We start from the raw sequence: 137,726 nt of genomic DNA on the forward strand, positions 1-137,726 counted from the left end.
GAGAATGGCCTCAGCATTGACATTCTTGATGCGATATCACACAGATGAAGACACCTTTCTTGATCAAATTGTGAATGGTGATGAGACCTGGGTGTCTCACAACACCCCAGAGACCAAGCGCCAATCACGTCAGTAGCATCATCCCTCATCACCCAAGAAACCGAGAAAATTCAAACAGACTCTCTCAACACAAAAAGTCATGACTACTGTCTTTTGGGATCACAAAGGTGTTCTTTTATTGGATTTCATGCCAAAAGGCACTACGATCAATGCAAATCGTTATTGTGAGACTTTACGAAAACTACGGCGAGCCATCCAAAACAAGAGGCGAGGAATGCTTTCGAGAGAAGTTGTGCTTCTTCACGACAACACCCGCCCGCCAGCACACTGCTGCTTCAACTCGAGAATTGCTGGATCAATTCGGTTGGGAAATCTTTGATCATCCGCCCTATAGTCCAGACCTTGCTCCTAGCGATTTTCACCTTTTCACTAAGCTGAAAGACTTTCTGGGTGGTACGCGTTTTGGAAGTGATGAAGAGTTGAAGAAGACAGTGAACACCTGGCTTAATGAACTGGCAGCAGAGGAGTATAACACGGGAATTCTAAAGCTAGTGAACAGATACGACAAATGTTTAAATGTAGGTGGTGATTATGTAGAGAAGTAAAGGAAGCTTCAGTTATGTAACAGACTTTGTTTTTTCAAATAAATATATTTTTTTTAATTATTACAACAAAACGGTCGTTATTTCCTGGATCCCCCTCATACATTTCATTTAAAGCGTGAACATCCGTTCACGCCTCCCTCCCAATTAAGGACACCTCCCAGATGCAGACAGATTGTTACGATCCTTCGATGTCCGTAAATGAGAGGTTTCACTGTACATCAAAATGTAAACATAGTTTACACTCACCTAATCCCGAAGGACCCATGCTGCTCTGCATGCTGCTTAAGTCAGATGTCTCAGAAATCTGCGTATCATTGTCGTCTGCATCTGTCTGCGCATTGGGAGACTTGCTTCTGCCGATATTTGATGGAGATGATGTGGCAGTCATTGTTGTGTGTAAATGTGGGAACAGGCGGCTCAAAGATCTGCTGCTGGTGCCTCCTCCAATTGAACGCGTCATCAGTAACTTGCTCTCAATCCACGAAGTCTCAGGAATGCTTCTTGTCATCCTGTTGGCCGCTGCGAAAGAAGGCAGCACCTCTCCACTATCCACTGCCTTAGAAGGCTCCTTGTCCAGATCTGAGAGCTTGACAAAGCTAGTTTCTAACGATTTGGATTCTGTGTCTCGTTTTGCGTCTATGCCAGGTCCCTTCGTTAAGTCATCTTTATCAAGGGAAGCACTAACAGTATCATCTATTTCAGCAGACGAACGCCCTTTGTCAACATCTGAAGTGGTTTCTGTATGCTGAGGACCTGCTGAAGAAGTGTCGGAAGAATCTTTACAAACATTTTCCTTTTCACTCTGAGGTTCCGAACTAAGATTTCTTACGAGTTTGTCGACTCCAGAGCCTGATTCTTCGCTTTTTGGGTCTGAACTCAAATACTTTGTTGTAGAACTGTCACCAGCTCCATCAGAATCAGTGAAACTGTCTCCAAACCTCACACTTCCTTCGCCTAACAATTTTCCTTCTGATATCGTATCGATATCTGGCGTTTCTTTGCCACTTTCTGATTTTCCTTCATTGCTCAAGGTACGTTTCGGTAATCTGTCAAAGACTTTAGACGGAAGTCTGCAATGGCAGGACGATGACATCTGTTTTCCCTCCCCAATTTGCATCAAGCTCCCCTGCTCTGGCGATGCAGTCGCTTCATGAAGTGACTGGCTACTCCCTCTCATCTTGCTCTTTGCAAGGGATGTAGAACTGGAAGATCGACTGTCATCAGAGGGGCTGCAGACACTGCCTCTATCCACTGACAAACTGTGAGCACGTTTGTGATTCCGTCTGATGCTCCCTTTGTGCTGATCATCACCTGGTTCACCAGTACGTGGCTCCAAATTCCAAGAATGTCTATTTAAGTTTGGTCGCAGACCTGAAGGCAATGTCTTGCGTCTGGTGACAGGCGATTCTGTTTCAATGAACATAAAAAAGCCTTGCTTCTTATTCTCTTTGTGTTCCACATCATCTTGAGAAGTTGACTTGACTGGAGCAAGGCCTGCTTTTTCAGATGAAGCATTATTAGCATCTATGTACATGAATGTATTCTTTGGACTTTCCGTTCCTTCTTGTGACATGCCTGTCGCTTTCATCTCAGGACCAGAAGTTGCTGTCTCTGTGTGGTTTCGAAATCCTAATTTTTTGTGTGATGACAGATGTGGAGAGGACACCTTATTTCTCATAGGTTCAACAGAATTTCCATGCTTCACAGGAGTGTCTTGTTTCTCACCTATATCTATGAACATTGAGAACAGGGCATTCTTTTTGTCTGCTGATGGGATCTTAGTTTCTTCTTCTGAATCCTGTGGCTTCTTGTTTTCAACTGGTTGCTCACTGACTGGAGTTTTATTCAAGTTTACAAAAAATCCACAAGGCTGATGCTTTACTGCTGGCTTTGACTCAATACTTTGGGTCTCTTGGAAGGTATCTCTTCCTTCTGATGACTGTCTCTTTTCGGTTGGTTCTGTATGATCTTTCAGATCTACAAAGAATCCCACACCAGAGTTCCTCCTTCCAGGAGACATCTCATGAACCTCTGCTTCCTTTCTATCTCTCAATGCTGGTTTCCTGCTTGGTTGACCATCTGGTGGAGTGTCTTTTAGATCTACAAAGAAACCCAAAGCTGTAGCTTTCACTTCCTGTGGTGCATCTTTCACTTCATCACTCTTTTTCTGTCTCTTTGGTTCAAGTGGTGGTTTTGTTGTAACGTTACTGCAGTCACTCATGTCTACAACCCATGCTGAGGTAACGGAGGCAATAGGTTTGGGCTCCACCTTTTCGGGTTCAGGTTCAACCATCACAGTGGACCCACCTGAGAGAATTGGTGCAGATTCATTCTTTCGCCGAGCCATGATGGGACTATCTGAAATGGGGCGGGCAGGAGCAACAAAATCTACACTTGACACACCTCCCGATACGATTGGTGTTGATTCATCCCTTTTTTGCTTCTTTGGGCTATCAGACGATCTCTTATCTTCGACTACCACATCGCTGCAAGTCAGTGCACCTGATATTACAGGCTTCATAGAGTTGTCAAAACTGCTAGACATCCTCTTTAAGTCATCTCTCTGTGCTCTCTCCAGCTCTGGATCCTTCTCAGTTTCAAATCCTCTGTCCTTGTCATTCTCCACGCCGTCAGTACCTATGAGATCATCAAGTTTGCTTTCTTCTGAGTACTTTGAACGAGGACAAACAGGCTCGTAAAGCTGTCGACCCTTTGACCTCTGTTGTGCTTGAACAACCTGACTCATCTGAGTGTGGAAAAGACTATCCAGAGGTCCGTCATTGTTGAGAGAGTCAGGAGTGTGGATATCGTGGCTTGAAAGCACACGAGACGGCAATACTATGGGACTCGAAGACTCTGTTGTAATCATTCCTCTGGAGGGTATTACTCGTTCTTCATTTACACTAGACACGTACGACATCGTTTCTGTGAGGGATGGATCCGGAGATACTGTGACTGGAAGTGATCTCTGTAGCAGTTCATCTGCATGCAAGTCCTCGTCTTTTGTGGTTACCATCATCAAACTCTGAGTATCTCTGAAGCCTTCACTGCCTGTGAGATGTCCTGAGAACTGAGGGATACAGCTCTGAAACAAAAGATTGCCTTGCCGACGTTCGTATTCTTGTCTCAGCAGAGCTAGTCTGTCATCATCTGGATCCAATTCAAAAGTGTTCCTGCGTATAAGGCTTGGACGCCTTGCTTCAGTTTCTCCTTCCTTCTTTTCATCAGATTCAGATTCCACCTTGAGGCCTTCGTCATCTTGTTTGATCTCAGTTTCATCTGAAGGAGGAGCTGCTGGAATCTCAGTAACTCCTATATCTTCTTTTTGCTCGTTAGTGCTCACAGTCATATCTGATTCATTTTTACTCTCTACTTCTGTCTTACTTGGATGAGAAAATATATAAGTTGGCAATGACTGGCTCTCTCTCTTACTGATATCTTCAGAACTGGATGAATCGCCTCGTTTCCATCCACCATGAACCTTCCGAATATTTATATGAGGCTCCAAGTGTTCCGTCATTTTTATTTCCTTTTGAAATTCTGCAAAAATATCCTGCCCACTTGACATTCGTAAGTCATGTTTACCGCTCCCACTCTTCAAAGGTGTCAACTTCATTATCAACGAGTCTGGAATCGAATCATCATTTCCCTGGAAGTTGCTATCTGCCAAATGCTCCAAGTTATTAACAATCATATTCTCGTCTGCTATTGACAGATGAGAAGAAAGAAATGGCACTACATCCTCTGAAAACGTCTCTGGATGAGCCCCAATTGGTAATTCTTCTGTCGAAGCATATTTTGCCTTGATATTCAGACAATTGGTAATGCCTTTATTAACTAGATCACAAGTGGATGACACATTTTCTTCACACGGAGAAGCTGTGCTGGAAGACTTCTGCAATGCCTCCACCTCAGAACTGTCAGTCTCAGTTGTCATTTTATCCTGCTGCTCTGAAACAGCAACTGGAGGAAGCAGCAAAACCTCAGTCTCATCTACCAGATCTGCTGCATTGATGAAATAGTTGTTCTGTTTACCCACTTTCCACATTTGTGCAGTCTCAGAACAAAATGGGGGCACATCTACAACTTTGTCTACACAACTTGCAGGTAGTGAACCTATCTGTTCAACATTGTTAACACCTCCAGTATCATTCGATGAAGCACTGATGTAGGCTTTTGTAATCTCATCGTCTTTATTTCCCTCTGCTTTTAAATCGGCATGATGCTTTTTGAGTTGGCTGCTGTCATCATCTGTTGACAATTCAGTTAATAAGCTCCCTGAATGCGCTTGCAAAACCTTCACTTCATCACCAGTTTGTGCACAGTCTATTGTTTTCCTTGTGGAAAAATCTCTGCCCTCTTTCAATGTGGCAGAAGTCTGTGACTTCTGGCAATCAGTTTGTGGCTCTTTCAAAGCACCACCACTGTTACCCTCTGGTGCGTCAGTGGCTTCTATCGCAGAGTCCACTTCAGTGTCATGGAAATGTGTTGATGGGAAAGTGCTGTCCCATGTCCCAGCATCTGAAGAGACAGAGGAAGAAGTTGACGACTTCACTGGTTTTCGTAGCAGCAGTTCAACATCACCATCATGAGGCATGTCCTCTCCGATGGCTGCTTCTGTGAGATCGACTCCAGATGTCTCTGACACCGTGTGTTCTCGAGGACTACTGAATCCTCCACCAGGCATGCAACCGGTTGAACTAGTGTCTAGACCCGAATCAGGGCCACCGCCACTGGCATCCATTTCTGGGCTACAAGGGAAATTCAACAAGTCGTCAGTAATGAGGTCCTTCTTCTTACAGCACTCTAGTTCACAATCCATTCCCTCTCCCGGGCTCTCCATAAACTCTTCCTCTTCAAGGATATCATTACTGCTGGCATTGTTCCTTGCTTCAACACAAAAATTTGTACTTCCAATTCCTCCAGAAACTGAATTAAGTTTTGACAAAGCCTTCTCTCCCTCTTCTCGAATAGTGTTATCTCTGCTCTCAAGCTTATCACCTGGACACTTCTCCTTTCTCAGGGATAGCGCTCTAGGCTGGTTATCATTACAGTGCTCTCGTAGTGTTGAATCCTCCTTATTGCACAATCTGAAGTCAGACGAGCTCTTCCCTTCCCTCTTAACCCGAGCACATGTTATATCACAACCACGCTTATATTTTTTGGTGTTCTGACTAGAAGAAAATGGCAGGGAAGTGGGTTTATTTATCTTCTTGATAATGCTCTTCTTTTCTTCCTTTGACTTGATAGAACGAAAGGACTTCAGAAGTTCATCTTGTTCGGCCAATTCTTTCTCTAAAACATTATTAATCTCAATGGACTTTGAGTCGTTTTCTTCAATGAAAGCTTCATCCACAGGCACGATAGTATAGTAGGACCGGTTCGTTTTCTGAAGGTTGATGATAGTCTTCTCTGACTCGCTCCTGATGCTTTCTGAATCAAGTCTCAGTCCACTGTCGAAGTGGTGATATATTTCTGACGGTGAAGACTTCGGAGTCAGATAGATGTCTGATTCAGGACTCAGACCAGAGTCGCCACTGCTGTTGTTGTTGCAACCACCATAAATTGCTGTGCTGCTCTTAGCACTGGTGGGGTGGTCTAACTCTTCCAAACATTGTACTGCGTCTTCTTCTTCAATAACACCGCAGCCTGTGTACAGACTCCTGCAGAAATTTCAATCAACAACATAATCATTATTTCACTAAAAATTATTAAAGACTTATATCAGTGTATATAAAGTGTTATATGGGTGAATATTCCGAAATGGGCAAATATGAATAACAAAACTGGAAAAAATATATTATATTAAATTGTGTACTTTTTTCTCACATTGGTTACATTTGCTCCTATTATTGAAGATTCTGGTATCAGTTGAGCTTAAAAAAAATGTTATGTGAGATTTTCTAATTTAAAAAAGCCAAGGGATTGTTGTTATCTTTCCCTTACAGCCCATTGTTTAAGGTATCTTCTAAACTTCTGTACTTCAGATTTCACTTGTCTTCGAACATTTCATTTTTCACGATCAGTCATATCTGCTATTTTCTTTCTTTTTTTATATTCTTTGCCATAGTCCCTTTTTTTCTGCAACTCTTCTTCAGTCATATTTGCCCTCTCCCTACGTATCTTCTCCCTTTCATATTTCCTACTTTTATCATCAGACTTTTTTTCCTTTCCTATAAACAATCACATAAATAATATTCCAAGTTACTTTATACACCAGTATTTAATAATTGTATGTTAAATGAAACCTCGTCCCACAATAAAGGGACCGATGTTACAGGGACAGTTGTTACAAATTAGTATAATTTCCGCAATAGTTCTGACAAAATAAATCGTTAAAAATATCATGGAGGTTAGATTTTTTAGTCGACAAACATTGTAATGTTTTGCATATACTACGAAAGTTTAGTATATACAAACTATATTTAATGCCACCTGGGACCGGTGTTACCAATAGAAAACATAACATTCAGTCATCAGTGATGATTTTTGTATTTTTCAATAAAATAAATTACAATAATGGACGAAAAGTTTTTCAACTGGCGCCATGTTGACCTCTCATCACTACCAACCGTTAAAATTTACCACATGAAGCAAAATTGTCTTTTGTGTAGCTCTTTTATTTCGAGGGACTGGCGTTACGAAAGTTTTGGAGACAAACTTTACGTTAAAGTTGTGTCCTTTCAGAATTAAACAAACAATTATTCCTGTCTTTCATAAGTATTTTAACTATTTATTTTTATAATCTTGGCCGAGGAAATGAAATCGAAACATTCCGAGAAAAACTTAGTAAAACAGAGTAAAATGTAGTTGGGGACACAAGGACCGTAGTTACAGTTTGACGTTATTTTTTAATTATAAATCTTAAAATTAATCCTTTTATACTTTGTTTCCAAATAAAACATGTGAGAGTTAGTTAATTAAACGCAAAAGTAATCAGTTAACATTTTCAAGAAACTCCTTAAATCAGCCGGAACATACATTTACCCATTTCAGAATATTCACCCATATACACTTCTCTCATTTTCATCAACTTTCTTTCGATGTTTTCATGAAAATAAATATTAAAAATTAACAAAATATGCATGTTTCCAGATTTCGTAAATACAGTATAAAATGTTTCACAATTTATGAGTGGTGGATAAATGTGTGAATAACAGTGTAAGCATGTGAATATAAACATAAATTAATTCATAAATAAACACGTAAATGAATACATGTGCGAATAAATGCATGAATGGGCAAGCATGCGAGGAAATGAACAAGTAATAAACATTTAAGTGAATAAATGATTTATGCTGTGTTGCTACAAAAGAAACAAGTAAATTATTTTATCTTTATATCCTAAGGTAGCGAATATTTAAAATTAGTGGGCCACTAAATTAGTGTTGTTTACTTAACAATTAACACATTGTTAGTTATCATTTCGTTAGTCATTTAAGTCTGTATTTCAAGTGAGCAAACATAACTAGCTATAGTCACATAAATTGCACAAGAGATAGCATTAACATAAATGTCCAATTAAATGCAAAAATGTCATAAACCTATCCTCTGATAATATAAACCAACACAACATATCAGTAGATCACTATTGTCACATATTTCTCTCAGTTTAGATATGACAATTCTGCAGTTTAGTCCTCAAAAATTACTAAATGTACTGGAGCATTAAGATCAGTTTCACTATTAGATGTCTGTACAGTCTGACTGTTGCTAACAACAAATTCCTATATAAACAATTGAATAATAACAGTTGGTTCCAAAACCACAAACGTATGTATTTTGTTTTTCTCAAATGCCTAACAAAGAAAATAAACATATTCAGATTGGGACCAACGAGATGGTCATGGTTCTCATACAATACTTTTTATGAGAAAAACAAAAATATTATGCATAGCTATTGCATTAAACATACACAAATATTAATTTAATGACAACATTTGGAGCACTTATACAGGGATGGACAGATAAAACCATCCCGTCTCATCTCATTTGATTTGAAACAAACTTAAAAAAAAAAAAAAAAAAAATGGAATAAAATGAATAAATGAATGTGTCCTGTACTAACCTTCATAATAGATACTGAAAGTGCCCTCCACCAACATGTAGACACTTCTGTGCATGTCTTAACAGGTTCATATAAACATGTGCCAATTCCTTGTGGGTGATAGTGCGGATGCTATTCCTGATGTTATCCTTCAGTTCATCAATAGTATGGGCATTCTGCTCATACACTTTCCCGTTCAAGTACCACCATAAATAAAAGCCACATGTCGACAAATCTGGTGACTGTGGTGGCCACAAGCCTTTACTCACAGTCCCCTCTTGAACATCTGATGAATACGCGTGACCTCTCAGATATGTGAGATGTTGCTCCATCTTGTTGAAAGAAGCAGTAATTACGCTCCTCTTCTGTTAGTTGGGGATAAAATTCATCCAAGAAGGTCAAGTATACATCCGTGTTGACTGTGGTGTTGAAGAATATTGGACTGATAATGCGTTTCACAGTCATAGCGCACCACACATCGATCTTCAGACTTTTATTTATGGGGATACTTGAAGGAGAAAGTGTACGAGCAAAACTATTAATGAACTGAAGGATAACATCAGGAATAGCATCCGCACTAACACACATGAGAAACCTGAACCTGTTAAGATGTGCACAGAAGTGTCTAGATGTTGGTGGACGGTACTTTCAACATCTACTATGAAGGTTAGTACAGGACACATTCATTTATTCATTTTATTACATTTCTTTGGAAAAAATTTGCTTCAAATCAAATGAGATGAGACGGGCAGGTTTTATCTGCCCAACTCTGTAGTATAAAATCAAATTTTGAGAAAATTATACAGCTATTGAAAGTCTCTGCTATACACAAAATAAATTACAGCATCTGTTGATATAATTTTGTTTGACTGACAGTTGAACCTGCTCAATTTGACGTTAAGACTGAGTTTATTTTGAATACAAGCTTTGGCGCAATTTTTTTGTATGAGAAAGAGTTATTTGGCAATTTGTTGTAAGATAGGAACAGTCATTGGAAATTCATTGCATCGATTTCCAGACACATCTTTTTTATATATATTTCACTGCAACTTCGTAAATTGCAAAGAGTTACTTGAAAAGTCTGTCAGAAATTTTATAAAAGAAAAATTCTATATTATGAAAGAAAAATTTTTTTCTTAGCATGCAGGCTTTCACGGCCAGTGTCTAGTTGAAACAGAGCTTCCGGGCAAGATGCCGTGGTCTACTGGTGCTGACGTTACCAGACGTTTCGTCTACTTCTACGGCAGACATCTTCAGTGGTCAGGTATCCTCGGTCGAAGTCTTCTGCTCGGGATACCTGTAGCAACTGATGACATGACTGGTTGCTCGTCCTTATTTATAGCGCATACAACGGAACACCAAGTCTCGGCGCTATAAATAAGGACGAGCAACCAGTCATGTCATCAGTTGCTACAGGTATCCCGAGCAGAAGACTTCGACCGAGGATACCTAACCACTGAAGATGTCTGCCGTAGAAGTAGACGAAACGTCTGGTAACGTCAGCACCAGTAGACCACGGCATCTTAGCCCGGAGGCTCTGTTTCAAAAAATTTTTTATCACTTCTATTTTACTTGTCGACTTGTTGCTAAACAACTACTTCTGCAAGCATGATGTATGATTATAAAACAACAGTGCTAAGTAAAATCCAACATATACATAAATGTAGGTTTCTTGCTAAGATTTTTAAAGAAAGGAAAAACGAAAACTGACGCTATGATGTGTTCCTTACCTTATAAAGCTTTCTATATAGTCCACAGAAGCTTTCTCAAGCACAATAGAATGCAAGCCGCTGGAAGGAGGTGCAGGCTGAGAGGTGCAGAGCTTTGTGAAGAATCTAGCTGCTCTAACTTGCAATAAACTGCGGTGAGTTTGTATTGATGTGGATTTGAATACTAGCTCCAAGTCGCAGTATAACGAATTAGTGTAGATTCTGTGAGATAAGGAAATAGCTATCATTCACACAATACAATTGCTCTAAATGACGGGGAAAGCAATGGAGGATTATTTACAAGGGGCATAGCTTGCACGTTTCCCGTTACTCATTAAATTGTGTACAAAAACTCGTAATGTTTGGCAGGTTGCATCCTCCTTCATAGTAATTCAAAGAAAATTTCAAGCTATATTTCACAACTGGTGGACCTTAGCAAGGAATGATCGTATATGATTTCCAATCGCTATCCAGAGTGCTATAACAGTGGATCATTGGGGAACTTTCTCATTTCCATGACTTTTTGAGGGTTTCCCTGACCACCATGGATCCTAATATTTTCACTGATTTTCCATGATTTTCTAAATTATAGGAACCCTGTATATTCATGCTTTCACTTCCGTTATATTTTATTACCAATTTCCAAGTATGTTTTTCAGTTTTGTGTTTTGTTCTCATGTATTTGCTGTCTTATTTTTTACAGTACCTCATATCTTTCTCAGTTGCCAGTCATATGGACTCAGCTATTTGTACTGAACCCATTGAAGATATTGTGGCACCCGTCTGGAATGTTCTGGTCGCGTCAGGGGGTTCGCGTGCATCCAGTGAGAAGGAAGGTGCGGGGAAACGGAAACTCGAGATTCGGTATGCGTTATAGCACAGTAAGGGGCAAGGGGAGGAGAACTTCGATGACAGCGTGGAGCAGGGAGAGCAAAGGAAGCATCGAAGAAAATTTTTTTTTATTGGGTTATTTTACGACGCTGTATCAACATTTAGGTTATTTAGCATCTGAATGATATGAAGGTGATAATGCCGGTGAAATGAATCCGGGGTCCAACACCGAAAGTTACCCAGCATTTGCTCGTGTTGGGTTGAGGGAAAACCCCGGAAAAAACCTCAACCAGATAACTTGCCCCGACCGGGATTCGAACCCGGGCCACCTTGTTTCGCGGCCAAACGTGCTGACCGTTACTCCACAGGTGTGGACAAGAAAATTTCTCTCGGAGATTCTGCAAGTCACGCGAATCGAAGGTCCGAGAATATATGGTCTAATAAATAAAAGCTTCAGTGTTCAGTCAGTCAGCTTTCAAGTCTTGGACAGCAGCGTGCAAGGTGGACCTGAGTTCGATGTGCAGTGAACATGAGAGAGAGAGTCCATAACTGTGGCAGCGTCCAGGCGAGGGCGACGCGTCTGGAAGACCTGAGTATGATGTACAGTGAACTTGAACAGTGAGCTAGAAGAACTAGCCAAGGCAAGTGAACTGTGAACTGAGAACTGACAGTTTTGTTCTGCACATAGTACATTGTGAACATTAATTGAAATTAGGAGTACATTGTTGTTCTTCTCAATAATACACGTGTATTGTCATTGTCGTTGTGTGGAGTGCAATAACGACTATCGTGTTGCTGTGTTGAGTGGAATACCCATTGTTGTAGGGTGAATTATTAGGAAATAAAAAGTCGCATTATTGACAGGTGTATGGTGGTAAAAGTGAGGGAAAAAAGTCACAATATCTTTCTCTCCTTTTCTTTCACCTGAAGACGAAGGTATAGGGTGGCGCATAAACAGTTAACACATTTCCAAAGTACATTAAAAGTGTACCATAATCGCATGCCATCCATATGCATGTGCTGTTTCATGGAAAATTCTGATGGTCAAAAATGGACGTTTCCATGTTGAACATGTGCCAAAACAGTAATTTTTCATATTGAATCAAAACACATTATCGTGATTCAAAGAAAATTTCAAGCTGTATTTCACAATTGGTTGACCCTAGCAAGGAATGATCATATGATTTCCAATCACCACTCAGAACATCATAATAATGGATCTTTTGACCACCCCTTAGCTCAGATTTAAATATGTGCGATTCTTTGTACGGAGTTAATAAAAGAGAAACTCTTCAGCTTATGACCTACAAATGTTATGATGCAAGGTAATTAAAAATGTGCACTAACCTTGAAGAGACTGTCTGCAGCAATGGATATGAGACTGAACAATTAATGCAGTGGACTTTATTTCCAAGATTCCTCACAATTTGTGTTTAAAATGTAATTGAATTTTGTTGTTAAATGAAGGTATAGTAAAACATTTAAATATGTCAGTTGTTCATGCGCCATTCTGTAGACACAATCTTCGAACATTTCGAGTTTTTGCATAAAGTACTTCACTTGAATAGAAGTAGTCCAAACTACGTGTCTTCTTGAATAATTTCAAGGAAAAAATTGTTCTGGGGCCAGATATCAATCCCGGGACCTCTGGTTGAACGTACCAGCACTCTACCAACTGAGCTACCCGGGAACTCCACCTGACACCGTCTCAACTTTTCCTTTTATATCCACACAACTCGCGTGGGCTGACGAAACACTAGAGACCCACATCGAGTGCACACAATCTCTGTGTGACTTGGAATTGTGGTTTTCTGTTAACGTACACAGTGACGTATATATTATGCAAATCTAGTATTTCAGGTGAAGCTCCCTGTAAAGCATATTTGAATAATTTGTGTGCACTCGATGTGGGTCTCTGGCGTTTCGTCAACCCACGTGAGTTGTGTGGATATAAAGGGAAAAGTTGAGACGGTGTCGGGTGGAGTTCCCGGGTAGCTCAGTTAGCAGAGCACTGGTACGTTCAACCAGAGGTCCCGGGATCGATACCCGGCCCCGGAACAATTTTTCCCTTGAAATTATTTAAATCTGCTTTACAGGGAGCTTCACCTGAAAGACTAGATTTGTACAGGTCTTCTTGCACAATATAAAGAAAAAATTGCAAAATCAAAATATTAAGGTGAATGGACAAATGCATAAAACAAAGCTATATAACTTGAAGGGACTATATGGTACACAGTATGAATTTAAAACAACCAACCTTCATACTTCGACAATATGTTACAGTGGCCAGATGCCCTGGATCTTGAGAAGAACAAAGCCATCTACCTTATGAAACGTAGCAGAAATACCGCGCAAATAAACACAGCATCTTTGGTTTATTTAAAAAGTCAACAAAACTCCAAATGGTTGGCTGATTTATAACGCCTCTACATAGGGTCAATTAACATCGTCCTGGCATTCAGACTAGCATGGCAAAATTCGAATAAATTTCTGATTTTGACTTAAGGCAGTATAAATTACTCTCAATAACAAGTAAGGGTAATAAATAGCATAGTTGTATCACAGTCTAGTATATACAGTCACGAAGCTCAATTAGTAATAAATATGCACCCATAGATAGTTGCTAACCACTAGGATCACTACTATCACCTCATTACAGACAATGCGAAATAGTACCTGCACAGTCTATTGTTCCTAGTACCCTCATAAACTCAAGCTTCGTGACTGTATATGCTAGACTGTGGTTGTATTCTAACATGGATGAGAAAGCCAGTAAATTTTGTCTGAAAAATTCTGAGTCAGGAATTGTATTACTATTAGTAAGTTGTATCTGATATAGGTTTTCCTATCAGTGAAACGAACCACAAAAATATTACTATTCTATTAGTAACTTATATCTCATATAGATTTTCCTACCAGTGAAAAGAACCATAAAAGTACTACTATTAGTAACTTGCATTTCATAGATTTTCCTATCAGTGAAAGGAACCACAGAAGTATTAGTATTAGCAACTTGCATCGCATATAGATTTTGCCATTAGTAACTTGCATCTCATATAAATTTTTCTATCACTGAAAAGAATCACAACAGTATACTATTAGTACTTTGAATCTCATAGATTCTCCTATCAGTGAAAGAAACTGCAAAAATATTACTATTAGTAACATGCATCTCATAGATTTTCCTCTTAGTGAAAGGAACCACAAAGTATTATTATTAATACATTTGTTTCCCTTAACCGAAAGGAAAATCTATATCAGGTGCAAGTTACTAATAGCCATCTTTTTGTGGTTTCTATCATTGATTGGAAAATCTGCAGTATATGAGATACAAGTTATTAATAAGTTATACTTTGTGGTTCCTTTCATTGAAAGAAAAATCTATATGAGATACAAGTTACTAATATTCAACACTTTGTGGTTCCTTTCATTGGTAGGAAAATCTATATGAAGTGCAACTTACTAATAGTATAGTTTGTAGTTTTATCATCATCATTATTAAATTATCATTATCAGAAACTTGAATCCCATATGAAGAGTCCACTGCAAGAATGATGGATGTCATTTGGAATACATTTTTCAGAAGAAGCAATTGAAAGTTTGAAATGCTTAGTGCTCAAAGCTTAACTGTGATTTTCCGATCATTACTGGGCAATGACTCTCAGTGTCAATGCCATATAACTCTTTATGTACATTCTATATGTCTTAAGCTATGCATTGACAGTCTTGGTTCATTTTCGACAAGAAAGTGACATCCACCATTCTTGCAGTGGACTCTTCATATAGATTTTCCTATCAGTGAGGAGAATTACTCTGAAGCACTGTTGGTATTTTATAAATAATTCACATCAACTGAGTTTGCCATCAGTCCACTAATTATGGTGACAGTGAAACTTCCAGATTATAAATAAGGATAAAAATGTTTCCTTCATCACAGACCTATGTCAATACTAAAATTAAAATTTCTATTAGTAAAATGTTTCCATTATATTTTGTAATTACAAGTAATTATATAAATTCTTTGAATAAAAGTATATCTGTTGCTTAAGTAGCATTTTCTCAACTTGCATCTTTTATTTCTATAAGAAATATTTAGTAACACACATTCACATAAACATAATTATATAATTTCATAAACATATGCACACAGGTGTAAATGCATGCACGTTTGTTGAAAATTAAGAACATAGCGCTTCCCATCTTTGAATTTAAGAAACAATCACAATAAAAATGTGTGCAACTCCAAGTTAAAGCTGGCGACTTCAAACATACCTAGAAAATCAGTTCCTTTTATATTAATTAGGGAAGCAGAACATTTAATGAGCTGACAGTAACCAAGCAAGGAACATTTGGTTAATAGCAAAAGTAACTTCTGAGCAGGTATACAACTCATTCTGCATGAATTGATGTAACAACAATTATTTAATTTCGGAATATGTATGATAAGAACTTTCTTGTGTTAAATTTTAACGTACCTTGTTAACATGTTTCGACCTATTTTGGGTCATCTTCAGAACTGGTCGTTGTTGGTCTTGGCGCCTCTTGTTTCCTGTGTGGGTGCGTTCGTAGTGTAGAGTCAAAGAGTGTATGTGTTTTGAAATTGAGTTGTGTGTCGAGAATATCGATGGGGTGTGTTTTCGTGTGTCTGTATATTTCATATTGTTCTAGTGTGTTGAGTTTCTGGCTTTTGGTTGGATGTGCAGTATTTCCATGTCTGTGTTGATGTCTCTGTAGGTGTGGTTGGCATTTGTGATGTGTTCTTTGTAACGTGTTTGAAATGATCTGCCTGTCTGTCCTATGTAGAAGTTGTTGCAGGTATTACATTTGAGTTTGTATACGCCTGTGTGGTTGTATTTGTTTGTTTGTGTTGTCATACAACCACACAGGCGTATACAAACTCAAATGTAATACCTGCAACAACTTCTACATAGGACAGACAGGCAGATCATTTCAAATACGTTACAAAGAACACATCACAGCCAATAACAAAATTACAAAACACCTCCACATATGCAGAAAACATCACAAATGCCAACCACACCTACAGAGATATCAACACAGACATGGAAATACTGCACATCCAACCAAAAAGCCAGAAACTCAACACACTAGAACAATATGAAATATACAGACACACGAAAACACACCCCAATGATATTCTCAACACACAACTCAATTTCAAAACACACACACTCTTTGACTCTACACTACGAACGCAAACACAGGAAACAAGAGGTGCCAAGACCAACAATGACCAGTTCTGAAGATGACCGAAAATAGGTCGAAACATATTAACAAGGTACGTTAAAATTTAACACAAAGTTCTTATCATACATATTCCGAAGTGATACAGTGTTAAAAGTTGTGTAATCAAGATGTATAATTATTTAATATTCTGTATACAGTCAATACCTCAAGAAACAGGTTTGTGTTAAACAAAATAACTCTTTACATAAGCAGTTACGAGAAATTTCATGAGCAATACTTTACAACATGCGTAATATTTATTAAGAATAAAAGTTACCATTGAATATTCGTCCTTAAGAATGTTAAATTGGAAAGGATTCTGTAACATGGGAAATTTACACAAAGTGAAGAGTAAATAAGAACTGATATTCAAAGCTGTATGCACTGAATGAGCGCCTGCAACAGAAGCCCTGTGTGAGGGGAAGCTGCCTGTTTACTACAGAGGCAAAATGATCACTGATGATGTAGAGTTATGTTTAAAAAGTGGATGAAGTGTTCTAAGAAGCACATTATTTCCTAAGGAATCTACTTAAAAAATCATTATGACAGCACCACATAGAAAGAAAGTCCACAAACTTTTCAAGCAGTCTTAGTTTCCGGAAAGTAAAATAGCATATTTATACTAGTGGAAGTCAATGAAGTTAAAAATAAAGACAAAGCAGTATATTTTTCAAAGTAACTCACCAAATACATCAGCCTATTGCCACATGCTAAAACAATTAGCTCGAGTTTTCATAGATTTTTCTCCAAAATTATATGAAAATCTGTAAACAGCAAATAATGGAAAAGAAAGAAAAATTACATACAACAGCACAACACAAAACAACTTCAAAATAAAAGAAAATTATAAACAACTCTGGGAATTTTGGTATAAACATTTAAAATAATTCGCATGATTTCAGTGTCATATTCAAGCTACAACACTGTAAATACAAATAATTTAGAATAGCAATCTTCTTTTTTGATTTTTGGGACAACGTGAAATTTAAAATCCTACTACTATGTCCCATTTCTCCTACGTACACTGTTTTCTGCGTTGTTAGAAATCTCAGCAATGCTATTATAAATCCATCACAGATCTCTGCAATTTCAACACCTGCAAAGACCTGTATGCAAAGCGGAGAATTTTATGGTGATGAGAAATGGCTGGTCATTAAATTTGCCTAGATTAGGGTTTTTACATGGAATTTCTGATTTAATTCCCCTTTCAAAGGAAACTATACCACATATTTTAATTGCCCCTTAAAAATCCGTTGCTTTTAGACAGGTTTAAGCCTGCAAACTTTGGATGAAATTGCGAACAGACTATGAAAACAAATGATCTGGAATAAGGCGTGTTTTTCTATTATATTGGTTGATCTAAATACAGCATTTGTAAAGTCAGTACATTTGCTAAAATGCTTACTGAACTTCTTTCTTTTCTTGTTTCTGTTTCTTTTCCCTAAAAAGAACAAAAGTGTTACATAAATCACAATTTGCTACTTTCTGGCTTAATTTTTCTGTCTTCAAGTACTGGATTTATTGCTGTAACAGGAATAACTTCAGAAAATGAAATATTTAAAAATGGTTTTATAAAATGCAGTGACATCAAAAAACCCCATTTCTGCCCATAAGTGAAATTTTCGGGCCACTCTCAGGCAGGATGGAAGAGAAGGCCTTAATCCTGTCAGATTAAATAAATAAATATTGCACTCAAAAGACTGAAATTAATATACAATATGAATGTGATGGCATTTTACACAGTAGGTTAAAAAATTAAGTTTATTTCTATCTTCAGCAAAAATAAAAAAATAATTTGCAGTGATTCTTTACACAAAAAAAAAAAAAAAAATTGCAGTGATAATACAAGATTTAGAACACAAGACACAATGAGATAGATATTAGGAGAACAAAACCAAAACAGAATTACACGATCTACCTTAATGAAACTTTCACAGCATATTTTAAGAATATGTTTATAATTTGTAGCAAAACTTATAAATCAATGTCTTACTTTTTTAAAATTATTATTTTTATAACAAAAATGTAAGGATTTCTAATTTTTTTTCAACTAATAGGTGTTTATGTGTTCAAATTTTAGATGAAAATTGTCTCAAATGTTGTTTACCACAAAATATAAAAATTTTACAATCATACACAAAACAATATCTGAGAAAAGTGCAGCTATCGAGTGCAAAGAAAATGAAATGCAGCCTCTGAAAAAATATTTTTTTCTTAAATAAACCTGTACTGTATGTATTGATTTTTAAATTCCTTTATATTGTGGCAAAGTTTCATTTAATTACCCGTAAACTGGGGTTACTCTGAACACAGAGGAAACTTTGAACATTTTTTCAGAAAGTCATATTTAGGTTTCTACATGCTGCACTTGTTATAGATGGAGATAAATTATCATAAAAATCATTCTCATACCAAATTTACCTCCATCTATAACAAGTTCAGTATGTAAAAACCTAAATATGATTTTCTGAAAAAATGTTCGAAGTTTCCTCTGTGTTCAAAGTAACCCCAGTTTACGGTATCTCTAGTAGTAAATGCTTGAAATTTTTTCTAATTTATGAAAGTTCTCGAAGCAGCCCTCTAACTACCCAGTGTCCTCCCCAAAACAAAGGATTTTAGATATTTAATTACGTAATTCCAATATCTTTAAACAACGGTAAATGGAAAATATTTTCTTCATCTATACCTTATCTTCAACATTAGTGCCAAAGGAAACAGAAAACTGCGAAGAACAATGTAATTAAATCGTAATTTTCATAGATTATCTTAACTGATACCACTAAAAAACAATAAGCAAAACCTAAAATACAAGCTAAAAAATCTTGGCAATTTAATTATGCAGTCATTAAGTTTTAAAGTACTGACACACATCAGAGTACCGTATGTTGTAAATTATCTTGAAATCATTTAATTTTACAAAATCTTCCAATAAACAAAAATAGAAAATTAGAGTAGATCTATAGTCGCGACGCCGTTATTTCTGGCGTGACTCCGCCTCTTTGCTTACATCTTAGGAAGTGAAGGCTCTATAAAGTCTAGATAGGTAGTATTGTTCGCCATTTTTGTTCTTTCGTTCCCAAGCTACCATAAGAGGAATCTATTTGCCACACCGTTAAACATTATCATGTTGTAGCTCCTATGATAATAAATCAAACGCGCTGTAATTCAGTAAATAATTGAGCAGCAAATAACGTCTTCGTGTGCTTTCTGCGAACGTCAACGAAAGAGCCAAAATGGCGGGCGATTATATTACGTATTTATCGAGCCTTAAGAAATGAATAACGTCTTCATAAGCGAATCACAAGACACACATGTTTAAATGTAGCCGACCTGCAACGTGATTGGCTGCCGGAAATTAGAGCGACGGGATTACAACAACAACAAACATAATTAATTCAAGTTTTGGATATTAAGAAATCAGAATAATTGTAAGATAATTTTCAGGATATAAAATAACAGTTTAAAAAAAGTGAATAATATACATCCAATGAATGAAAAAAAATTAAGATTATGAAATACATGTTATTAAAATGTAAGCTAACAGTAAAATGAATATCAATAGAACGAAATATTATCAGCCTCACCAGATAAAAGGCTACGGCAGGACAGGGGCAAGGAAAGAAATGGTGGTGGTAAAATATTGATGATGATAAGGGTGGTGGTGGTGGTGGTGGTGGTGGTGGTGGTGGTGGTGGTGGTGGTGGTGGTGGTGGTGGTGGTGGTGGTGGTGACGGCAGCAGCAGCAACAGTGATAATGATGTTTAATTACATCATTAAAGTGAAAGAATGATAAATGCCATGATTCACCATGACAACTGTTTAAAAAACAACATCATAATCTTCATACCTTCCTATATCCTGCTGCAGTTGCAAATGGAGATGCTCTCGTAACTTTCGCCACTCCAAGTTTTGTTTCTTCTGGAAGGCTAAAGTGAGAGACGTCCTAGAGACAGCCTCTCCTGCCATGAGGCATGACTCCTCACTCAGGACCACTCCCCGCCACCTGCAAACAAATCGGAAATGTCAATGCAACTCTACAACTTCAACAAAACCACTTAACCAGTACCTTATGCTGGAACATAGTGAAAGCATATGATGCCCAGTTAAAGAAGTATCTGGAAATAAAAAACCAAAAATACTTAAATTACACAGAATATAATTGAATAAAACCTTGTACAAGGCAGGGCATTTTCAGCTAAATATTTTTAAAGTGTAACAAAATTAGAATGAGTCACCCCTATACGCCATTTTTGCTCTAACATAACAGATGAAATAGTCAATAATTAATTACTAGATTACCTTCTATTTCTTTGCTGTTGTTGTGCCACAGAATCAATCCCATTCCGAGGGTTATATTGTGGGAAAATCCACAAACTATTAGGGAAAACACGAGAATTTTACTTGAAGCGAGTAAGGTGATAGGTTTGGAAATAAATCCCGAAAAGACAAAGTATATGATTATGTCTCGTGACCAGAACATAGTACGAAATGGAAATATAAAAATTGGAAATTTATCCTTTGAAAAGGTGGGAAAGTCCAAATATCTTGAAGCAACAGTAACAGATATACATGACACTCGGGAGGAAATTAAATGCAGAATAATTATGGGAAATGCCTGTTATTATTCAGTTGAGAAGCTTTTGTCATTGCAGTCTGCTCTAAAAAAAACCTATAAGTTAGAATTTATAAAACAGTTATATTACCGGTTGTTCTTTATGGTTGTGAAACTTGGACTCTCACATTGAGAGAGAAACAGAGGTTAAGGATGTTCGAGAATAAGTGCTTAGAAAAATATTTGGGGCTAAGAGGGATGAAGGTACAGGAGAATGGAGAAAGTTGCACAATGTAGAAGTGCACACATTGTATTTCTCACCTAGGAATATTAAATTCAGATGTTTGAGATGGGCAGGGCATGTAGCACATATAGGCGAATCCAAACTGGAGGGAAAAAGACCTTTGGGGAGACCGAGACGTAGATGGGAAGATGCCATTTGTAAGCAAGTATTACCTTCTATTTCTTCTCATTCTTACGTACTTATTCTCAGTCTCTCCTCTCTCCCCCTTTCGTTGTTCCTATCATCTAATTCTACAGAGAGATCAGATGAGGTGCGGACAGGAGCGACGGGGTTTTCACTGTGTGCTGTTGATGCTCTCATGGAGGGAAAAGGACAGTGTAAGAGTCATGGTGATACAACCATACAAGTTTCCGTAATGATGATGCAAGCATACACGTGTTCGTCCTGCTTCGTGTCAAGTTAGTGCATCAGCCTCCAAGCAACTGGCAACTGACATGGTACATATTATACGATGTTCTCATGTGCATTTAAAGTGAAAGTGTGAATAAATATCAACTGTATAATGGCTAATCAAATGTTTTCAACTGAACAACGTGTAGGTCTACATATTTATGATTCATATGTGTTAACCCAGTCTGCCAGCCAAGTACGAAGGCGATTCAAAACAAGATTCCCGTGTGTAAAAATTCCATCACATACAACAATCCATAATCTTTATAATAAATTTCAGGCAACGGGAAGTGTTCAGTCGGAACAAAACAGACAGCATAGGGTTCTCACAGAAGAAACATTAGATGACATTGGTGATCGATTGGAACAATCTTCTAGAAAATCACTTAGGTGCCCTTCACAAGAACGAACTTCTTATGGCTGTGTGCAAAAGCTACTAAATTATTACAGCTGCAACTGTATAAAATAACTAAGACACATCCTCTTCAACCGGGTGATCCTACACTTAGGCGCGTATTTTGTGAGTGGATGCTGAATAATACCCATAATGTACTAATACCCCAGCTATTGTGGGTCCCTATCACCACGGCATGGTGCGTCCTCAGGTTGCGGATAGAGGAGACGGCCTTCAGATATGGAGGGTAGCTGCGAATATATTGTATAAGCAGTCGTGGACAGCCGATAAGGGGTGGTCCTCCAGCTTGGGGGTAGGGCGAAGGGCTAACAACCCATCACCGTAAAAAAACAGCTTGTTACGAAACCTAACAATAAGCCTCGGAATGGGAATTATCCAGTTGAGAAGCTTTTGTCATCTAGTCTGCTGTCGAAAAATCTGAAAGTTAGAATTTATAAAACAGTTATATTACCGGTTGTTCTGTATGGTTGTGAAACTTGGACTCTCACTTTGAGAGAGGAACAGAGATTAAGGGTGTTTGAGAATAAGGTTCTTAGGAAAATATTTGGGGCTAGGAGGGATGAAGTTACAGGAGAAAGGAGAAAGTTACACAACGCAGAGCTGCACACATTGTATTCTTCACCTGACATAATTAGGAACATAAAATCCAGATGTTTGAGATGGGCGAATCCAGAAATGCATATAGAGTGTTAGTTGGGAGGCCGGAGGGAAAAAGACCTTTGGGGAGGCCGAGACGTAGATGGGAAGATAATATTAAAATGGATTTGAGGGAGGTGGGGTATGACGGTAGAGACTGGATTAATCTTGCTCAGGATAGGGACCAATGGTGGGCTTATGTGAGGGCGGCAATGAACCTCCGGGTTCCTTAAAAGCCAGTAAGTAAGTAAGTAAGTAATGTACTAATACACCCACATTTAATATTTTTCTCAGGTGAGGCACGGTCTCACCTCCATGGTTATTTGTGTTCACAAAACAACGTTATTGAAGTCCTGAGAAACCTAATATCATTCATGAAGTACCCCTCCATGACTACGTACTTCACGCACCTGGGAAGAACTGAAACGTAATATCTATCACAAAATTAACAGCATTAATCGACCAGAATTACAGCAACTTAGGGACATTTCATAAACAGGTTCCAAAAATGTGTGCACAACGAAGGTAGCCAATTTCAGCACCTCCATCAATAAAGTTGGTAAATAAGACATTTTTTAAAACAGTTGCAGAAACTTGTATAGTTGTATTACCATGGCTCTATATTGTCCGTCCCCCACTGTGAGAATGTCAGCAGCACCCAGTGAAAACCCCGTCGCTCCTGTCCACACTTCATCTGAGCTCTCTGTAGTACTTACCTAGCTCATCTAATTTGCTTCCTATTCAACTTGGTAGCACAGTGATATGAGATCTAACCAGAAAATGCTAAATCACACACATCTAAACAGATTGTGAAAAGTTATAACTGAGAATTAAGAAAAAATAAGTGACTAAAATCTAAATTTCGAAATATTTGCAGCTAAATAAAAGAAACCCATACCTATCAAATTAAAGAAGGGCTCGAAATGAATCAATTAAGCTCAAAAAGACCCAAGCCAAATGATGTAGTTTTTACGAGGTGCGTTCAAGTTCTAAGGTCTCCGATTTTTCTTTCTGACAAACTAGTCGTCCTAAAAAATTTAAAACTTCTGTCACTTCTCAACGTAATCTTCCTGCAGATGTAGGCATTTTTTCACAACATCGACGTCATGATGCCATGTCGCTGCGAACATTTCTTTAGGGATCTGTTTTGACCACTGCAAAATTGCTGATCCAATAGTGACGTGACTGGAGAATGTGTAACCTTGGAGAGTGTCCTTCATTGTTAGAAAAAGCAAAAAAAATCGCTAGAATCCAGGTCAGGTGAGTAGGGAGCATGAACAACCACTTCAAAGTTGTTTCCATGAAGAAACTCTCGCAATGTGTTTTCAGGTTTTCATTCAGGACTGTGTGCAGAGATCTCATGGAAATACCAACTTTTGAGGCAATATTTTCCACAGTGAACCGGCAATCCTCCAGAACAAGAGGCCAAGGATCTTTTGGCTCACTGTCATACGATACTCGATCTTCTTTGAATTGCCGCACCCACGAAAGCACATTCTTCACATTCATGACACCATCACCACATGTCTCACTCAACTGACGTTGAATTTCAATGGGTGTCACAACATTCAAATGGAGAAAACAAATTATTTATACGTTGTTCTAGTAACGAGAACATCGCCATTCTAAGTATAGAATTGCTTCTCATTCTAGTTGCTGTCACTAAATTTGTGTGTACCATATGCTGCTGCCATCTCTGTCACGCATTCACAAAGAGTACTCACATCGTTTAAGCGAAACCCATGTTTCTACTGCTCCCAATCCTGAGAAAAAAATCGGAAACCTTAGAACTTGAATGCACCCCTACAAAGAGAGGAAGAAAGTCGAAGTGGCACAACTTGGGAGGCACAACCAAGAGTACATGCGAACTAATGGATGTGGACACTGAATATGATTCAATATACGCAAACATACTGAGCCAGTAAATGTGGTTAGATCTCAAGAAAAAGAGAAAATAAAATGGATGAAATTACAGAGCAATAACTTATCTTTCATTTCACAATGAACTTCTGCATCAAACCCCTTACTGTCCAAGACGAATCCACGTAAAAGCTCTGGTGAATGTATCGACATAGCCTACCTCGACTTTTTTGTTCTCTTTTATTCTTTCTTACTCTCATTCATTCCACCTTTTATTTATCCACTCTTTTTGCTTATTAGTTCCATTGCTTACTCGTCCTGTCATTCATTCACTCATTCTTTTCTCTCTCATGTATTCAAGTTGTCTTTCATACATTCATCTATTCATTTATTCTTTCTCTTTTCCATTTTTTGACAGACCCAGCACAAATCACATACCTCAAAGAAACTTAACTAGCAGACTGCTATCATCAGATCATAGTCATGATACAAGTCTGACTTGATGAAGGCCTGGTGCAAAGTTCAGCATCTGCTGACCTCTGAGCCATAGCAATACAAAATCAAACAAGTCTGATTTAGACAATATTACGACAACTTCATATAGATATCAATCAATGGATGAGGTGGCAATCATGTAGGCCCTAATGCTAGAATGAGAATTCGATCCGTTATACAACAGCCCACGAAGGGTCAAGATCAACCAAAAAACTGCTGGTCTCACGTCCACTTGTCTCAGTAGAGGTGAACGATCATCCAACCAATATAGGGGTAATGTGTGGTCAGCAAAAAAAATCCCCAGCCGCTACAGCTGGTTTTCGAAACTGGATTCTGCTATCTAGCAGTTTTCCAAATTCATTGCGATGCTGGGCAGGCACTGGCCGAAATTTATGAGAAAATTCCTTCTCTGTGAGGACTTGGTCCGTAATTGTTATAAACTCGTCTTCGTTTTTCTTCTCTTCACCTCTCCATATTTCATTCCTTGTACTCAGAAAAACACTTTCACATCACATCTCTGCAACTAACCTTCATTCCCCCTAAGCTATTTAATTAAGAACTCTTCTAGAAGAATGAACAATACATCTTCCATAAATAACGAAATACAAGACCACGTACACTAGAAAGACAACAGAATAAAGCACCAAAACCACATAATAATAATAATAATAATAATAATAATAATAATAATAATAATAATGTTTTATTTTCGCTGGCAGAGTTAAGGCCATAAGGCCTTCTCTTCCACTCAACCAGCCTTAATCAATACAATACATATTTAAATTACGAATATTTACACTACACTTAAAAGATGCTCCAGCAATATTCTTCATTTAAGTTTCAACAACTAGTAGACTACATTTTATTTAAATTTAGATAAACCTAGTAACTTAATTTATGAGCTAATTTAATTCATTCAATTATAATGGGCAGGGCATGTAGCACGTATGGGCGAATCCAGAAATGCATATAGAGTGTTAGTTGGGAGGCCGGAGGGACAAAGACCTTTGGGGAGGCCGAGACGTAGGTGGGAAGATAATATTAAAATGGATTTGAAGGAGGTGGGATATGATGATAGAGACTGGATTAATCTTGCTCAGGATAGGGACCAATGGCGGGCTTATGTGAGGGCGGCAATGAACCTCCGGGTTCCTTAAAAGCCAATAAGTAAGTAAGTATAACTAATTTGAGATTTGAGATAGCTAGTAAAATGATGAAAATTAATTCAATATAAGCTTACTAGAACTATGTCACAGGGAGAAATATATATATATATATATATATATATATATATATAATGAGAATATTAATGTAACTGCCATTAGAGGTTTTGTAAATCTATTTAAAGAAATTAATGATAATAATAAGAATGGACAGATGTTCATTATATGTAATAGATATTTATCAGCAATTAATTTGTTAAGTAAGAATTTATGTAATTTTGACCTAAATGAAGTTATTGTCCAACAACCCCTTACATCATTCGGTAGCGAGTTCCAATTTCTAGGAACTGAAACTGTATAAGATGAAGAATATAAAGATGTCTTGTTGTAGGGTATATCCATACAGTATATCCAAACAATAATTAAGGTTTTGTATTAACAGGTTGCTAACACAAACTCTGTTAAATGGTTAATGAGAGGTTTTGGTAGTTATATTTTGTGAAAGCACCTGCTTACGTTCCATTCATATTTTTGTTGTAACTGAAAAATGTTATTTTCTGGAGTTACGAGGTTTTGGAATAACAGCGACGATGTTCATGTACATTTTAGCATAAGTACTTTTATGCTCGACCATGCCGAAATGTAGTAATTATACACCTGGTAGTAGCCCTTTAATGCACCTCATTAAAGTACACCTATTCATTATAATTCAGTTGTTCAGCCAATGAGAAATCACCACTGTACCATTATAAAACCGCAAGTATCGATTATTCTCGGATATGCTTGCGCTCGTTTCATAAACAAACATACTCGCGTCTTAATTACTACCATTATAGGCTCGTTGCATAATGTACTATTAATACATCACATATTCATTATATATGAGGTCTCGCCCACCTTATTGAATATTACACGACTACTATGAAGTAGCCAATGTGTATTAAGGCCGTAAAGCATTACGAGAGGAGTTCGGCCGGCACTGTGGATCGTGTCCCGGCATAGCTCAGTTCGAAAGAGCACTCAGCGCGTAGAGCTGAGAGGTCCCGGGTTCGATTCCCGGTGCCGGAACGAATTTTTCTCGAATTAAATGGTGATAAAAGTACTTTTGCCGAAAGCAGATTTGCCAGCGTCTATCCTAGATAAAATACGAAAACAAAACTCATAATGCTAATTATTTATTCAATTGTAAAAATGTAATTTATTTATTTAGAGGTTACCTTAAAGAAAGAAGTAATCAGGAAACATAAAATCACGTATTGGCGAACTGCAGCTCTCCTGAAAATTGTGCACATACTAACAAAGTCTAAGGTGAAATCTAATTTGTACTATTATGTACTGTATGTACAATTATCTGTAAATATACTGAAACCAAGGGCAAAGTATGCCCTAGAGCAGGGATCAGCATGCATGCATCTCTAGAAGATGCCTGCAGGCAGCAGGCTACTGTGCAGTTGCGTGAAGTAACCTACAGCCGCCAGAGGCATTCTTAGCGGTATGAGCATAACTGGCTATGTCATTAAAACTTATGCAAAAGGAAGAGTTTTAATAGGTTATTTAACAACACTATCAACCACACGGTTATCTTGGATCAGAATTGGTGGTAGACTGTATTTGGTAAGACGAATTCAAGGAGTCACCATATTACCCGACATTCGCCTTACAACTGGAAAACATCGAGCTAAAACAGTAGCCATTCTTTTATTTTTCTTTTAAAAAAGGCCATATTTCATCGTATTACAAAAATGAGAACTACTGAAAAATGGCGAAAAACAGTTTAAATGTCTGAAACCAATTCTTTGGTCGGCAGGAAAAAAGTCGATTTTTCTGTTGTACCTATTCACATAAGTCAAATATTTATTTTTATTTTATTGGGTTATTTTACGACGCTGTCTCAACATCTAGGTTATTTAGCGTCTGAATGAAATGAAGGTGATAATCCCGGTGAAATGAGTCCGGGGTCCAGCACCGAAAGTTACCCAGCATTTGCTCGTATTGGGTTGAGGGAAAACCCCGGAAAAAACCTCAACCAGGTAACTTGCCCCGACCAGGTTTCGAACCCGGGCCACCTGGTTTAGCGGCCAGACGCGGTGACCGTTACTTCACAGATGTGGACTAAGTCAAATATGTTTTCTAATTTTTGAAATAATAAAATTTCTTGTATGTTAAATTGAAAAGGGTCTTACTTTGACCAACATATATGAATTTCTTTATTATACTTACATTTAGTTAAGAGTAAATTAAAAAAAAAGTCTCCCCTGAAAAATTAATTTTTTTTTATGTGCCTTTTCCCACTGACCAAAGAATTTATATGTTACAAATTCCAAATTTCAGAAACTGCTAAAAATGGATAAGAAAAAATTACAAAATAAGTACTTCTCACAAACACTGCACAATTATACTTCCTTTTCCCAATTTTCGCAACAAAAAACTTATATGCAAAGCAGTTCCCAGCTGTGGGACTGAAGCCGGATGGTCTATGGCGAGTCCTCGGCATCACTTCATTTCACCCCTTTGATCTGATTACCTGGTTGGGTTTTTTCCGAGGTTTTCCCCAACCAAAGGAAAATGTCGGGTAATCTTTTGGCGAATCCTCGGACCTCACCTCATCTCACTGCATCTCGCCAAAATATTGAAAAAAAATTGCAGAAAATTGTAAAAAAAAAATTGTAGAAAATTACTAAATTGTAAAAATGTAAAAATTGTAATTGTAATATTGTAAAATTTTGACTTGTTCCAATCTTAAAGCTTCGTTGCTCATGTAAGATCTATGGAATATAATAAATGAATGAATAACAAAAGCCTGAACAAACCAAACCTATCCTTCCAATCAGATAATATGCCATGACTTAACAAGAAAGCATTCTTCAATTTTAAATAAAAATGAAATTTGAAAACCCGAAACTGTTCACTGCCAAGTATCGCACGAACCGCACACTTCACTGGGTCCTGCCTCCTCAATGATTGTCCACACACTTTCTTCAACGGTTAGGGTTTAAGAATACTGTTGCTGTTGAAGGAGAGGTAACCTTCGAGGAATATAGTGCACAGAATCGGTCTTTCCTCACTCGCATGAGTATGCCTACAGCTGGGCTCTTCATCCGCGAGCGGGGGGAGATAAAAATGGTAAAATGTATGCACTGTACAATCAAATCTGCCATATATACGAACGCCAAGTTGCGGGAAACCCATAGGCTACATTATCAATAGATCTAGGATTTTTAGGATCGTTCAGCACAGGCTGAAACCCCAGATCACATTATATGTGATCATTGATCAGGGCTAAAACATACGTTCTTTAATGCACCTAGTTTTAAGCAATATCACCGCTCTAGAGTTTCTCGTGTTGCATACATTCAGGAATTGTTATATAAAATTGTTGCAAACTATCCTATTCGAGCCTAAAAATCCGAGATCTATTCATCACATTACGAAAAGACAATGCCAAGTAACTTGACAATATTAGAAGCACATGAACCTCTGGTCACCAGAGTCATATTCTACCACGAAACCGGTAAAATCACAAAAATCAAATATACACAGAACAAATCTTTTATGATTTGATCGCCACTTATTAACTCTTAATAAGTGCGCTCAAATATTAAATTTGAACATATCGGCGTTGTCATGACGGGTAATATAATTTACGAAAGGTGGATTTTTAATTTGGTTATTTAACGACGCTTTATCAACTACTAGATTATTTAGCGTCGATAGAATTGGTGATAGCGAAATGGCACTTGGCGAGATGAGGCCAAGGATTCGCCACAGATTACCTGACATTCGCCTTACGGTTGAGGAAAACCTCGGAACCCAATCAGGTAAACAGCCCAAGCGGGAATCGAACCCACGCCCGAGCGCAACTCCGGATCAGAAAGCAAGCGCCTCTGTCGACTGAGCTTTGCAGGTGCCTCCAAAGGTGGATTTTCTATGTAGTAACCAATAATATTTGTGCACTATATTTATTTTGTCTTTCCACTTTGTAACTGAACTGAGGTTAGAAAATGCCTTCTTCCTTGCCTTGCATTTTCACACGATCGTTTCAATCTACTTTTTCGTTTTTGGCTCAGTTTCTGGCAGTTCATTTAGGCCTACAAGCTTCGTTTCACGCACGTTCTTGTCCGTTCAGCCCTTGATTTTGGCATATTTTATAACAAAAGCTTCTCAACTATGTAATTTCACTCACTGGCTTTGATTGTATAACACTACACGGCAGACGCATTGCCCGACAACAGTTTCACTGCCACTAATTTATACATATTGATTACATAACTTTTAACACTGTATCACTTCGGAATATGTATTATATGACTTTCTTGTGTTAAATTCTATCGTACCTGGTTTACACGTTTCAACCTATTATTGGTCTTCTTCAGAACTCAAGAACTGAGAATACCAATAATAGGTCGAAATATGTAAACCAGGTACGATAGAATTTAACACAAGAAAGGCACTAATTTATGCTTCAATTTGTGTAAATTGGCGGAAACCCCCAAATATCAACAACTTTACTTACGCGATAACACAGCAACGTACAGTACCAGAAAAAAAGAAATGGGCCAAGTCTTGATGGCAATCCTCCTGTATGTAGGCAACAAGTTTCGCGAGAATGTTCACAAGTAGCATATATACTGGGTGTTCAATTCAAAGTGTGTCATGACGTCACTGTCGATGAGTCAGCGATTTGAAGCGAGTTTCAGCTTTTGTGTCAGAGAAGTTGCCTATTAATCAAGGCATTCAATCTGAACTTGAGAACGTATACCTACGGTATAACTTGAACGTCGTAGCAACAGATGGCGGTCTGTACGGTCTGTGTGCTACCATAACCTCTTTCGAACTGTGTTTTCCGCGGCCAAGTCGTACGCAGGATATTTGTTATCATCGGTTGCGTACGGCAACATTCCACAATACAAATCAAATGCTCCGTGTCCATGTTGACCGTCCAAGTTAATGTCAACAAATACGTAAGTAATACTGGAAAGTTTTCTTTTCTCAATCGTACTATCAGGGACTGGAATGCTTTACCTGCAGACTTACTAAAGGCTTTACCAACAACCAAAAACGTATTTAAAAATAGGCTTAAGGACTTTACTAATAGACGGTAATTATACACAGTATAAAGGATGTAAATTATATTTTGTTATTGAAGTGTTGTATCAGTGAAGAATTATGTTGTGTCAGTGAAGTGTGTTGTGTCAGTGAAACGTGTTCCTGTCAGGGAAACTTTATAGTTTATAGTGGCAGTGCAAAGTATTTGAACAGTGAAATGTTTTTGAAGTGTTAGTGAAATCAGGATAGAATCAGTGAAATGTGTCGTAGTTCCAGTGCAGTGAGTGAGTTGACAGCGAAATGAGTGTAATGTGGAAAGGTACTTGTGCAGATATGAACATATCATATGCGTGGGTTTTAGTTCGAACTTAGATTTAAGGTACAAATTAGATTTATTTTAAATGCTATTTTAAGTGATAGTGCTTCATTTAATTTTGGATATTCCCTATTATTATTATTATTATTATTATTATTATTATTATTATTATTATAAATTATTGTTAGTATTAATTATTGGTATTATTATTAAGTGTATTTTTAATTAACAAGTTTATTATTGTCATTATTGAGTGTAATTAGTTACCATTGCCACCGGGTATATACCCATTGCAGTGTGAATAAATACATACATACATATCCCGACAGTAAGAAAAAACTCACCTCAGTAGATGTTTCGAAACAGTTCACATTCCTGACACTACAGGTGTTACCGTACGTATCTGTAAGTACTCTTCTGAATGAACCCCGTACTTGCTAGGCAACTTCTCTGGCACATAAGTAATACACCTCTGCAGAAGTGTAGGAAGATTGAATTCTCTAGGCTCATCGACTAGCCACATGACGACATACAGCGAGCCATGACACACTTTGAACTGAACATCCAGTAGAGAGTCTCAGGAGGAACATAAAATACTTCAAGATAATGTAGTTTAGGTTAACCTACATCAATTTAACCTTATATAAGTACCATGTCCGAAGTCTAACGGTTGGGGAAAAATTCGGTGTTTCCGAATTGGCTCCCGGAGTAAAAATTCCGAGTTAGCTCCTGCTTTACATTTGAATTGGCTTCAAAACTGTTATTCTGCATCGACTCCGACAGCATCATTTTCCTTCCCAGTTTAACAGGCTTATTACTGTCTATATTACATAGTTCTGGTTAAAAATGTTATTACAGTTATGCAGTATTTCAGCCATTAGCGTCGTCTTCTTTACATTTTAGGTAAAAACTTAAAACTCGCTTTTTTTTTTAACTGCATAGTGTAATATAAGTCCTCTGAATTCTTCCATAACATTTTTAAGGAATTTCTCTTTTTTTTCAAATTGCTGTTTGTTTCTGCACTGCTTCTTACTGTTCAGTTTGATGCATGTGTTATTTTGAATAGAAATTAAACATCAACAAAGTTAAAAATATTGGAATGAGCAGAATAAAATTGAGAATTCAACTTGAAATAAAACTGAACTGATTGAACTCATCGCAATGAAACATACTGGTGTGTGGATTATCAGGCTGAACTATCGCCAAACCCGGAGATTTACGATGTCTATAAAATTTTTTATTATTATTATTATTATTATTATTACTACTACTACTGCTACTACTACTACTACTACTACTACTACTACTACTACTACTACTACTACTACTACTGGACGTATTATTATTATTATTAATTACTATTATTATAGGCCTAAATACCTATTATAATTATTATTATATTTCATTTTGTATTGCAAGTTAAAGGATCAGTTAAAAATTCAACAATATCGGATTTGATTTGACGGATAAATTAATATTTGTAATCGTGGGGGAAAAAAAAAAGTTTCAACAAGTTCCTAAATTTTAATGCCAGATTTGCAGACTTTGGGAATTTATTTCTCCATCAAATAAAATCCAATCATGGTGAAAGTTTTAGGGTATGGCACAGAAAAATATGCTCTCTCAAATGCATATTAGTTAATTTTTTCAGAACCTCGCATAAAAAAGTTGTAAAATTGGAGTTGGAGTTGTAAAGCTGGAGTCCTTGCAGATTCCAGAAGTCTCTTGTTTTCCAAGGCTATTTTGTAGGATTCCTGGCAGCTTACACTCAAGTTCATTTTAATACAAATTTCCGCTTTCACTAATTCTGTTGACAATCTGTTCCTGTCATCTGTAGTACACAATCCATTCATGACTCTAAACACCCTTTCCACATGCGCATTACTTACAGAAATTGCAAGCACATGTCGCAATATAATAATATATATACATATTAGGGGTTGTAGTTCTTTTCGAAAAAAGATACCCAAAGTTTGCGACACTGAGTTTTATCTTTGTCTTGCATCAGTGTTGTTACCATAGTCTATAGTTACCACTGTCTTTAAAATAGGCCATTCATTGTAGAGTTAATTTCTGTCGAACTCGAAAGTAATCTGCAATTTCTTTTCTACGTGAACTAAGTCATTAAATGAGAACAGTGATGGACTAGATAGATCAAGAACAGATATAATTTAAAATATGTTATTGTCACTAAAATCGCACCACTTGGCTAGATACTGCAACAATGTGTCATACACACTGGTGAACTTTTTCATTACAGCTTGTTTTTCGGCCTCTGTGAGATTTGCAAGCGACATATTCACTTCAAAACCGAAAAATGAGTCCTTTTTATGAGTTTCTATTTGAGTCTTTATTCCAAACATGATTTTGTGAACCTCGGTTGAAAGCGTATTTTCACCTTCTAATATTTTAATCGCCTTACAGAAAACTGAAAGTGTAAAATTAACAAAATACAGAAAACATTCTGCCACTGACTATGAATGTTCATGTGCTTCGTCTTCTTGGGGGGGGGGGGGGGGGAACCGCGCGCGCGCGCGCACGCACGCACGCACACACACACACACACACACACACAGTGTGTGCTTTCCCGTGCTTACCCAATGTTATCTGAACTGGAAAGCTAATAAGTGTTTACTGAGGTCGGAAAGAGAACCAGTACCTGATGTGAATTCACAATTCATGGACTCCATAAGAAGAGAAACTTTAGTAACTTATCTTGTGGAATTATTTTATTTTCTTACCGAGTTTGTGAAATAAACTTATTGGAACAACAAAAAATGCAGCATTTTCAATAATGTCACGATGTTCTAAAACATAGAAATACGTCTATAATGCCTTTCTCCATTTTAAAGTTCACCCATCAATAACTTCCCCATGGTTACATTTCGCACATAGGTAATTATATGAGGTTAAATCGATGTAGATAAACCAAAACTACATTATCTTAAAGTATTTTACATTCCTTCTGAGACACTCTGTATAAGCCTACATGCTCTCGTTTATTGCACATGCGCAGTGCGTTTTATCTGGCACTTTCCCGTGCAGCCCATTTATTTTTCTTGGAATTGTATACAATCCTGTAGCAATAACAGCCAAGTCCTTTTAAAACGCCCGTCACAGAATTTTGTTTCACAGCATTTGACTCGTACCCTGCCTAAAGAAGTTTCACTTCCAAAGAATTGACGAGTCCCTAAAGCATTAAATTTTACTGCATCTATGGCAATCAGAAAAAGATGTTTTTTAACAAATGATACAGACTAAGAAAATAGCATTTCGATGAGACTGACTGTCATATCCGTGGTTAGTTTATTGTAAGACTGTTAAAAATGTGCTTTGTAAATATTGCATGCTCTCTCGATCTCGTGAAACCCTAGCCAGTCACCATGATGCGTTCATAATCAATTTACGCATTATAAAAAATTGTAAATAACTTCAAAAATATACATTTAAATTCCGAATAAAGACGCTTTGGAAAAGTTGGATAATTTTATGTTACAACAAACAAAACACGAAATGCAGAAGAGCTTCTTGACGACAGTCTTGTGAAATTAGTGAAAATTAATCGTGCAAAGTTGAAATTCATAATCCTTAGGCCATATTCCTGTCTGTTATTTTGGGCACTGTACCATATCTCTTAAAAAAAAAATGAATAATTTTTTACGATTTACTTCATTTTTTTAGTACAACTGGGTGAAGAAATACTAAAAGAATACAGGCTATAAAAAAATACCTACTTATTATCGGTATCTATTTAGAAGTCCTAGTGATGTAGAATTTGTAGTGCAGCTAGTATGCTCATATTCCAATCTTACAAAAAAAAAAAAAATAAATAAAATACGATAAGCACCATGTTATATATTTAAAAAGAAATTAAAATTCAGAGGGGAGGAAAAGGACATCAGCACAGAATGTTACAGGCCTACCATGGGTATCGAGGAAGTGTTTTATCCCTGCTGAGATGAAAACCTGCGAGCACTCCTGCATATATATCCTTTCCACCTTTAAAAATTGTCCAGTTCAATGATAACTGGCACTGTTGCAGTTATGTATAGGTAATAAACATGAAATATTTTAAATAGGCTAGCTAAATATCTAGGTACTGATAATTAGAATTTAAAAACTTTAATCTCTAACTCAGTTTATATAATAATAATAATAATAATAATAATAATAATAATGCCCCTGATGAAAAGGTGCCAAATGCAGGATTGTCGAAGATCAACAAAACAAAATTTCAATTAGCCTACGAATTAAAAAAATCACGGTACTATTTCTGCACTGCTTCGCAGATTGATTAAGTAATAAGAAAGTATCTGAAACACAATGTCCTACCTAAGATTTGTTTGTCATTTGAATTGTTACAAACGGAACATATTAAAGTTATGTCAAATTGATTTAGTTTTGAAATATACCAAATTTATTCCATATTTACAATGTGAAACAGAAAATAAATTAATGTTACCCACAATATTTACGAACATGGATAAAGTACTAGGCTATGTTTAATATTTATAATCTGTACGCCTATTTCCCATTTAACACTTAAAACGAATGCTACATTAATATTACTCGTTTTAAGTCACATTAAGCTCGTACATATATGTGAAGGGCGGTTCCCAACTACAAAATGAACTTAACACTGGTGAATATTAGGTTAGCTGGTAAGAGCACCATAGTATACATGCAAATCAAACAGTGATCTACATTTTTCACGTTTGACAAATAATGCGACAGCCGTAGGTAAATAAAATAGTGTCAAATAATTTGCGGGCTGATCAAACGTTGATATAAACATATAATAATAAATAAACAACAGTGGTGGTAATCGATATCAATATTACCTTATGAATTTAACACAAACATCCAGGCGGAAGAATTATATTCTGCCATCCAATAACCATCACCTGTCCATTGCTGCACCTCTTTTACGCAGACAGACATTTCGATTTTCATACCTGCAACAGGAAGGCCAATATACAAACTTGAAAATTACCTCGTCTTGGGTTAATGTCTCTAATATCCTTTGTTAGAGCTGTGGGTTATTGTCACACGCCAAAAATATAAATATGTGTAGTATAACCTACATAAAATCTTTAGAATGCTTACATTCCCATTCTCCTATTTAAATGGGGTGTGGACTTTTGACAAAGTAATATGGCGTGGGAGGAATAAATTCTTAGTTGGTTTACTGTACTTAGCCTTGTGGGGACATTTGATACTATTAAACTATGAATTCCTTCTCGTAGCACGTACACAATTCTTTATTTATAATATGCGTCTATGTCCTCACTGAAATCGTTCTGTTGATTCATGCGTAATGTCATTATTCATCGACACAATATGTATGTGTGGTGTGTGGGTGTGTGTGTGTATGTAGAAGGCTGTGATTTAGGTGTACAATGTGAGAATGGAGGAGGCCATGACAATTCTCATTGCAAATAATAATTCAAAACCTGAGAGGATAAAAAGAATTATTTAATAGATTGACATATTTAGAAGGCACATATTAATATTATTTTATTTAAATAATTGATTAAATGGCGATCTTACTCGTGTTAATTGTGTAAGCATTGTGCGGCTTACAGCTGTTTCGGTGCTTCTTCACACCATCCTCAGAGCCTATTATTTTATTTGATTGCCTCCTCCGTGGTTTTGTGGTCAGCATGCTGGCTTCCACATCTGGAGGTCCCGGGTTCGATTTCCGTACGAGGCTCTCAGGGAATTTCTCTTGAAGAAAAGTCCTATAGATGACTAGAGTCTGCAAATTTGTATGTGAGTGTGACAGAGTGTACCGGGCTGCAAATTAACCAATCTTCAAAATATAAAAATATAGCCTACAAATCACAACTATCGCTGGCAGAAAACTGAACACAAGTTCCAATGTCACAGTGTTGACATATAACGTCATCAGTTAGCACAGCCAGAAAGTACTAATAGATGCTAAAGAGTTAACATGGATTAAAAAAAAGGGGGGGGGTATGGTCTGGGGAACACGGCCATGGGTTTTACATGAATATCTCTGGCTTAAATCGATAGATATAAATGAGATCTTTCGTTTGGCATCAAAATCAGAGCGAGAGTACGAGAGTCACGAGATACTGCCCGAAAATTTTCGCCCACGTCCAAAATAGCCGCCAGTCGCTGCCCGCGGCGCCAACTCAAGGTCATTCTCGCATCGTAGTTGTATACCCAATCGAACGATACATTTATTTCAATCGTGTTATTAGTCACGACATTGTCGGAATGGATCACCCTGTTACATGTTACATCACCTTTTACCCCATCCTGGTACTCCTGATTTCAAAGACATATTTATTTATTTTATTGGGTTATTTTACGACCCTGTATCAACATCTGAGGTTATTTAGTGTCTGAATGATATGAAGGTAATAATGGCAGTGAAATGAGTCCGCGGTCCAACACCGAAAGTTACCCAGCATTTGCTTGTATTGGGTTGAGGGAAAACCTCAACCAGGTAACTTGCCCCGGCCAGGATTCGAACCCGGGCCACCTGGTTTCGCGGCCAGATGTGCTGACCGTTACTCCACAGGTGTGGACTCAAAGACATATTCACGTCAAAAAAAATTTAATATCCCGCAGGGGAGAGGGTTGAAGCACAGTCTAGTATAAACAGTCACGAAGCTTGAGTTGTGAGTGTGCTAGGAACAACAGTCTATGCCGGTACTATTTCGCATTGTCTGTAATGAGGTGATTATTAGCGATTCTAGTGGTTAGCAACTATCTATGGCTGCATATTTACTACGTATTGAGCTTCGTGACTGTATATACTAGACTGTGGCTGAAGTACCTTGAAGCTGATATAAACAGAAATAACCACCGCACTTTCTTTCTCTACCATGCCACTTGGCAGTGCTAGAATATGTCTAATACATTCACATTCTGATTGGCTGCCTTGTTAAAAATTATAGATAAATCATATATATATATATATATATATAACTCCGCCTTCCAGGTGCCCCAACCTCAGAAGTGGGTTACAACTAAGCCACGGCCAGGAGAGAAGACCAGAAATGTCGAAAAGACAACCTGGTGGCATTGGATTAAAAAATATATATAATATAAGTGTACGTTATAATTTGTATTAAATAAATTGAAGCATGTAAACAACAAAAGTTGTAAATGCACAGAAAAGAGGGACGTTTTTCTGCATCCAAATCATATACTACTGAAGAGGATGACAACTGTAACTGATACATTAACTAGGGCTTACTTTCACTTCGAATTTTAACACAGGTTATTGGGTTTCACACATACAACCAGGGGCGGACGCAGGATTTTTTTTCGGGGAGGGATTTGTGGAGATAGTAAAAATGGAGTAATGAGAAAGTTTATATACTCACAATTTGTTTCCGAGTCACAAACATCTACAAATTGGCCTGAGTAGCGTAGTTGGTATAGCCTTCTGTGCTCGAAGTTGCGGGTTCTACTCCAACCCAGCTGAATGGCATTTAAGTGTGTTTAAATGCGACAGGCCTCATATCAGTCGATTTACTGGCATGTAAAAGAAGTCCTGAGGGAAAAAATTCCGGCACATCGGCGACGCTGATATCACCTCGGCAATTGCGAGCATTGTTAAATAAACCATAATTTTTTAATTTTAACATTTACAATGACTGCAATACAAAAACAATGGCAGAATGACATTTACAGAAGAAGGCGACGAGGCTTCTTAGACATTTCATCCAGTACTTCATGAGCTTTTATTTATACATTTTTATGTATATACATCAAGGCCAGTCCATTTAATCTGTCTGCTCCCATCGTGCTTCTCAAGTAAGTCTTCAAATACCGCAAAGTTGAGAATGACCATTCTGGTGTTGCTGTAGTTACAGACAACGTGCAGAAAGGTTTCAGCGCCTTGCGAGTGCAGGGTAAAATAATTTCATTGCACCTGTTGAAAGATGATATAAAATCAGTAGGTATTAGGTGAAGATTTTTCTGATCAAGGAAATTTCTTCTCCGCATCCTCAATTCATTGAAGAAAGACTCTGGTGATGCATCAACATCATTGGGCCACTGATTTACTACAGCCTGAATAGCAGTTTCTAAATCTTCATCTGATGCCCACACTATGTTTTTAGGCAGAAAAGTTTGTATGGACTTTAGGATTCCCACATGATTTAAAAACCTGTCCTTGAGCTGACTAATGAAATAGTCTAAGAAGAGAAGGAAAATTATAAGCCTAAAATACTCTTCATGACTCTCTGTCTTGAAGTAAGAACTCTGTGTTTGTCTTCCTGCAGTTCTTGGAATTTAACATTTTAGCAAAGGACCAGAAATGTCGAAAAGACAACCTGGTGGCATTGGATAAAAAAAAAACATTTTAGCAAAGAGAATTTACGTGGAAAACTCTCTAATTCCTATGTACATTCACAAATTAAAATTAATATTATTTTTGTTTCTTGTTTCGTATTTTTCTCAAAATTTCGGGAGGGGATATATCCCCTTAATCCCTCCCCTTGCATCCGCCCCTGCGATACAACCTATATTGACAATCACTTAAAAATAACAGAAATGGGTCATACAACCTTTGTTGTTTACAAACAATGAAAGATCATTGTGTATGAAGCATAGTAGGCCTACTATGATTACTACCTACTGTATTGATATATTTCTTATTTGTCTCTATTCCATGTATGTATTTTTCTGAAATTGTTTTTCGGACCTATATGGTCACCTGTTTTGGCAGGCGGATATAAAAATAAATTTTATATTATTTGTATACTTTAGGCTATGTTGCAAGTTGCATTGGCCCTCTGCCAACTAGGAGCAATGATACGTTGCAGGTTGCATTGTTGTGCTCCTATTAAAGAACAAGATAAATGCGGAGTACTACAGAAATGGTAAATAACATTTTTCCTGAATAGGTGCCCATTTAAATGTTTCATGTAAAAAAAATTGGCTGTAGACGTAATAAATGTAAAATATTTAATAGAGCAAATGAAATTACAGTTTAGAACTTTATTCAACTCCTTTGAACCTGTTAAGAAAGTTAATGCATTACAATGCATTTTTAGTCCCTTAACATTAAATTTTTTTCTTACAAAATTTTTCTATGAAAGACACGAATGAAGATACTGTAGAATATTTTATAACTATACTATACGTATAGTAAACTGTGTTACAACTTACACCAAGACCAGACTCCAATGGAAGAGAGAGAGAAAAAAAGTACACAATACCATTAAAAGCAAACTTTTTGGCACATACTTTATAAATAAATTAAAAACAGTTTAAAACATGTTCAAAATACACTTTTTTTCACTCCTTATAACTTTCGTATATAGAATTTCTTCAAAAATTAAAAATATGAAAGCCACAAGTAGTGTTCCATATTTCTTACTCACCTTGAATCTTGTTCTTCTGCAAGTCATCTTCCATTATGTCAATCTTTGAATAATATTAATATGTATGAAACTTATTTTCCTACAATATGTACCTATATTACACGTCTGTAGACAATAAATATTAAGAAATCATAATGGTCCATTTTCAGATCTGGGTTACCCTTATAAAGTGAAATTTAGCGTTTGAAAATATATAGTTAGTATTTTATACAGGACATATTCTTTTAACGCATAAATCCCTATGCATGAAAATTAAGGACAATTTTCTCAGGTATCTACACCATTCAGGAAGTAGACCGATTATTTTTTCCATCTGTAAAATGTATTAAGACAAAAACTAAAAAGGGGATTAGGTCATTTTGATGGTATGAGGAAAGGATTGTCTCTACGTAGGCCTACTTACACAAAAAGGAATAGAAAAAAATAGTTTATACATTTTGATGAGGAAGTATTACTATTTTAAAGTACAATAATGTAACAAACATGATTTCTTACTAGTATCCTTAACATTATTTAAAAATACAAGAAAAATACAAATTTGATAGCGATGGAAAAATGTTACCTCATTTTCACTCAACTCTACTTTGATACTAATATTGATGAAGGAGAGTGGTACTAATTTGTGCAGTGTTAGAAAGGAAATCTATTTTAACCAATTAATGTAACAATATTCTATAGCATCGTCTTATACGGAGTGAGTCACAAATTATGTGTGTTGGCAGTTACAGAGTTTGTTCTTGAAATCATTTTAAATGAAAAAGTTTATATGAAAATGGGGTCCGATTCCAGATAGTTAAGCAATTGTTTCTAATTTTGGCATATGTAGGCCTATCACTATAAACAAGGTCTTAGCTCATCTGCGCCTGTATGGTCTTAGCAAACTTGATGTGGGTATGCTTTTAAAATCAACTGATTGGTCCTCTTATCTTTGGAGATCATGCATGATTTTTTTTTTTTAATTTCCTGTAGTTTATAATTCTATGAGGAGGAAAAAGCTGGCACTAGACTACAGAAGTTTGTGATAATGCATATCTTTATTGAATGCAGCTATCATATCTAAAGACTTTGCATATCTTTGCTGACCATGACTTATAGGTTCAAGCAAGACCAGGTTACATTTTGGGATCCTATTAATGACTATGTTATTTAAATATTTCTATTTCAATTTTAATGTCCACACACTGTACTGTGTAATGGAAAATGAATTACTCTACTGCTCTTTCTTCTCGTAATAAAGATATCAGGTCTGTCTGGCTTAGTGAACTACCTCCCATCTCCCTTTCTGGCTACAATGTTGCAAACTGGTCATATCTGTCAGTGGCTTCAAATTAGTGGTTTTAAAATTAAATTTACACGAAAATCTCCATGCTGTTAAAATACGCCAGAAAAATATGGACTTTCCACCAATATGGTATTACACTTTCACCTGTATATGCTATGTGTCTTCCTTCCAGCAAATCCCTCAATTTGACTCACTGAAGTGTCCGGCCATTTCTAAGTGTAGAAGTGAAGACACAAAAGCAAGAAATCATTTGCGTGGTGCATACAATGTTTAATTTTAAGACATTTAACTAATATATATATATATATATATATTTTCTGTTCAATGTTTATAATTTATATTTTAGGGCAAGCCCTGTTGGGGTTAGATGTATAAAATGAAATAAAACAAGGTAGTAGTAGCAGCAGTAGTATAGTAGTAATAGCAGCAGCAGTAGCAGCAACAGGAATTTTGTTGCTGTTGCCATCTTTCCATTCCTAACTTGCAGAGCATCATCATGTTTGTAATGCTGCATTAACAATAGCAGGATTTATATGCTTGAATAAACGTGTGATTTAAGTCCACTGCTGTGGAGTAATGGTTAACACGTCTGAACTGAGCGGGTCTGGATTCAAATCCTGGTTGGGATAAGTTTGAGTTTTTTCAGAGTTTTCCCTCAACCAACTGACGCAAAATTGGTGGGTAACTTTCGGCATTGGACCTCGAACTCATTTCGCCATCATTAATTCAGATATCATCATCATCATCATCCATACAATAGCCCTGATTAAGTTCACGGTGCAGCGCGCTGTACTTGTACAAGAGCATGGTCATTCGGTTACCCAGTCATTCACCAAATAGGAGTGGTAAGCACATTAAGCCTCAGGCTGCACGAGAGAGGAAAAAATGTGATTTCTAAACTGTTTAACTTCCTGTGAATTCTAACACATGCAAAAGTGAGCATAGTATAAAAGAAGTTGATTATCTTTTTGACAGTCTTTTATTTATTTTATTTTGACTGCTGCATTAACAACAATGACAAGATTTATATCCTTGGATAAATGTATCGTTTCTATTTAACTTTTGTGACAGTCGGTTAACTCAGTTGGTAGAGCAGCTGGCTACAGACTGAAAGGTCTGGGGTTCGATCCTGGGTAGTGATGGGTTTTCTCATTGCCTAACTTCCAGAACAGCCTCGGAGTTCACTCAGCCTTCTATCAAATTGAGTACCGGGTCTTTCCCAGGGGAAAAAAGGTAGTTGGAGCATGATGCCGACCACACCACCTCATTCTAGTGTCGAGGTCTATAAAGCATGGGGCTTACCTCCATGTCCCCCAATGGCTTCATGGTATGTGAATTCGGTTAAGAAAGTTTTTAAATGTCAATAGAAAAGGCCAAGAAGAAATAATTTAGTATCATAATGGAAAACAAAAGAGAAGGTGAAATGTTCTTTTAATGGTGAAGTGTGCGAAAAACAAACGAATTTTTAAACTCATAGTACACCACGCCTTATTATTTCCCTTTTTTGATTAGTTTATCTGATTTTTTTTCTACTAAAAGGACTTCGAATGCCTCCGTGGTCTGTTGGTCAGCATGCTGGCTTTCAGATCAGGAGGTTCCGGATTCGATTCCCGGGCTCGGCTCTCAGTGAATTTTTCTTGAAAAAGAGGAATTCCCTGGGTGTCTAGAGTCTGGGAATTTGTATGAGTGTGATTGTGAGTGTGCCGGGTTAATATTAATTAACCAATCATCATAAATATAAAAAAAATACATCAGGACTGTCGCTGGGCAGTAATATGAACACACATTTCAGCGTCACATTGTTGACAAGTAACTCCATCTGTTAGCACAACCATAAAGCATCTAATAGATTAATAGATGCTATAGTAGGACAAAAAAAAGCAATATAGATAGATGTAAAGCAAATAATAGAGGGTAGGCTTAGTTATAGTACAGTAAATGATTGTAGTGATATGTTAAATAAGTTGGTCTGTGAAAATGATGAATAGAAAAAGTAATTGTTACGTTGTTATTAGGAATAGGAAATAGTAGAAGGTAGGAGTAGAGGGAAAGAAGGAATATTTAATAAACGCAGAAATATAGGAAGTGTGGTGAACGAACATGAAAGACTTAGTGGGTGAACATTAAGAGATGTCGGTCATTAACATCGAATATTGTACAAGTTGTAAATAGTATATAGAAGGGACTGCTGGCCCGAATACTATATAAGTGAAGGGCCAGCAGGACCAAAAGTTTGAGTGAGAATAAACCATACCAATTATACCAATTAATTATACCAATAGATGCTATAGAGTTACCAACAACGAAAAAAAAAAATTAAAAGGACTATGTCCTATTTTCTGCTACAAGTATCGATTTATTAAAATATTTTAAGTAGTTCATTTTACTAGTTCTCGTATATTCTCGTGTCTTATATGCAAATTATATTACTTTATGTTGCTATTTCAATATTGCTATTATTACATTATTTATATTATAAAAATATTTTATTTTTGGCCAAAATAAAGCAGCAACTCAAAAATATTTTGGTTAAGCAGTGATTTTTACTGCATAAACTTTCATAGTCTAGCTATCGCATACATTACATTAATGCAAAACTGATAGTTCAATTACTATATGGAATTAAACAATAATAAAAATCTCAAGTGGAAGTTAAGCAAAAATGTTTTGCAATTAAAAAATTTTCTTAAATTCAGTATTGCAAAAACACATAATTATTCAAAATAACAGTAACTTGCAAGCATTTGTTTCGGTATTTAGTTTAACATAATTTCTATAAATTTACGTAAGATTCAAACTATTATAGAATCAATGAGAATATAACCCATACTGACATATTTTACTTGCAATAATGCCAAGAACAAACTCTGTAGGTGATGACGTAACTTCGTGAACACAACAGAGAACATGGTACGCATTCTGTCAGCAAGGACGACCTTAACAACGAAGTTCCTAATTTTTTAATGTTGTTTGATATACTAGACATTCGTGGGTTAAAACCTGACTGGGACAACGGATTTCTAAGATCAATAACAATTAGTTGGAAGAGTATTGTCATAAGATTTACTGTATAACCTGTTGCATGAATTACTGCCAGTGGCCAGTTTTCAAACTAAAGTGTAAACATTTCCTAGTAAACGGATCATATCACATTATGCAACGAAGTGTCATACAGTACTGAATGAAAACAATATTACTTGGTCTATAGTGCATAGACATAGAATCTCCAAAGAAGAAATAGCGATATGAAATTATACATTCTGAAAGTGGAACTGCGATACACAAGGTAGTGCAATTCTGTAAACAAAAGAAGAATGGTCTCGTTATTCCTTTAAACAAAGCAGTGGAAAGAGCTGCAAAGTGTGTAGGAAAAAGAGTTAGAACAGTTCGGGATATATCCAGAGAGTTTGAAAAGTCAGAAAGTAGTGGGGAGAAAGTTTCCAGATCAGGAAAATGTTGGCCACATCTGAAAATGTGGACGAGTTTGAAAATGTGCCATGAGCAGAACTTTTATAGAATTTATGAGCAGTGAAGAGAGATTACAATGTTATGCAGACTCCTTAATGTTATTACAGAACAAATTAAATTTCAAAGAAGGAAAGACACAATGCAATGTTTAATTAAAAGTATGGGATTTAAAGTATAAAAATGTTATGTTTTATTTAACGACCCTCGTAACTGCAGAGGTTATATCAGCGTCGCCGAATGTGCCGGAATTTTGTCCCACAGAAGTTCTTTACATGCCAGTAAATCTACTGACATGAGCCTGTCGCATTTAAGCACACTTAAATGACATCGACCTGGCCTGGGATCGAACCCGCAACCTTGGGCATAGAAGGCCAGCTTGCCAACCAGGTCAACCTTTTAAAATATGTAAAAATAGGCTACATATTTTAAGGAGGGGGCATACAGCTTTAAGTATTTTTAAGTACTAACAAATCAGTGAAATTCAAATTTTTTTCTCAGCAATGCATAAATCTGTAATCTCGAAATTTTATATGTTCAACATACACCATTTCTGCAATTGTATACTGTTTTCAGATTCAGTATAACTATCACTGTTATGGGTAATTAGCTATTGAAAGTGGCAGCTGCATTTTGCGCATTCCCCTGATAATTTCCACAAATGTCAATATTTCTGAGTAATTATTTTTTCTATTTATTCCTGAATATCATATGAACATGGCCTAGAATGTTTGAAATATCTTCACTAAAAATATTTATTTTAATTTATATATTAAAATCAAGTTTTTCAAAATTCTATTAGGTGAAAAAAAAAAAAAAGGGTCTTTAAATGTTAAACCAACAGTTCTAGGTAGAGTTCACCGAGTTAGCTTTGTGGTAGCACATCTGCCTCCAGACTAGCCGGCCTGGGTTCGATTCCTGGTTTTTTTTATTTTGCTTGGTTATTTAACGACGCTTTATCAACTACGAGGTTATTTAGCGTCGATGGAATTGATGAGGCCGAGGATTCACCATAGATTACCTGACATTTGCCTTATAGTTGGGGAAAACCTCGGAAAAAACCCAACCAGGTAATCAGCCCAAGCGGGAATCGAACCCGTGCACGAGCGCAACTCCGGATCGGCAGGCAAGCACCTTAGCTACACCGGTGGCTCGATTCCTGGGGGGGTCATTCTACCTCAGGACTAGGAGAGATGGTGATGCACAAGTTCTAATCACTAAATTGTGCACCAATATGCCTGGGTTAAATCCCAAATCTCTCCGCAGTACATATGAAGAGAAGGCATATGTCACTGTTGATAGTGATTCATCCGTCGGATGGGGATATTAAGCCTGACGGCCCCCTTAGTGCTATTCGAAGGAGTAGGTTATGAGCCGGCACCGGGTTTCCCCTTTTCTCTTCCTTACCATCATTTTTTCAGTACTCAAAGGTGTATGTTCCCTCGCAATGGAGCATCCTGGCATTGTTGCACATTATGCAGCTTACATAAGGGTGCTTACAAAGAATTACAGTGGTTGTCCTACAAAACCAGTTGTATATATTGATGAAGCATGGGTATACACCTACTATACCGTGAAAAAATGTGAACATAATACAGTGCCAGGAGTGGAAGTGCAGGTCAAAGAGTGATTGTTGTTCATGTTGGAGATAAGATGGTGTTTATTAAAGGGAGAGAATTAACATACGAATCTATATCCGAATCAGAATACTACAACAAAATGAACAATAAGAATTAAACAAAATGGTACAAGATGTTTTATTCCAAATTTTTCATCAAGGTGCATTGTTGTTCTGGATGATGCACCCTATCATACAATACAAGAAAACAGGATCCTAACAATCCCTCATATTCTCAAATATTTTCCTAAGCACCTTATTCTCGAACATCCTTAATCTCTGTTCCTCTCTCAAAGTGAGTCCCAAGTTTCACAATAATACAGAACCAGTATTATAACTGTTTTATAATTTCTATCTTTCAGTTTTTTTGAAAGCAGACTAGATGACAAAAAGCTTCTCAACAGAATAATAGCAGGCATTTCCCATAGACCTATTTATTCTGCATTTAATTTCCTCTCGAGTGTCATTTATATTTGTTATTGTTGCTCCAAAATGGTTTTATAGCAGATCTAAAATGTTTAATGGTGTGTATCTCAAATTCAAGGTTATGTAGTTAAGTTTTTGTTCCAGAGAACACTTCAATTATACTATCTATCTTGTAAATTAATGCATACCAAATTAGCATGCATTAAAAAGAATTGTCATTAATCTTGCTATTAAAAATCACACATTGCTTGTTACTGTTAAATTTTTTGTTTCAGCCAACGGCATAGCTCAGACAGCTGAGGCACTTGCCTGTCGATTCAGAGTTGCGCTCAGGCATAGGTTCGATTCCTGCTTGGGCTGATTACCTGGTTGGGGGTTTTTTCCGAGGTTTTCCCCAACCATAAGGCGAATGTCAGGTAATCTATGGCGAATCCTCGGCCTCATCTCGCCAAATACTATTTCGCTATTACCAATCCCATCAATGTTAAATAACCGAGTAGTTGAAACAGCATCGTTCAATAACCAAGTAAAAAAAAGTTTCATGAGAATTATTACTAGCTATTGTTGAAGTTTTTTATGTATGAACTGTATTCGACATTCCACTCGTCTCAATCTACAAACATTCAGCGAACTTGTGAACAACAAAGCTCATCAGTGCCTCTCTAGAAAATGGCAATGATTCATGCAACATGTAATACGCAGAAATCATCCTGACCCCCAGTGAGGGGGATCCAGGCTAAATGTATGGGCCATTTCTCTCCCGTGCCAAAATTCAACTCTGCTAGCTATTATTTTAATGAGGAAAGGAGGGGGAAGAGGAGTGAATGCAATCTTGTAAGTGCTTTATATTCTGAAATCAAATTCTTTATACTATTAAACCAGCTGAATGCATTATATTAGGTGTTAAATATTAACCCGTTGAATGTCATTTACTTCACCCAATTTTTGGGTATTTGTGTTTATTTTTATAGGGTAATTATATCAACAAATAAAATATATAGTTACCATTAAACTTAACCTTTATTTATTGTATGATGAATGTACTGTTTGATCGATTTCTGGAATTTACAAGTAAAAATTTCACCCTCAATTGCAGTTAAGAGAGATCTATAATCTTTTTGCTGTAAGAAAAATCCTAATGTAAACAATATCACGTGACTGAAGTGAGGCTTCATTGGCCGCGGTGTGATCCCGCCCACTGTTGTACATTCTGTTTCATGTTAAACATTTCCCGTTACTCGTCAAGTAGACCTAACCTCACTAATTTACATTAGTTTGCTTAGGAAACTTTTGATTTATAATTACTGTAATTAAATTATTTTAAACTTACATCTGTAAGGTCAATCGCTGCCAGACAAAGGATTATGCCTTCCAGGATGCAGAAGCTATACTACAGTGCCACGTGCTTAAGTGAACTACGAGCTCAAGTGATGCCAGCTTGTTACAAGAACAGACTACCTTGGTAGTACTCTTGGTATTCATCCGCGTTCGTAGTAAATAACAATATATGAAAGTAGCTTTTCTTTTACATAGCGTTTTAAATATAAATGAAGTTATATGTTTCATCGTATTTAACAACTAGAATGCAATTTTTTATTTTCAAATAATACAAGATTATGGTTTCCAAATGCGGAACTATATTTTCCTGCGTTGTGTGAATGTTTCGTCACGGGTATGACAACCACGTGCTTGTGTTTACATTAGGATTTTTCTTACAGCGAAAACAGTATAAATGCTGTTCCTAACTGCTTTATTACTCAACCACTCGCTCAGGCTTGGTGGAAGTCAGCTGATATCTTAGTAATGCCAGTGACCAGTAACAATGAGATGTATTATCACAGCAAGAAATATAAAGGTGCAAAGACATTGCACACACTCTCACACATTTCGTAGGTGCAGTTTAAGGGTAACATATAAACACTTTTAAATACATGGCCCACATAGTATACGCCTGCTTGCTTCATTTGATGTGTAAAGTAGATGGAAGACAAGCCATTACAACTCACTCTGATTCTGAAAAAGTTTTTTTAAATCAACTTAAATTTTAGATAAATTGTTTTACATTCATATTGACACCAATTTATTTATAATCCTTGAAATAATGAGGAATAAATATTAAGGGTTCTATATCTAATAATTTATCGTTCCCAGATGCAGCAGTTTGCAGGTACTGATACGTGAATTCTACTCAGCTTCATTTTAACAATGAAGAAAAATTCGCTGGAAACGTTAAACTTCTACTAGGTGAATTTCAATCAAATTTTTGTAACTTCAATTGTACTATATCAGGGATTTTCATACCCATCATCTGTGGTTTAGCTTCTGCCTCTCTCTTCCTGAGGTTTTCAAACCAATACTAGATGAACACACGTTGAGACAATTGTGATATGGGGCATCATGCTAATATATATATACCTAAAACGACTTACAAAATTTGAAAACAAATTTCTTCTTCTTATACTACTTTACTTATTTAAATTTAACACTGAACTATTTTATAATAAAGTTGAGTGAGAACATTTTATGTTGCATAAAACAGAAGAAAATAGTAGTGTAGTGTCTTTTAACACTCTCAGCCCAGGGTTATTTAATTTCTGCTTTACCATGCCAGGGAGAATTTTATGAATTATATAATTAAAAAAAAAATGGTACACTGGTTCAATTTTGAGTAATGGGTTGATCCACAATTTCTCAATACTTGATACCAATACCTGTTTTAGAGTTTCGATACTCAATACTTCAAAAGTGAGAATTGAAAATACGACACAACAAAATACTAAAACACTTCGAAGATCACTGGAATTTCTGAAATTTTATTAATATATTCCACACCTTATTGGGCATGCTTTATTTAAAAAGCGGGTAAGGAATTCCTAGATTTAAATAAATTATTTTTCTTGGGATTATTGGACCTTCAATTACACATTCTATACTTGACAAGAACCATTCTGAGCAGATGGAGGCAATAGACAATACTAAACTGTTTACAATATGTCTATTTCCCTAGGAATTTCTCTTACGCATTGTTACTGAGGACTTCCTAACTTCATGACTGGGGCTATTGAAATTGTTGGTTTACCAGTGGTGAGAATTACTTTACAACTTAATGTTATAATGCAACATTGTACATTATGCAACGAGCCTACAATGACAGTAATTAAGACGCAAGTATGGATATTTATGAAATGAGCGCGAGTTTCATAATATTCATACGAGCGTCTTAATTACCATTATAGGCAAGTTTCATACGACTTTTTATGCTCGACCATATTTCTAACTTGAAATTATTCAGATGTATACATTTTATTTGTATCTGACAAGATCGGAAGTGACCTTGTTCTAGGTCGTGAATTGTGAGATGTGCGCAGACGTGAAAGTATTGATTTGTATGACTTGAGGCTTTCCCGGCGTTTGATATAGAATAACTCTTCTTGGGTTCTCAGCCAGGTGAGTTGGAGATTAGCTTCCAAGCTTTCGACGGCTAGCTCTGCCATCTTCTTCTTCGTCCCTAAAGAAGATGGCAGAGCTAGCCGTCGAAAGCTTGGAAGCTAATCTCCAACTCACCTGGCTGAGAACCCGAGAAGAGTTATTCAAGTATTGATTTTTTCTGAGGAACAATGTCATTGACCTTGATATAATCCCGTTAAACTTGATATAACCTTGATTATTGAATTCGACATTGAAAAACGAGATGACAAATTGAATTTATTTGAATATTATTTACAATTAACGCTAATTATTATGGTAACAGAACATAACCTTCTGCGACAGTATTGGATTTCCAGCCTCCGTGACTTTTCGCTAATTCTCTTTCGATTGCATATCCAAGAATAATCAATACGTGCGGTTTTATAATGGTACAAAGCTGACTTGTCATTGGCTGAACACCTGTAAGCTGAGTTGTCATTGGCTGAACACCTGTACTTTAATGAGTAGGTGTACTTTAATGACATGCATTAAAGGACTGCTACCAGGTGTATAATTACTACATTTTGGCATGGTCGAGCATAAAATATTTTTGAATGGTGGAAAAAGAAAAAAAAAACATTTCTGTAAAACGTGGAATAGTGATGAATGATGAACACGCCACATTATCCCATAAATTTTCATATAGTGTAAGTCTAATCCATTGCTGAAACAGAAAGAAAAAGATAACCTATAAACTAAAAAGTATTGAGTCCTTTTGCCTAGAGTATCGATCACTCTTGATGCTTCCAAGTATCGTGTATATCAAAGTATTGAAAGCATAGAGGATACAACCCTTATATAAATATACGGAGTGATCAATAAAGTATGATACGCAATTTTAGAAATCATTTCCATAGGTCATTATGAGGAAAAATTATCTTATGGGTTCAATTATCAATAGCTTTTTATTTATATATATGCATATCCATATGTTGTATTGTGAACCAGGCTTGTAACTTATTTGCATCTTAATACAAACAATGGAGCCTGCACTAAGGGGAATGGGACATGATGTATGGGAAGAGGGGTAGGACAGGTCAAGTCTGGTGACATCAGCTGTCAATGATTAAGTCTAACATCCGAATTTCGCAATGTTACATTGGAAGATGTCCCTTTAAATACCAGAAGAGATACGTATTACTGGATAATTGTGCCTCCCCTCATTTTTCTCGTGCATTAGTAGCACACTTACGGAAATATGAAGAAGAAAATAATCCATGCTGAGCTACGAAATGCTACCTGTGTGATTCACATCCGTACACCAAGTACACTGAAGTGAGGGAGAAATATTTGAAAAAACTGCTTTGAAAATGGGGTATGCTCATTTTATGTTTAATACAATATACTTAAATAATACTTCTGTATATTTTTATTTGATTTCCCTCAATTCTGCTCACAACTGCTTCTACTTTCTTAGGATTTGATTATCATCAGAACTACGTTCATATGAGGGTTTTTTGCTCAAAATTACCTACAGAATTGATTCCTAAAGTGCAAGTCATATTTCATGAATCACCCTGTATATAAAAAGGTGAACCGTAAGCAGTATCATTAATTTTAGGGGGTTATTCTTTGAGATATTTTAAACAAAAAAGTTTAATACAATTTTCCTCCTTTTTGCTTCCTTTTCGAGATAAAAATTGTTTTATACAAAATATTTTATAGCGTGTTTTGGGAAAACCATTGATTGAATTCTCAATTTGATCAGTCAATTTAAAAGAGCACTGTATTATTATAATGAATGATTGAAAGAATTTTAGTTTTGTTCTTCAAATGTGTAGATTTTTGATCTGAACAAATTTAACTTTTCGTTCTGCAAAGAAATTTTAGAATGTTACATTGTTTGGATCAAATTTCTGCACATTTAAAGTAAAAAGCTAAAATTTTTTTGAATCATTTATTATCATAATACACTGCTCTCTTAAACTGACTGAGGATATCGGGAATTAAATGAATGGCTTTCCCAAAACACGGAATGAAATGTTTCATATAAAACAATTTTTATCTCGGAAAGCAAAAAAAAGAGAAGATTGTATTGAAAACTTTTTTGTTTGAAATATCACAAAGAATAACCCCTTGACATTACTTACAATTCACCGTGTATATAACCATCACGAACATGTGTAGCTCCATTGTATAGGGTTTATTACGTACAGCTGTGATAAATGATCACAAATTTACCATGTATGTTGAACTTTTAGCAATCTGAACTTCTATGTCACTATGTTCTGTATTGATGATATGTGTATACTACACAATTTTCCCATTCACATTTTGGCCTGTACTTGTTAAATTTGTGTCAAATGAACCTTGATCAGAAATAATTAAAAGTATCAAGGTAATTGTATAGAAGGTAATTAAATCATGCCTATCTGTTATATTCCAATCTATGGTCCTACATTTTTGGTGCTTTTGTTATCAAAGGCAACATCACATGGATATTGAAAGCAGAATCATACAAAGACAAAGAATTCAAGTTACAGTACTCCGTCCTAGAGGGAACTACATTTCAATGCCGTAAACATAGAACTCTGCTTCATAAATTTAATGTTACAAATCCAGAGATAATGATTAGTACTTATTAGAAAGAAAAATTCGTTCCAGCACCAGCAATCGAATCCAGGACCCTCAGCTCGACGAGCTGAGGGCTCTTACCATCTGAGCTATACCAAGACCTGATCCACAGTGCCGGCCAAACTCTCCTTCTTTGTATTGTCAATGACCTACTACCTGCATTTTGGCCAGCATGTGGATCAGGTCTCGGCATAGCTCAGATGCAGGGCCGCCAAGAAGGGGGGGCAAAGGGGGGCAAGTGCATATGGGCCCGTGAGCAATAAGGGCCCGTCAGATTAAGTGAGTCCGATTACTTTTTATTATGAATAATTATTCGTAGATATATATGGTTACTATAAAATTTTGTAAAAACATTTATTATATAAATTTGACATATTAACTCAGCAATAGTAGAATTAATACAAATTACCACTTCATATGTAAATATTTGACTTTTATATAATAGAGTATTGGTTTCCCGCATTAACGTTCACCAACACGACAATTGAGGGCCACGGCATTTGCCTGAACTATGTTCCAGTCGCTTGTACCGAACACGTTCAATTATTTATTGGCTTGTCGTTTTATTAACTATAAACACCCTGCTCATCCACCGCAATATGCTAGTGGACTCTCCCAAACTCGTGTCGAAACTTTCGCCTTTTCATTGTCATTTGTCTTGTAAATTCTGCTGCACAATGGACAAGTACAGGCATAAGTTGGGAACTCAGAAGAAAATTGGAAGATATTAATATGGGTGCTAGACTGCGTGAAAAATATATGAAGATATTAACAAAGAGATCAGTGATGAGCCGAAATATTTAAAATCAATTCATCCCTCTAATTTGGGGCCAACCCACTGAAACCTATGAATCTCCTAAATAGTCTGAGGGAATTAAAACTGGACACTTTATTTCCAAATATTTGTATAACCATTAGAATATTCTATACAATTCCTGTGACAGTTGCTGATGCTGAAAGATCCTTCAGCAAAATGAAGGAAATAAAAAAATGTATTCAGATAAACAATGTGTCAAGAACGACTGAGTAACCTCGGCTCCTTAGTCTGGAGAGCGATCTTGCTAGGTCTTTAAATTTTGATGGTATAATTGATGATTTTGCATCAATGAAGTCAAGGAGAGTTGTTTGTTGATGTTGGACTGCAAGTTAGAAATTACAGGTGTTTAAGAATAATGTTTTATGAATATAATGTATTATGCTAATGTTAAGTTTTGCTAAAAGTTTTCAACGTAATAAAATTGTATATTTTTAAGTTCGTATCTGTGTATGGGGTTATCTTTTATTTATTTTGCAAATAATTATTATGGTTAGAATAACTGGTAACTTGTAATTGTTACTTTTTTCAATGTGGGTCCGAGTACAGTATTGCATAGGGGCCCACAAATTCTGTCGGTGGCCCTGCTCAGATGGTATAACACTCTGCACGCCAAGCTGAGGGTCCTGTGTTCGATTTCTAGTGCCGGAACTAATTTTTATCCATTAATAAGTATCTACATGAATGACTACATAAAGTCATTGATTACACAATATTCAATAGAGAAAGGCAAGGTCCTCATGTAAGAATATATAATAATTAATGTTGATAATAGTTCTTATGATGCAATTCTTTTTATTTTTCAGTCACATTTCGTAGTAATATCTAATATATAATGGCTGGGCAGAAAGTGTTAAACACAAATGCAAAACAAGGTGTAAGATATATCAATATATTATTTTAACTGGAACTTGATTGGACTATTTCAACTGCTATAAAGATAGCAGAATGATTACAACGTTTGATTCTTAACCAGATTGACTACCCTTATCATTAAAGCACAGTCACGATGTAATGTGACTGATGATTTAATAATACCGATTCTCAGCATTATATAACAAAAAACAATCTTCCAGGGTTGGAAAACAAACACTATGGCTTGACTTACGTATACAAATGAAAGTAGCAAACAATTCCGATTCTTACAAATAAGAAAGCTTCAGTAAAGAACAAATATTAAAATTAATTTAGAAACCATCACAATTAAAATATAAAAAACATGAGATCTAACAAAAACTCCCGAAAAAAAAAAAAAGCCTTCTATACTTTCTATGTCCATTCTTTATGTGATAAACATTTATTATAGACGTAGAGTTTGAAAATAAAAATTCTAAGTTACAATGAAAACTCTTATCTGACAAGCTGTGCTTGCTAAATACAATAAAATAATTTTAAATTCACTTAATATTGTAACAGATAAAATTCTTCTGCAGTAACACAAAATGACGTGAAAAAAATTAAGTACATACAGTCAAACTTTTTTAAAGTGACATGAATGCTATTACGTCAGACCCACAAATAATGAATTCTTTTGTTTTTTTTTTAATTGTGTAATATATCAACATTGATTTTATGTGACAGTACATAACATAATTTTTTCAGGAGAAACGAAAAAGTAATTAAATATCAATAGGCCTACATAAGAATATTAGATAATTCAGTAGAACACGTTGGTGTATATGATGATATGGAGGATGAGTGTAGGCCTACTGATGTTTAATTGATTCTCTCTTCCTCCTGAAAAAATATGCTCTGTACTGTCACATAGGACGTTTCATAAAATCAACGACGATATACTCTCTTACATTAACAGAAAATATTATTAACTAGTTCCACTTCATGATTTATAGAAAATGAACTAAAGCAAAACCCCATTAAACCGGATATCATTTAATCTGAAGAAATAAAATTTACACAAAACTCTAAAACAAATTACTACATTCATGCAAGACAAAGCAAAAGTTTCCACATACTGTTGTATTTTGCGGCTGCAGTGAATGAGATAGCACACTCTAAACTGATCAATGTGTGAAAGAAAATTTTGTATGACAATAGTGTTGAACTCAAGAGATGGTGGTAAGAGATCCATCACAGCAGAAGAGATTGAGGGCTGGTTCGACAATGGTGGCAGCCATTTTCAATTTGTGTGCCACGAGAAAATGAAACTAATAAAGATTTCATAGCAAAAATTGGAAAAATAAAAGTGAAAGGAGTAGTAAAAAAAAAAGTGAATCCACAAGAGTCAACATTCAACGAATGCTGCACAAGTTAACAATCAGTAAATACATTCCCTCCAAAAACCCTCAAAATTACCCTGGTTTAGGTTATGAGTGTGCCGTGGGATTTTATATTACACCTTTAGGGTGCCACATTTATTTTATTTTGCTAATAATTGTAACATAAAATATAATATATACAGAAAAACTTTAGCTCGCTCCTGAAAAAGTAGAACTCAGGGGTGGATTCCTGAATTGAAATTAAGAAGTATATAACACACTTTGTCTTATATCTACTACGAAATAAGAATATATAAATTTAAATATACAATTTTTCAATTTTTATAAAATCCATACATAACTTTTTAAATTTGGAAAAGGTTGAAAAACTCTGATCTAGGGTATGGGAATCTGCAGGAAGGGTTATCGAGATCATTAACCTCTCAGTCCTTTTTATAAAGACTGTGTCCTTCCAGTACCCTAAAAAAGAGGTAAAATTTTATTGAGATCTACCAAGAGAGGTGCGACTGGAGGTTCTTAAAAAGCGAGATTTTAGATTCCAGGGCACTGTGGGATACCCAAAAATCTACTCTGAACTCATGTGCTGTAGTGTATTAACTTAAAAAAAAAAAAGATGTGGATATTTTACAAAGTGTTCATGATGTTTTAAAGAGCAAAGGAAAGTGTCACTAACTTTCACAACTCGTTGCTAGTTCTGACATCAGGGACAGACAAAGGATGCTTAAGTGCATCATATAATAATAATAATAATAATAATAATATATTTATTCTGGCGAAGTTAAGGCCATCAGGCCTTCTCTTCCACTTAGCCATATACACAGGTGCACAGAAATGTTTCACAGAAAATTTGGTAGTAAAATGGGGGTACCAAAGTAAATACTTTGAGAATAGCAACACGAAGTCACAGGTATACTTTCACAAAATACTTAGTTTGCTATCTTCTTTTACTGTCACATTTTCTGTAAATCATTTTTCTGCATCCTATACATTGTAGTCTTAATTTAGTGACCTAAAGAAGGGTAATCATTTTTGATAGGGGCTCAGTATGTTTTGATATACGTAAATTTTGAAGAAAGCATAATACTATAATGTTATTGCTGTCAATGGTGACAGTTTGTAGTAAGAGTGCTCTGGAGCATAAACCTTCATACTGGAAATAATTTGAGACGCTTCCCAAATAAAGTTTGGATTCAATTAGTTAAGGCATGGAGGGACATTTACTAGTTTGCAAACTGAAAGTGCTTCGAAACTTCCCTCCAATGCAGAGAGATGGGGCTTGTTGCTTACCATGTCAGTCTCTTTGTATCAGTCATTCTGTACCGTACAAATCAAAGAATTGAAGGAGTCAGAAACAAAGGGATATAAGAGCACTTTAGTTACTTTTGAGAAAATGTGATTGAAAAATGTTTAAGCTTTCGTAAATTCCGTGAAGTTTTAATTTTAATTTTAATGTGTGATCTGGTTAAATGATATATCCCTTTGTTACTATGATTTTATATGGTCGTTCAAATTTTTAAATGTTCACTCATGAAAACCTGCAAGAAATGATATATCATATTTTGCCTTGGAGAAATAGAATTCAGAATTATTTCAGTGTTATTTGAAGTTGTAACACGGAAAACAGTTAATGTTATTGTTGTTGTTGTCTAGTGCCTTGCATTTGGCAATGAAGCCATTAGCAGTCGTGCTTTCCAATACTTTTGAACTGTAGTTTCTTCTGATCTTAATGCTTCACAGGTCTTCAAGTGGTCTTCATTCATTTCTGCTGGATCGTTACACAGGACACATATGGATGAAGCTGAGATACCTATTCTGTAGAGATGACTTGCTAGACAGTCATGATTTATCAATAGTCTGAAGGCTGCAACTGCTGTTTTCCTTGGTCTCTGGGGGATTATATCTGGGTTGGAAAGTAGTGTAATCCATTTTTTGTCTTTAGCATTTGATTCTATTTCTTGTAGGTATGAATGAGAAAATTTTGTAGTGATCAAGCGTTTTATTGAGGAATATGAGAAATTAAATTTAGATTTTTGTTTTATTGTTGTGCCTTTCTTGGAAAGTGTGTCTGTGGTTTCATTCTCCATGACTCCACAGTGTGCTGGAATCCATTGGAGACGGACAATCTTATTAACTTTTTGGAGTTGTGTCAACATTTTGTAGCATTCCCTTATTTTTGTTGACTTCTTTGTAGCATTTGAACATATTCCCTGAATTGCAGCTTTAGAATCTGAAAGAATTACTGTCTTGTTATATTTATTTAAGGGAAGATTTAATAATTGTCGGAGAGCAATGTGTATAGCCTCTATTTCACCATCATAATTTGTTGTGTCTCTGCCAACAGAATGATAAAAGGAAAAATGTGTACATGTAACTCCAGCTCCAGTAAGGTTTTCTGTGGTTGATCCATCAGTATATATGTGTAGCCATTCTTCTGTACGGTATCTAGTATTGATCGTTTCCAGTGTTAGAAGTTTTTGTATTTCTTTTGGTGTGTCTGATTTACTTATTTCCTCTGTTAATTCCAAACTGAAGATAGATTGCAATAATTCCAATGGATTTTCTCTTATAAGTAAATTTTCTCTTGTGTTAGGAATGCTCAATTTAGATTTAATCTGTGTTGCCTTTTCTAGGAAACTACTATGAGTTTTAAGGATTGAGGAAGGGAGGTTCTTTTCTGTCCATTTAAACAGTTAATGGATTTGAAAAAAATTAGTTGGAAGAAATGTCTGAAAAAAAAAAAAGTACCGATAACATAGTCCTTACAAGTTACATTTTATCTTTTGAGTTTGATCAGGCTCTCGTAAAGCAAGCATGGGCATGTCTTAATTCACTGATGGGGAATTCTTTGAAACTTCTGTGGTGAAAGTAGCTGAAAAAATGTTCAGAATACCTACATGATTTTAAAAGAATTACACAGTTCAGGTGTAGTATTGTCAGTCTTTCAGACCGAGTCTATTTCAAAAACTTGGAAAGTGATTTGATTCCCAATAAGCTCGAATTAATACCAATGCAAAATATTACACTTTTAAAATTAAAATTAAAACTTCACGGAATTTACGAAAGCTTAAACATTTTTCAAACGTAACTGAAGTGCACTTATACCCATTTGCTTCTGATTCCATCAATTGTTTTGATTTGTACAGTACAGAACAAATTATATGAAGAGACCAGCACTGTAAATCACAACTCCATTTCTCGGCATTGGAGGGAACTTTTGAAGCACTTCCAGTTTGCAAACCAGTAAATTTCAATCCATGAGTTACAGTAAACATATGTCCTCATTATGCATGACTTGTTATTCTAAAGACTCGTCTCCACTATTAAACATTTAACAACAACATGTTAAATTGTTTACCGTTAACATCCCAACATGTTGATCGAACATGTTAATGCTAATTTCATTTAACACTTTGTCCACACTGTTAAACTTTAATTTCTTTGCGTAGTCCAACATAAACAGTCTATGAAATTTCAATATAGATAATGTTTTATTTTCAAACCTTGAAGAATGGACTCAGATGATAATATGACTTTTGTAATTGCCTCTATTGCTTGTTACAAGGCTTTGAAAAGGAAGAAAATGAGAATGTGGATGTGGCAATATCTTAGTAAAAGACACTGTGCAGGATACATTCTAAACGAGCTTAAAGTTGAACACAGTATCGATTTGGATTCAAAAACTTGCTGAGAATGTCAGAACATGATTTTAATATAGTGCTGCAAAAATACTTCTGTTACATCAAAGAAATACACAATTTAAGAGCAGCCATTTCATCTCAAAAAAATTACAGCGCGATTATCATAGGACCTACGACATGATAGATCTTAAAGGAGAGGGTAATATTGTATAATTATTCTTTCCGAAGTTTTACGAACGTTAACATACATCACCAAATATGACCCTTACTCACGTCAACATAGCATTAACGTTTAGCGTATGATGAGAGTGCGAAAATTCTCTATTGTATTCTCGAGAACAGTTAAATAATAATTCCAGTTCTCTAAAACAGTCAGCCTTCTTAGTTTTGCCTGTGTATTCTTTTGCAGACACATCCCACAAACAAGGTCTTTCCATCAGTGCATTAATTTTATTCTAATGTATTTTCCTTCGTCCACTCCATTATTTCGAACAACTTACAGCCAACACCAAGGATCAATGATAGTATAAAAATGATCAAGATACGCGCCACAAAATCGGAACTTATAGTTGTTGCTATGGAAACTGTACGAACTTTGCCGAACTGTACTGACGCTGCACGAGCAAATGAATTGAGTTGACATGTTTTCCATTTCTGCTGGAAAACACGCCAACATGTTAAAAGTATTAAATTGAACATACTTAGTTAACATGTTAAGTCAATTGAGACTTGAAATGTCCATATACAAGTTAAATTCAACATGTTATATATAACATGTTGTTAATAATGTTTAATAGTGGAGACGCGCCTTAACATTTGATGTATTTATTGGACACCTTGATTCTTCATAACTGAGTCCCTCCCCACCAAATTACTACCTAACTCTACGAGCTGACACTTCCTGTAAAAGTTTTTTATAGCTTTTATTAACTGAATGTAAAATAATTGAACACGTCGGGACCTTCATGTATCTTAGTTTTAATGCATATTTTAAAAATACATATTTATAGGACAATTTGGTAAGATTCAACATATGGATAGAACAACAATAAAAACTCAAAATTTTACAATTCAGTGCTTTGTGTATATGAATGCATGCTACAGAAATTTGAACTGTCACAAAGACATTATAATAGAATTCAATCCAGTAAGATGTCTTCTTAAGTTTGTAGTTGAGATAACACTGACTGAACAAAAGAGAAATGGAGTGAGAAAAACAAAAGAGAATTTCTCTTAAGTGTGTATTGCATTAGAAATGGAATGAAAAGAGAAATGTGGACAGATCTGGGAAGTGATAACCAGAGAGCCAGAATGGACACAGGCTTATGCTTTGAAGTTGATGTTTTTTTCTTCAAAATGAAACCAGTATGACAAAAATATTTTCTCAACATACAGTATATTTCAGAGTCATCAGATCTTTCTGTGGGTATCGTGTAATCCGTTAATAATAACCAAGAAGTAACTTATGGATTAATCGATATTTTGCTATGAAATATAACTTAAAAACTATTATATAGCTGATTCAAAGCAAAGAAGGGATAAGCTGTAACAATAGTGATATGTACAACCTGATGTATCAGAAAATTTGAAAACAAGACGAACTGTTCCTTACATAGTAATATTTCAACAATAAAATGTTTCAGCATCAATGAAGAAGGGGGTGAGAAAAACAGAAATAACTAACAAAGCCAACAATTATCTGCCTCTATCGAGAGACAGGGAGAAGTTACGGTGCTAACAAGATGGCAGAACTAAAACATCTTTGCCACTGAGGTAAGGATGATGAGTATCTTATAGTGAATATTTTTCCAGAAACGGAAAAGAAAAGATAAGAATGGGATAACAATTTACACATCAAGTTAGAATAATGAAGCAATTAAAAGCTTACACCAATTCTACTGAATTATGTGAGAAAGAAGGAAAATAGTTTTACATGTTACAAGAATTGAAGTTCATTAGAAAATTATACCTCTATCAGTCTTATAGGGTTTTATTGCATGTACTTCAGGCATGCATAATGTATATACTTCTACTGAAGCAAATTCAAAATATACAGAACACTATATAATTTTCTGTTCCTATTACAGTATTGTTAAATTAAAAATTAATTGTAACAATTTGTGTAGTAATCCAGAGGACCTATATTTCGTCCCTTAAATTTGTCATAATAAAATGTTCCATGAACGTGTTAAAGACTTCAATTGCATTCAAGCTTATTATTTACAAGGGGTGTATGAAAAGTTATGAACACATTAATGACACAATCTGCGAAAAGATTTCACAGGAACATATTTGTCAAGAGACAATATTTTCTTACTTTAACTTCTCTACAAAACCCCCATTTTGATTGATGTAATTTTGCCACTTTTACAGATATTAAAAAAACTATTCTTGTGACAGACTTCAATTTTGGTACCTTGCAGAAAAATATTTGCAGTCTGTTGATCATCATTGATTTGTACACAGCTTTTGTATACGCTGTTACAATTTTATCATAAAATAGTAATAAGTTTATATTACAGATACATAATTATGACACAAGACGAAATATTAATTCAACATTAGTAGAACCTAAATGTCTCACATCTGCTGGTCTAAAGCATAGCATTAATTTTGGCCCTCGGTTGTACAATGCTTTAACTAAATTACACCCAGAACTTCTAACATGTAACCCACTAACATATAACAAGAAAATTAGAAACGTGTTAATGTCTTCAATTTGATTAAATATATTTATAGCCTATGTATATGAATTAATCAACCTATATTATATTTGTATTCTATAATTTTGAAATATGTATATATATATAAATTGTCCTACTTTTCACGTGCGATATTATTCTTCTCTAGTGTTAATATTATGTTATATAATTCCACTGCCGCTGTAATTTTAATTTTAGTTCCTATTTTATTTTATTTATTTTTCTTTTATTATTTTCTATATTTCTCTTACATTAATATTGTATTATATAATTTCTGTAACTGTAATTTTCATTTCATTTCCTATTTTATTTTATATTCTTTATAGGCCCATCAATATTATATCTGAACTGCAACCTAACACAAGCACGGTCTCAAATTTTGTTAATACTATTGTATCTCTTTTTTATATTGATTGTATTATTTTATTTCTATTTCTCTTGTTTGTAATTATATTCTTTATTCTGTATTCTGTATATTTTTGTACGTCTTCACTGAAAATAGGCTCACATTGCAGGCATGGAAGGAAAAAGTCTCAACATATGGTTCCACAGTGCACCAATTGAGAATAATGTATAGAAACTCACCGATCGCCATATGGTCCCAATCTGAAACCTTGGACTACCATCTGTTTGATTTCGTGAAGTATCACTACTTCGGTACCAATAATGATGACTGGCATAATGCACATTATTGCATGCATAATGTTGAAATTTATTTCTATTGCAAGAGCATTTCTGATCTCCTGGAAAGATGGCAAAAATACATTACTGAGAATGGTGATTTCATGGAGAAGTAAAGAAAAACGAGAGTCTCTTATGGGACGAATATGTTATTGTGAACTTCGCCTCTGAAAGTGAAATTAATATGCTGCACTCTTGTGCAACAGAACTCTTTCAGTAGATCTATGCACCTACATATACTTTGTCTTAAAATTTTATTCAATTGTTATTTATTTAAAGTGATATACGATACTCAATCCCCGTTCAGAACATAAAGTTTGACTGTACCATTTTTTTCACTTTGGAGGCCTCTTAAAAATTAACATGATTTTAACTGTCGTGATCATCGTCTCTTGAGAGAATGACATGTCGAGATATTGCTGCTTTTGATGAAGTTAATCTTCCAAAGATATGGGGAAGACGTAAGCAGGAAAATGAAGCAAGTTTTCCATGTTGAGGTGAAAGATTGTGGTTTATTTAGCTACCCCTTGCACTGAATACACATTCCTTACAACTACAGCTTGAAAACATCACTACTGCACTAGTAGTTTAAATACAACAGACTAACAGACACGTATGAAATAGTCTCTCTGGAAATGACGTGAGATAAATCTGCCGCTCATTCACACAATTTGTGGAGTCGCCTCAACGCACAAGGTATGACGGAACTTGCGCTGTGGCACATCAATTAGTGCACTCAGGACAAGGGGGTTCACAAAATCCGCAGCACGTATCTAAGACTGTAATTTATATTTAAAAAAATAAAATAAAAAGAAGTTTCGAAATCGTAGAGGCAAAAATACAAGACAAAAGTCAGTATTACTGGCTTGAAAGGAAACTTCATTTTCGGCCTTCCAAATTTTCGAAATCTACTGACGAATAGGCGATAAAAGTTAAAGTTTCTTCCTCTTTTATTTTTTATTTCATCAACAATACTCTTTTACGTCATACTAACTGGAAAACGATGGACTTCTCAAGGATGACACTTCAAACAAGATAAATAAATTTGACACGAAGAAATGTACCCTGCTACGCTGTTACAAATGCCCCAGTAAAATATTTTAAATAAAAAAAAATCATTTTTAAGAGAAATCTTTGTATCAAAATACATATTTGTCTTGTGTTCTGTATGTACATTACCGAACGTCTTCTCTGCAGGGTACACACACACATTACACCTGAAACACATCGAGAATTCAGCAAGAATCTTGAGAAGCCCATACAATTATAATTATTTTAGTAATATGTACAAAAAGCTATCCGAGTCATGAGGTTTTGTCAGTTCCCAACTACTGCCAGGGCTGCCCAACACCCGTCAGCAAGTGACAACACGACATGAGTCAGCACTGGAAATTAAACCACTTAACGTGCAAAATAAAGGAATATTTTACATTCTTCGCTTACTCCAAGTTCCTTTTTCCAACATTGTACTACAGCACAGGATTGCAACAACTCGTCTTGAAATTGTATTTCATACCAAAAGAAACGGTCTTGGAGATTTACAAGCTATTAAATTACTCATCTTTTTGTAAAGGAACATGGCATCCACAGAGTGTTCATTGCCATTGTCGTCCGTTTTTCTACGATAGGTACTTTTTATGCTTAAATATGTGATCCCAATTCCTTTACAAAAAATAATTAAAATGCTGGCCCACCCCACTTTGCCAATACATAAACACATAAAGATCAAGAATGACACGCACTGCAGTCCGACCACTTTCCCTGCAAGAACAACAAACAACTATGCAGTAATTAGGAGGTGGTTTATGTTGGGTAGCGTCCCCACCACTGCATCTGCACAACATCCCTCACTCGCTTGTTAGCAGTCCACACACTTGCTTTCACATTGCCTCTTAGCACTACGAGTCATCAGACATGAAGGAATTTTGGGATTTCAATTGTTCTAACGTCTTGATTTGCTGGCGTAGAAAAAGTATCCTGGAAAACAAAAACACTCAATTAGTTTTCACATCCAAGTGAGATGCACTGTGCAAAGTGTTACAAAAATCGAAAGGTGTATAGCTTTACTAAGCTGCATATCTTTCAAATAAAAAAAGTATTGGACAATTATACAGGGTGTTTAAAAAATACGGGGCATAATTTCAGGTGTGTATTTCCCACATGTAGACAATCAAAATAGTTCATTACGTGTCCGGAAATGCTTCATTTCCGAGTTATGGCCTTCACAACATTAAAATTCACTGGAACGTTTTTCTTTCCGCAGGTCGTTGTCATTACAGAAGATGTTCAAAATGTCCACCTCCTGCTTGAATACAGACCTCACATCGATGTCTCATTGACCTGCAAACACGATCCCAAACTCCAGGAGTACTGCGTATGACCTCAGAACATGCCACAATTCGATTCCGAAGGGATTCCAAATCAGGCACCGGAGACGAATAAACCAATGATTTTAAATGGCCCCACAAGTAGAAATCGAGAGGGTTCAGATCAGGTGAGCGTGGAGGCCAAGCAATTGGGCCACCTCTACCTATCCATCGATCAGGAAACCTTCGATCCAAGTACCGGCGAGCCGTACGACTGAAGTGTGCAGGAGCGCCATCATGCAAGAAGTGAATGTGTTGACGATTGATCAGTGGAGTGTCTTCTAAGACATGAGGTATGGTGTTTTCCAGGAAGTTTGTGTACGCCTGCCCCGTAAGTCTGTTTACAAGTACATGGGGTCCAACTAATCGATCACCAATGATACCGGCCCACATGTTGAGGGCGAACCGCACCTGGTGATGAGATGGAACAGTTGCACGTGGGTTTTCATACGCCCATACATGCTGATTGTGGAAATTTGTTATGCCATCTCGTGTGAACTGTGCTTCATCTGTAAATAATACTAAGGCAGGAAAGTTCGGATTTACACCACACTACTGCAAGGACCACTGACAGAACCTAACTTGTGCAGGGTAATCTGCTGGTGACAGGGCCTGTACACATTGCAAATGATAAGGATACAATTGATACTCTTTCAACAGTCTCCAGACAGTCGCATGACGAACATTGACTTGCAACACTACCCTTCGTGTGCTGATAGAAGGAGTCATGTTCACAGCCTCCAGGATCTCCTCCTGTACTTCTGGAGTTGTAGATCTTGGTCGTCCCCTTCCCAAACCAGGAGAGTTAAATTTTCCATACTCGCACAGACGGTAATGGAGACGTACAAATGTCTTCCGATCTGGACATTGTCGCTGTGGGTACCTCTCCTGGTACAAACGACGAGCCAGTGCAGCATTGCCGTCCGCCTTACCGTACATGAAGTGTCTCTCTGCCAGCTCTTGATTTGAATACATGTCACACAGTCTAACGCCTACACAACACTGAATGTAACCTTCGCCTCAGAATGAACTGTCAGAGTGCCCTCTTAATGTCTCCTTTGATGGCAACGACCTGCGGAAAGAAAAATGTTCCAGTGAATTTCAATGTTGTGAAGGCCATAACTCGGAAATAAAGCATTTCCGCACACATGTTGTAATGAACTATTTTGATTGTCTACATGTGGGAAATACATACCTGAAATTATGCCCCGTATTTTTTAAACACCCTGTATATACTATATACTATATGAAAGTCTCAGGAATCTTCTCTGCCACATCAATAAATTTAAAAATGCAGTTATATTGTCAGACTCCAAAGCAGCTATTCTATCAATAGTCTCTAGACACACACCTTCATTTCAAATAGCAGAAATAAATAAAATGCTCTCTCAACTAATAACACTCAATAAAAGAATTGTATTCCAATGGATACCATCCCATTGTGGAATCCTGGGAAACGAGAATGCGGATGCTTTAGCAAAGAAGGGCAGCACTGCTACTTACAGACCTGTTACTAAATCTATGTATTCCTCTGTGAAAAGCTTTATTAAATCTACATACTTAGACTTCAACAAACGAAATTTGATAACACAATCTCAAGGGAAAAAATGGAACTCTCTGCATCATAATCCACAATTGATTCCCAATTTACCACGCAAATCGTCTGTAGCTGCATTTAGATTGGCAACAGGCCATGACTGTTTGGCCAAGCATCTGCATAGAATTGGAATATATCAGTCTCCTAACTGTCCATTGTGCAACTCAAATCAAGAAATGGATTCAGAACATCTCAAAATCTGTGCTTCAGTGGCTAACCATGACAATATTTTTGAAAAATATTGGAGTGCAAGAGATCAAATGACTTTATTGTCAAATGCCTGGCATTAGAAAACAACAACATATTTTCACTAATATTGAATAGACAGACATGAAATTACCACCATTTGAAAGAGAGATATTTCAAGTTTTGTACTACCATCTGAGTTTAAATTGTTATTCAAAAGGAAATGTGTACATCATTATTAGAGAAAATGGCTACCCTAACAGACTGTCCTCATGGAGGAAGAAATTTTCTCATGAAATTTCGGCCAGTGTATGGGACTGATGCCCACCCAGCATTGTGATACACTTGGGGAGCTATGATAGGTAGCGAAATCTGGTTGTGAAAGCCAGCTGTAACAGTTGGGGGAGGGATCATCATGCTGTATCTGTTAAAATAAATCTTTCCATGAAATTGTGTTTTCTTTTTGTAAACGACCCCAGGGAAACTTACTTTCTAGACAGCCCTCGTATGTAGCAGCAAAACCTATGTAAATTTAAATTTCTTTCCATTTGATATACGATTTATTGTCTTTAAGCAAACATCCAAGTAGTGATGGCCCTTCACATTTCTGTATTCAAGGACTCACCATCACTATTTACAGATTTCTTTACTATACCATCCAGTTCTCAAAATTACATTCTTGTCCATAACTTGAACCCGTTATTCATCCTCATACAATATTATCAACACCCCTACCACAGTGACACACCTCACAGCAACACATTTCCAACCCAAACCATTCTGACGACCACCCTCCAAATTCAGCTAACATCTGACTAAACTATTCCCCCTTTCAACCAAAGTAGCTTACTATCCTATATATAATAACAATCACCACAACAAGTTCTACTCACTATTATTGTTCTTGGTCCATTCTCAGTTCTTCTCAATTATTTACTCTCGTTCCCAGACATACATAACACTTCATTCACACAATACTTCTCCACATACCTAACCTTCTTGGCAACACTCCTTACCCATTAACATTGATCCTTCCCTATTTTACTTGAACCCTTCACACCACTTCCTTAAGTTATGATGTTTCTTATTTTTTTTAGACTTTTATCTTCTCCTTCTCATCAGTTCCCCTCCCCGGCTTCTCCTTTTTCAACTCCTTCACTCTTTTCGGTATTGCCCCCAAAAACTGTTCGTTTTGACTTTGCTATGTTTGCATTTTGCTAGTTATCCCGCACTATTCCTTATTCCTCGACTTACCTGACGTCACTAGCTTCTTCCATCCTTCCACTTCAGGATTCTCTGCATTTAAAGCATCTGCCCTCAATTGAAGGTGACCATTACAATCCAGAATATATTCCAATATTTGATACATAAGTTAAAACAGGACATTTAGGCTGGTATTCATAGTCGACACTTTCGATTAAAGTGTCCTTTGGAAGACGCAAAGTATCACTTTTCCGTAGCACAGTCGACACTTTGGTGCAAAGGAACACTTTGGATGAAAGTGTAGTTCCGACCACACTTTGAGCAGAAAAATGGCGGACGTCTTGGAAGTTGTCAAATTATTTATTAGAATGTGCGGAAGAGATGGCACAATGTGGACAATGTACAAAATCACTACATTAGAGATAGGCCAAAAGACAATCCCGTGGAATTTTATAATGATATAGAATTAAAAAAAAAACAGTTCCAATCTGATAAAGAAACTTATTGAGATTGCTTATATTTTCGATGACTGGTTAACAAAAACGAATAATAGAGGTTTGCCAGTGCCTCCAATAATACAGTTATTGACTGCATTAAAATTCTATGCTACAGATATGTACCATACATTAATATATATAATATTATAGTTCAGATATTTCTGTAGTAACATTCGTATATTTATAACCTCAATTCGATGAAGTGATATGTGAGTAGATATGCCTATATAACCTATTTTTTAATACTGAAACGAATTTTTTAACTTAAATAATATTAAACTAACTTCAATCTAATGTAGGCATAACTATCTTAAATTAGCATTGAGAGACCTCACGTGCCTGCTTTCTAAGCAGATTCCATAATTATATTGGGTTTAAAATGATTTTGATTTTTGTTGGCTACCTGTATTTTGAGATAAGATTTATCTTGATGTTGATATAATCATTACTGTTTTGATACCGGTAATATATATTTTCACGCCGGTAAGCAATACATCTACTGTCTCTAGTTCATGTGCAGTCATAACCTCACCATGAAAAGAGATCTCATACTATTAGGCCTATTTTGTTATGCATTGTAGAAACATTTGGCATTCAAAATATTCCTGAAGAGCAGGCAATAATGGGAACGAGAGAGAGAGAATAGTAATAGTAGTAGTAATAATAATAATAATAATAATAATAATAATAATAGCAGTAGTAATGTGTTTACTTCATTCTTTTTTTACTTCTATTCACTGTTCACGAAAAAGACAAAAATGAAAATAAAGGAAATAACACAATATATCAATGAAGGAGATACCTATAAAACCTAACTTGACACACGCACGCACGCACGCACGCACACACACACACAAACAAACAAACAAACAAACAAACAAAACGTAACCTACTCAATCCAACTTAACCTAACTATATAAACTAATAGAAGATATGTACAAAATCTAACCAAACTATATAAATCAGTGGAACGGATACATACAAAATTAAACTTAGTGACATAAATCAATGAAAAAGATATGTACAGAACCTAATCTAACATTATAAATTAATTGATTAGCTATGTACTGTACAAAACCTAACCTAATTTCACCAGCAGTATCACTAACTATTTAATAACATGTTGTTGTTGTTGTCTAGTGCCTGGCATTTGGCAATGAAGCCATTAGCAGTCGTGCTTTCCAATACTTTTGAACTGTAGTTTCTTCTGATCTTAATGCTTCACAGGTCTTCAAATTTAATAAAATGTTATATATCTGAACTGACTGAAATAATCTAAACTATCGCCAACAAAAACTAGAAACTGAAATAAAACAACTTTAAATATATATTTTCTTTCTCACGCGATCAATTAGGCTCCCAATTCAAATCACAAGCATTGTAATTTGTAGGTTATACGTCATTAATTTGTTATTGTTTGTTCACTTGTTTTGAAAGGCATTGTGGGACTTCTGTTACCAACCAAATTGTAATTCTACACTTTGCTGGCGTAAAGTGACACTTTGTGAAGTGCACTTCTTCAATCGTCTATGAATACCACTAATATGAAAGAGCCACTTTCGTCAAAAGTGTCACTTTGCAAAGTGGTGATATAAAGTGTCGACTATGAATACCAGCCTTACATAATTTCATGAATCAGTTTATTCACTATCATACATTCCACTGCATCCTGGGAGATGAGATGTACTTTTATTATTTCTGGACAAAAGACTATTATAGTCGAAATGAAGTGACATACTTCAATAAACACTTCCACAGCAAATTATAGACTGGAAATTTACTGTAAAGCAGTAGTTGTTAGAAACATCTGCTAAAAGTGGCTGGGAAAGGCAAGAAAGAGGAGGGGAAGAAATGCAGCTCGTTCAAGTGGTTATCAAGCCCTCAATTTACACATACCTCTGTTCTTGTAATGTTGCTTGAATTTCTGTTAACCTAACAATTGACCGTGCTGTTTTCAAGTCCGCAGACACGCGAGTGCACTGGAGGCTGCCCATCGTATGACCCTCCTCACTCAGTTTTTGGGCCTGGAAGAATGCATTATATCACAGTAAGAAAAACACATTGTGTTCTGTCTCTGACATATTCACGTAAAAACAGTGCAATTCTGGTCAGAAGGAATCTACAATATAATTACAGAATTTATTGAGCTAAACCACCAAATTTTTCAACTACCAGCCACCACTGTCGATTTTAGTGAAGCTATATATCTTGTAAACTTACTTTTGAATTGCCCCTTATACTTTTATCTAAGTTTGCAAGCTTCAGAGTTGCCTCTGTCTGGTACTTAAGGTTTGGTCACATGTCGTTACTTTTGCTGTGTAACTTTTGTACTGTAGTTGCAAAAGTTACATGTCGTGTTCTGGTTCCGGACAATTCGCCACAAAAAATCGGTAACTGGGACAATTGGCCACAGAAAATAAGTAATAGGGACAATTCGCTACAGATAGACAATTCGCCACAAATAGACAATTTATTTAAATGTGAATTAGTGGCAAATATGATAACTTTCACGTTGTCCTCCGGTTCAAAATACAACAACCACCTTTCTCCTTGTATGGACGTAGTGTATCTGTCGGCTATAACGTTCAGTTCAATATTCCTTGGTTCAGGTGGTAGGTGCAGCTTCCTGGCATGGCGCACAGTTTTTTTTTTTAATAGACGATTTCTTCGGTAGATTCACATTGGTTTAGCTTGCAATACGCTGTAACTCATTTTGAATAATGACAGACGTTGGTTCTCGGGAAGTCCCGCCCTTGCCTTCATGTTCTCTACACATTCCTTTGCCTTAATCCTTCCCAGTCTGCAGAATGATTCTTGTGTTCAGACGGTTCTTTGACGACACTGCTTCCACCTTCTGATAACGTGACTGTTGCATTACACCTGCCACGCATGTCACAGCGCCAAACAACTCCATTCTTATTTCTTCTAAGTCTCGTGTACATGTAGCCAAGATATATTAATTTGTCAGAGCCTCTTTCTGATTTTGTGAAGCGAATTTCTTCCGCCATAGTTCCGAATTAGTTTACAGCTTCTGGATTTGTCTTGTGTTACCATAGAAATATATCATAAAATTGTTGCAAATTTGAGTATTGCCTTGAATTTTAATGTGTGGCGAAATGTCTTTGATACGAATTTCAATTATGTGGCGAATTGTCTTTGATACGAATTTCAATTATGTGGCGAGTTGCCTCTGTGGCCAGTTTTCTGTGGCGAGTTGTCCCTAACCCGTCATGTTCACATAGAAGTCAAAACTAGCACGCTGTATGCTTTTCATGCTGCACAACCCAAGCACTGCAAAAGTTGCAACTGGAGGTTGCGAGTCTGTTCACACACATAAAACGCTACTTTTGTAGCTGTAGCTTTCCATCTCCATGTTTACTCTTCAATAGATTTTGTGGTTGTGTTCGCATTAGAGTTTTAGATTATGAAACTCAGGCAATAGCTTACTTAGCACCTCTTTTAATTATAAAATGGGAGAACAAAACGTTAAACTACAAAAGGAAAAGATGCTGGAACAAAGAAAGAACAGAAATACAGAACAATTTGAAGTTACGATCTCCTTTGAGATCTACGATAAAGGGGATGAATAGGCCTTACTGTTACGGTATAAGAACTTTTTGCGAGTATTAGGAACATTATTATTTTTTAACCCTTCTTTATTGTCTTACAAAACAATCTATATCGAATCGGCTTATTGGACTCTGGTAAATGTTTATTGTGCAATAAAGAAGATGCCATGGACATGGAACATCTATAAATCTGTGAATCTCTGCACACGCACACAAAAAAAAAAAATGCATTTTTTAAACATCGTCTTCTGAAATATGCACTGCACTAGCAATTTCTGTTAGTAACAAAGAGGTACCCACGTAAGCTGCATTAACAGCAACGCAGTCTCACTATATTTTTTGTCCATCCATAAACCACAAAAGAAGTAAATTAAAATCATCAGTACCAGTTGCAGAAGACACAGCCCTGCACTATATATTGACTACACCCCAACCCTGGCTACTAGCAACAGGCATCTATAATGAACACCGATCAAAATACTCCTCATTTCTCGTGAAAAACAGCTGAATAGACTATAGTGGACTTTATGTTGTCATCAAACAGCTGGATATATTAAGAAGATTGATTTTACTTTTCGGTGGGAATCAGCTTTTGCAAATTCCATATGTGCTCTCTTGGTTCAAGTAGGTTTATTATTTATTTTTCTATCCTAACTAGCATTAAAAATTAACATTTTTATTACAGAGTTATAATTAGAAAAACGCCTATATACTTCATGATAACAAATAGCATATTCTCGTAAGCATTGTTGGCAACCCTCCTGTTTGAAACTATGCTAAGGAACATAAAAAAAAAATGAATTTCTGTGGTGTTCGGGTAAAGGGGGATACATTATTTTTTTGTGCAGATGGGATTTTGTTCCCCAGATGAACACACAACTTAAATTATACAAGTTAGCGACTGTGACCGTACCTTCATTCAATCACAACTTCAGTCTACCAGAGACTCACCTGTTTCTCTAAGGCGTCAGCAGGCCAGCCTCGAACATGATTGACAAGATCATCTCGATAGTGGTTGGCCAAAGTAGGAGTGAGATGAGGAGCTTGTGGACGCAGAGCATGGAGAGAACTGCAGCTTCCAACTCCAGCCTGTGCAAGGTTCTGCAGCGAACTCAAGTTGCTGGGTGGGCTCGTCACTGAGAACACAAATCAGCATTACAGATCATTGTGCAATGAAACATATGAGAAAGGCGTGTGGTCTTAAGATTTCACGGAAACAGTGTTGCTGACAACACGAACAAAAACAATGCTAAGAAATGTAAGGAGTTCAGGACTAGCAGACTGATATCGCATTCGGCATAGATTCTCCTGTGAATACTGAATCGACATTTATATTCTAAGATGGAAGAACAGTTGGAAGAAGAGGTTTGGCTTCAGGAAAGAAAAAGATACGAGAGATGCAATTGGAATGCTGCGAACAATAGGTGAAAGACAAATAGAGAAGAATGAGGAAGTGTATGTAGTATCTGTGAATCTGGAAAAGGCTTTTGAAGAATGGGCTGGAAATAGACTTATGGAGATCCTGAAAAAATAGGCGTAGATTGGAAAAAGAGGAAGCTATTCAGTAAACCTTACATCAGGAAGGAGAAGATATTGGGTAGTAAGAATAAAGCTTAAGTACTTTCTCAAGGTTTATACTTTTGAGTATGAGCACTTCCTGTGATTATATACTCGTAACCACTAGAACATACTCATATTCGTAAGAATAAAGACATTCTACCTAACGCGAATATATACTCATTTCTACAGCCTTCTTGATCGTTTAAAAGTTAGTATGTACTCGTGTTACCTATCCTCTTTGACCACATTGCACCGTGATGCTCAGTTTTTTTAGACTTTCACATGCTATCCGCATGCTGTAGTGGTTTGTGTTTTGCTTTTTATAAATAAATAAATAAATAAATAAATAAATAAATAAATAAATAAATAAATACATAAATAAACAAACAAACAAATAAGTGAATAAACAAATAAATTAAGAAATTAATTAAATAATAAAATACATTAATTAAATAAACAAATAAATAAATAAATGAATAAATAAATAAACATGAAAGAGAGAGTGAATCATATAAGTGACGTTAATAAACAGGAAACAAGAAAATAGTACTGGGATCGTCATTACGGGATGTTGGATAGAGATTACAATCCATTTCTAGAATTCCAGTTATGCTAATTCTATTTTTTTTTATAGAGAGTTATATATATACAATTTAAAGTTACAAGTAATTGCATTTTGCACTTCAAATTTTTCAAAATAAACTGTAATTGTTAATTATATTTAACAATACAATCTAACCTTATAATTTGATAGCCATTCATATTTTTATAGGTTATGTTTTTTATGAATAACAAATATGTGTTTAACCTTTTTCACATTCACTTTTGTGAAGCATTAAAGGCTTCTGAAGTTCACGTCTTTTTCTATATTTTTCCATGATGTACTACATCGTTCATAAATTCCGCCATTTTTTTTTTTATTTAACTTTAAACTGAACACAAATCAACAAATATTCAGAATTGAGCCTGCTACAAACCATACTCAGAATAACATGAGAACAAACTTATAAATATGAGAATATAATAGCTTTTATTCTTATCAAGCATGAGTATATATTCTGTACAAGATGGACACTTGAGAATATTCTACTATGCTTCCATGTTATGAGTATGTAATCAAAAATGAGTAGGTACTCAAATGTTTTTATTTTTACTAACAAGAGTAGCCTATATACTAAAAAAAGTCCAGTATATACTATATACTCATGTTTATTCTTACCACGGATTACGTCAGAGGGAAGTGGAATGAGGAGAGGGTATGACAAGGATGCACTGTATCACTTAACCATTCAAAATCTAATTGGAGAATTTAGTGAAGAACTGTGTTTAGAACATGGGAGGGGTGATAGTAGGAGGAAAAAGAATAAAGTGCAAAAGATTTGCTGATGATATGGCATTGTTAGCAGAAGAGATGATACTAAGGGATATGTTACTGGATCTAAATGCCAATGTGCTTAATGTTGCTGTTGCAATAGCAATACCAGCTTAAATGCAACAGGCTCATGTCTGTAGATTTACTGGCATGTAAAAGAACTCCTGTGGGACAAAATTCCAGCACACTGGCAATGCTGATATAACCGGCAGTTGCAAGTGTCGTTAAATAAAACATAATTTAATTTTTCATTTAGTGTTTATCCCAAGGGCAGGTCTTTCAACTAAGGGCAACGCCTATAATGGTAAAAAGTACAGATTCAGTGCACTGTTCATAGATGAGGATGATACAAAGCTCAAGTACCTATTCAAAAAAGTGGGCTATTGAACCCGAAATTCCTGGGTTCACATCTACCCGAGGTGATGGATTTTGAAGGGCAATAAAATCTTAACCCATGTTCCTCTAGGAACAAAGGGAAGCTGTGGGTCCCATGTCGTAGATTTTATTTTATTGGGCTATTTTACGACGCTGTATCAACATCTAGGTTATTTAGCGTCTGAATGAAATGAAGGTGATAATGCCGGTGAAATGATTCCGGGGTACAGCACCGAAAGTTACCCAGCATTTGCTCGTATTGGGTTGAGGGAAAACCCCAGAAGAAACCTCAACCAGGTAACCTGCCCCGACCGGGATTCGAACCCGGGCCACCTGGTTTCGCGGCCAGATGCGCTGACCGTTACTCCACAGGTGTGGACCCCATGTCGTAGATTTATCCTATCTGTGATGGAATGCTCTATGCAAAATTCGCCAGCCATTTTGCTCGCACTGAATAACCTCTGCAGTTGAAAGCTGTGTTGGATAAAACACTATCACTACAGATTGGCAGAATACATTATTTCTAACAGCCTGTTAAATCACTGAAAAGTTAACATCCATTGTCACCTATTTAACAGGCAATGAAATGAGTCTTAAGGAAAATGTTCATTCTTTTTTACCATTAACCTTCTTACAGCTTTGTTACGTGTAAGTGTATTTCCATATAAGCAAGAGAGATAAACATTTCAGTGCAACAGATTGGTGAAACACATTAATTTCAACAGCTTGTTAAACAAGTAAAAATGTTGTCAACAACCATCTGTTTAACAATCTGATTTGTCATTAGAATATTCCATTGTTATCATTTAAAATTTTTACAGCTGTTATGTAGGCTGACCAAATTTTTTATGTCCAGCAGAGGACATCGGCAATTTCAAGAAAAACCACAAATGCTTACCTAGTCACTCTCCATTGAAATATTGTATAAAATACAATATGTAACAGTAAATACAATGATAGAACTTTGCACACTAAATTTGTAGAATATCTTTTTTAAATAAATGCATAAACACACTTAACTCCTACACATAATCATAGCCACTAAGAATTCAATTTCAGTACTGACACATGCATGAAAGTCTTTCACATAATATTGTAATATTGTACACACTGAACTCTTAACACATTTTACAAGTACTTCTCTGAAGAATGCATGTTTTTAAGGATACGTTTATTCCCATACAGCTTCATACTAAGTTCTTCACATGAGAAATTACAGTTTGCTTTCAAGTGTAACAAGGCTGTAACTGTTTCAACTTTCATTCTTGACTTCTGATGAGTCACGATTGAGTTCATTGTGGAGAAAAGTCTTTTAACTGTCAACTGATGAATTACTGACTGGAATACACATGATTAATGACACTATTTTGAGAAGATTTTCAAATGAAATTGAATTTTTTTTTTTTTGAAATGTTGAAAAACAGACAAAGATGCTATGTTCTTCTCAAAGAGTGCAGAATATCTCATACTGTGCTCACTGGTTCTTCTGTCTGATACTGAGAACTGTTCAAAAATGTGCATGAATCCCAGCAGTACCAGTAAAATGTTATTGCAAAAAAAAAATCAAAGCTTCTGGGGACAAAAGTAATTTCCGGGGACAAAAACAGGGACATTTGCTCCCTGGGGACAGTAACTCAAAACTGGGGACATCTGGTCAGCCTACTGTTATGTATGATGAAGTTTTATCCATGCAAAAGAAGTCTGCAAATAACGAACAATATTAATAATATTACAAACGAGGAGATTTACAAGAAGTGACCAACAAACAAGTATCTCTACTATTTGTAAATGCTGGCACACGTACAGTCCTATAGCTGGATGAAGTAAACAAACATGAGACTGAAAAGCAGAGAAATTCACTTGTAGATATCAAACACGATCAAAATTCGACTAACAGTTCAGAACATATCACTCTACACAGGCATGCAACATGTCAAAAACCACTTTTCGATACCAGCATGTTGAAAACATACATTTCTTTACAGCATCACAATTTTTTTTACCCTACATCAAGGGGCGGCAGAATGTCAACACAGGTGGGGTCATATGAAACGCATTAAATTTGTTAAAGAAATTGCTCACATATATACTGTATATCGAGTGGAACATTGAAATAAACCTAGCATAAAATTACTTAAGGAGTGGATATTTTGAATTGTAGTGAATTTTCGGGAACTTTTTAAATCTGAAAAATTTTAGCTTATTTAGGTTTCTTTGCAAAGTTTAAAATGTTTTATCAGAAAATGATATTTGGCAACACTTTCTCAATCAGTAGGACCTATTAATATTATGGCAAAGTACACGTGACAATGGAGTTTTGTATTATGTCTCTTTATGATGGTAATATGAAACCCTTTAAATATAGTAGTTTAGAACAGTAACAAACATGTTACATTTTCTTTCTGTGCACAATAAAAGAGTTTCTCTTCCCATTCTTCCACAAATATTCGTTTTGCTGCACTCTCTATGTTTTTCATGGTTTGGAAACAGACATGCTGATCGCCAGTTACATGTACTCTGCCTGTCCTAAGTGGAGTGAGTGCGTGTGGAGGGATGCATTAGTGAACTGTCCTTGCATAAGTATGACATAAGTTGTGGCTTGCCGCATGAATTGCTGACCGCTGCCCTAACAATGAGAAAATGAAGAAGTAGAAGCAACTGATATGACAAGTTTCGAGAACAGGGAAAGACAGAATGCATAAAATGTAAACCAAATGCTCAAATTCTGCCTGCCAAGACCTTTAGAAGAGAGACTGGTTGCAAATACAAAACCAGTTGCATTTAACAGGTTTTGAGAATAAACAAAAACAGAATGTTTAGAACAGAAAACATAAGCTTACAGACGAGGAGAAAGACCTTTAGAAAAGATTACTGGATGCAATCACAAAAAGTTACATTTAACATGTTTTGAGGAAGAACAAAAATAGAATACCTAGAATAAAAAACAAAACCTTACAGGCTATTCCATCTCAAATCAACCGAAATACAGAGAAAATTGAACTTGCAATTTTTAAATACAATGAAACTTTTTCTGTCCGTTGACAACTGTGATACAATGCTTTGTGCAAAGTTTCAGGCATCAGAACTTCATAGTGTTTAAATTTAAAATGTTTAAATTTATCGTATTTTCATAAAATTAGCAACTTTAAACTGTTGTGGCTCCGAAACCCTTTCGCCCAATGATCAAAATCATGGTTTATTTTGATACTGAGAAATTAAAGTTTATATTGACATGTAAACAGTTTTTCTTACTTTTTATGGAAGTGGAGAAATTTAGATTTTTCTTCATTAAGACGCCTTTGCCCACGAAAAATATTTTTAAAATATATGGTTAGATTCCGCATTTAACCCTTTCTAACCCAAATTAAATTTACAAGCAATCCATGTTGAAACAAATAGCTGTATTAGGACCAATTCAGTGACCAAGTTACGGGAGTGGCAACATTTGAAACAAAACTATATTGATGAAAATGTATTGAAATAGAAGTTATCCAGCAAAATTTACCTTCATATGTAACACACAAGTATATAAATGCTATAAAGTTAATTAGTGCCATATGGTATCTATAGGTAAGAAAGGGTTAAAGTACAAATAAATATTTTTTACTGGTGCACCGTTGATAAGAAAATATTGAAAATATCAAATAAAGAAAATAAATAGTATTCGCGTGAAGTAACCAGCTGACTGTGAGGCGGGATTTAGCCCAGACAAGCAAGGCCAGGAGACAAACACGTGAAGTTTCGTCTAGTAGTGCATAGCTGGGCTAGCTTTATCACAAGTTTTCATAAACACAGGAGTAAAATGACGCCCAACGCTCGCTTATCTTTAGCTCTCGGCCAGTGCTTTCTGTACTGGGCCGTTCAAGTCCAGGCGTGTGAAAATAATTTATTTAATACCCTCGAAACTTATTGCCGAGCCACTAAGCAAACAATGCCGAATCCCTCTTAATACTGCAAGTTTTTTCTCAATTTTTTTCACATTTCTACAAATGGGCAAAAGGCCTAAAAGTAAGTAAAATCAGATTATCTGTCTCTCTATATACAATAAAAATAAGGATTACTTCTTATCATAACCTACCAAATGTCAGCTTCAAAATGAGCTCCCATTCAATGTTCTGCAGTAAATGGTTCCAGAGTTCTGAACGCTGAAAGAGGCTTGTTTTTATAAAATACGCTAAATTTGTCGCTCAGTAGTAGGAAAACCGTTTGACTTTCAATAGTATATTTTTGAAAATGCACTGTCCTCAGCATCTTGTATAAATAGGGAAAAAATTAGAGTATTAAAAAAATGCGAGGTTTTTTACTGATCGATTTCATATGGAATAGCCCTTACGGATGAGAAGGAAGACCTTTAGGAAAGCCTACTGGCAGCAAATACAAAAACAATTGCATTTGACATGTTTTGAGGATGAAGAGAAGCAAATGCCTAGAATGCAAACCAAAAGCTTATAGACAAGGAAGACCTTACAAACATCTTGATGTAAAAAAAATAATAATAAATAAAAAACAGTTGCATTTGACGTTTTGAGGATGAAAAAAACAGAACACTTAGAATACAAATCAAAAGTTTAGAGACGAGAAGAAAGACCTTCAGGAAGGACTACTAGATGTGACGAAATCAGGTCTATTACAGCCTAAATTTAAATTTGATGTCTAAAGAAGGACTGTGGAATCAGAGCTTGTATCAATTACTTGGTGATGTCTGTGTACAGACTCAGACTTCGACTGGACATATTTCTTTAATGTTTTCGTTATCACATAACCTCCTGCAATGGAGCCTCATAATTCACATGGTTGTGACGAAATGTCTGACAGTACCATTCACCATTCTTGTAGGTTTAGTAATGAACATTACTAAAGTCTGAGTCAGAGGTTTGTGTATCAATCATGCAGCACTGTTGCAAATGGCGAGGAAAAACGCAGAGAAAGTCAGATTGCAGCTCCAGATAAAAGTGCAACATATACATACTGTAAGTGTGTCGAGAGAGATATGTCACTCAGTGACATGATAAGAAATTACATGTTTTTTCTTGTTATCTATACAGTGGTTTTCGAGTAGAAGTGTGCTACAAAGAGAAGATTAAATGATATTCAACGATTTTCAAAATAAAGAAAATTATTATTCAGTTTTGTTGCAAAATTATACACAGTGAAACCTGTTCAAATCGGAACCTGAATAATCCGGAATCCTGTCTATTTCGGAACAATTTATTGGTCCCGGCAAAATTTGTATGTATTATGTGTAATTTTTCCTGAATAAAACGGAAACTCTCCAACACGGAAACGGAAACTGTCTGCTACTGTTCAAAATGGAAACAATATGTTGGGCACACTATATTTTGTAACTGTATTTTGAAACAGCGTGTAATTTCAAGGAATATACGAAATATATAGGTCACTAAGAAAAAAACAAGTTTTCTTTGCAAAATTTTAGAGGGTACGAGGGTATGTTGGCCTGTCGGTCATAAATTTTATTACCCTGTTGACTAGGCAGACGAGTCCCTTCAAAGATTTTCAATGCTTCACACCCGTGTACTGTTGTAGCTAAATAGAGCGCAAGTGTAGTGATTTCCAGGTAAAAAAAAAAAAAAAGTTGCATAAAATGTGGCATTAACATTAAGTAATGAAGTAAAAGTTATCGAGATAAAGGAAAATTAGAAACAAAGTCTATGTGAATTAATGTTGAAGTTCAGTGGAAAACTCAGGTGTGACACTTTGAAAATTAAAGATCATAATGAGTGTGTGGCTTGCGGTCGATATTGGTGACAAAAAAGAAACCAGAAAGCAACTGTTTATGTGAAAATAAATGAACTGTTGTGAGAGTGAGTGCTTCATGACCTTTCAAAGAACAAGCCAATTTCTGGATCTGTTCTGCAAAGCAAGCTATTGAACTGGGAAAGAAATTAAATAAACAAGAATTCAAGGCTTCTAATAGATGGCTCTTAGTCCAATTAATTAATAATGTGCGGTGATATGCAGTATAGTATTCGAGTATAGTGTTAGATATTAAATAGAATGAGATTAGTAAACTTTAGTAATGTTTAATGACTAATGAGTGAGTTAAGATAATATTTATACAGAAAATGAGATATTAATCAAGATGATTCACCAATGGAATAAGCGACAGAAAGCTGATTTAATGTGATTAGTGTTAAATGGAATATTTTGTATTTCTTGCAATTTGCGGCATGCCATTTTGTTTGCATGTATATGAATGATAAAATATTCCATTTTAATGTCACACCTGAATAATACGGAAACCTGTCCACAATGGAAAAAAAATTAGGACCATGTCACTTCCGTCTTGAACAGGTTTCACTGTACTAGCAGGAATATTAATACAGTCTGGATTTATATGTATTAAAAGTAAAGACTGGCACTGAGTACAGTTGGATGTGATGTTGGTTAACAATGTTTCCAAGCTTGGTTCACTAGATTATGAAATGTAATAATAAAGAATTTAGTCACAAGAACTAGACAATGCATTTTGTGAAGTGTGTGCTGATTTGTAAGTGGTCGTTAGCAACATTAAATACTTTTTTAACAGTACCAAAGGAAATTACAGAATGAGAAGAATGGCTTCTGAAAGAAGTGAGGTGCATGACTTGTATTTTTATAAACCCTCCTGTTTCTCTTCATCATTTCACCATAATTCTCCATTTCAATAGTGTCTGTTAATACACAGTCTGATCAGTTTGGGAAGGCATAAAACAAAAGTGCTATAAAAATTATGTCAGGAGTGATACAAAAGTTATTTTAGTTCCAATATGATATTAAAACACGAGAGTTTTGTATCATTGTATTTAAGAACTTGTCACTTATCAATAATACTGTAGCTGGTGTACAGTTGGCACCAGTTTGAGGAGGTGTAGTACACTACTTGGAGAGTGAAGGGGCACTCTTGCGGGACTTCAATGGGCCTCGAGCCTACATAGCTAAAATCAACAGATGGCACCACATAGTTGAATCATGCTATCTACAGAAGAGCGACTACACGCACTTCAACAACTATTCCTACGACAAAAGGAATGGTAAGCACATCAAACGTACATATCTGAAAATTTCACTTTTCTGTAAAAAAGTTGAGAAAATATTCTATCAAAAGTACATATCTGAAAATTTCACTTTTCTGTAAAAAAGTTGAGAAAATATTCTCCAGGCTGCCATGCCATGCCTTCTTATAAATAAGCTTACTATAAGATATAATACTGTGCTCGGTCTGTATGAATAATAAACATACAAAGAGATTCTACTCACATTTCCTTGCATCCACGCAGTCCTGGCTTTCCGAATGTGTTGGTGTGGGGGGTCCCTCTCCTATTGACGTGGTGTTACTTGTGTCCACTTTTAGTGGTTGTAAAGACGAAACTTGAGAAGGGTGCTGGTTGTTCAGACCAGCACTCGACCCCCCCGCCCCCGTCCCTACAGCGCCAGGTTCGAGAGACACCTGTCTCGAGAGGAGCAGGGCAGTCTGAATGGTCTGTAGGGCTTTTTGGGGCGACAACTCTGACTGTTCCAGATTCTTGGCACCCGTTATCTGAGAAAGTAGCCGTGGTAAGCTGGCCAAAGTCACAGGAGGTCCCGGGCCGGGGCCAGGAGCTGCTACAGAGCCCTGGAGAGGTGCGGGGACCATGGCAGGGGTTGTAGATGTCGAGGACTGTTGACCAGGGGAAGGGATTTGCTGCACTGTGGACTTACCGGGTGGTTGGTATAGATTCCTCCCGGAAGCCAGGGAAGTGGTGCTGGTGGGGGTGGGGATGTGAGGGTGAGATGCTAGGCGAGGAAGGGCAGCTGCAAGCAACACTGGGCCGGGCCCCGACGAGGTGGAGTTGTGATGCTCTGACGACACCTGCGGTGGCACTTGCGGCTGTGACTGCTGCTGGGGCTGTGACTGTGGCTGCTGCTGCTGCTGGTGAGATGATCCACTTCCTGTGGGAGTGTGGGTGTAAGATGTCTCAGAGGTGGGGGTGCTGTCACCTGGGGAGATGTCCATATCTTGTGCCTGAGACTCGCCTGAAAATGGAAAATACATTATTATTATTATTATTATTATTATTATTATTATTATTATTATTATTTAGTCATCCCACTTCATATAAAGAGGCCATTTCAGAATTTGTATAACAAATGACGTCCGTCAATTCTTACCCTTCCCATTATTGCATTTATAACGATAGAGTTATAAATTCCTAACAGTGAGTAGTTTCAATACTAATGTAGTAAACGTCACAAGAATTATTTCCCTCATGTGAAATATTTCACGAGAATAAAATAAAATTCTCATAGTGTTGTCGGACCATCGGATCTATGCCCCTTCAGTGCTGTCGTCGTTCTTGGAAAAGTTAACGCCTCTACTCACCCCATTCCACCCGTTTCTCTCCCACTACGTCAAACAGCATGCCACGAAACTTGCCGAATACGGATGTTGCCAAACTTCCGTCAAACAGTGTCATGTCTCTTGAATATTGCTTATAATACTGTAAGGTTAATTATTACTTATTCATAATTTAATTTAAGTAGGTCTAATGACGCTGATTGACTTATGCAAAACGCTATTACTTGCTTAATAATATTTCTTTCACCACTCCGTGCTACAGTATTCATGTTGAGTTGACAACACTGGACTGCAAGTGCAAATAAACTGTCCCGCAAGAAGGTTAAAAATTGTGAGTAGTGGGGGAGAGAAAGAGAGAGGGATAGAAAAGAGAGAAATAGGAATACAGGGGGAGAAATGAATTGCAGAGGCTGAAAAGGAATTAAGGTTCAGTTCGCATATCTTACAGGGGCACAGATCCGATGGTCGGATTATAACAGCTAAACTGCTATGTTCATACTAGTTAAGTTTTTAAAATGGAGCATGATTATGTCCAGATAAAGGTTTGTTTAATAATGTAATTGAGAAAAAAATCAAAGAAACATTTGATATTATCAAAACTTCTTCATTTATGTCTGAGTTTATATTTCCTTAAATATTATTGCATAATTATTCTAGTCCAGTAAGTCAGTCAGGTCTGTTACACCATTCTGTTCCTATGGATACACAGTTGAAAAAGAAAACCCACAGATGTCAGCACAAGCCAGGATGATGCACAAAGACCATTTTGATTGTACTGCTATGTTCACCCATTTTGATTTGGCGAGTTTGTGTCTCATACTCTCGCTTTATGTTTTAGTCTAAGCATGCATTTTTACTCTGTCAGATCTGTCTGTGTTGTGTTTTCCACAAATAACAACATATAAAGTCAAGATCAAGAGGACATAATAGTGCACGTGTGCAGTAATTAAGTTGCTATTTTGAAGATTTTTAAGCAAAAAAATTTTAGGTTAGCACATGCTTATGTTTGCTTTGGCATGTCTGTTACCTGTCAGATCTGTTACTCCGTCATGTCTGTTACATCATTCAAAACAGTGTTGTAAAGCAAGGTGAGTTTACAGTGGCTGATTACTATGGCAGAGACATTGCACTACATTAATACATGCAGAATATGCACTATATAGTACTTTAATTTTGATGTTCTCAATCGTCCATTTGTTATACAGATTTTGCAAATGACCCATAGACAATTCAAATTGTTTTTCTCTATTACTATTACATTCACATTATAACTGCCATTTGCAAGATTGCAGAAGATTGTTTTCATTCTCAATACAGATGACAGTGGGGACTAAGGCGTAAGAGATAAACACTGCTATATTAGGGCCATTCATAGCAACGTCGGTTTTTTTAAGTCTAGTGTTTTGTAAGATTTTAATGATTTTCTTTAGTTGGGCAATGTAATTTACAGGATGCTATGGTTATTACTGCATATTGTGAGCATGTGATAGTCGTAAATTGAGGACCGTTTTTGCAAAACTTGCTAACTGAAAAAAACTAAATTTACAGGAGAGACAAAACACTATAGTAACCAAGTTTTGCTGTATCTCTCACTTATAGCAGGAAGCAAGTTTTGAAAAAATGATCACACTTTGACACATTACAATGAAGAGAAATAACCCAATTTTACTAAGACGCTTTGAACATCATTTGGGGTCTATCTTATGTTAACAAATCCATCAAAATCTCAATTTTGCAGTTAGCAAGTTTTGCAAAAACGGTCCTCAATTATTAATACAGCAAACTCTCAATTATTCGTGCTAATCACTGGACAAAATGGCAAGAATAAACGGAAATGTTTATTGATTTACCACATATAATTGGAAATCTTCTTCCAGCTGAGAGTAAGCCTTCAGTTCATACAAGTATATTTCATTTCAGATGCTGATCAATTGCCTATTAGATCGGATATAGTATCAATATTTTTGTTGTTGTTGTTTTCTAATGCAGGCGTTTGACAATAAAGTCATTTGACCTCTTGCACTCCAATATTTTTCAAAGACATTATCATGGCCAGCCACTGAAGCACAGATTTTGAGGTGTTCCGAATCCATTTCTTGGTTTGAGTTGCACAATGGGCAGTTAGGGGACTGATATATTCCAATTCTATGCAGATGTTTGGCCAAACAATCATGGCCTGTTGCCAATCTAAATGCAGCTACAGACGATTTGCGTGGTAAATAGGGAATTAACTGTGGATTTTGATGCAGAGAGTTCCATTTTTTTCCTTGAGATTGTGTTATCAAATTTTGTTTGTTGAAGTCTAAGTATGTAGATTTAATAAATCTTTTCACAGAGTAATATGTAGATTTAGTAACAGGTCTGTAAGTAGCAGTGCTGCCCTTCTTTGCTAAAGCATCCGCATTCTCGTTTCCCAGGATTCCACAATGGGAAAAACCTTTTTTTAGTAGGTTATTTTACGACGCTGTATCAACATCTTAGGTTATTTAGCGTCTGAATGAGATGAAGGCGATAATGATGGTGAAATGAGTCTGGGTTCCAGCACCGATAATTACGCAGTATTTGCTCATATTGAGTTGAGGGAAAACCCCGGAAAAAACCTCAACCAGATAAAGTGCCCCGACCGGATAGTATCAATTTTAAAAGTAGAGTTGACTGAACAGCTCCAGGAAGTATTGTATGATAATAACAGGTAAGTTCATAGTTTTAAATACAACTTTCAAAATGATTCGGGAGCAAACGACTTACAACATACAAAAGCTATTACTCACTAAATAATTACAAAAGTGTACTTAGATCTGTCAATATTTAATCCTAAGAAGTGCAGCGAAGCGCACAGGTATGGACTAGTCTAACATATCCCCAAAAAACTAAGTCCATAGGATTCAAGTTCAGAAAGTGTGGAGCCCCTTTGACAGGACTTCTGCAACAATTCAATGGAGAAAATTACTGCCCATCCAATAGCACAATGCTATAGCAATTTGCATGAACTATGCAGGCTCATCACCAAGATGTTCAATTCTGGAATTAGCCATTTGCCCAACATCTACAAATATGACTTCCTGAAAATGTACAGGCATGTTCTGTTTGTTCACTTGGAATGCAGAAATTGTTGACATAACTTAAAAATTAAGGAGGGAGCTACACCTTCCACTAGTATAATTTTACTACATTTCAATTTTTTTCTCGGAATCTAAGTATGGGTCCTTTGGAAATAAAAACGGAAATGCTTAACATACACTATCTGTACATCATTAAGCAATTTTAATGTTTTTTCAAAGCCTAACACGTAGTTTTCTTTTATAATTATGAAAATTTGTAGAGTATTTTATTTAGCGCAGGACAGCATTTATCTGATGACTCAAAACGTTCTCGAGATATTTGAAGGAAATTTTGCATGGATGTATATTTTCTCCATGTGAACAACATACTCTAAATTGGTGATACTCAAACTCTTTTGCTAGCGTACTCCCCCCCCCCCCAAATTTACTTTCTAAACTGCATTGCAATTATATAAGAAATAAGAAAAGAATATGATTGATGTTCTATGCAAAATAGGTTGTTGTTATTATTATTATTATTATTATTATTATTATTATTATTATTATTATTATATATATAGTAGTTATTGATGCAATAGCAATAATTATTAATAAATCATTTAAAATGTTATTGAAGCATGAAAAAATATAAAGTTGGCGTTGTAAAAGAAAATATGTACTGTAAACTACATTAATTATCAACAAGTATAATAAAACAAATGTGTCAGCATTTTTACATGTCTAGTCAGTGGGATGCATACTCCTTGAGACAACTCCACATACAATTAATTGACTATCTCTGCTCTAAATCTTTAATATAGAATTTATAGTTTATTTAAAAAAAAATATATTGATTTCATACTGAATTAATCAGTGCCGAGTTTCAGTGTAGTTAGAGTTCAACGAAAAAAGAAAAAACATTCATGCCCCACCATTTGAAGAGTTAGAAAATATTTGAATGAAATGTATTGTAAATAATGAATCTCTAGCACTAAAAGACTTTGAACCTAGTTCTACAGAGTGATTTATATAGAACTGACACATTTCTTTCTTTATTCCGTTGGAAATTCATTCAATGACCCAATTTTAGCACCAAATTAAGCAGAATGTTCTGGAGTTTCGATTCCTTGTCACTAGATGCGCAGATGTTTATGTTTTATTCCTATTGTTGGCAGCTGTTTTCGACATTTTGTATCAACGTGAAAATGCAGTACACATTAAATCAACGACTCTTCCTTGTGAAGCAATACTGGATTACGAATTCAATTACAGCAACTCAAAGGGCATACCAGAGAGAATTTGGTGTTCGCAATCCTCCCAAAAGAAACACAATACTGGGACTGGTAAACAAATTGGAAACAACTGGATCTCTGGTGAGTGAAAAAGGCAAGCATCGTTCATCTAGGCTTCCCACGGTTGTTGTTGACGTAAGAGCACGACTGGAGCAGTCACCCAAAAAATCATTAAGACGTTTGTCACAGGAGACAGAGTACATCTACTCAATGTGTCAGAGAGCCTAAAGCCATATAGGGTTACAGGAACCAGATAAGGATAAAAGATTGAATTATTGTCGTTGGTTTCAGACGTTCATTGTGCAAAATCCTGCCATATTGTCCATCACATGGTTCACAGATGAAGCATGGTTCCATTTATCCGGTTATGTGACGACCGAATAATTTCCAGGAACCTGTGGCCACTGAGATCTCCGGATTTGACAACGCCGGACTTCTTTCTATGGGGTTACTTAAAAGACAGGGTTTACGCCACACGTCCTCAGACATTGGATGATCTGAAGCACAACATCACACAGGAGATTCAAGCTAACAACAGAGTCCTCCAACGAGTGGCCAGTAACATGGAATGACGTGTTGAGTTGTGCGTTATGCAGGATGGAGGACATTTTCAACATTTGCTATAGAGGTAAATAATCTCCCAAAATTCCTCTACATTTTAGGTATAATAAGTTGTCGCTAGCACAATTCGTTTTGAAACAATTAATGAAAGAAATGTGTCAGTTCTATATAAATCACTCTACATATCTGGACTGTACACCTTAATTAAGAAAACAGAGCTGATGAATCGGTATTAAATTAACATAGGTAGCACAATAAGCCTAAGGCTGCGGTGTGTCCGGAGAAATAACAGTCCCAATGTGGGGGGAGGGGGAGTAAATAATAATTGTAGGCCTAATGAAATAATTATGTTTTGAATAGGACACAGATTAGTACTAGTTATTTTAGCCTTTTCTTCTCATTTTAGGGGGTGGGGGAAGTAATCCCTAAGAGATTCGTTAAAAAGGGGTTCTACTGTATTTGTAACACCACATGTGTACCCATATCTTATGAAACTGCTTCAAGCATTTGTAAACATCCCATATATTAAATTAATGCATGTGTTCAAGTAAGCACGTATATAAATGTACGTGTATATTCGAGCATGTAATGTATCTTCTTTATTGGTGCTGACCTTGTGTAACCGAATACTGCAGCCTATGTATACTGCATATCTGTTATGGTGCAAGAACATCTACAGTAGGTCAGGACTCACAAGGACTGTACAGCCATAGATTACTGAAAATCTATATATATAATTTGAACTGGTAATGGAAATTATGGCAAAATGGCTAACGGATTTTAATAAATGACCCCTCATTTTGAAGCTTGGAACTCAAAGTTTTTAAAAAATATATAATTTTTCAGTGAAATGTCAGTTTTCCTACATAATTTTCCTTACTTACTTACTTACAAATGGCTTTTAAGGAACCCGAAGGTTCATTGCCGCCCTCACATAAGCCCGCCAGCGGTCCCTATCCTGTGCAAGATTAATCCAGTCTCTATCATCATACCCCACCTCCCTCAAATCCATTTTAATATTATCCTCCCAGCTACGTCTCGGCCTCCCTAAAGGTCTTTTCCCTCCGTTCTCCCAACTAACACTCTATACGCATTTCTGGATTTGCCCATATGTGCTACATGCCCTGCCCATCTCAAACATCTGGATTTAATGTTCCTAGTTATGTCAGGTGAAGAATACAATGCGTGCAGTTCTGCATTGTGTAACTTTCTCCATTCTCCTGTAACTTCATCCCGCTTAGCCCCAAATATTTTCCTAAGCACCTTATTCTCAAACACCCTTAACCTATGTTCCTCTCTCAGAGTGAGAGTCTAAGTTTCACAGCCATACGTACAAGTGCCAAATCTCAAAACCTTATTCCTTTGCTGTGGTCGTGCCAGAGAATCAATCCTATTCCGAGGCTTATTATAATTTTCCTATTTTCCAAAATCCATCTTCCGTCAGATTTGAGACCTAATTGCATTTCAAAATAGAACAAAACACACACTACAATAAACAATAGGCTATTACACTAAGGCCATGTCCTCCAGGATTGCTGGACATATTTAGAGTTCAAATTCAATTAGTTATTGAAAGCTTCAAGACTTAAAATAATTCACAGGTCTGATTCTGTGGTGTGTAATTTTCTGAGTACAGCTGTGTATTGGATATTAAAATCTACAAAACTTGAGGTGATTTGATGACATTATCATTGGAAATTAATTATTATTATAGTTAATACCATGATGTTAATATATAACTACAAAACGTGCGTAAGATAATATTATTATTAAAAATCAAATATTTTTATAGTTATTAATCAAGTGGGGTTGGGTCTTTTTCATATATTTAATGGCAGTGTGGTGTAGATTCAGCATTGGCTTGAGAGAGCGCAAAAATTAAAGTTCCTAATAAAAGACGGTATTACTGATAAAATAAGAGGTCTAGAAAATTTTGTAGTCTCCCGATCATTTCAGCAAGATCTCTTAGCAGATAAAATGATTTTACCCTTTACATTTCAAGCTCTACATGCAGCAGCTATACCAAGATGCTACGTCTATTGTTCGAAAGCACAGCAAGCCTGACTTTTTTTTAACTTTCACCTACAATCCACAATGACCTGAAATAGCCATTGCTTTACTCCCACATGAAAAACCCACTGATCGTCCTGACATTTTTACTTGCGTTTTCGCATTGAAACTCAAAAACTGAAGGTGGATAGGTTCAAGAAAAAGTATTCGGCATAAGAAAAAAACATTCAGAGGGAATATGTTTCATTATTATGGAAGCAAATAACTTTCAAAATGTCTGGTATTTTTCATTGAAAATAAATCTGAAAAATTGTTATTTGAACGTCTAACGAACTTAGTTTGCAGCATTTGCTGCACAAGCCAGTAGTATTAGTATAAATTGCAAGCAATTAAAATATGAATTGTCTTACCGTCAAGATGTTTTCTTCTATCATGAGGATCGCTGTCGTCTCTGCTGCCACTTGACTGGTTGTTCCAGTATACATCCCTTTTGTCTGTCTGCCGTGAAGATGTTGACTTTGGTGCGGGGTCCCGTGAATTGCTTATTGAGGGCCGTGAGTTGGAATGTTTATCGTGTGCTGTAACAATTACAGCAGTTACAGTACCAGTTCCATGCTTTCTGCATCCGCAATAACACTTATTACTGTACATGTGACACTCACAGGAACGACTGGAACTGCTGCTGTAGTTTCTATCCACCTCCCTGTCCCTTGCCTTGTCTCGAATGCGTTCACGATCCATCCATTCCCGTGGCTTCTCCCATTGTGATACTTCCGTCTTGCAGTTGTAATAGTACTTCTTCCCTGATGAACTGATGTGCTCTGACCAGTCACCCACACGAGCAATGCGCTCCCTTTCTTCACGTTTTTCCTATAAAAAATTTTCTGTTTTAAAAAAAAACTGTACATTACAAGATCATTGACTGTAACTTCCTACCAGGGCTCTACATTCGCAGTCAATATTTTGGGGAACAGAATCTACAATTCCTGTCTCTATAACAATGAACACAATTTTATCTGATTGAACTTACACAAAATTTACGAAACAATGGAAAAAATAAGCTACTGACAAGACAAGGTTGCTGCTACATCAACCATCTCACCAAAGACTCAAAATATTACCTAAATTTATAACACTATTTGAGGCAGGAGCCCAGTGATTTTACCAACTGTGACCTTATCCAAAATTACTTTCGATTTAAATGTTAACTCTACAATTCTAACTCTGAATCCGAATTGGGTTAGAGTGGATTGCAGAGGGTCACGGTGAGAAGAGGTAAGTGGAAGAGTACATGTTCTGCTAATTCACTTTCTTACAAACACCTATTATCAGCTAATCTCAGTTTGTGCAAGCAGTGGCGCCAATGTTTGGAAAACATTGTTGTAAGTTAAAATAAATAACAGTAGGCCTAATAATAATAATAATAATAATAATAATAATAATAATAATAATAATTATTATTATTATTATTATTATTATTGGGATCCACACCTGTGGAGTAACGGTCAGTGCGTCTGGCTGCGAAACCAGGCGGCCCAGGTTCGAATTCCGGTCGGGGCAAGTTACATGGTTGAGGTTTTTTCCGGTGTTTTCCCTCAACCCAATAAGAGCAAATGCTGGGTAACTTTCGGTGCTGGACCCTGGACTCATTTCACCGGCATTATCACCTTCATTTCATTCAGACGCTAAATAACCTAGATGTTGATACAGCATTGTAAAATAACCCAATAAAATAAAATAAAAAATAAATTATTATTATTGGGTGGGTTCGGGCCCATATAAATTGGCGCCACTGTGTGCAAATATTTCCAATGATTCTCAACTGGAGGTCTGCAGCCCTCTGAGGGACAAAGAGCACTTAATGGGGGGCCGCAAATACAATAATGGTAATTTTTATAAGTTGTTTTATGAAGGATTAAACATTAAAATATTTGGAGTTAAATAAAAACATGATAAAATTATTATTTTTTTAACTGATATTACCTACGAAGTTTTCCAGTCTCCTTGTCTAAAAAGACAAAATGTTTTCGTTAGAACAGAATGAAATAGGGAAGGGGAATCCATTTGTCTGCTTTTCTTTCATTGTTGGAATCAATTAGAATAACTGTTGCACTCTGTAGACACATCAATATAAATGCCTGACTTTCTGGCTCTGTCAATGTTCGATCATCATCAAACTCCAAACTAGATGGTTCAGAAGTATAATTAATTAATACAGTGTTTATTCAGGTAGTTAAAATCTGAATGCTTGAAAGTTACACATATTTGACTGAATAGTTTTGTGATAATTTGAAGTTAAGAAAAATGGACAATACTGTTCCAGTAACGTTCAATAACTGCGAAAATTGTACTAGGTATCACATTTAATTTTTCTAAATAAAGATTCCCTTTGTTATCATTTTACTCCCATTTTTTATATGTTGTTTTCTAATGCCAGGCGTTTGACAATAAAGTCATTTGACCTCTTGCACTCCAATATTTTTCAAACATATTGTCATGATCAGCCACTGACGCACAGATTTTGAGGTGTTCTGAATCCATTTCTTGATATGAGTTGCACAATGGACAGTTAGGGGACTGATATATTCCAATTCTATGCAGATGCTTGGCCAAACAGTCATGACCTGTTGCCAATCTAAATGCAGCTACAGATGATTTGCGTGGTAAATCGGGAATATATAGCAACCAAGTGTGATATTGTCAACTTTCGAGGCATGTAAACAACATTGTAAGTACGACAAATGATCGTCAAAAATGAGATAGCAAAGTAGGTCTATGTAGAAATCCTTAGAGGGTGTGAACTTATCATACAATCTAAATAATACAGCACTGCTTAAATAACAATCAACAAACTGTTAGTTATCGTTCCATTAACCATTTAACTCTCTTATTTCGAGTGAGGTAACGTCACTGGCTATAATCACACAACCTCCACAAAAGATGGCATCATAAATGTCCAATCGAATGTAAAATGTGCATTAACGCATTCTTCTATAGTCCAGGGGCGTGCATTTAGGGCAAGCGGGGTAAGCACAGCATACCCTAGTAAACACACTTCAAATTAATGTATCAATTTTATCTCATTCAACTTATAGATGAACATCTTTAATGAAGTGTATTCTGCACTTCATATATAAATGTTCTGCATTAACTACATTTCTGCAGTAAGGCAGCTCTTCGTTCACAGCTTGTCTTTAGCCTCATTTTACAGTGCTGGCGCATGCGCGGACAGTAGACAAGGAGGGAAAATTTCCTCGTATACGACTGTATTGCCTATACGCCCGTACACAGCAAGAATAAGCGCTAGGATTATCGCTTGTCCTGGCTTGTTAAGTTCCTGCAGAAGAATACTAGTGTTGATTGTTGAATTTGGCAGTGTGTGTGAAACATGCGATTTGTTTGTCAATTGAGATAGTGTTAAGGATCTCTCAGTTATTTGAGGATTTTGTTGCTTTGTGAGTGACAATTGAGGGCTTTGCCGGAAGAAAGGCGGATAGACCTATATGCCCTTCTTTGGGAAAACGGTTTAAAATGTAGTGAATAATTCGCTAATTATAGTAGCGAAATTTCGTTTTGATTGTACTGTACATACCTGCAGGACAGGGCTGCGTGCGTGTATAACATTTTATTCAGGTGCGTTTTAAAATCTTAGATTGCATGTATCTCAATTCGCCATATTGACGTATACGCCCTTTTTCCGGCAAACCCCTCAATTTATGTCGTAGTTTTCTATGTATAAACTAAATACGGTATTGATTAAGAATGGGCGATTCGTTATGTCCTATCGAACAATTATTGAAACACACATTTCGACTACATTCTTTACATGAAAAATTAAACATAATACAAAGTGATCGACCATGTCCTGAAATGCCAACGCTTTTTGCAGCTCATAAAGAGAAAGGAAAAGAATATACTCGACATTTTCATGCGTCCCAATATCAGAAAACTCAGTGGGTTGCAGGAAGTGCAAAATTAAATAAACTCTTTTGCTGGCCCTGTCTTATGTTTTCTAAAGAAGAAACAGTTTGGTCTAAAAATGGTTATGATAATCTGAACAATCTGCAAAATGTCATTAATAAACATGAAAAGTCACAGGCTCATATTTTTAGTGTTTTACAATTTAAGTAATTTGGATCATCTCGAATAGACGTACAGTTAGATTCACAATTTCGTGTCAGTGTCGAGCAACACAATGAAATGGTGCGAAAGAACAGGGAAATATTGGAGAGGTTAATTGATACAGTCTGTTTTCTAGCCATGCATGAATTGCCATTTCGTGGTCATTGTGAGTCAGAAGAGGCAGTTAACAAAGGAGTATATTTAGGTGCGCTCAATTACCTTGCAAAATATGATGGAGCTTATTTCCGAAGACATTCTGAGAAAAAAGTAATATAAACGTTTGTTCTAATCGCAATATTTTCAGAGTTACATTCATTTGAAGTTGTTAGTAAAATACCTTTTTTCTTTAGTTTTACGGGTAAAAAATATTACAAATAGATAATGAACTATTCAGAAGTGCCATTTCTTTAATTGGCTATTTTTGTGAAGCTAAAAATAAGCTCCGTAAGGGACGGTAAATCCTCGTGAATCACCCTATATATATAGGTTTTGAGAAAAGCTGAAAGTTTCATAAGTCATGATTAATATGTATAAAAGAAATGTCAATAAGTAAACTTTAGAGCTTACCCACACAAAAATTACACCGCATGCCCCTGCTATAGTCCATACCAACATAACAAATGCTGTCAGATTAAATCTCGGTAATCTAACAATTGGTTCTGAAAACAGCCGACTATCCTCGAGAATTTTTTTTTATAATAAATTTTACAGGAGAAAGAGTTCGTCCAAAGGGCTGGACTCGGGAAGAGTACCCAAAACGCTCATTGCATTTCCACGTTGAATAGCAATACTTAAACGTTGACGCAAAGAAGTAGTGCAACGACGATCACCAGTAATGGAGATCAAAATTTGGCCAATTTGAGATACCAAAACTTTAGCGTCATGACTCCAAGGACCGAAGGTCTCCACAGCAAAGAGGACAAAGATATAATTGTCTAAAAGATGAGCATATTTATTGACCTTCTGCATGGCTAATTCAGCCGCAGATGCTGCGCGTCTGGAGGTATTCGGCAAGTGAGATGGAGCTAGAGTGTCAATGCAAGTGGAGTCCCAAATTAAAGAGAATTAAGTCATCAATTTCACTTCTAGACGTCTGTACCATATGCCCATTGTTGACTGTCTGTATTAGTAAGCAATTAATAACTTAAAATTCTTTCGTTAATACACGATTTCTGTACACACATACTATGATGATGATGATGATGATGATGATGATGATGATGATGATATAATGTAATTCTTTTTATCACTTATGCTCAAATGCCAATTTGTTTCCAAGCTAACTTTGAAATATAAGAAATCCAACCTTTACTTTTAATTTTGGAAGCTGGTAACTTATTCACAGTTCATTAATGAAGTGTTAACTTCTAAGAGAACCAAAATCAGACCTGTAATTTAGAAGACTCTTCAGTGAACCATTAATATTAGTAGACATTTTTGCAACTACAAATTAGTATTTACAGAACCACTCAGGGATAAAGAATCTATGTTTTCCTGCAACACAGAACCAATATGGAATGAGAGATGTCAGCTGCTCCGAGTTCCACAAAATGATAGGAAAAAATATAAATTTCTGTACTATGTATTGGAATAAGAAATTGGGTGGGTTACAACTAAGCCATGGTCAGGAGAGAAGACCAGAAATGTCGAAAGACAACCTGGTGGCATTGGATAAAAAAAAAAATATATGGATATAGTGCACATACTGAAAAGTGATTAAATAGTATTGTTGATGATATATTATTGGAAACGTAACAGAGTTGTGATTACTATTCAAAACGATAAATAATAAACACACATCCAATTTAATTTTCAACAATGCATTCTTGTTTATACAAGCAGTTTCATAGTATAATAACGTGATACCGGCATTACAATATAACTATGCAGCTGCACACTTTCCTTTTACTCTCGCCACGACCACAACAATGTGACAACGAAACAATAACCGACTTCCACAAGATGTTCAAGAATAAACTTCAGAAAAGATATACTAACAAGAGTTTTAAAAACAAATTTCATTGTAAAAAAAAAAAAAAAAAAGAGAGCAAGAGAGAGAATGCTGCCCCCCCCCCCCCCCGAGGAAAATAGCCGCCTTAGGTAACTGCCTAGGTTGCCTAGGCCTAAATCCGAAAATCCGACATTGACTATGGCCCTGGGGTTTACTCAACCTGTAACAGAAATGAGTATTTCCTTGGGGGCAAAGACATTGCTGCTACCATTAACGCTGATTGTCTGCTTTTAACTTCCTGCTACCCTTTGGATTTCCACGACCTATAATGGGGATGACTTTTTATTCATTAATTGCCAATAATGAAATGACAACATACCTGACATGAATTGTGGAGGGGCTTTCGCTGTGACTCTCTGGATGATGCATTCTGTGTTGTTAATTTAATGGGATGAAGAATAATTTTCTGCAAATAAAATATTAATATTAGTAAATCCTGACTCTAAAACAATTACAAACTAATATGGGATACAATTAAACAAATACAAATTTTCAATAAGGAAACTAAGTTAAATGTGGCAATGTCCGTTTATTTTTTCTGTTGTGTCCTCCAATGACGCTGTTACGGCTTTAGAAACAGTGAAACATTTTGTAACACATCATGATGTGAGCGAACAAATTATGGAATAGTTATCACAATTTCAGGGCATCGTTTACTCCTTAGGCGCAAGCAGTCCAAAATACACGAAACCCCATTTTAACGTACCAATTTTTAAGAAATTGCCATTTTAAGGAATAATCCGTAAGTCCCAGTCAAATTACCATAAGAATAATGTAATTAATTCCCGCTTTTAAGGAAACCCAATTTAACGAAAATTCTGCTTTTCTAACGAATACTTCTCAAGTGAATTTTATCATAATGAAGCCTGAAATAATGACTTTACTTTCAATAGTACCGACATATTCGATAATACATCTCAATCAACAGCAATATAGCACCATGTGGTGGCGTTATTCTTTATGGTCTAGCTTTGTGTTGCTTTCACAGAGGGGTTGCTTTACTTGCTTTGTTCTTGCAAGTTCTGTAGATACTGTTTCCAAGCTTTTTTTTTTTTTTTTGTTAATTTATGCTGTTTATGCATCATTATAATAGTGACTAAATGGAAGAAATGAACTATCACACAGATAGTGAAAATAAGGGATGTCGAGGCTAATTCTCAAATAACACTACTGCATATGGCAATAAGCATTACTTCATTATGGACAATGAAGAAGAAAGAAGAAATTTTCAAAATTTAGTTTCAGTGTGGTTCGGGTTCAACCAAATGAAAAAAACATTTGTGCCTCACCATTTGAAGAGTTAGGGATTATTATAATGAAATTTATTGTAAATAATAATAATTAAGTCTAATTCATGATTATAACGTTTGGTATATAACACACGTTAGTACTAGTTATTTTAGCCTTTCCTCCCATTTTATGTAAACCCCCTTTTAAGGAAAACCCCTAGTTAAGGAAAAGAAAAGTAATCCTTCAGAGATTCGTTAAAAAATGGTTATAGTATTTTATAAATTAAACACATGATATTATATAATGATATTTCGGATGTTGTTAAATGTCATTTCAGTTATGAATTTTTTCTTCAGAGCCTCATAAAATATTTTACCAGTGGAACTTCATTTTACTTTTTATATGAGAATCTAAAAAAAGTGAGAAAAATGTAAAATTGAAATGACATCTAATAACAACCGAAATATAATTTGAAATTTTCCTTTTTCAATTATGGTTTATTTAATGATGCTCGCAACTGCAGAGGTTATATCAGTCGCCGGTGTGCTGGAAATTTGTGCTGCAAGAATTCTTTTACATGCCAGTAAATCTACTGACATGAACCTGTCGCATTTAAGCACACTTAAATGCCATCGACCTGGGGCGGGATCGAACCCGCAACCTCGAGTACAGAAGGTCAGCGTTATACCAATTACATTACCCAGGCCGACAAATTTGAAAATTATACAGGAAAAATGAATTAATCCAATTAGTAAAATTTTCTAAAGAGAAATTTGTAACTCCATAGTTAAGCCCCCTTTTACTCTATAATACAGTACTCATTTTTAATGCATTTTTGAAGCACGTACGATTATTTGTAAGAAATCTTAGCTTGATCTAAACCTGGCTGATACATTGATATATTACATTTCAAATACCAATCCAGAAAACTTGAAATTAGCAAACCCTGTTCCTTGAGTAATCTTAATTTAATAATAATTATGCAATTAGTTTACAAAAAAAAAAAAGTCAGTTATTTTGGAATGCTTGCTCCTAAGGAATAAACCATGTCCTCAAATTATGAAAACTATTTCATAATTTATTCAGTTACATCACTGTGTATTAGGAAACGTTTCACTGTTTCTTGAGCAGTAATAGCATCATTAAAGGTCACAAGATTGTTGGAGGAAAATGTGGATAGCTTTGAATGAACACGAATTTCAAAGTGGGCCAGATCTTAATGAGTGTATACCATATTTTCGCGTTCTTACATTTTCAGGGCAAACCTAATTACGAGTAAAATTGATTTAGAACGTATAAATGACGTTTTGTATCTTCTAGGAATTAAAATATGATCGTGTAAGTGTAAAAAACGAATAAACGAAAAATGTATAACCAAAATAAATTAACATGGAAAGTATAGGAATTTTGCAATGATTTAAAAAAAAGAAAGGAATAAATGTGAAAAATGTGTAAGTGCGAAACATATAACACAAGTTTTACTGTACATATCATGAGACTATCATATTTCATACTAGCCACAAGGGTCCTTTTTATGGAAAATAAAATTCATGCATGTTAGCCATTAGCAATAATACAGATTCGAAATTCAGTAAAATAACAGCTATTTCTAATGGACAATAATGATATGGTAACAATGATGACAATAATAAATTTAAATGGTGAGTCAGCTGCTACAGCTATTTGCGCCCATTGACTAAAATTCTTTAAAAATTAATAGTTCAAATTTAAGAAAGGGACATACTGTTAGAAATTACGAAACAAAATAATACTTTCAATAGATAAAAATTTATAGCAACCACGAGGAAGAAACAAAATAACACCAGCTCTTGCTTCACTCCCATTAACAGTTATGAATGACACTCACCTTACCAAACATGGCATTGACATTCAGCCCTTGAAGTTCGAAATGTTTTAAAACTGAGGTGCCTACATATATCCAATGCGAACTGAAGTCGAGAAAGAACTCGTAATGAGCTATTCAACAGCAACGTTCAATATCAATGAAATCCAATAACAATGTTCTTATCAGTTACTGCTGCAATAAAACGATTTTACTCCCTTCTGAATTGTTCGAAGTTTTATGGAGAACAATTTCTTGGCTTGTCGAACCTGATTCAGAATACGAATGTCATTCAAGGACGTCAACACTTCTCTCTTCAATTTACCTCAATAATGAAAAGCTTTCTTTAGCATTTAACGTTAACATTTTTAGTTACACATAAATGTACTAAGACCATAATGTATTTTATTATATTGTATATATAACTGAAATCAGGCAATTTAAAATAATTATCATATCAGTAATAAAATAACACTGCAAATCAAACAATTTCGACAGGTTATTTAAAAACAAACAAATCAAGTCTCAGGGTTATCATACTTGTCTCTCAAGTGTCATGGGTTCAAATCCAATTGAGGGTGATGATCAGGCAGAAAGAATGTGAAGTTTTTTCTCTGGGAGGAGAAAAAATCTGAGTGGTCCTATGCTAACATGATCTAATGGTTACTATGTTTACCTCTCGAATGGCATGGGTTCAAATCCAGCTGAGGCTCACGAATTTTTCGAACAGAAAGAAATCTGAACTTTTTGCTACTGAAGGGGGTATGCTACCAATTCCCGATACATAATGCTAGAAATCCTAGGCAATTTTTCGTTCATATTTAATTGCGACAATGAATAATGGCTCCAGTTGGAAGCATCTTTACTACTACTGCCACACCAAGTTTGTGGTATACAGAATAATCTTATGAAACTTGATCAATTGAAGTCATATCTGGTAAGCAGAATTCTTAATGGACTTTTAATCATGCACCTACAGTTCCTACTGCAGGTGCAGCATGGATACATGTTATTTTTGTTCTTTCCTTCATTCTGCTATTAAATATCAATTCGACAGAACTTAAAAATATACGAAAGTACCAAGTAATAAAATTCATCATGCCACCACAGACATCTGTGAATTTTATGTAATCTGTATAATCACGCAAATGTAGTATGTTATGTGTTGTGGAAATAACAATCTCTTAATTTCTCAGATACCATCAAGCCTATACGTCTCTCAGAATATTAGTCTTTATGTTAAAAAAGACTTATTGCAAGTTTATATTGTATCTGTATTCTTTGTATAAAATAAGAATTAATATAATATGTTCTGAATTTGTGAGATATAGTTTCCCAAGTCATATTTATAAAAAAAACTGGGTATGATATAAGTGGGTGTACAGCGGTCAAGGGGTAAAAAATCTTCCAATATAAATTAAATTATATATGTACATATTGATTTGATACTGAAACTGATCAGAAAGGGGAAAAGGAATCATATTTTCGTAGGGTTTTACTTTGTTCATAGTTTGATTTTTCTATAATTTTATTTGTATTTCTGGCGATGTGGAAGAGAATGCCTAATGGCCTTAACTATACCAGAATAAATAAATAAAAACAAATAAATATAAAAATTTAAAAAAAAAAAAAAGCTTTGAACGTCAGACACAGGATATGTTTTCTTTTCGGTGCCTGATTTACAACTGTTTTAAATTGAGTTAACGCTGGCAGGCATTTCGCTAAGGAGTTCATCAATTCATGTAAGTGACGTTAAGTAAAGCTTAATCTTAGCTTAGTAAAGATAATGTTTGATTGTCTGTAGTTAGGTTTCCGAGATTTCCGAAAATGTAATAAGCAGTTTGATTAAAAACAGAAGCAGAAAGGAAAACCCGTGCAACGCCGGGTGCTTTTAGCTAGTCAATTATAAAACAGTAAAGGTGAGTGAAAGCTCAAAGATTCATAACTGCAATAGTAATGTATCACTACATGTGCCTTTTCACTTACTCGCACAATTAGTGATGAATCACAAGGCTGAAATGTGGTGAATAATGAGCAGCGGCTGATGCCATATTAATGTCATTTTTAAGTATCCATTAAAATCAATTTTTATTGTATCGTAAATTCAGACAATCTGACATGAATTATGCAATATGAAGCTCACAACTAGCACAGCAGAACCCCACAACCACTTCAGCTGCAAACAATCAACAAACTTCGCAGATCAATATGATTCACTACGAAACACTCGGGCACTTGACTGAATGCTCGAAATTGTGTGAATACTAATCATCCAGGGGAAATGTACCAGTACATGACCTGACAGAAACAAAAATTAGAATTTAGATGATTTATGTTATGTATGTTTACTAGGTAGCCCAAAAATGGTCGGAACCTAGTGACACCAATAAAGCAATACTCGTGAGGCACTAATCCTAACTAATTGCGACTGTGACCTGGTCGATTTAGAAAATTTTCAGATTACCATATCCAAAATCATTACTGGAACAATAGTAATGTTCATGAGATGGGATAATATTGCCTCATCAGACAGACTCACCTCATTGCATAAGAGAAAACAACATATTTTGTAAAGTCACAGTACAAATAAGTCTAATGAGTTGACATTAATAATGAACTGATGTATAGGTAACCAAAAAATTATTATGTTTAGAAACTTTTTCTCCTCTATGAGTAGTGTAATTACGTTTCTTAAACACCATACTGGATTTTAATTTCTTAAAAAACATAGTAAAACCAACTTTCGTTACCAAATATTGAATATTCTTCATCTTTAACTCTCTTAAGTATAGAAATTTAAAAATCTTTTCTATTTCGGAATTTTGGTTTGGATTACCCGAAATTTCGGACTGGTAATATCTTTAATGGTAGAGTTCTTCTTAGAAATTACAGTGGAGATTCGATTATCATCATCTTGGTCTGTCATTTCTACTAACCATCTTATTTAATACAATTTAATTTGATTATCATCTAAATTATCCTCTGATTGAGGTTCTGGCTGAAACATCTGTTATCAGACAGTACATCTCACTTGATGATATGGGTCATCTGAAGTCTGATTAGTGTAACACGTTACTAGTCAGTGATGTATGCAATGGAAAGGGAAAGAATCTGGTCACCATACTCCATTATCTCCTGGCTTAGTTGCCTCGCGAGTGATGATGTTTAAATAATTGTGTTGTTCTTTAACCCTTAACAGTTGTGTAAGTACCAATAATATAGAGATGCAAGAACATCAACATTAATGGTTTACTAAAACGTTGTGTAACTTTTACATCTCATTTTGGCCCTCTAGACATTTTATACTTTGTCATTAAGCTCTAAATAAACTACCACCTTCCGAAAATAAAAAGGAAAGATTGGACTCCTTGTGTTTCAAGGCTGGTTTGGAAACAAATTCGCATTTGAGAATAAGTGATAAGACAAATTACAGCAAATCAATGTCATATACGTATGCAGAAATTGTATGTTCACAAAAAAACAAATGAGGTTATTTACTCATTTATTAGTAGACAGTCAACTATAGAAAAACAATATGAACATTTATTGGAAAAACTGGCGATTATAATGTTCCAAAACAATCGATCTTTTATCAATGTCAAACTGCACGATTACATCTAATAGAATCATAAGACAATACTGTTTTAAGTCGGTGTAGACTATCTAAGGACATGCTTATGGACATTCTGTATTCAATTAGACAATTACAATGATATAATCTCTCGTAGAATGTATATGACCATAGTCAGTATATATTGGATTGCTGAAAATAGAACGTTAAATAATGGCTAATGGAATGATAAGTCCATTAAATGTCATTTAAGCAATGCTGTATAATTTTATGGCACCATTAACATTAAAGGATTTGTTAATAACTTATTGTTTTCTTGCAACCCAGTACAAGCATAATCTTGCAGTACTGTTAATCAGATCATTATAAACCAACTGCTACTGCAGGAATGCAAAACAAGGAAGGTTTAAATCAGTGACCAGCAATTTTTTAAGGAACTATATACACAGTCCTAGCACCTGGGAGAGTAGAACTGTAGAGTGAAAAAGCAACATAAATTTGAAGTAATTTTTACGTAAATAACAATTTCTCTTAGTACATAATATTCATTTGTCAATTTATTCCACATATATAAAAAAAATACACGAAAAAATTGTTACATTTAATTTGTACTGTATCATTGTTGGGTATTTCTAATTTTAAATAATGTTTTACTAAAGATTCCTGTATTTTATATTTATTATTCCAGATATTATTCATGGATAAAATATGAGCAAAATCTGACCAATATTTCATTACATATTACTATACAGACACATAATATGTCTGACATCACTCTTTTCGGGATCAAGGATGCTCAAAAACATGAATTTCCGTAAATATCTCAAAACAGATTCTTTGCAACAAACTGTATTCCCTTTATGATAAAGTAAAGTTAAAAATTAAGAAACATGCATATTTAAAAATATTATTGTACTCAATTTTGTGATGTAATGTATAGATATTACTCAATATAAACCATTCCATCAATGAATCCTGACTTCACACCTCAAAAAATTGCACTATAATTTGTCGTGACCAAGTCTCCTGTATTTTTGTAATTAGAAGTTGGTCATCCAGCTCTAATTTCAAGACATGATATGAATGTGATCCTGTAGTTAATGGAAGTGCCCGTGTTTATTACAATGACTTTGCTCTCTACTAAAAACTGTTTAAAACATTACTTCACACTGACAACAGTTAAACAAGTTCTGTATCACTAACATATTCGTCACTGTCAGTGTTCTAACAGCTATACTGTTTTTCTGTGTCATTGTCCTCACTATCTCTGTCACCATCACTATCATCAGCATTTTCAATTATAAAAATACTGTCACTCACTTTTGAAAGGAGTCAATCCTTTTGCTAGCATTGTCTTTCTATCACTTAAGTATTCCTGTAAAATCCTTCCCTGTCTAAATTCTTACTTAACTACAAATAGCTTTTAGAGAACCCGGAAGTTCATTGCCACCCTCACATAAGCCCCCCCCCCCATCGGTCCCTATCCTGAGCAACACTAATCAGTTCCTACCATCATATCCCAACTCCCTCAAATCTATTTGAATATTATCCTCCCCATCTATGTCTCGGCCTCCCAAAAGGGGTTTTTCCCTCAGGTCTCTCAACTAACACTCTAAATACATTATTAATTCACTCATATGTGCTACATGCCCTGATCATCTCAAACGTCTGGATTTAATGTTCCTAATTATGTTAGGTGACGAATACAATGCGTGCAGTTCTGCATTGTGTAACTTTCTCCATTCTTATGTGACTTCGTCCCTCTTAGCCTCAAATATTTTCCTAAACACCTTATTCTCTAACACTCATAACCTCTGTTGTGAGAGTCGAAGTTCCACAACCATACAGAACAATCTATAATATAACCGTTTCATAAATTCTAACTTTAAGTTTTTGAGAAAAGCTTCTCAAAGAAATAATAACAGGCATTTAATATCCTCTTGAGTGTCATTTATATTTGTTACTGTTGCTCCAAGGTTTTTCAATTTTTCCACCTCTTCAAAGGATAAATTTTCAATTTTTATATTTCTACTTCCTACATTATTTAAATTCTAATAATTTAAATCACATGCAACATCCTCTCCCATACAACAATTTTTACTGTATCCAAGTCAATTCAATTAGGTTTAAGCTGCCCATCTATGTGCTATCAATTTTGTAATTCTATTTTTTAGGTTGTAGTGGGTACAATAAAATATATTCTTCCATATACTTTCGCCAAATCATTCTTGCAAAGCCAAAAGATCATGTATGATTTTACAACATATGCCAATGATAGTTTGTGAATTTGTAAACAATGATACAAAGCATTATCGACAATGATTATTCACCGAGAAGGAAGATTGGTAATCAGCTTTTATACTATCCTCCTTTAAAAATTTGTCCGTGATAATCCCCTGATGAAGTCTTTGATTGTCTTGAAAGTAAATAAGAACATGTTCTAGTCAATCGAAAACATGACAATTCTTTGAAGGAATTGATCAATGGGACTTGAACATATTATGGCACCAAGAACTACAACAAACATAGTGTCCTGGCTGAGAGAAGTTGTGAGTTACTTGAATTATATGAATTAAACCTATGCCTGTACTAGAGTTGGGTCGATTCGTGAACGAATCGTTCATTCGAACGACTAATAATAAAGAATTGTAAAAATCGATTCGTGGTATCAATGAATCGTCGTTCAAAAGAATCGTAACGAATCGTCGTTCAAAAGAATAGTGAGGAATCGGCATGGTATCGTAACCCACGATTCTATTAGTTGTTTGATGTAACCTGTCAACGGACATTTCCGAACCGTGTCGAATGCTCCCGAACGAGAGTGAAATCAAAATATGTACTGCATTTGTTAAGTATGGAAAATAATGAACACAAACCTGAAATTTGCACAGTTAAATAGAGATGTAATGCAAAAAATGTACTTCATAATAAGGTTCAGTTGATAAATTATAATTTAGAGACATTATCTTGGGTAATTTTGTAGACTAATGGAGGTCATACTGAATGGTTCCAGCCAATGAGAAAGAGACAATCCAATGTCTTGCCTCTTATGCCATCTATGCGAGAGATGTAGAACATTTTTGTTCTACGCGTAGTTTGCAAAGGAAAGTGTCTTGCGACGATTCAAAAGAATAGTTGGAATTGCAGACTGGGAAGAATCGTAAACTCGTTGACGATTCAAAAGAATAGTTAAGATCGCAGACTGAGAAGAATCGTGAACGAATCGTTAGAATCGATTCGTAATGTGTGATTAAATCGTTGGAATCGACTTCTGAAAAAGAATCGTGTTGCCCAACTCTAGCCTGTACACCATGGGTTCTGTGGAATATCGCAATAAAACAAATAAAAATGTGTACGAGAAAATTGCAAGGTAGATATTTCAAGTTTATCAATATGATTTTTTTTAAATGAAGAAGATTCTTACCTAACCTACGAAAATGCTAATCATAAATAGTTTGTATTAAAACAATATGCAATCATAATAGTCTTTGTTTCAGGGTGCTGTACAACTGAGTAATAGAAATACTGCTTTGTATAGCAGAGTTATTCTCCAAAGGATTTACATATTTGTATTGTAATATTTGGTACGAAGGCATATAAAGGTTACAATGAACTTGAAGCATATGTTTTAAAATCTTGTCAAATCTTTAGCAACACGAAACAGTCCTTAAGGGGACTGGGTATTCTGAGCATATGGCTGTTGTGTATGAGTGAAGAGATTTTGCTATTAGTCTTCAAGTTTTTAATCTATTAATTTACAATTTCTACAACATTCACACATTATTTGTAGGTATATTTTGATTTTTAGATTATTTTTCTATGTCTTTTACTTGATTTTATAAAAAAAAAATTTTAACCTGAAAAATATGAATTAAATTTAAGGTAAAAACATAGATATTTCAGGAACATTTTTTCCCAGAAAATATTTGCATTACAGGTTCCTAAAAATTCAAGCATATTTCCAATGCAGTTGACTATATTTTCAGCCATTTTAATCACATTATATGTATTCGTTCAATTAAAAAAAATATTTTCCATACTGAAAAAAAAAAAATTATTTAAAAATTTTCATATTCTTTAATACTTTTCTGGCTGTGAAATCCATAATAATTTTGATAACCATATGAATGTGGCCATGAATCTTCACTACCATATGAATTAGGACCATACCAAATTTCGGCCTGCTAAACCCAGTAGGTTTTGAGAAAAATGTTCCTAAATTATCTATGTTTTAACTTAAATTTAATTAATATTTTTCGGGTTTAAAATTGTTTATAAAATCAAGTATACGAGATAGAAAGATAATCTAAATACTGAAATATACCTGTAATTATTGTGTGTATTCTGTGAAAATTGTAAATTGATAGATTCAAAAGTTGAAGAATAACAGCAAAATTTCTTCACTTATTTCACTTACAACAGTCATATGCTCAGACTACCTAGTTCCCTTAACAAATAATTTTCAACACTGATCAATCTTTGAAAAGTTTTCTTGTAAAATAATGAATTGGAAGAAAAATTTGGTAGTGTAGAAGCAGCTTTATGCATAGAATTAAGTCCAGAACAGCGAGACTTTTACGAAATCGGTACAGAATCAATGAAATCAAGGTCAACTAAACAAACTGACTAATAAACAGCTAGAGACAGACTGTAAAATCATCTGGAGATAAATGTTCCTCTGACTATAAAATCATCTGGAGATGTGTGTTCCTTTGGCTATAAAATCATCTGGAAATAAGTGTTCCTAAGCTCAGAACACACTGCTTACCAAAGACCTGTTCTGCACAAATTCCATCCACAAACCAATTTTTGTACATTTCATGAGTGTTTAAACGGTGGTTTAGTTGTTTCTAAATAATAAAATAGGCTATGACTGACGAAATGAGGTATACGACATTCACCGACTATCAAGAGAAGAAAAAACCGAACAACCACGAAAACTGATGTTGACCTAATGCTTTCAACTGACGAAGTTATATTAACAGCACTGCATAATACATGCAAACTAAATAAAATTTTCAAAACCATTAGAAAAGACAGAGAGACAAACTCGTACATGCCAACCATTTAATGCAATTGAGGCAAGTTTTATAATGTGGAACATGCTAACAATTAAATTTATAATACATAAAAGAACTGATTTTAATTAAACAAAAGATAGGTTCTTGGTTTCACTGTGCTATTTCACGACCTTTATTGGCTAACAGATAAGCAATTTCATTTCCAGATATTGTACAGTGCACTTATATTCAATGTTAATTATAATGTTTTTATAAAAATTTTTGTAGACATTTAATTGTTTTCAATCAGTAGACTTTGATGGTAGTTATTTGAAAATAAAAAAAGTTGTAGGCTAAGTGACGTACTTCGGAATTTGTTTTCAGCAATTCACTGCTTTTAATCATGATTAATGACTTATCATATAATATTTCATGTCAGTATGTACTATTTGCTGAGGACACCACTGTATACGATAATAATGTCAATGACTTAAGAGTTGTTATGGCTGACTCATTTAACGAAGTAAATAAGTGCTTTCAAGTTAATATTTTAAATTTAAATGCTGATAAAACTCAAGAAATTTTATTTACATTACGACAGTCTACTAATTTGAGAATTTACCCACTGTTAAACGTTTAGAAATTTCACTGATTCTAAATTAAACTCGGATGTTGAAATAAACTCAATTTGTATTCATTTGGCAAAAGTGATTTACTTATTAAAACATTTGAAACAGCTTGTGCCTAAAGAATATCTTAAAAATGTATATTATGCTTTTTTTTTAATTTGTAACATTCTTTTATTGGCAGAAAGAAGCTGTTCGAATCTTAACTGGCTCATCTTTTGATTTACTTCTGAAAATATTTTAACTGTAATTAATTTTTATATCTACTTGTGTCTGATAAGAATTAACACTGCCTTATATGAACATTATACTGTATTAGATCCGATATCCATGAATATGTAACAAGACACAGCTGAATCATTTATTTCAGAAAGGCCCTATGTCCATCTGACATAGTTTTGGGGAAAATGTAAAAAACAATTTTGCTTTCCCTGAAAAAATTTAGAGTATTAGTTTGTACTGATATCTCTCAGGTGCTAACTGCAAACTTATCTAAATATCTTCTGAGGAAAAACTAGTTTTTTTCACTTTTCTCGAAACTACAGTAAGATGGACATAGGATCTTTCTGAAATAATCAATTATTGTCTTGAAACACCTACTGTCAGACTAAAAAGAAACGTAGTTTTAATGTTATGGCCACTAAGGGCCGGTATTATAAACACCGTTTAAACCTTACGTTCAGTTTAAACTGAAGTTTTTCGTTGTGCTTCGTATTATAAACCTTAACTACCAGTTAATCTTGAGTTAACTTGAGTTTAACTTGATCGGCAGTCCTCTTCCGTTTAAACTGCAGTTAAAGGCTCAACAGTGCAAGATGGCGGTTCCCGCAATACACATGGATATTGCAGATGTTTTCCAAGAACTTATGAGTGACGATAAGTGAATGATCAATATTACTGAATGACCACGGCGGCCAAGAATTTTTCGAAATAGATTGCACCACTTTGAAACATAAATAAATATGATTTTTAAACAGATTGAGGCTTTCGAAGCAGACAGTCCTAACCTTCAAAATTAGGCTTTATAGTCCTAACCTTGTTTCGAAAAATTGAAATTCGGATACAACATGTAACAGAAAAATGAAAAAGTGCAAAAACATATGTTTTAGGGATTTAATTTAAAGATTATTTGAAAAGATAAATGATTTGTTTTTTATTTTTGAAAACATTCTATTGAATCTCTGCATCAATTACTAGATACGCTGCACTACTTTTCCTCTGATAGTAGGTGTACTGAAAACGATGGAAGATTTCGAAGGTGTCCATAAATCTACTATAAACCTATTGAGCATTGTACTGTGTGTGCCAGACAGTCTGCTGGTAAGAAACACACTAATAATATTACCTAATTTTACTAGACTCATAAAAATAATTGTATTGTTTGACTGAATTCTGTTTCATAAACATTCTAGACAACACATAAAATACGCAAACTAATATTATTACTTCATTACTCAGTTAAGATACTTCGCGGATAGTCATGCAAGGTTCAGTTTGGTTGCATTGTGTTTGGGAGTATAATGTTGATAGCCTGCGTTATTTGAGGTTAAGTCTGACAAGCATACTGAAGTACGCGATATTGGTCCTCTATAGGTTTTTTTATGATACTCTCTCTGTTATCGAAGAACAAAGATGTTTCTTAATGAAGATTCTCCACGAGCCTCGGTTATTTGAAATCAATAATGTAATTAAACGGCTGCGATCATCTTTTTTTCTTTCCTAGCAGTAATACCAATTGTATTCCACTACGGTTTAACTTAACCAAGATTCTGTAATACGGCATGTTGAGTTAAACTCGCAGTTAGGTTTAACTTAGGTTTAACATAATCTTTAGATTAACCGTATTTATAAAACTGGGCCTAAGTTGTTTAATAAATTACCTCGAGAGTTTTTTTAACTATAAACTTTTTAACATTTTAAACTGCACTGTTATCGGCTTTCTATAATTTCGAGCGATTTCATATAATCTGAGTTAATTGCATGAATTGCTGTTTTTTTTTTTTAATCTGAGAGCATTGTAATATTTTTAAATCTGTCAATTCGCTACAGTAGGTGCTGCAGAGAAGTACTGATAGCTATCATTTTCCACATCAAACTGTGTCTTGTTTTTAAAAATCGCTTTGTAATTTGAAAAATATTAACGTGCTATTACTAACACTAAATTTTTAATATCGTTTAAAACAAAGTTCCGATATTTATATTTAAAATTGTATCTCCTTATGAAAAACCTTGCACACAACTACACCACAAAAAACCAAAGAAGTAATAAAAATTAAGCAACTTACTTCTGTGCTACTCCTGTCATGATTTGTCCTGTGTTCTGAATCCCGACTTTCCCGACTCCGTTTATCTTTTGGTGATCTCGCGCAGTCTGTGAAATCAAAACACAATATATTTCAACTTCTGTACTTGAATGTAAGAATATCGATGCTTATCTTTAAATAACAAACACAATTTTTGTAACTATTGCTTAAGTTTTCAGCTTCAAGAAAAACAACCATAGTTTTGTGACTTCAATATTCAACTTCAGAACATAACAATCTCTTTCTTTTTGAAGTTCACTTTACAACATTTACTGTTAAAATTATGGATAAAAAACTTTAAAACCTCAAACTTTTTAAAAGTCGATTGCCAGCATCTGATTAAGGCAAACATCACTCTGAAATGGTACTGTACAGTTACCCAAGGTACATTACCTTTTTTAAATAGAATTTTAACACTTTTAAGTTTTAAGTTTAAACGTTTTTTATATTTGAACAATTTCTGTTTTTAATAGCAAATAATTTCAATCAGTTTACAGTTTGGAAGAACAGCAATTTAGATAACTGTTACTCCAGCTTTAACAAATAATAAACACAATATTTAATCTATTTCACCCCACTTTAATGAATTCATAATCTCCCATAACTTAGCCTAAGTAATATGTAAACAAAATCACTATGCCCAGCCCCGGAACAATTTTTCCCTCGAAATTATTCAAAATCACTACTGAAATAAAATTAACATTTCTAAATATCACCAATAATATTGTATATATCTAAGGTAAGTACAACAGTACACGTTACCAAAGCACAATTGTTTAAAGAAATACATTTAATACTGTTTTCGTGTTGGGGGGGGGGGGGAGGTACAGGTTTCCAATTGTACAAAACAAGTGTGATTTAATATTTTACAACTCAGTATTTTTCAATCCCAGTGAAATAAAATTTGGCATACTTGCAATATATTCCTTCTCCTTTATTCCAAAGAACTGTCACTAATTAACAGTAATTCACTTCAAAAATTCTGGATGAAACTGAGCAATCATCATGCATTTTCCTGATATTTTCCACAAATCTATGAATTTTAAATGATTGTTTCTTTAGAATGTTTGTAATAATTACATGAACAATATAAACTAAAATCTTTTAGCCTAACCTACATATCTCTGGGGGGAACTTAAATCATTACATGATGTATTACTTTAACATTTTCATTACCAAAATTTCACACAACTATGGTCCACAATACAACCATACAAATTTTGCACTCTATAACTTAGTAGCTCGTTTGTCCATAATTTTGCTATACTGAAGTTTGAAGTCAAGTTACTGCTACTATCTATGGACGATCTACAATACTTCTACAATGTTTTGTGAATGGTTGTATTGTAGACTACAGTTATGTGATATTATGGTACCCATGTTTCTTAAAAATAAATAAGATGCTCTAGCAACGATTCTATTACATTATGCTACTAAAAAGTCTAAAACACACAGTATCCATTTAAAGTTTCATTAGAATATCTATTTTTTTTTCCAGTTATCAGGGAAAATAAACGAAGAGTTCGTGGGAAAAACGATGAATGTCACATTTCTGTTAAGGATTAGATAATGATCTAATTGAGTCTGTAACTGCAAGATGTAGTGCTGTTTCCATAGAAAATAAAGGAAAGAATTACTGTATTCGTGGTGATAATTCTCCTTTTTACCATTTTTCATAAGAACAACATTAAATTTCGTATTGATCCACTGAATTAGATAATGACATTAACCTTAACAAAACTGTGACATTCATAGTTTTTCCCGCGAACTCTTCAAATGTAAGTTTTGGAAAACAAGCGGCAAAAAATAGATTTAAAAAGAAAGATGAAATTACATGCAAACAATTTAAAGGGCATATTTCTGACAATATTAGAGATATCTAAGAATTTTTTCATCACAAGAAAGGGAAAATTGTATTACACAGAAAGAAAAGAAAAAAAAAATTCAATTTTTGGTCCATAAAGATATACCTTTATCCTTAATGAATTTTAAAATATGACATACCAATAGCCACAAAAAAAACCGCAAATTTTGTTCTCACTTACTGAAACTTGTCTAGTATGCTCACTAAACCGAATTTTTAATGTAAACCATTATTTATTATTTTCTTTTTCTGTCCAGTATCCATTTTAAGTTTATTTATTATTTTATTTATTCTCTTATAAATATATATTACAGCCACAGTTTTGAGGTTTACATAATTTCTAAAAATCATCTGGTTGATAACTTGGCCAAAGTTCAAGACACAAAATATCAACCTTCTTTCTTGCTTCTCTATAAGAAGAAAAACATAATCTCAACCTTCTATATTTGTATTTACAAATACAGTCGTTCTGGATGATGCTATACGATTTTGTCTCACTTCATAGTTTATTTTTTGTCCCTATATGAAAAAAGAACTATTTCATATCGAATGTAAGACGACTGTGTTTATTTAAAGTATATTTATAACCCAATGTTTACAAACAATCATTGGCCGGAAGTTATAAGTGATTTAACTTGCTACTACATACTACAAGAGTAATTATGTTCAGAACAGTTCTTGAGATCCTATGTTTGTCACAGAGTTTACAGAATATTCATAATCTAATTCAACTGTGTTTTGTAAATATGTAAGTATTATACCTTTTATTCTTATTTTTTATATCAAGCTATGTTCATTTATTTGTTTATTTACGTACCTAAACAAAAGAAGATTTCTAACCTATATGTTCCTCATTAAGCATATTTACTGCACTTTTAATATGCATGTCCCTAAAATAACATATAGGCCTAAGTTAATTAATTTTAATGCAAAACAAATAGCTCATTCAACATAATCTATGTGCCATTAACATGTTGTTGTAATTTTATTTTAACTAACGTGAACGTTTGGTTTTAACAAGCAGAAACTTTAATTGTACTATAAAAAAATGTTACAAATACATATTCCTTCAATGAATGTGTAATTATTTCACGTGCAAACGAAAATGATTATTTAAATAATATTTTAATGAAGTCAAGGGCAACTTGAACTCATAATTTTGTTAAAAAATTCCTCAAGTTCTATTATAGGCCTAATATTGGTAAATCATTCAGAATACAACACTAATATTAAAAGTTAAAATGTCCGACTTATTGTTCAGGTGTTTCTATTGTGACAAACACTCATTCTTCTTCACAGCATCTCATGAAAGCTATATTTGTTAAAATTTAGTGACAGGGTTATCGAGTTCATTACAGTAGTATGTTTAGTATTGTCTTTGCATTTAGTCGTACGTAAGTAGTCATGCACAAATGAAAAATCAAGAGAACCATTCGGTAGTATGGCACTTTTTAAATGTGTGATAGTAACACGAAACAATACAAGATAACATTTTCCAACCAACCGATTTCCACGTGTACAAAATCAGAAAAAAATGTTACAATAATGATATGAATTGAAGTTGTACATTCATATCAATCAATAGCACCGAATTTAACGAATCTAATTAAGTAATGACAAAGTATCGAAAGCTGATTTCAGTAATCAGTAAACAGTCATTATTGTAATACCAATCCCCTAATTCCTTCGTAAAGTTCCATTGGTATTATTATATAATAATTATTTGGTAATTCGGTAGAAAACGTTGATCAATACCATGGACATCGAGAATCAGTGACAGCTTAGTTTTGGTGTTGAGGTTTTTGATATGACTTCTATATTATACGCCTTTTGGTAGGCATACCAAAAACTTGAACAAACCAAACCTAACCTGTCTCTAATCCTCGATGATGTCCACATATTGACAAGCATTTTCTACCCAATTAGGCCTACCCACTACTTTTATGAATTTAAAACCAGTTTTAACGGAAGTTCTAGAAAAATAAATTGTGTAAAGCCTTTTAATGCACAATATAAACTGCAAATAAGGGAGTGAATCTGTGGTCCGAACTGTAAAATCGCAATCTGTAAATGAAACAAATTATTGACAAATATTTATAGAACAACCCAGTCTTTAGAATTACTGTATGACGTACATTATACTCAGAGTCTGAAGTGAGGCCTGCAATGATATTCAGATTACAAATACATGTACTACTAATAATAGTGATGCCATAATAAATTTCTTATTATTCACCAGAATTGCATTACTATTTGGTACATCCACCCTCACTGCAATCACTGAGTAATCACTCAAGTGATGGAAATAAAAAAAAAAGTAATAAATTCTTACCAGAATATTTCTCTCTGGTTTTATAGTCTCTGTTTTCTCTCTCCTTCTCACGAATTTTCTGTAAATATGAACTTTTAGTTTGATAGTTCCGGTCCCGTGGGCTTTGTGAATCAGGGCTGTCCGATCTATAGGAATTTCCATTGGGAGAGTCCCGCATTCTTTCATGGTTGTAACGTCCATCATAGTTTCCCTTTGAACTGCTGTACTTTGAATTCTGAAATAGTAGCGATTACATTCATAGTCTAGAATCACACACATTCTGCAAAATCCAATTTATTAATAATAAATATTTTTTTATACCTTAGTTGTCTGTCATTGCTACCTAAGTGTCAAAAGCTATCTACTGCTCTACTTAAAACAAGAAATTTAACAAATGCATACAAAAATCTGTCTGTTTAGTTGTTGGTAAATGCCCTAAACAATGCTTAAATTCTGACTACTTATGTAAGTGAAGCTTTGTACAATTCTGCAGTTAATAACTATTTCTCTAAATCCTTCAATTAAAATTTCAATGCAGAATGTTTCAGTATGTTTAAAAAATAAAAATAATCAATGTTTCCCCAAATAAAGGTCTGTGCTTTTTCAGTGATTGTCATTTGTTTCAACAGGCCCGTTTCAATTCTTGAAGTGCTGGATTCCGTGCGTTGTTTACCTGATACGGATGGGCTTGGTGTTTTTCGAAGTACCTAGAACGATACAAAGTACAATGTTATTAAAAGTAAACACATTTTAGCACAAAAATTGGCATTTAAACTGTCGACCTCCATATCCAAATTACGGAATATGGCGAAGAGGTTGTGTCAGACGATTACGGATTTCTGTTTTAAGAGCTTAGTGCGTACCCATCGCTAATCCTCTGAGGTTTCCTTGCATGCATTACCATCAATGCAAGTGTCTATAAAAGATGTGTGGCTCCTATTGCAGCCTTCTTGTTGATTTAATGTCATAAAAACAACATGAACGTCTATTTAACAGTAAACTTCCTTCTCAGACGCCATGTCACATTCGGGGACGTGAGCTCCGGATGATGGGCCTGGAGCTCGTAATTCCATTGGCTAAAATCGTTGGTTCAGTTGGTTCGGTTTCCATAGATGCCGCCAGGGTCACCGGGTTCAATATGGATGTTCACGATTTGACTAATGTACGATAAGAAAATACGAATTTACTAGTCTTTGTAATATTCTTAGGTAAAGAAGGTAACATGGATAAACGTAATATTTACATTAATCACGAATTGTCGCTTAATATTTGGTAAACACCTGTTAAAGCCTAAAACTGTATGAGTAGGTTATACACAGCCTTCTATATGTGCAATATTTATTATGCTGTGAACTCTTTAGCATATCGAAATATGTTCTTTGTCTCGTTTAATTGATTAAAAGTGTAAACCATACTGCTTTATTTTCATGTACCGACGTTATATCGATTTTAAAAATCCGCGCCAAAATTAAAATATGAATTTGATACGAATAAAAACTTACTGCACAGGATTTCGTAATAGAATTGTCATTTGCCAAAACATGAAATAATCGAGAATCAAAATACTAGTTTTGTATCCTCGGCGTTACTGATAAATATAATAAGCAATTATTGGATAGTTTTGGGCACAGTTTCTAGCTTTCCGAAATTATAGAAAATATTACCGCTTTTAGAACAAGTAACAAACGTCACTTTTACAACTACTGAACTTTTTGACCAATTCTATCCCGCTATCGTAATGGTTTATGCATCAATACTAGAAAATCTATTTAGTGGCCATGACCAGAAGTGCAAGTCCGAGTTCATGGCTTTGATAAGAATACAACAAATGGCTGTTCCTGTGTAGTACAAATAAAAATTAATTAGAAGAGTTTCTCATTAACACAAATTATTCACTTCTCTCAAAATGGAAAAGGGATCGGAGTTAGTTGCCTTACGGTCAGTCTTATAAAGGTTTCCATAGATTTAGTACATTTTATTTTCTACGACTTAATATTAGGAACACACAAATGTATTTACGTTTCAGCTTGTATTACGTTCTTCATTGTACCAAAATTGCACGTAGTACCGTACGTATAGATTTGGTGTGGGCGTAATCGTTGAAAATGGTTTCCATTTTTTCGCTCGTATCTGCGCTCACAAACTTCGTTGCGCTCGTTGAGTCAGCTGAGAGCTGAGCACAGCACGAAGATAGCACTATCGAGGACCTTGTTACCGTATTGCCATCTATGGAATGAAATAGAAACGAGACTACTCACAATCGGCGTAACAGTACTCTACATTATCAACCTCTCGATTTATTTAACAACAGTACTGGTCGTACTGATCAGGGGTATAACCTACCTGTTTCTTTTTTCGAAAGATTGTAGAACATGACAGTTATGCGGCAATACTTGGAACTTAACAATGCTACGTTGCCAATTTGGGCTACCTCGCGATCAGCTGATGCAAGTTATCAACTGACGTTAATACATTCAATGACAATTTTATTGACACTAAAGTATAAGGCAATACAAAAATCGACAGAGACTGAAACATATTAATAGGTGACATTGTATTCACAACAAATGGCGCCAAGAGAGCTATTGAGCACTCACCATGTGGGAACTGTAACTTTGGCAACTCAACTGTTGTTACCATAGCAACAGGCCTCCCAAGCTATGTGATAGTTATTTTTCCTATCGCAGCGCTAATGTTATGTCTCATCTTTAGGAAAAAACAGGTATAGTAAAACACTAAAAAGTATCAAAAAGTAAAGGTCAATGTTACTTATGTCCTGCCCACTATAGAGACATAGGCCAATTTTACACATATTTAGTATAACTTATGGCTTCTTTGACAGGTTAGGTTTGGTTAGTTTAGGTTTTTGTTATAGCCTACCTTGCATATACGATTATAGCGCAACATTGGCAGTGATAAGAGTGAAATATTCGTTCAGTGGGCGTTGGATACTCTACATTCACCAAAATATACCGGTAGGCCTATGTATATATTTGGTAAACCTTACCCAATATTTCCTGGATTAGTTGCCTAATGAGTGATGTTACTTGGTGTCACGAGGTTCCAACCTGTCTTCGGACAGTTAACTGAACAACATATTTGGTAATGTATGTGCCCTGGACCTCTATTGCGGTAAAATGGCCACTGCTGTGAGTAACGGTTAGCATGTCTGGCTGTGAAACGAACGGGTCTGGGCTCAAATCCTGGTTGAGATTTTTTCCGGGGTTTTCTCTCAACCCATTAAGAGCAAATGCTGAGTAACTCTCAGCACTGGACCCTGGACTCGTTTCACTGGCATTATTACCTTTATATCGTTCAGACGCTAAATAACCATAGCAGTTTTTAAAGTTGACCATATACGTTGTTTAGTTCTGGAGCAGCCTGTCTTTTACCTAATGGGCAGATGTGAATATGTGTTGCATTCCTCAAGAGTTCATTCATTTGTCTGTCACAGAGTTGACAATGAGCTTTGCTACCAAATTTTCTACAAATGCGACGCCTGATCCCAGATGAATTCATACACTATATAAGATGGAGTATATTTCTTTCTAAATGACAGTGAAAATTTTACTTATGTTAAGATTAATACCTTATTATAAGGTCTTTGATCAGTCTATTTACCAGCGAGCACCATCAAGTCATATAGATTTAGTAAATTAATACACAATTGTTTAATACACTCACCTAAGTTAATGAGATCCTTGAACTGAAATATAATTTTATAATTAGAATATTGTAATAAGTCGCTAAGTGTTAAAATATAATGGACGAATAGCAATACTATTATTCCGACTCATACAAGAAAGTTTCTAAACTGAGCAAAAGAGCTCGTGCTCCTGAGAAATTTTTCCTCGCCATGACGAGAGTACCTAATGACATTTAATCTTCCTCATACCAAGTGGGGTGCACATGCACCCCAAATAAACTAATATAGCCATAATTGTTGGAGGCTTGTAGCTTCATGACATTGTTTATAAACCTTTATAATACAACTATGGCGCATTTATTCTTAAAATTTAAATATTTAACGTGATTATAGAACATAGAGACGTAGATGGGATGATAATATAAAAATGGATTTTGAGGGAGGGGGATATGATGACAGAGACTGGATTAATCTTGCTCAGGATAGGGATCGATGGTGGGCTTATGTGAGGGCGGCAATGAACCTCTGAGTTCCTTAAAAGCCAGTAAGTAAGTATAGAACTAAAATAGCTGATGGGGTTCATCTGTACCTCACTTGATGTTATGTGTGACTAACCTAATATTACATTATAATATAGTATAATAGATCAACTATTGACCAGATATTTTGTATTCGACAGATAATGGAGAAAAAATGGGAGTATAAGGGTACAGTGCATCAGTTATTCATAGATTTCAAAAAGGCATATGATTCGGTTAAGAGAGAAGTTTTATATGATATTCTTATTGAATTTGGTATTCCCAAGAAACTAGTTCGATTAATTAAAATGTGTCTCAGTGAAACGTACAGCAGAGTTCGTATAGGTCAGTTTCTGTCAGATGCGTTTCCAATTCACTGTGGGCTAAAGCAAAGAGATCACTATCACCTTTACTTTTTAACTTTGCTCTAGAGTATGCCATTAGGAAAGTCCAGAATAACAGAGAGGGTTTGGAATTGAATGGGTTACATCAGCTGCTTGTGTATGCGGATGACATGAATATGTTAGGAGAAAATCCACAAACGATTAGGGAAAACACGGGAATTTTACTGGAAGAAAGTAAAGAGATAGGTTTGGAAGTAACTCCCAAAAAGACAAAGTATATGATTATGTCTCGTGACGAGAATATTGTACGAAATGGAAATATAAAAATTGGAAATTTATCTTTTGAAGAGGTGGAGAAGTTCAAATATCTGGGAGCAACAGTAACAAATATAAATGATACTCGGGAGGAAATTAAACACAGAATAAATATGGGAAATGCTTGTTATTATTCGGTTGAGAAAGTGTTATCATCCAGTCTGCTGTCGAAAAATCTGAAAGTTAGAATTTATAAAACAGTTATATTACCGGTTGTTCTGTATGGTTGTGAAACTTGGAGAGAGGAACAGAGATTAAGGGTGTTTGAGAATAAGGTGCTTAGGAAAATATTTGGGGCTAAGAGGGATGAAGTTACAGGAGAATGGAGAAAGTTACACAACACAGAACTGCACGCATTGTATTCTTCACCTGACATAATTAGGAACATTAAATCCAGACGTTTGAGATGGGCAGGGCATGTAGCACGTATGGGCGAATCCAGAAATGCATATAGAGTGTTAGTTGGGAGGCCAGAGGGAAAAAGACTTTTAGGGAGGCCGAGACGTGGATGGGAAGATAATATTAAAATGGATTTGAGGAAGGTGGGATATGATGATAGAGACTGGATTAATCTTGCTCAGGATAGGGACCAATGGCGGGCTTATGTGAGGGCGGCAATGAACTTCCGGGTTCCTTAAAAGCCAGTAAATAAGTAAGTATATATAATTATAATATAACACTTTTTTTTGTTAGCTACTTTTATGCTGCTATGTTTATTTATGTTGGTATAACTGTATCAGTAGTATCAGATTTTATATAGCCCATTGTTTTTCATGAAAACAGTATTATACCATTCTGTTTGAATCCTTATGTTTCATTTTGTTTTATATATTTTATGTATTTTAAACTGGTTTGTATCAGCTGAGAACATCATAATCCCTTTTATGATTTTACAATAATTACGCTGATAGAAATCAGTAAAATTCAAATTTTAAAATGTTTAAATTCTTTCAATTAGTAACTTTATGCAAACTAATATGTAATTATATGCAGGGCCGCCGAGAAGGGGGGGCAAAAGGAGTGAATGCATATGGGCCCGTGAGCAAGAAGGGCCCGTCAGATTAAGTGAGTCTGATTACTGTTCATTATCGTAGTTACATACCGGTACTATAAAATTTTGTAAGGACATTTGTTACATAAATTTGACATATTAACACAATAATAGTAGAATTAATACAAATTACCACTTCATATGTAAATATTTGACTTTTATATAATAGAATATCGGTTTCCCGTTCACTGACACGACAATTGAAGGCCCCGGCATTTGCCTGAACTATGTTCCCGTCGCTTGTACTGAACACGTTCTATTATTTATTGGCTTGTCCTTTTTAACTACCAAATCCCCACCGGCCCACCACAATGTGCTAGTGGACTCTCTCAAACCGAAGTCGCAGGATACGTTTCTCTTTCAGTACATTGCATGTTTCGTGTCGAAACTTTCGTCTTTTCATTGTTGTTTGTCTAGTAAATTCTGTTCATTACAGTTACTGGTTAAAGTTTAACTACACAATGGACAAGTACAGGCATAAGTTGGGAGCTGAGAAGCACAAGGAGAGACAGAATAAATTGGAAGATATTAATATGGGTGCTAGACTGCGTGAAAAATATTATGAAGATCAGTGATGAGCCGAAATATTTAAAATCAATTCATGCCTCTAATTTAGGGCCAAACCCACTCAAACCTACGAATCTCCTAAATAGTCTGAGGGAATTAAAACTGGATATTTTATTTCCAAATATTTGCATAACCATTAGAATATTCTATACAATTCCTGTGACAGTTGCTGATGCTGAAAGATTCTTCAGCAAAATGAAGGAAATAAAAAATGTTTTCAGATAAACAATGTGTCAAGAACGACTGAGTAACCTTGGCTCCTTAGTCTGGAGAGCGATCTTGATAGGTCTTTAAATTTTGATGATATAATTGATGATTTTGCATCATTGAAGTCAAGGAGAGTTGTTTGTTGATGTTGGACTGCAAGTTAGAAAATAGAGGCGTTTAAGAATAATGTTTTAAGAATATAATATATTGTGCTAATGTGAAGTTTTGCTAAAAGTTTTCAACGTAATAAAAGTGTATACTTTTAAGTTCGTATTTGTGTATGGGGTTATCTTTTATTTATTTTGCAAATAATTATTATGGTTAGAATAACTAGTAACTTGTAATTGTTACTTTTTTCAACGGGGGTCGGAATACAGTATTGCATAGGGGCCCATAAATTCTGTCGGCGGCCCTGATTATATGTATTAAAACAGATTTGTTTGAATTTAGTACAATAGAAACACTATAATGTAGCTGATATTCCATGTATAATTTTGATTCCTGGTATGACGAAGAGCACAGTAGTGCTTGCGAGCACCAGGTTGAGAATGCCTGCTGTAGCGTCCCCCCTATTGTCTATTTAAGCCTATAATACATTAAAGAATAAATTATAATTTTACCTTATAATATTATGTTAGGTGCAAATTCTTCAGCAAATTCAGATAATCCATTCATTTTAAAACTGAATATCCTGAGTTTGAGTACATGAATATATACGGCCCACATTTCTACAGCACGTACTATTTACACCTAATTCTAAACTGTCGAGATGAAGTGTTCATGATCCACTTGATCCATCTCCAACGTACAAAATGTGTTCATAACTAATAAGGAACAATAAACGTGATTTGATTCTAGTAATTGATTTGATACTTCTCTTCTTGGTCTAAATTTAATCACCATTACTATCAATGCAAACGTGTTGTGGCAAGTAGTCGATTTCTTAATAAAATTATTTTCAATGTGTATTAAATTTAGTTTATCAGTTCTTCGTGGTGGCAGTTAATTAAAGCTAAGTGGTTTAGCCTCTTTTGTGGCATTGTTGGTCTTAAGTAATTCTTATCTTAAGTCTGCAAAGTACTGAAAAAGAGTGTTGTACAATTCAAGTAGATATGGGAACAGTGAGAATTAAATGTATTCATTTTTTAACTTCACTTAGATGTATCCAAGAGTCTGGATGAGATTTTATCACAGCATGCAAGTTCCTACTTCTTAAGATGGCATGCATCATGTCCCTATAAAGTCTCAGTCTTTTACCATCCAAATCGTCTTTGTAAAACTCAATCAATTTTGTAGAGGAAATACTTGTATCAGTTAAGAACAATCCTGTTTCTTCAAGAATTAGTTTTGAGTCTGAATTGAAACTTGAAGCTAAAGCATTTATAACGTATTGTATTGTATTGTATTTATTAACATTCCGTGGTATTCATACATTGCTTACAGCTAGAATATGGAACAAGTCAAAAAACTTAATACTATTATAAAATATTAATTTATAGTCACAGTCTAGTTGGAATATATACAGAAGAGATTTACAATATAGTCTACTAGTACAACACAAAGTTTTAGTATCAATTTCATGAAGCATTATTGAATGTCATGAATTCACCTACAGAATAGAAGGCTTGAGAAATTAGGCACTTCTTTAATTTGGCCCTAAATAATTTTATGTTTTGAGTTTCATTTTTTATAACGATAGGGAGGCTATTAAAAATTTTTACTGCCATATAACGCACTCCTTTTTGATAGCACGATAGACTTGCCGATGGAGTATGAAAGTCATTTTTTTGACGTGTATTTATGCTATGAACTGTTGAATTAGTTACAAAGTTTTCACGATTACATACGAGGAAGATTATTAATGAAAAGATATACTGACAAGCCATGGGCATTATTTGTAGTTTTTTTATAATAGCCCTACACGATTCCCTAGATTTGGCACCTACTATTATTCTAATTACTCTTTTTTGTAATAGAAATATATTGTTACTATCTGTGGAATTTCCCCAGAATATTATTCCAAACCTCATTACCGAGTGGAAGTATGCAAAGTATATTGTTTTTAAGGTATTGATATTTACTATCTTTTGCATAGATCTAATAGCAAAACAAGCTGAATTTAGTTTGGGGGTAATTTCTTTAATATGATTTTTCCAATTTAACACTATCGATTTTTAAGCCAAGAAATTTGGTGGTTGTTGTTTCTAATAGGGATCTATTATTAATTATTGCGCTAGAAATTTGCGACGTTGAAATTGGACAGGATTTAAATTGAATTATGTTAGTTTTGTTACAATTTAATACTAATTTATTGACTGAGAACCAGTCACAGACTGAGAATGTAATCAATAATTTCTTTAAAAATTCTATTGTATCATTCCTTTGGAATGAAATCATGATACCCATCTGAAGAGGATGAGGACTGTGTCATACTCATATCTTCTAGGCATTTGGGATTCATACAGCTTCAATAGCTATAATCTCATCTCATATTAAATGAAAGGAATCTCTTACAGACAGAATAAGTTAGTTTGTTGTAAGACCTCAATAATATCATTGCACGATTTAATACACAGATTTTTGGCTTGCATTGCTCTGTTGGTTCCCTCTAAATGAATTAACACCTTACTTACCTATAATTGTCAGCACAATAAAAGCGACAGATTTTTCCAGAATTTTTAGGAAACCATTTGCTTTAGAACCTGTGTCATTCTTCTTATTTATGGAAAATCCTGACAGAAATTCACTCAATTCCTTATAATTTTCTAAGATACTTGAAACAGATTTATATCTCAAACTCCACCTAGTTGGACAAAATGGACGCAGGGAATGGCTATGATCTTCTTGAAATGATTTCAATCACGAAAGTTTCTTAGGAGATTCACATATAAAAGTTATCAGTTCTCTAGTTAGCTATAACGTGTCTTTTGCTTCATTCACATTTTTCATAAAATCCTGATACGGTACAAGATTTAGTGAATTTGCATTGCAATGAACAAATAATGCGCGTGGTTCAGTATTTCTTATTTTAGCTTGCAATTCATTATGTACCTCCGAGACATTTACTAGCCCCATTCAAAGCATTGAAGAGTGTATCTGCATCGGTCTTTTCTGTTGCATAAAATCCCATCAAAAATTCATAAACTTAAAATGTATGTATATTAATCTAATCGAAAGTGAAACTTGTTCAGAAAGGGAAATATCACTGGTTTCGTGTAACAAGATTGAAAAATATTTGTTTCCCTTAACTTCATTAAGTATAGAACAAAAGACCTCGTAAGACAGCATTTCAATCATTTCGTTTATTATTTCATGCATTATCCACCCATATTTTTGTTCTTTGTAACCACTCTTGTAATTCAGGAACATCCTATGATCGAACCTTTAATAGTTGATGTAAGTTTGATTCATTGCCGTCGGATTTTCCTCTTACTGCTAAATCTTGTCGAGCAAGTAAAAGAATCGTGGAAATTATTTTGTGCAAGATCGTGCATATTGCTTGTTTTCCGCACAGAACCAATACGCGTTAAGTGTGAAATACCACATTCAGTATTCCCAATGTAACACACATAACAATTTCCCTCTTCTTACCGCTTAAGCGCGACATTCATTTTACTGCTTTAGGCTTTTAACATATTATTTTTAGAGACGTTTAACATAGTAATAATTATAAATTGGAAACTTACCACTGCAATTTCACCTAAATTGCAATGTTAATTATTGTTTTTAAATATTTGCAAAAATTAAGTAAAGTCTACTACTCCACGAAACTTAATGCATTCCTGATACAAGTAACATTAAGGAAGCCGTGAAAAAATCAACAAGATTCCAGATGCCGATGTTATTACTGCAATATGTTACATAAATAATATTGTTAAAATATTAAAATGAAAAATAAATCATTACATAACCTTACCGTTTGTTTTAAGTTCGCATTTATAGACTGGGGGAAAAAAAATACAGACGTATATCACGGCCTGCTGGAGTATAGTAAACACAGAAAACATTTTATAGCAACAATGTTGAAGAAAGATATTTTGGTTTTCCGAAGTTGCCGTCATTAAACAGAAACCAACATGGAGATTTCATTGCAACTAATTAGAAATTCGTCTTTCAGGTATGTAATAAACGATCTTCGCACAAAATAATGTACGATACACGAGTGGTATGTTTGTTTCAACTACGTTTCGCTTTTTCAATCTTTCCCTCAAACATGAAAACGTCAACATACCGCTCTTGTAACGTATATTACTATTATCAAGAGCCATCCTTGATTCTTGCATTTCTTTGTTGTGCAATGACGCTATTTGAGCACTGATATTTATAGTACCGATACCTTTTTGTTTGAAATTTTCTTTCAAAACATTTGCACGGTGAAAAATCAGACTTTTCATGCATAGTGAATCTTTCCGTACCATTTTTCCAATTAGAAAACCCCACTTTAGTAAATACAGATCTATAACCCTTTACCAATTATTCTGAATCATAATTTTTGCATACAGAACTGAAAGCTTATCTTCCGATTCGTCATAGTATATCCAAGTGTATGTTTTCAACCAAGAATGCAAAAACTTACGTCCCGTTGTTGTTGTTGTTGTCGACGTCGATGATGATGGTGATGACTGATGACAGTGTCAAAGAGCTGGGCGCTGCTAGAGATGAATCAGATGGGGTGAGATATTTGCACTCGTTTTGATTTTTCTCGCAAATTGAATTTGTTTTTCTATCCTTTATTAATTTTGGTCACAAAACGCCATATCGTTAATAAAAAATACCACTCTAACACAGAATATATTGACATTCAATAAGCAAGAATATTCCACAACCGGCAATAGTCTCTCTGTTTAGATTTTCTTATACTGACGTTAAATTTGAATATTACAAGAGAAGGGAATCGGATGAATAAGGTTCACAGTTGTTTAACCGGATACTCTAAACTCAACTTTATAGACGCTGTCAGTATATAAATTGAAACTTATGGCTCAAAATTGTCTGACCGGTCATTCTAAATTCAACCTTACATACGCTTTCATTGTTGCAGAAGACGACAAACGATTGTCAGTGTCGGTGGCTACAGCCTGTTCTGTAATGCTTTTCCTTAACGTACTTTACAGAAAATTCCTGGTCATTAACGTTACATAAGTTATAGACCTACTGGTAATTATTAATTCAAGCATTCTTATGGAATGATTATAATATACAGTAGGTTATGAAAATATAATTTAGAGTCAAGTAAAACACCAAGGTCTCTAATAGTCTATTCTTCTTCTTCTACTACTACTACTACTACTAATAATAATAATAATAATAATAATAATAATCACTGATTGAGGTTCTGGTTGATATGTACCGGTACATCTATTATCAGGCAGTACATCTCACTTGATGGTTTATGTCAGAGGAAGAACAGTTATTGTTTGTATGCATCTGAAGTCTGATTATATGTGTACATGTAGCTAACCGGCGATGTATACAGTGGAGGGGGAAAGGAACTGGCCACCTTACCCCATTATCTCCTGGCCTAGTTGCCTCATAAGTGATGCCTTGCTGGTATCACTTGTGAGATTCAGACCTATCTTCGGACAGTTGACTAAACAACAACAACAATTACGTCAGGTGAAGAATACAATGCGTGCAGTTCTACATTGTGCACTTTCTCATTCTCTTGTAACTTGATCCCTCTTAGCCCCAGATATTTTCCTAAGCACCTTATTCTCAAACACCTTTAACCTCTGTTCCTCACTCAAAGTGAGAGTGTTAAGTTTTCATAACCTTACAGAACAACAGGTAATATAACTGTTTTACAAATCCTAACTTTCAGATTTTTTTTGAGAATAGACTGGGTGACAAAAGCTGCTCAACCGAATAATAGCAGGCATTTCTCATATTCTGCGTTTGAACTTTTCCACCTCTTCAAAGGATAAATTTCCAATTTTTATACTTCCATTTCGTACTATGTTCTGGTCACGAGACATAATCATATACTTTGTTTTTTCCGTGATTTACTTTCATACCTATCTCTTTACTTGCTTCAAGTAAAATTCCCGTGTTTTGTGCATAGAGAAGCAGCTGATGTAACCCGTTTAATTCGAAACCTTATACTTTGTTAATGACATATTCTAGACCAAAGTTAAAAAAGTAAAGGTGATATTGCATCTCCTTGCTTCAGCCTGCAGTGAATTGGAAAAGCATGTGACAAACTGGTCTGTATGGACTCTGCTGTACTTTTCACAGAGACACATTTTAATTACTCGAACTAGCTTCTTGGGAATACCAAATTCAATAAGAATATTATATAAAACTTCTCTCTGAACCTAGTCATATGCCTTTTTGAAATCTATTAATAATTGATGTACTGTACCCTTATACTCCCATTTTTTCTCCAGTGTCAGTCAAATACAAAAAATCTGATCAATATTCGATCCATTATGCCTAAAACTGCACTGATGATCCCCAGAAAAAATTATGAACAAAATAATAAAACAAATTAAAGTAATCAGTAAATTGAGTTGCAAGTTAAAACAAGTTTCATCTGCACTTTCAGTATTTGTGTGGAATGGGGGGTGGGGCAGAAGTGTGAGTATGAATTAACTTTGGACATTAGTCCACCATACTCTCCCTATTGACGCAATCTTGAGAATATATACAGCCTATGACAAAGGTAAAGGTAGGTATGATTTTGAATCTCCCTTGGGGAAATAGCATTTATTTATCTCCTGGCTTCATGGTGATCGCTGTTTTAAGGAGTTTTTTTTTTTTTTTTTTTTTTTTTTTTGCTTGTGCTGTAATAGAAGGATAAAAAAAATCTTACACAAAGGAATTCTTTCCATTCTTTTTATTACAATATTACAAAATCTACACTCAATACATTAATTACAATACGTAACACAATAATTTTATAGATGTGTAACATCACTTTAATACAGCATACTGTTCTAACACAGATATTGGAGTATGTTACATGGCCCTTGGAATAAGCATTCACACTGCTACAATACAAGTATGAATTCACTTCATAGTATCATTCTTTGTAGTTCTGGAGAGTGACTTGCTTGTGATTCTAAATTAAATAAAAGCACAGTAATTTAATATGTGTATTGTTTTTATAAGCAAAAAATGGAAAATGTACTATTGCACTTGCTTTGTAACAGATAATAATGAAGGAAATAGAAGAAGGTTGCTTTCCTGAAAAAAGTCCTTTCATATATAAGAAATGAAGTTGTGTTGAAAAGAGTGGGTGAAGAAAGAATAATGCTGAAACTGATCAGAAAGAGAAAAAGGAATTGGTTGGGTCACTGGCTGAGAAGAAACTGCTTACTGAAGGATACACTGGAAGGAATGGTGAACGGGAGAAGAGTTTGTGGGAGAAGAAGATACCAGATGATAGACGACATTAAGATAATATCGTATTTACTCGCGTAATTCACGCCATCGCATATTTCACGCACCCAAATTATTTACTATATAATTTAATAAATTAATTTCCTCGTATATTTCACGCATCTAATATTCGTGAAATACTGTAACAAGTACATACTGAAACTTGAAGTAATGAGGTGTGTTATGTTGAGGAGCCCTGAACGTACGGTATCTTAAATGCCGTAACGAGAGCGTGCATAGCGGTATTTGGGACCGGACAGCTACCTGTTACAGGCGCACCCTTCTCGTCTATGAAAGTCCTTTAAAAATACCGGTATAGGGTATTGACCTCCCCCTACCATTTGAATGGGGGTGGTTTGAAAGCTTTGTGTTGGATCGCATCAGTTGAGTTTGAGACTCGAAAAGGGAAACCTGTCAAAAGCCGTCTGTTAAAAGTTTTAGCAATGAATGGTAAATCCCGATATTCGAGTCATACTGCGTCCTTCAAATTAAAAGTTATTGCGTATGCAGAAACACATGGCAACAGAGCAGCTGGGCGTGAATTCACAGTTCCAGAATTTAATATTCGCTACTGGAGGAAACAAAAACAAGCTATTCAAGAAACAAATGCATCAAGGAAAGCATTTCGTGGGCCAAAAAGTGGAAAATTCCCTGACCTTGAAGACAAGTTACTAGGATATGTAAGGGAACTGCGTAGTTTTGTCATTTTTACCCTTAAAAATACCAGCTTGTGAAATTCCTCGCTTAATTCACGCACCCTTAATTTATAGATCGAAATTGCGAGAAAAAAGTGCGTGAAATATTCGAGTAAATACGGTATGTGGATCATATGCGGAGACTAAGAGGAAGGCAGAAAATAAGAAAGATTAGAGAATGCTGGGTTTGCAGTAAAAGACCTGCCCATGAGCAGAACACTTATGTATGTATATATGCATTCTTTTTATTTCAATTGAACACTTGCAAGTAACTACTTGAATACATATCCTCAAAATAAAATGTAAATTTCAATCTAATTTGTACAAACTTGTTCATTGAACATTTTATAAAACCTCACGATTGATTTATTTTAAGATTGACTACATAGTGTAAAATCACCCTTTATGACTATTTACAGTCTTAAAAAATTGATTGGAATATTGACTATTGATTTCTGAAACTGGTGTTTGAAAAAATATGAGATTTACGATATTGTACTTCAATTCATATACATATATAATTATATATTTTTGTAAAAAACCGCCAATGCACTAAAAAGAACTATGCGTATTCATCCTCTCTTCTTATGATCTAAGGCTTCGCTTGGACATGGGTTCGCATCTTACTTGGGCTGATAAACTGTTTATTTTTCTTCTTTTTCTCCGATTTTTCATGGAGTGAATGTCAGGTAATCCAGAGTGAGAAGGATTTATAAAATTTTGGCCCATAGGCTAGCCTTGGTTTTTAGGCCTTTTACTATTATTATTATTATTATTATTATTATTATTACTAATAATAATAATAATAATAATAATAATAATAATAATAATAATAATAATAATATTTAATTCATATATTTCTTTTACTACGTTTCTGTCTTCTAATTTATAAAGTATGAAGTATCAATATTGATAAATTAGACGATGGGAACATACTAAAATAAATATATGAATAGTTTGAATTTGATAAATTAAAATGGTGAATCCCGTGTTTAAATTTTATGACAAAGTCTGATAGTCCCCAATACAGTACTTACAATCTTTATACTTTAATATTTGTTATTATTTTTGTATTGATTTCCTATAAATTTATTGACTTTAAACAGTGATATTGTTACCTTTTGATTATAGTTAACTTATCAGGAACAAAATTGTGGTGTTTAGATTGTTTTGTGCTATGCATAAAATACTCTCTTCCCAATATGCTGGTCTGCCTGTCTTTATATACTAAGCATAAATTTATCGACTGTCTGAACCATAGTATGTATAGTAATTTTTTTTTTAAGTTTCTACGATAAAAAGTAGTCCATCATAATATGACTCACCTACCAGTAACAACCTTTCGAAATTGTAGTAGTCATTATGACAAACTTATGTAGTGACTGATAATGGTAATGACTTGTACAGTGTGTTCGGAAAGTGGCTATGATCTTGTTACTGTGTGTAATTAGTAACATACGAACGTAAATTATGTACCGGTATTTAAATATTGATGCCTGAATATAGTGAATGGGGAAGTTGAAGGGGAGGGAAGGGAAATTGGATAGTGATGCTATGACTTATATCAGGTTAACCAGTAGTCTGTGTAGGTGTAAAGTTACTTTCCGAATACACTGTACATTGAAAATGTCATGTATTGCTTTTATTATAACTTTTATCTTGTTAATATATCTTTCAACACCTTGAATCAAACATTTCTTTAATAATTTTGGCAGGCAAGGATTCCTATTCAAAAGTTGTTCTACTTGCAGCTTTGTAGAGTCTACATGCTTAAAATTTAACAAAACTCTTAGGTCAATCTGCATAATTTCATATAGGTACCGATATGTATTCTTTTGTTTTCATTATAATTATTGTTAATTATTATATCTTTGATTGTGTATGATTTGATGACAGTATTACGTAACTCAAAATAAAAATACCGGTATAGATTAAAATCACAAGCTGCAACACAGTCCATCTTCTAAGCAATGTGAACGCTTACTGATAGATACATATTGTTTCTCGATGTTATAACGTGTGCACAGTACAGTCAACACACTTCACACACACTGATACACATACATGTTATATAATACCATTTAGAATACCGCTTGCACCTCCAAATGGATGGCGAATAGAATTATTCAGTTTAATATCTAAGTCTTCCTTCAATTAAAATATCTGTGTTACAGATTTATCTATTGATTCGTGAAGTAGGTTGGATAAAAATCTCTTTAACAGGTGAAAGTCACAGTACAAATATATTTATTAGTATTCTTTTTTAAGTAAATATATCTTAAAATTAACTCTTGGCTCTGGCATAGTGTACAGTATTTCACTCAGAAAATATTCTGATACAGATCAGATTTTCAAAATGTTAATTGCCTAGAAAACTGATATCTGAAAATATGTAAGGCCACATGATACAGCGACTGGAATGTCCTTAAACCTACACTTGTAATAATATGATTCTCTGCATGGATCAGTAAGCAAATGTTAAGAAATATTTAGGTTTTTGAACCAAGTCATTGACTAGAAACAAACAAAGTTTCGAAGATAGCTAGTAACACCATCACCAGGTAGAGCAAAGTAGAGGGAGTCGCCTTCTTGGATTCATGATCAACCGCTATTCTCTAACATTGGACGCAAAACAAAGTAACAAAAGGGGATTTGCAGGAAGTAAGTAAACAGCACACGAATGGGCCTAGTGCATCCTTACAAAAGATCCCGAAACTATGTGAGCTACAAGCCAGTTGACCATTTATCTCACTCAGGAAGTCATTCTCCCACTCAAGTAACTCATAGATAGAGTCCACAGAAACATCAGAAGGTGGGGGGGGGGGAGATACACAGACAGAGAGTCACTCAGCACTGATTTTTATAATTAAAATTATCCATGTTGTCTTTGAACAGATTGAAACAATAGAATTAAATCAAATTCAATACTATTACTGAAAATAAAGTACTTAGAAAATAAACTGAAAAAAAAAAGTTTTGCAAATGTACTACTTACAAAATACGTTCACCTGAGAATATACTGCTATAAATCAGAGTCACTCTTACAATACTTTTCTGAAGAATAGATTTCTTGCGACATTTGTTTATCTAGAAGCATTAAGCCATGAAACATAATACAATCCTCACTAAAAATGATTTCACAATGAACACTGAATTTACTGTCTTTATATACCGGTATAACTTGTTTTTCTCATCAGTTCACAGTGAGTTCCTGAAGGAAAGCATTCTTTCAACATTTGATTTTGTATTAGAGATACACATAATGAACTCTATCACTTTTTTTAATTTGAAAGCTTTTCATCAATAGTCTACTTTTGAACAGATACATCCAGTCATCATCTAAATGTATTGATTTAAGAGTATCCTTCATTTCAAATTTTTCTGTCATGGTGATGAAATTATATTTATAATAAGCTTCCCAGTCAATGTTATAAGTTACCAATGAATAGTTTCAAAGCTAGATTTTATAATTGGCTTTTAATTAATGCTTTCTACTCTGTAGTCGAGTTTCTTAACAAAATTCATACGAAATTGTTTTTTAATAAATAAAGTTATTTACATTTAGTTACAAATATTACATTAAGAGTGAAGTGTTTTCATTAATTTTAGAGTTTCAAAATGTTTTGTGTTTTCATTTTAATTAAACTTTACTGTTTTCCATTTTCAAATGTATGTTTTTTTTTTTTTTTTTTTTTTTTTTGTGACGAAGCCTATCACTGTATGTTTAATGGCTGAATAAATTGAATTGAATTATATTATCTTCTTTGGAATTCAGAACATTTTTCACAATGATGATCTCATCAAACAAGTGAGGTTCAACAATGTTTGATAGGTAACAGTTTGCTTCATAGAATGAACTGTTTTAAGAACAATGGATGGTATACAGTATACTCAGTATTACCTCCAATGTTGTCAATATAGTGAATTCTAATGTCACCAACAGCGATGGAAACTGATATTTATAATAAATTAGCAGTTGATATTCCCAATTTTGATTTTTCAGTCACAAATGTTTATATATGGGACAAAAAATTCCCCAAAGACCTCTTTCAGGACAATGGGACACATTAGCGACAAAAGGGGCGCTCATTGAATGTTTAAGGTGGAAATAGGACGTAACCTGTTACGACACTTAAGAAGAAAAGAAGTCGTAAACGCTGTCATGTCCAAAGTCTGTCTGTTAATAATGGTGATTTTGTGAGGAGCAATACTCACTGGGAGTCGAACACAACAGCCTCGTGAGAGAGAACCCTGATGATGTCTTCATAGATTGGCAGAATTGAAGAGTTAAAATTTGGAAAAGGCATAAATAATTTATTGGGGAACAATAAATAATAATTAACGATCCAAATCGATTCAGTCCTGCATACAGTAAACAGATTTCTCTTTACCTTCCTTTCCTGTTGACAGAACCGAAACTTTGTATGTTTCTTTAACTATGATATGGTGCAAGAGCCCAAAAATTTTCCACCATGTTGAATGCAGTGAAAGTCTTAAATCATGCTTAATGTCTTATGACTTATGACATAACAAATAGAGGTTAGAGGTTATGTTACAATACTTATTTGTCTTTAAATATTTGTTCCTACTTAAATAAGGCCAAGAAAGTGATTTAATACTGGTACTTGATTATACGTTTTCGTAGCAATTCCTTTTGTTTATTATTTTGCGTGTGATATTGTTTATAATTTATTTTCTTTAATTGTCTTTTAAGGGGAGAGGATGGTATTTTTTGGTGAAAAATGAGTAAATTAAAAAAGTTCTTTAAAATACTATGTGATATGTGTGGAATGCATAGCATAATATTTTGTGGGTATTTGTGTCCTTATCAGATGTTGAGTCGCCATTTTTAAGCTTCCTGCGCTATGCATTTTTAAATCACTCGCCCCCTTTTATTGGTTTACAGTAACTTCATTTTTTTGCTACATTGCCAGACAAAAATGGATATAACTTCTGAACTATTAAATATACATGCATGAAATTTAGAACACACATTCTTTAGACTATTAGAAAACTTTTCTCTGTAACAGAATTTTGTTAATTGATTTCATTTTAAAACTAAGTCCGTTTGTTTGCAAGAAAGGAAATCAGAAAAGTGTTATTAAATTTTTTGATTGTTTATTTTACAAACGTAGGGACAAATATAAAAATTCTGTTACAGCCAGTTTGTAGAGCATGCTTTTGCAAGTACATTACAAAAAATTGGATGAATCTACCTTTAAAAATGGTTTAGATATATCGGTTTTAGCAAAATCCTGCATTGGGTATATTTTTTTTTCAAATTTGAGCCCCCAAATAATTTTTTTTTCAAAATATTTATTTTTGGTTGAGTTGCTACAGCTATGAGTTCTTTACATACAAAAAATTAATAGTTTACACCAAATAGGAAAAAAGTTAAAAAAAATACCATCCTCTCCCCTTAAAATACATACAAATGAATAATTTGATGTGCACCCAAATATAGCAGAACTATGTTTTTACATTTATTGCAGTTATCTTAAGTTTAAAGGAAATATATTATTAACTAGGTAACTTTCGTTTTTTGATGAAGTATATATACTTCTGAAAGGCATTCGATATAATCCCAAAAGTAAATATTTGGCTTATCTTATAATTGTATGACTTAAAATAGATATAATTCATTTTGCACATACATAAAACAGTTACCAGTACTGGTACACATATTGTAACCATTTATAATATTGGTTTTATATTGTAGAAAGTCGGCATTTCAAATTGGTAATTTTTCAGGAGTAGGGGAAGAGAAACCAGAATAAACATTTGTTGAACTGTTGTATTATGCACTAAACAATAAGAGACATTCATCAATCTTGTATTTTTTAACTGTATCACGGGGCCTAAATTCTCAATCAGGCTCTACCAGTAGTTTTCTATAAAGATTCTAAGCACAAAATATCTGTGCACCAACTAAAAAATATTTAACCCATCTTTATTTCACAAAAGTATACACACATCAGCTGAAGTACATCAGTCAGACACTGTAGTACTTTAAGATTTCCTCTTCACAAAATCCACATGTAAAGTTATAAGAAATACATCTGGGGGAAGTAGGAAATCACACTTTACAATATGTATAGTTTACAAATATGTATTTGTTGCACACAAAATAGCTCACATATTTTTTCCAGCAAAATAAAAGCCATCCATGAAACTTGTGGTCCCATATCAAATAACAATTAAAAAAAGTT

The 137,726-nt window shown here is 35.0% G+C and overlaps 2 protein-coding genes across 5 annotated transcripts in view; both read right to left on the reverse strand.

Moving 5' to 3' along the window:
* LOC138709819 (serine-rich adhesin for platelets) overlaps positions 1–36,622 on the reverse strand; it is an 83,681-nt gene extending 47,059 nt beyond the window's left edge. For both annotated transcript variants that reach the window (XM_069840647.1, XM_069840620.1), the window contains exons 1-4: positions 36,518–36,622; positions 20,347–20,502; positions 10,443–10,643; positions 912–6,328 (exon numbers count right to left, since the gene is read on the reverse strand). In XM_069840647.1, coding sequence (XP_069696748.1) covers positions 912–6,328; positions 10,443–10,643; positions 20,347–20,465 — 5,737 coding nt within the window. In that variant the 5' untranslated portion in view covers positions 20,466–20,502; positions 36,518–36,622. The remainder of the gene's footprint in view (positions 1–911; positions 6,329–10,442; positions 10,644–20,346; positions 20,503–36,517) is intronic.
* A 24,905-nt stretch (positions 36,623–61,527) lies between these two features.
* wcy (WW domain-containing adapter protein with coiled-coil wacky) lies at positions 61,528–118,854 on the reverse strand. 3 transcript variants are annotated; one of them, XM_069841521.1, is made up of 11 exons: positions 118,814–118,854; positions 117,468–117,501; positions 116,816–117,029; positions 112,602–112,687; positions 98,366–98,452; positions 92,576–92,783; positions 92,324–92,491; positions 83,932–84,687; positions 74,319–74,503; positions 71,695–71,822; positions 61,528–65,926 (listed from the first exon to the last, which is right to left on the reverse strand). In XM_069841521.1, exons 1-11 carry the CDS (start codon positions 118,837–118,839, stop codon positions 65,848–65,850), a joined length of 1,971 nt encoding a protein of 656 aa, XP_069697622.1. In that variant the 5' UTR covers positions 118,840–118,854; the 3' UTR covers positions 61,528–65,847. The 3 variants fall into 3 exon arrangements, with proteins under 3 accessions (XP_069697622.1, XP_069697551.1, XP_069697694.1); XM_069841450.1 differs by lacking the exon at positions 118,814–118,854 and adding an exon at positions 117,658–118,553; XM_069841593.1 differs by lacking the exons at positions 98,366–98,452; positions 118,814–118,854 and adding an exon at positions 117,658–118,553.
* Between the last annotated feature and the right edge of the window lie 18,872 nt (positions 118,855–137,726).

The sequence above is a fragment of the Periplaneta americana genome, chromosome 1 (genome assembly GCF_040183065.1).
Source record: "Periplaneta americana isolate PAMFEO1 chromosome 1, P.americana_PAMFEO1_priV1, whole genome shotgun sequence".
Classification (NCBI taxonomy): domain Eukaryota; kingdom Metazoa; phylum Arthropoda; class Insecta; order Blattodea; family Blattidae; genus Periplaneta; species Periplaneta americana.

Excerpts from the sequence above, each read along its gene's own strand:
- wcy (XM_069841450.1), bottom strand. The coding sequence starts at position 117,698 with ATGGTAATGCATGCAAGGAAACCTCAGAGGATTAGCGATGG. Across the intron at positions 98,453-112,601 it reads ATGACAGGAGTAGCACAGAA|AAAATTATTCTTCATCCCAT; the intron begins GTAAGTTGCTTA and ends TTTTATTTGCAG. Across the intron at positions 74,504-83,931 it reads CTGCGTGGATGCAAGGAAAT|TGACGAGCCCACCCAGCAAC; the intron begins GTGAGTAGAATC and ends TTGTGTTCTCAG.